The sequence below is a fragment of the Platichthys flesus genome, chromosome 23 (genome assembly GCF_949316205.1).
Source record: "Platichthys flesus chromosome 23, fPlaFle2.1, whole genome shotgun sequence".
Classification (NCBI taxonomy): Eukaryota; Metazoa; Chordata; class Actinopteri; order Pleuronectiformes; family Pleuronectidae; genus Platichthys; species Platichthys flesus.
The window spans coordinates 6,952,142-7,096,320 of NC_084967.1; the positions used below are offsets into that span (position 1 = coordinate 6,952,142).

General features: G+C 41.5%; 1 protein-coding gene across 2 annotated transcripts; it reads left to right on the plus strand.

Moving 5' to 3' along the window:
- Window positions 1-250: 250 nt before the first annotated feature.
- Window positions 251-115,397, plus strand: tbc1d22a (TBC1 domain family, member 22a). Of its 2 annotated transcripts, none has more exons than XM_062382755.1 (14): window positions 251-443; window positions 893-949; window positions 2,564-2,747; window positions 3,341-3,602; window positions 7,000-7,182; window positions 23,154-23,224; window positions 31,724-31,852; window positions 33,808-33,870; window positions 39,518-39,632; window positions 58,518-58,624; window positions 70,728-70,803; window positions 80,075-80,202; window positions 91,923-92,018; window positions 111,316-115,397. In XM_062382755.1, the coding sequence occupies exons 1-14, from the start codon at window positions 382-384 to the stop codon at window positions 111,442-111,444; spliced, it is 1,662 nt and encodes a 553-aa protein (XP_062238739.1). In that variant the 5' UTR covers window positions 251-381; the 3' UTR covers window positions 111,445-115,397. The 2 variants fall into 2 exon arrangements, with proteins under 2 accessions (XP_062238739.1, XP_062238738.1); XM_062382754.1 differs by lacking the exon at window positions 33,808-33,870 and adding an exon at window positions 34,351-34,416.
- Window positions 115,398-144,179: the final 28,782 nt, after the last annotated feature.

Here is a 144,179-nt window from a genome sequence, read left to right on the forward strand (position 1 = left end):
TCTCTCTCTCTCTCTCTCTCTCTCTCTCTCTCTCTCTCTCTCTCTCTCTCTCTCTCTCTCTCTCTCTCTCCATCCCTGTCTCTCCCTCTCTCTGTTTTGATTGACCATTTCAGTTTCTCTGTCAACAAACGCACAGACGGCGGGTTGTGACGTAAGCTGCTGCCCGAGCCACCTCACCACGGAACTCACTTGTGATTGGCCCACGCTGAGCAAGCCCCGCTTCGTCCAATCACAGCCGCGCTTGCTCGCCCATCAGGCAGTGGCAACATGGCAGCTCTCTGAGTTTTGGTGAGCTGTAAATAAACACATTTTCCACGTCTCGCGGACCACGACAGCGCCCGGGTGTTTGCGTCGAGGACCGGCAGGAGCCGCGGAGGGAAGATGTCGACTGACGGGACCAGGAAACAGTTCTGGAAGAGAAACGCAGCCAAGGTTCCTGGCAGGTAAGTGACGTGTTCCCTGCTGGCGGCTAGCTTAGCAGCAACTAGCCTAGCTCATCTGATGCGGCACCGTTCAGCCTCAAACGCAACTTTAACTTTCGCGGACTGTCCTGCTGTCTCCCGGCGATGTTCGCACGTCCATCGCCTCATAATATATTGAAGTCTGTGCTGAAAGAGTCTCAAGACACTTCACACCGAGCTGCTGCTAGCCTGCTAGGTTGCTAACAGCGGCTAACATTTAAGTCATTTCCCTACAGTCAATCCACAGAGTTGTAAATAACTCTACAATTACATGTAGAATCTAAATGTAACTATGGGTTTCAATGTCCGTCACTGTTATGTGCACTGCTACAGCTTTAATGGGTAATCGTTTGGGGCAACTCAGAGCTAGCATTGCTAACTTGACAGCTACGAGCTCATTCATTGACATTCCCTCTTCCTCACTTCCTCAGCATTCAACATGTATACGGAGCCCAGCATCCCCCCTTTGACCCGCTCCTCCATGCGAAGTAAGTCCAATGCACCTCTTTGTATATGTCAAGCGTCCTGTGATTTTCGTGTGAACTTTTGATTCCCTTAGTTTCTGTGTCTGAACAGTGAGTCTCAGTTTGGAAAACTATATCTGAAAACCTAAATATAGCTCTCATCCTTTAAATAAAGCTTTGTCTAGATACACAGGAGGATGAGCATATCTTTCCTCCTCATGGATAATCCCATCCTGTGCTTTTTCTTTTGATAATCAAACAGGTTATACCAGTGTCTATTAATTAAAAGTGTTATCTTCTTTACATGAGACCTTGATCGATCTGGTTCTATTTACGTTACTTTTTCTATGATAGCCCATAGTGAGATAATGGTATCGTTTTATACTTTTAGCCACACACCAATCAGGACTGTAAATCCAATATTTTGCTATTGGACAGCTGACAATGACATGGGCTGTGATTTCATAGGTGTGACCATAACTGCACTGTGCTTGAATGTATGAAAATATAAATAGTTGGTAATTCTGGAAACCTTTTGTTTGAATGGAGTTGTTTTAGAGGAAGTGAACCTACCAGTAAATCTAGTTGGGGGACAGGCTGACTGCTGAATAGCCTCAAGTGACTCTATCATACTTTCACTTTCATGTTAACTTATTTAAAAGGCTTTCAACCCTGCCCTGTGTAAACAGATTAGGTTACATGGAGTGAGGATTTAAGAGGTATATGTGATTTGTAAAGCATGTTAATGAGTGTGATAAGGAAAATACTGGACTTCACAGTGGGTATTACATATTAAGAACACAGAAAACTTTAGAATCTTGAAGTGGAAGGTGTGTGGAAGGCATTAATTGTTAAAGCTTCCTCATCGTTCACTTCTGCTTTGGAAATACTTGTGCTATTTTGGACTAATTTTATTTTGTTGACTGTACCTATCTTGTTCCAGTCCCCCCACGCACTCACAGATAGAAAAAGCAGCCTGTTACTCATTAAAAATCCTTTTCTTGCTTCTTTCTGATGTTTAATCATGTAGATTTCCATAGAGGGTTGAATTTAATTTGCTTGTTTTTTTGTCAGGATGAAAGTTCAAGCTTTCTCTTTTCTTCCAAGTTATGATGGAAGTTACCTAATATGGAAAAGTCTCTTTATCATGGCAATCTTTATCTTTGTAAGAAATTAGAGCACCTTCGCAGTACGAAGAAAGCCACGGAGTGAAACTCTTTCTTTTAAACATGACTAGATACCATCCTGTTAGATGTTTGAGGCCTGCTTTTGATTCAAGTGTTTAAGATTAAGAGACTCACGTACCTGAGTATTTCATTTTGTGTGTTGTGAATTACTGGCAGATATCATTATTTTTAAGTGCAAATATTTTACATTTCTTCATGAGTTGAAACGGTAGTTATATAAGCTCTTCTTTTTTCCAAAGTGCTGGTATTTCTTTCTGCATCTGTCAATTCCACAATGATTAACTGTTCATCCCTACCCATTTTGTACCTTATCCTACTCACTGTGTCTATTTACTTTATCTCTCTCTTCCCTTTCCACCCTTTCCTGCCCACACCTTCCCCTTTTTTCTCAATTCTTTTAATCACATTCTCGTCTCTTTCTTCATGGCCCTCTCTCTCTCTTTTTCTCCAGTCTAATTAAAGCAGCCAACAAACATCCTCCGGCCACACCAGGCAAGCCTAAGAAGGCGACCACCTTCCAGGAGTTTGAGAGCATCACAAGTGATGCTTGGGACGTTGGGGATGATGACGATGAGCTGCTGGCCATGGCTGCACAGAACCTTAACATCGAGGTGGTCATGGAGACGGCCAATAAGGTAAACAAACTCATGCAGAGGCTAGTGGATGGATACTTTTCTGTTATAAGGGTTTGGTCAAAGGACAGTCGCCATATTCACTGTGCCACCCTATTTCCCCTTTCTTCTTTTCCTTTCTTTCAAACTTATTTTCTAGACAATTTAATAACATTTTATCACACACTGGCAACAGTATACATCACAGATATGGAGTTGTTGTTATTATAACTTCAGTCTGCTTGGACTCTGCTTTGACGCATAATTGGTTTTATTGTGATGTAAAGGCCACACCGACCATGTTCTTAACAAAACGGAATGTACTCTGGCGTCAACATAGAGCCTTGCTTACATGCTGATGAAAAAATTGACATCATTTGCTCCTTCGCTTATTTGCAGTTGTGAAGTATAATACGAATGTTAGTGTAATTTTTATTTATTTGTCAGTTCATTTTAGTGGGATGCATGCTAATGCATTATTATTCATGTAGAACTTGGATCTTTCATAGATTTATACAATTTTGCAGTGTGTCTCTTTACACTGGACATTTTTAATACTGTATATACTGAAGATTTCAATGGCTTGAGTTCATCAGGGTTTTCTCTGAACTCTACAGGTGATTGAGAATCACAGCAAGCAACAGGAACAACAGCGGCTGGATGACTCCACAGACCTGGAACAGAGAGACGAGGACACACAGGAGGAGACGGTGGAGGACGAAGAGGAGGACGAGGAGAATGAGGAGGAGGAGGTGGAGGAGAGAGTGCAGGAAGGCGACGTGACCAGCCCAGAGGTGTCGTTTGCCTCCCAAAGCAGCCCTTATACTGATGGTCGCCTGGTTAAATCCCACAGCGAAGCTCCAATTGGGTCACCCAAAGGTGAGTCAACACCATTGCTCAGTGTCCAAAGTTTTCTGGCGTACCTGCATACTAAAAGCCAGGCTGTATTTATCTCTAGTGCAACAGTGACATGTTTTGAAAAAACACCCTGAAACCTCTGTGTTGCTGCCTATAATTTTTTTCTGAGCCTCAATTTAAAAGTTTAAAACACCACATTGACATTTAATAATCCACAATGAATAGAATACTTGAGGATATACTTTTGTAGGTGTTTTTATATGGCTGTATTTGATAGTGGCAGTGACAGGTTTACAGGAAATGAGGGAGAGAGACTAGAAGAATTGCACACCTTAAACCGTCCAGCTGGTCGGGATTTGAACTGGGGACAAAAGTCCTGCACCCATATTTGCATACCCACCCTCATCCGCAAAGCTGCATACCAGACCAGTTTCCCGCTATTATCTCTAATTCAAACCCGGACCAGTGTTTACCTGTTATCGTATGACCAACAATCTGCTCTGTCACCCGTGATTAATCACGGGTGCTACATAGACAGTACCTCCCACCAACACGGTTATTGGCTCCTTCTCATTCTGTTTTTGTGGTTGGTTATCTTCGAAAAGTTTCTGTCAATTATCTCAGCATTTGTGCTCCTGCAGCTGTCAATGTGTTTCCATAGCAACGACGTGCCTAGCTTGCAGCTATCAAAAGCTCATACGTTCTGGCACTACAAGTAGAGATCGCATTCACCTCTCTGTTTATGTGATCTTTACCGGGAACCCATTGCCCAAGGCGCATGTGCCTATTTGCTTTGCACAATAACCATTGGGTCATCAGGAGGTCCCTAGATGAGAATCTGAGCTTTGTTGTCCTTTAGTGTCACCACATTCAACTGATATCCTGATTCAACAGAATCATCCATCATCCAAACAGCAGAGAAATGAGCCATGGGTATTTGACTGATGTTATCACTGTGTAGAGCTGTGTTACTGATAGACTGCCAATGTTGTGCTTTGGCTGAACTTGCTTGTGGATTTGACAGTGTACAGTTAGAAAACATAAAAATGAATGAGAAATCATTTAAATAAAAAAATAGACGCATGTATTTAAATGTAAACTCGGGTACGACAGAACCATGTTCCTTCTAAACATAGACTGTTTTGCAGTTGCTCTGCTCATAGACTGTAACATCAGCGAGTGCAGCAGACGTCAACCGTCTGCGTGACTGTTGTCCTGTCTGGCAGGTCATCTGCTCGTCTGGCTGGGTGTCTGCTGTTTTGCCTGTTGCTGTGTGTAGATACAGATGACATAACCAGTCTGTTGCCTTCAGGCGCTTCCTCTTATCTCCTCAGATGAGACGCAGCCCAGGCTTGCATGCTCTGTCACAACACGAGCATGTCCCAAAAACACTGACGCTTATATGCAAACCTGAATACTTTCCAGTCTCTTTTTTTCTCTTCTCTTCTTCGTCTCCTTCTTTCCTCAGAATCGTGTGAACACACTTGGCCCGGTCTAATAGGATAATGGCCCTGAGCATGGCTTTTGTTAGTGAGGCTCCATCTACCTACCTAGATACTCGTCATAATACTCACATGTCCTTCCAACTTGTAACAGTTGATGCAGTGTATTGTGAGAGACGAGTGGACACAACTAACTTCCTCTGACTTTTTCTTTTGTGAATTGTGAATGTGCTGTAAAAGGGGGTAGCATGTTACAGCGATACAAAATATTCCACTACAAAGACACTGCTGCCACCTCTAATAATCCTTTTTAATTATTCAAAGTGCAAATAAAGTTGGTAACAGATTTGTAGCCTTTCATTTGGTCTTGTAAACATTTAAAGGGGTTATTCATATAGGCAACCTTCCAGTTTTATTAATTGCTATGGAGTTGATGGGACTGTATCCACACAGTATAAATGTTGTGGTTGTATGAAAAATGTTGGCAAGGTTAGCAACCCTAACCCTTTTATGGACACACAAGGTTCTTTATGAACTGTTTGTTTAGAGCTCATGTCACAAGGAACGTCCCTCTGCACACTATCTTGACTGTTTTACTTGTGTGTCACTTTTCGTCTCATTCCGCACATCTGGGAGAACATGTGGCCCTCAGCAGACTGAATTAATGTGCATCACACAAAATGTGCAACTGCTGCCACCCTGGAGGCTTTTCACTAAACAAACCATTAACAGTAACTACATTCATTCCCACTTGGCTGGAGCCATACAGTAATGTTAAAGGGCCATTGGATTCCAAGTGTAAGTGTCTGTGGTGTTATGTAGACCATGTGTTGGCCTGATTCCTACTTTTACTTTTTAGTAATACAGATTAGACTTGTAGTGAAAAGCTAGGGTTGGTATGGTTGTAAAAGCTAGCAAGAGCAGGTTACACTTAGAAAATATGCAATCTATACATCCCAATGTCCTCAAATCAGCACTTTCATGAAATCTAAAACCCCAAAACACATGAATGCGCATTGCCTGAAAACTGCCAGAAGCCGACCTTTCTGTGACTCGCCCACCAACCTAGTCTCGGCTTTGGTGGCGTATGTCTCTCCTGCATGGGAGGCAGACGGGGACACCAGCCAATCATATCATTCGGTCCATGGTTATTTTAGTCCTTTATTGATGGCATGATGGCTTTTGGGATGTGAAAAGGATGTTCAACAAATTAGATAAAAAGTCTTTCAGGAACAAATTAAGACCTGAATAAGCAGATCTTCAGTTTGATTTTGATAAAAGTCTAACTATCAAGTGAGATGCTGTGCACAGCAGTTACTGATTAACTGATCAGTGCCAGGCATGTCCTGTCACCTCAATTCTGCTGTGATTCAATTCGGAGGAATATTTCTTCTATCTCTTGAAAAAGGGCACATTTGAAAGTGTAATAGAACAAGACGAAACACGTCCTCTAAACAGAATTAATGGATTTTTCTGTATAGAAGAAACTGGGCTCACTGATGTTCCAGTGAAATAAAAGTGAGAGCATCTATATTCTCAGCAGTGTGAAGTGAAATGAATATGTGGGCTGGGATGTGTTCCAGAAGAGATTTAAATCAAATCCTTGGGATTTGATTGGATCACTCAAAGGTCACCATGGTTTAGTGAGTACAGAGCAATACGGAGCCGTTGAATACTTTTATCTGCCGCCCAGACCTCCCCTCGCCCATGTTGTCAAATCAGGAGGATGAGATTCATAAATAACAACGTTTGTGCAGACTGAGAACCAACCCAGACGTCTCAGCATATTCTATAGATCATTTCTGTGACTAAACACAAAATGTCATGCATGTGCTGAAATACGTTGCCTTCAATATGACAATGGACCTTTATCGTGTCCACAAGATCCTGTGCTGCATCATATAAAATCCCTGTACATGTTGTGTTTGTAGTGAAGTAACCCATCTTCCCCGCTCATGTCATTGTCTGCCCAACAGATGCTGCAGGTGAATATGCAGGCCTCCAAAGACAGCGGTCTCTGCCTCACCGGCCACCCCTCATCCCTTTAGTGGCTCGCATGGCCGACCAGAACACGTCTGGCACCCCAGCCATGACAGAGAGGGAAGCGTCCCGTCTGGACAAGTTCAAACAGTTGCTGGCCGGCCCCAACACAGATCTAGGTAAGATACACTCTTCCTACAAGTACTCCATGTTCTCCACTGTCATCTTCTTTCATTTCCTTGCGCTCCTTCGCTTCTCACTCATAGTTTGCTCGGTCGGGCGGCCAGCTGTGCTGAGCTTGTAACGACGCTGCAAGGGAGAAAGTCATCCCGCCATCTGGACATGCAGATTACCAACAACAAAAGCAAATGACAGGCCTTTGTTCTAACCAAACGACAGGCCTTTATTGTTTCTCCAACCCCAGAGAGTGTTTGCTAACCCATGCTATCCCCCTGGCCATGATATCCTCGGAGACATCCCTCTTTACAGCTGACCTTTTGTCCTCTGAAACTTAACTTGTCTGCTCTGCGCTAACTTGTTGCAGCGTCTTTTTTCAAGTTGGTAAAACTTCTTTAAAGAGACGTTTTTGAACCGAGCCACTCTGGGTGTAGAGTTTAAATGTCAATGATGTGGCCAGTGTGTAACTGACTGGCATAAAGTTATGGTAATGAAGTACTGAAATACTACATATGTATCTTGAACGTGTAGTTTATCAGAAACAACTGCAGTTATATGCAGCAGTGTTGGGCACCAGAAAAAAAACTATAGACTTGGACTCGCTGAAGTGTATATATATTAAAACATTCTATTTACTTGTACACCGGTTTTCTGCATGAAAGAACATATAAAGTGGTTTTATCCAAAAACCTGCGATGTTATCTTAATATAATGTGTTATCCTAATTTATAACAAAATTGTTGACTTAATCTCATTGTTTTTAATCACACCATTCCACATCTTTGTCAGTGCTCCCGGTGTACTGTTGTCAGTGATATTTTATTCTTATTTGTATTATTGTAATAGAGCAAATATAATTTAGCATCAATATATTTGTAAACATTTTTGAATGAAATTCATAGGCAGCATTTTGAAATCTGTATTATTATAGTGAGTGTGTCTCTTTAACAAATAATCCGACAGAGGATGAGTGCATGTGGTGAGATCGATAGAAGTTGCTTAGATTTGTGTGTGTGACCTCAGAGCCTGTTTCATGAAAAATATGAAAGTGGATGAATGGAGGAGGAGGAACTGTCAAACTACGTTAAAAGTCCCTTTGGGTTCAGATCTCGTCTATTTCAAGAGAAAGACTATCGTCCGATGCCCTTGGGTTCTTTTTAATGCCTTCATTGTGTGTGTGTGTGTCGGTTGAGTGTGTGTGTGTGTGTTGAGTCTGCCTGATAGAACGGGAGCCTGAAGTGTGACCAGTAGAGAGAATTATGAAAGTGCTGTAGTTAGCAAGAGCATGGGTTATGTGCCTGTCTAAATACCATAAATATACTAAATGGAAAAAGACTGTGTCAGAGATATTTCACTGCAGAAATGACACAGCCTAAACACCGCAGCCGCCGTCCTCAAGTGGTAGCTGTGGGCCAAATTACCACATCTTAATAGGCTAGCAGGCATTTATTTCAGACAGGCTAGTATTAGAGGCGAGTTTTCATCTCTTTTGATTTCTGCAGTGAAGGAATTTGGTGTCACTGCTGCTGCCAATGCAAAGTAACTCATTGGCATCCTCTTTCACAATAAGTGGTCTTCAGAGATCTGAATATCTGCACGGGAAGGCCTTCATTGTTAAATAGTCAAGCTGATTGTGGATTTATTGTTATTATGAAATATTAGCAGAACCACACACACACTTCTCTCCTGTGAAAACCTGGCGCCTACATGACCTGCATAGCAGCTCGACTGCCGACAGTCTGCTCTCAGATTCGAAGGCGGTTATGTCAGTCGTGGTTAATGTGAAGCAGAGATGAGGAGCACGTCATTGACGTCCACTCTTTCTAACCTCACACGTTTAATTTTCAAACTTGTCCCCAAACGTGCTCATGCAAGTGACATCACTTGATGCAATTCCTCAAACTTTCCAAAAAAAATGTACACATAGTTATAGTGATACTCGGCGACACCTGTACACGGACATTAGTGTGTAAAATCAGGGGGTTTCTACTTTTAATTATAGGTGATCATATAATCATTGCCTCCACTAGAACATCTTGGTGATGGCAACCTACAGACACAAATCCTGTGCCGTCAACATGGGTGGCTGATTGCTTTGCTGTTTGAATAAATGTGCAGGTTTGCATCAGTCGGAGCACTTTGCCACTGCCTTACTCGCCTCATGTAGATTACTCTTAGCATTGGCCAAGATCCTAAAATGTAAATGCAGGATTTCATTAAGTTTGAATGGCCTTAGTCAGCACAGTAATTCACCTCTGTGTTCGCGATCCCCTTGAAAACTTTTTGAGCGAAACAAACTGGTTCACAAGTCATCAGCATTAGTCAACTTTGGTTGCAGCCGCCTGAGCCAGAGTGTATCCTGTACATCAGCAGATTGTCTTGAGACGTCGGCCGCCATTAGGGCCCGCCAGGCATCACACGCCGGCTGTCTAAATTTAGTTTGGTCTATGCGCCATGATTGGATAGCCCAGAACGGGTGAGCCATGCTGCCGGCTGCTGGCAGCATGAAAGATGAACTTCATTCATGGGACATAATTAAGTGAAGGACTGTTGGAGGAGGGGGCGCAAGGGGGCGATGAGAGGGTGATAATGGAGGGGAGAGGGATAGGGGCAGATAAGATAAGATAAGATGAAACTTTAATGATCCCCATGGGGAAATTGGGTCATTGCAGCAGTAAATAATGGGATATAGATGAGACTCCAAAAGGAAAAATAATGAAATATTCACCATGCGGAAGAATTCAAACCTCAGCCATATTCAGACAAAAATGTATGGACATTCGGGTCTGGAGTTTCTGCGGAGTTTGCCTTTGACATATTAACAACGCAGCTGTCGGACGTGCTCACAAAGAGACATAAATTGAAGCGTTAATGTTAGAGGTGTCGCAGCAGGCAGAGGACGTAACTTCTTAGTTTCGCTGCAGAGATCACCAGCGTCAGCTCTTAACACCAGAGGTGTACTTTACATATTTCTTCAGTGTATTCTTTATGTGTGGCCCAGTTTTTTTTAAATGCTGAGATGTTTGTACTTGGAATTTTTGTGTTTGTTGCGTGTTAGAAACATCATCAACACACCCACTTGCTCGTGGTTAATCCTGCAGAGTTCCATGCATTTCTGAAAGTAGCTCTAGTGTATATATTTCTGGCACAAAACTGAACCATATAAATATATTCTTGTGATAATGAGTCATTTTTGAGAGTTTTTCTCGGTTGGTTTAAAATACTGAGTTCATATTTCAACATCTACACATGAGCAGATTGTTGCAGTGTCCAGTTAAGAGGGCGCCGACAAGATGGATTAAACTCCCTGCTAAAGCGTAGGTCACTTTCCCCCGCATGCTGCCTTTGACATATTCACACTCATACAAATTCCCCACACAGATCGGTACCCTGTCAGCGGGGATGACGCCCCCTTGTGTAAAGGAGAAACTCGACCGACTGTCCTTGAGCTCAAAGGAAATGGGGGGGAAGCGGCGCTGGGATGATACATTGGCCGGTCCCTCTGTTGAATGGTGTCATTAATTGCAGCAGCAGCCATGTTTTTCTCGGGACAAACCGTGGCGACATGTCAGGGCTGGAGGTCTCTTGGGTTTCCACTCAGTCCATTTTTGATTGTGTGTGCCGGGCATTGTGTGATGGTTTGAACTGGATGAACTTAGCATTATAGCTGCCTCGACTCTGTGCTGCAGCCGAGTTAGTCTTGTCACGGGTGCTGGCAGCTTCGAGTTGCACTTCTCGCTTCTGAAGTGATTTTGAAACTTTGCCTGTACAACAGATGAAACCTGTGTCGAATTGAAGGGGAAATAAGACAAGAGTATGAACCTTCACTCACCTGCTCCCAACTCCACCTCCTCACTTGTCAGTGTCATCTCCTCAGTCTTTTTGATCAGAATACCTGTCCAACTTGCCTCCACGATCCCCTTTGCATTCAGATCTTTAACATCCCTGTCAGTTTCTCTCTGTCTCTTTAACTCCCTCCCTCTCTCTCCCCCCCCCCCTCTCTCTGTCGAGCCTTGTGACAAGTTGTGACAGTGGTCTGTTTAGCATGTAAGGTCGCGTAGAGGTTGATGACCCTGTGCGTGTGCGAGAGGAGGGTGATTGATGTGGGGTTGATCTCACCTAATTATTGCTGATGTCCCGAGGCGAGCCTGTCTTTCGCATGAACCTGAACACAGCAACCATCTAACGCTCGGTGAGGAGGAGGAGGGAGACATATCAGTGTGGAATTTTTTTTACATTACATTAGTTGTCAGATGGAAAGTTTGTACTTGAATGTTTAGTCAATCATTAGATTTTCCTGTGGAGCCCAGCACAATCCATAAGCACTGTTCATATCTACAAAATATATACTTGTATTGCTAAGTCAGTAAAACAACATCAGTTCTTCTAATTTATTGTTGGTTGAATTAATATGGACCATTTTCTTGTACTTTTTTTTTTGCACCTATCTGATCTTATCATTCTGTGAGCATACACCAGGCCGCCAGCCCTGTCTCCGTGCGGAGAAATTAATCCGTTGAACAGTCGCACGTGCAGCCCGCTGCAGAGAGCAAATATGCCATCCTTCCCATTCGGTCCCTTCCACTTTATAAATAAACAACACTGAATAGTTTATAGCTTGCAGTTAAAAGTACTGTCTGTTTCATTTGGGTGGGAACAGCCCTACTGGCCCCCGGGGCCCGCCTATAATGACGTGTCTGACAAGATAGTGTGTCATATTTTCTGTAGCTTGTTATAGATTCAATTTGTCTTCAGTTGCTTTTGAAAAAATAAATTAAAAAAACTTATTTTTTGCCAGCTCTGATCAAAATTCAGGAATAAGCAGTGTTAGGGTTCACTTTTGTAAAGGTTCTGTGATAAGTTATAATCCACGATGCCAGGTTTAACAGACTTTCTGCATATCTTTTTCTTATTTAATAGATTTTAAGACCAAGAGCTAGCTGGCATCTGACATCAAGCAGTTATTGCTGGATCACAGAAATACTGCTGTTGCTATGGCAATGGTCCGTCCTTCTCTTTCCCTTTCTTGGCAATTTATTCCCACCGTCTTTTACTGCCTCTTTTCATCAGTACCTTTCCTTGTTTGTCTCCTCTTCTTCTTTTCTATTATCTGTTTGCTTTTCTATTCGTCATATCAGACGCCACCTCACACTTAAACTCCCACATGCATTTACAAACAACTATTGGCCATGAACACTAAATAACACATAGCAAACATAAAGAAGCTGCCAACCACTAATAAGAACATAGAAAATACATTAAATAACTGCCCACGAGAACATGCAGACACACTTTCATAGCTGCTTCCAATGCCTCAGTGCCTGTCGGTGTGTCTCCTCTCTGTTGGGGGTGCTGCAGCTCTTTGTTACACATCCACCGCCACAGCGCTGCTTCACCCTCACTGCAGCAACTGTTAGCAGGCCTGCTACTCTCCTGCCACGGGTTGCCTATAGTGCTACAATCTGCAATCCTGTTACACAGCAGCCACCATATGATAGGCTTACCATCAGCGCTGTTTGCCAAGTTAATAGCCGCCATCAAAGTGGGAAGTGGCGATGTAATTCAATTTAACTCAGTCCTAATGCCTCTGTGCATGTGTGTGTGACAACTTCGGGAGTGTGTGTGTGTCAGTAGCTGGGAAAGTGTAAAAGAACAGATGATGCAGCATTAGATTGGCCAGGTAGTTAAATCTCGGTGGAAGGTTTCTTTTTATTTGAGACTTCAATCATAAGCTTTTGATGAGGAAAGCGAGAAAATGCAGTGTACGTTGTTTTCTGTATAATATGCCACCCGTTCTTAGAAGGTAGATACAGGGAGAAACTCAAAATCTCAGCATTTTACACTCTCTTCTCTTCAATTTCTCTGCTTTCATGAAGAGTTCTCCACGGTGTGTTTCTTGCACAATCACCATGCTTACAGTCAGGGATGTATGTATATTATATATGCACATGAATGTCAGTGCATGTCCTGCCTCCTAGCATGTCCCCAGGCAAAACACCTGACTTAATAAGGTTGGTGAAACCAGAAGCTGTCCCCTGTGTCAGGAGCCTCCCTGTTGCATGGCTTAGTTTATTCATATGTTACAGCGGGTCGTGCTTCCATGTGAATCTTTTCTTTTCAACGAGCAGCTTCAATAGCCATACTTCAGCCTCTACAGTTCACATCTACTCTCTGCCAGCAAATAGCAACTGCAGATTTATGCTTCCCCCATTTTTTGTTTAAATCCACAGTTATGTACATTTACTGATTTACCAACTTAACATAGCCAGAGGTTTTTCATCAATTATATAAAGTCTGTTTAAATCGTAGATTTATAAATGATTCACAATACTGTCCTATGTTAGTTTTTTCTTTTCTTACCCTGCCTCTCCCTCAAACCATCAACCTACCTAATGTTAAAGTCATGCAAACAAATATATCTCAAATGAAAGTCCAGATTTGATTTCATGGCCGACCACACCAAAAGGACTCAAAAGTAATATGTTTCAAGGCTTCAAGATATATTTTTGAAGATGAAAAAAGGCCAATGCTCTATTGTAGAGGCCCAACCAGTTATTCATTTTTGTATGTAATTTTTAACTCAAGACACAAGCCTCAGTTCATGATTATAATCAGGAATCATCAATTAATAAATGATTATGTTGATATTCAAGAAACAAATAGAATAAAAGGTTATATCTTCAACATTTTGTTTTGTTTGACTGATGGTCCAAAACAATTAAAACTTTTAAATGCTGGAATCAGAGCTTAAAATATTTCTAAAATGGTTAATGTAATTTTTCCACACCTACCAGTTGAACCTTTTCATCTACACTGGGTTAAGCACATTAATGATGTTCATAATAATAATAATGATAATGTCATAATGTGTAGAAAACTGCAAAAAGAATCACTTCAAACTAAAATCTTAATACAATAAAATTCTAAATTTCTGCATATTCCCACATATAATGTCTCAATGTTAAAAAAAAGAGTCACTAGGTCAGATATTTGAGAGCTTGTTGATCTAAATCAGTTAAAGGCAAAGCAAGCTCCAGAGAATTCTGTATACAAGTCCTTGTTATAGTGCGCACACACAAACCCATCCTCACACCTGTTCACTCATCTATGCTCGGTGTCCTCTCCCAGCCATCTGGGCCATCCATCAGGCCTCCTGAGCAGGTATAATCCAGGGGGGAGTATCTTTTTACAAGAGTCCCATTAGTTTATGAGCCGTCTGCTCCCTGGCGCCATCACTTTGTCCTCTAGATGAGTAAGACTGTTCAGGACTCTCACAGTATTCAAGGTTTATAGGAGGGGAGCTTAACTTTTTAATACACTGCATGATAAAGGTGTCCGTCCTGACTGTATTGTTTTTCTGACCTCACTGGCGAAATGGTTTCAGTTGACACCGATTGTCCCAGTGCGAGAAGGGATGGCATTCATCCACTTTTTTCACCGTTGCAATATTATACAGGACAGGTGTTTATCAGGACATACCACTGTGTTTACAGTGATAGACACAACCACTGACTGTTGTGTTTGTTATGGTTTAGACCCGTAGGCTCCAAAAATCTGAGCCCAAGTTCCCATTGAGACTTTTGGACCCTTATGGATGTAAAAAACACACCATTGACCCCTGATTTGCCAAATCAACCCCCCCCCCCCCCCTTGCAGAATCTGAACACCAGTTTTGTCAGGTGTGCGTGCTGCCGTGAACCTTGTGGTGTTTTGCCCCAGTGGTCGCGCTCCATCTGAATGCTGCCTGAATAGTGCATGGCTCCGGCCCGCCAACCGTCTTCCCTCCTGCTCCCATCAGTTCCTTGTTCAGCCAGCACTGACTGACAGCACTTCTTCCCTCCTCGCCGTCCTCTGGTCTTCTTCCTGGCCTTCATACAGAAGCATGCACACAGGTAGGCAGACTGAGTGACAGGCAGGGAGACAGGCAGACATGGAAGGTGTGTGCAGGCTCAGTTTTTACACTTACAATGACACACACACACACACACACACACACACACACACACACACACACTCTTTATTGATTTTCTTTCCATGTTGCATGGTTGTTCATTGTAAGTGCCCTCACTCGGCCAGAGAAGCTCCTCAAGCTCCATTGTTCCTGTCCACTCAGGAGGCAAACAGTCAATTATCATTGCATGCATGATTCTAATGCTTGCACTTGAATTCATTCTTGGCCTTTGTGTGTCATGCACATTATAATCTTAATTGAATTGTTTAAGGATCCTTAACCCCACTCCCCATCTCCTTTATCGTTGTTTCTGAAAACACAATGAAATCCTGAGTTTACTGTTCAAATTTTCAGTCAAACTGGCATCCAACAATGAATACGGTCATCGAACAACTATAGTTCCATGAACATTTGCCAGCACAGCATGCAAGGGCACTAACAACGTTGCCAACGCATTAAGAACTTGGTGGAAGGATGGGCCAAGGGAATGGATCCATAGGGGTAGATCCCAAAAAAATTGTTTTCACTTTCTTGAACATTTCTACCAATGTCCCAGGGAATACTTCATAGATATAAACCAATTGGATAAATGCGTGTTATTTGTTAGGAGTGATCCAGATTCAAATAAATATCTGCGTCTAGTGGATTTAATTGCGGTTTTATAAGTCGGCTGTTGGGCCTTGGCGGAGGTATTTTTAAAAGCGGAGCCAAGTCCCTTCATTCTAGTTTCACTCTCTTTAGGCCCTTGCCATTGAAAATGTGTTCTGTAGCCAAATGTTAAAGAACCGGTCCTGTGACCCACATGTGAGTGTTTCAAATCCCCAAGCAGACTGAGAGAATCTGGGCCAGAAAGGTGAATAAGACACATCCTTTCCTCCCCCAGCAAGTACACTTGAGGTGGCCTTTATCAAGACATCCATCCCCCATCTGCTTCAGTGGACCTGCTGTAGGCTAAAGTACTTCAGTGCCTGCAACGGTCAACTCCATGTTTTGTTCCTTTTAAACTACGCTTCTCAGGCTGCCGTTGTATAATCCTTCTGGTTATCTAGGCTGGATTAAATACATTTTAATGGAATGAAAAACATGATATTTTTGTTATATTTTGCCCTCTGAATGTTTCAAAAGTCATTGAGCATTCATTACCTCCGAGGGTCCCACATCAGAGCAGCTGTTGTGGGTGTTCAACAGAAGGTACATGGTGTCCTAATCACCCCCTGTGGTCCCCAGCTTTACTCCAGCCAAGACAAAGTGCACCCCTGTAAGTTCATGCATAATGGAATACAGTAGACATGCAGACGAAAGACTAGCGGCCGCTGTCCTTGAGTTGCACATTGCTAATGTTACAGGTGTTTTTGCTTCTCCCCGACCAATCCCCTGAGGCGTGTGCCACCAGCATATTAAACATCCGTGAATCTGATCACACTAATTTCCAATGCACATGTATAATAATGTGATATTTTATTGGTGCCATTAGGGAAGGTGTTCCAGCTCTTGTACCAGCTTGCATTTCTATATGTATATACTTTTAAAGGATTGCCCGTGGGGTGAATTAAGTGTATGGATCGTTTTTGCTTTAATGAGTTACATCTGCATTGTTCGTTTGCAGAGTTTGTTCCAGCACATACGACTATATGTAACGGTGGGGTGACAAATTTGTCAGCCAAAATTTGGCTGGTTGCACCGTTAACTTTGCCAGCAGCACGTCGCTTCCAGGACAGTTGCTGAAACTTTTTCTAACCCACATTGTGACAAGTGCCCGCTGAGCAAAAACAACAGATTCATTTTCAAAATGTCACAGAATGTCTTTAATTTATTCCAGAGGAGCGAGGGCTTGACTGTCTCATTCATAATGCACAAGAGATGCCCCGGAGAGTCAGATATGTTTTCTGAGAGATGAGCTAGCTGCACACTAATGAAACGACATCTGCAATTTAGCCTGCACGTCAACTGTGCTCTAATCGCCCCCTTTGTGGGAAATGGAGATTTCTTCTTCAGAAATTATTTCTCAGGAATTAGAGCTCACATGAGTGTGGCTACTACATAGCGTAGTGGGTATTTAGGAAATGGGGGGTTTACACATTTCCTATGAGGGGCTATTTGCATTAGAATAAAGCATCACCACAGAATCTATTTCACAGATGGATTAGGGATTATGTGTTTCCATTTGTAGATCTCTTCTCAAAGCAGCCTTTTAGCCCAGGACTAATTAAAATGTGTGAAACTGGAAGGATATGATGAAACATTTATCCTCGTAGAGTTAACCATTGTTCTTTCATGTTCTGACCGGTGCAGAGCATCAATACTTGGACAGTCAACTGTGGGTCTATAAGTCACCCAGGTTCACGTTGTGGTCACTGTGATTTGGATTCTGTGACGGTCTGGCTTGCAGCAAGAGAGACTTAGGAATACAGCAAAGAAGCAAAAGCTGTCCATGGTTTGCTGTGTATGATGTATGGGTGTAACAGGCACTACTACTTCTGCCGGCCACATTGCCAAGAACATATTTGCTCCCTGATCTTTCCACACATCGGTACCTGCCCACACAGTGGTGCTACAATGGACCTCATGCAAGATACATTCATACAAATTGATTTGTACTTTTTTGACCAATTCAGGAGAACTTGTGACGAGATGATGATTTCATATTTCATATTTTAACATGTATAGTAATGAAATGGATGTAGGATGTGCAATGTCTGTTCCAGCATTTAGAGAAAATAGCTGGAATCACATTAACAGCACTGCTTTAGTCCGTTTCTTATTCCATTTCTGAAGCTGCTAAAAAGTCCAGTTCCCTCTACATCGCTAACATCTTGACCTTAAACTCTGATCTTTTTAATTTCTTCATTTTACTCATTGATGTCTTTTCATATTTCTGACATTGGGCAGGAGGCACAGCCATATACGACATTATTGGGGTGTTAACATGATAATTTGTTAACCTTGTGCACGTCTACTCAGGTACACACAGAGGGAGTTCATCATGTTACTTGTTCTTGCATGAGACCCAATGTTTATTTCCCCCAAAACATTCCCTTTAAAATCTTTGATCAGAGAGGATGGGGCTTTCTACAGATCACTGCAGCATCAGGATGGGAACATTAACCAAGTGGTGCCCCTAACTCCCCCTCTCCAAACCCCCAACGGTGAGATTAATGCCAGGTGGGGGAAATATAACATAGTTTAATTAAGCCCGAGTCCACAAGATTCATGGAGTAATTTCTTTGTCTGACAGTGCAAATGAAGGTTCAAAGGGTGCAAGGCAAGAGGAGAGACACCCATGACTAGCTGTTCAGAGTGTAATGAATGTAGAGGTGCATGTTGGGTAACGATTTCACCCCTAAAGACTTAAATGAATTCTGTGTAACAGCTGCAGCGGCACCACTCTACGTGTAAAAGGAAGATGTCACTGCGAGTGGCCTACTGGTTCATTCATGTAAAAATCCATCCAGCAGTCACTAATGGGAAGCTGTGAAAGTTGGAAAAAAAAAGAATACTCAAGTCCTTTGGCGTGCACTTGTGGCAATCAATAGTCACACCTCATGAATCAGTCTTTTCTGAGCCTGCCAAACAGGATGTGGCCCAACGAACCACGCTGGGACCGGCAGCGATGTCAACGCAGAGACAGAATCACGATATTTTGTCCTCTGTGGTATCAGTGTTGTTTTATATCTCATCAGTCACCTGATGTGTTGCATGATAAAAAGTTTCTGTGATAAAACGGACAAGTCAAATTCTTAAAGAGCTCTCTCCAAAGCGTAGATGTCATAACATTGTCAGACTCAGTATGTTAAGATTAAGAAAGGATCAAAGTAGATGCAACAGAACCTGGGATATTTTCCTCCTTTATTCCATATTGTAGCAGGTTTGTGTTGGGTAGATCACTCAACACAAACCACAGACGAACAAAGAGCTTCTGTGGCGCATAGGGTCAGTCTCTTTAATCATATATCGTACGACATTGGTGTGACCTTCGACGTCCGTGGCGTCTCCCTCCAGGTCCATTACACTGCTGCGTTTGAGAGAGGGAGTGATTAGATTGGTGAACTAGTGACCGCTGTGCTAATCAACTGGCCTATAGCACTGGTCTCCTGAGTCGCCTGCACACCTCTCACCTTCAGAATCAGAATCAGCAATACCTTATTGATCCAAGGGGGAAATTGTGTTCGTTTCAATAGCTCCATGCAAGATTAGAAATATAAGCTTATAAGATTTACAAGATATATCGAATAAAATATGAAATGTCTTATAAGATTTACAAGATATATCAAATAAAATATGAAATATGTACAATGCAGTATTCATATTTACGTGTTCATGGATAAATGGTGGGTCACACTCTAGCGTGTGTGTCCTCGTTCCTGTCTCGCTTAAAGGTTCAGTGTGTCGAACTTAGTGACATCTAGTGGTAAAGTTGCATGTTGCAGCTGAATACCCCTCACCTCACACTCTCTTCCTAACATGAAAGATAACCTGTGGTAGCCTTCAGTTGTCATAAAATCTGAAAAGGTGTTTAGTTTGTCCAGTCTGGGCTACTGTAAAAAACAGAGAGGACCGTCTCCCATTGTTAATATAAAGTATATATATGTAAAGGGCCCGTTTTAGGTTAAAGAAAACCACAATTCTTACAACTTAGGTGAAACACTGGTGAAAATGTAACCTGTATTATGTTATATTGAATTTCTGCCAATACATCCTTTAAACCTAAATCCTCCGATCGCAAACTTTATCGCCAACTGGTGATCACATGTATTTAGTTACTTATCGATGATGTCCTATCATTCCCGTCCCTTTAATCCTGATGTACTTGCTATGCATGTAATATTAAGAATTTGTGTTGTGTGTGAGCTGCATGCGCGCAAAATGTTTGACTTTTTGTCAATGTGTTTAAACACATTAGTTAATCAAACATACACAAAGTCCTTCAAGTCCTGTAGCCTATGTGTCCTAATAACTTCTGATTCGTGTTGGTATTAATTGTTAACGTGTAATGTGAGAGCAGTTCAGAGGGACAGTGAGAAGGAAGGACATGCAGCAGGGTGATGCATTGAATGTAGAGGGTACCCGACAACGACAGGTCTCAATTACTCACTTTTTTCATATTGAAACCATCGATTAGTGTAGAAAGATGGACGACCCACTTCACCCATGGAATACAAACGTTGCTATCTTGTGTAGCAGTCTGTGCTGTAGCGATCAATGGCTTGAGCACTGATATTGAGGTCTTGCCAATACACACATTTGACCAATTGCAATTGTTGTCAATTGCTTTGTTTCCCACTTGCCATATGTCAAGGTGGTAAGAATTGTCTAAAATGACAGAAACAATGTTTGAGAAATGTGTACCATTTCCCATCAGCTACCATGAAGGAGGCAGGGTTTATGACCTATACTGCAGCCAGCCACCAGGTGGCGATCAAGATGGTTTGGCTCCACTTCATGTTGTTCTTCCTTATAGACATTGTACGGTTAGAACATATGCACAGATTTTCATACACTGCCCTCCACTTGTTAGATGAAGAGACTATCCATCGAGAACCTGCAGCGCTTTCGCTATACAACTTGTATGCTGTGTCATGTCTGAGAGAGTTTTTTTAAATCTTTGTTTTAAATGCATCTTACTCCTGCACACTATGCCTTGGGGTAATCTAAACCTTCCTATACACTGGGGCTCTGTCAGCCTCCAAACCAACAGAGCCATACTGTGCACTAGATCACTGTATTGAATTTCTATATAATTAAAGTCACTGGGGGACAAGGTAAGAGAGAACTTTTAAGTTGAAGATGCACAGGAACTATAGGGAATAAATAGCTACTCCCATCAGTTGAACAAGCTCTAATGCGTTTCACTCAATTTAGCCAATGGACTTAGCCCATTGCTGTTTAGGAGATTGCTATTTCCTATTCTGCTATCTGTCACTGACTCTCCATTGCATTTGCCTTGAAGAACAGGCACGGCAGAGTAATTTGGCAGCACTAATCAATACTATTCACTCTGTGCGAAGGGCTTATCAATTTCCAGCCAGTGGTTTGAATAAGAGTCGAGGAATTTGGCTTATCCATTAGGTATATTTGCTTCTTTTGCCCCTTTCTATTCTACGTCTGAAAAGTATTTTCATTCGCACAGAAATCAATTTACGCTTCTCCTCTTCACTCTTGAAATGCAGGTAAAAACAGTGGCAGCGCAATTACAAGTGAAAATCACTGTGTTTTTATGTTTGTCTCGGTTCGGCAGTGACAACTCGTCTTATTGAATGCTAATATGGGGTTTGTGGACTTGCAGGGCACGGAAAGAGGGAGACCTATCTGTGAATAATGGATGAGTTAATGCCATCCAGAAACCCCTTTCTCCTGAAAAACACACAGTTATCTTTAATATCCTAGCCTCCTTTGTAAACTTGAGCCCATTTGCCACTGGTCAAAAAAAACAACACAATATCATTGGGCTTTTGTCTGCAATGGGAATGGATCTAATCGGCATTCACTCCAGGGTCATAGGATTTTGCAGTCGAGACAGGATTTGTCTCAACTCAGGCTCAGATCGGCAGTGGAGTCAATTGCCTTTTTTTCAGTTTTTTCCCACATTTTGGTATTGGTAACTTACCTATTAAATCATACTCCAAAAGAAGGCACTGATACAAACAATAGCTTAAGTTATATTTAGGAACATGATCTCTTTCCAGTGCAGGTAAATTATCCTACACTTCTATAGTAGTCCGATTTTTACTTTCGATTAACTGAAAATAGCTTTAAACAAAAGACACAGGTTGCTAAGTACCTCAGGACAAAGCACTATCCCATGTCACTGTTAATCCTTACACCCACCGTCTTTGTGAGTGTTAGTGAGAGAGATGGGTATGGTTTGGATAGCATCTAGGCATTAAGCCATATTTTCTGGATCTTCATAGACCCAAAGGGAACAACTCGCTGCCAATTTAAAACTCCAATTTGCACCTCTCCTCTCCGTCAGATTTATTTTACATTACAACCCATCGGCTCCCACCCCCCACCCAGCTCGAGGAGTCCCAGTCAATAATCCACTCCTATCCCATCAAATAATTCAGTCGAGGGAAACACACAGACAGGGAGGAAAGTTTAGATAGTGAGGTTATGGAGAGACGGCTGGTTGTATAACTTGATTGATTTAGCTGCTCACTTATCCAATAATGGGTTCGAAATTGTATTTATTGGTATTTTTTTGTGTCATGTAAACAGAATTATTTTATCGCAGCAATTATATGTTATAAAGACATCCAAATTTAGTTTAGCATGGGTGACTGTTGTGAAAGTGTGTATATCTTGATACAAACTTAAAATTGTTTCTCTCCTGCACAACATTCTGGAATAACTCCATCGTAGTGAATACAAACAGCAAATGATGAACGAACACAGAAAGCTGATGAACATGTTTTTTACTTTAAACATCTTTTTTTTATTCTATTCTCACTTTCCTTTTAATGTTATCATTTCTTAATTTCCTAAGTAATTAGAGCGATCTCTCAAAACTATTTTACCCTGCTTATTATAATCACATTGCATAAACTTTTAAAGACGCTCAAATTGTTATGATGAATTTTAAATATATAATTCAATATACAAAATATGTTCTAGGTCTCAAACTAATGATTGTTTTCATAATAATTTACAAAAAACAGCAAATCATCACATCCAGTAAATGTTTTGAGTTTTTACTTGAACATTATGATAAATAAAAAAATTCAGTTTGACTGATCATTTAATTGAGTGATCATTACAGCTTTAATATGTACTAAGTAAAACATTTCGCTGATGCTCTGTGGTTGATCAAATATTTATAGACATTTTTTCAAAATGACCTCAGACATGTTTTAAGCCTTTTATACTGAAATATGTTTTTCCTTAGTGGCCAACAGTGTAGATGTTGATCTGGGTAGATCTGTCAGAAACTCATATTGGCTTATACTATGGAGGATGTTCTAGATGGAATCCGTGTCTTTGTTGAATCTTAAAATGAACTCTCTGGTATTTTGGTTATGCTTACAGACGAGCTACGGAAACTCAGCTGGTCTGGAATCCCAAGACAGGTCCGACCAATTACGTGGAAGCTCCTCTCGGTAAGTTTGACGCGCTCACATGCAAATACAGTTAATATACAGTGTGCATTCAAGCTCCAACACAGTGAGACATCACTAATCTGTGTAAGATGTAGACACACTTGGATACAAAAGCACTCAGAGACAAAAACGGGTTCCACCTCATACCGCAGCGGATGACACAGAGTAATCAAGTCCACACACTTGCACACACAGATAAAATCACACAAATAATTAACACACTACAGCAGATCTTAGTCACACGCACACACACACACACACACACACACACACACACAGAAACACACGCAAAGTTGCTGTCATGTTGTATTGGCGTACCCCCTCCCTTTTATGATTTATGGAGACTGGTTATAGTCCTGCTTTTTTTGCAAACTTCAATAGGGAAAATTAATTACGAGGCACAAATAATTTATTCATGAGAGGCGCTGTGTGTTTACTCATTAAGCTATTGTTGTGGTATACAGCTCCTAGTCTGCAGAGAGAAGACTGGCTTTTTGAGCACCATGACTCTTCTATTAATTACCGCACAATAGCTAATGTGCCACAGAAAAATTGTCATTAAAGGTGTGTGTGCGTGTTTGTGTTTTTTTCCTTCTTGTGGTGGGAGGGTTACCTACTGGATGCTTTAACCATAAACGGCTGCTTTGTTTATTGCTCGACTGAAGCGAAGGCTCATAGGGCTGTATGAAGCACTGGCAGTAGTGTGGGCAGCCGGGTTCAAGGGAGGGTAGGGGCACCTTGGTAATTTAACTGTTTGTGTGTATTTGTATATGCGTGACTGGGTGTTTCATTCTTCTATAAATCCTCTATAGAGTGTGTTGCATATATGTGTGGGCGTGTATACGTCTTCATTGACATATGTTTATTTGTGTTGTTTACGTATGTAAAGAAAACGCTGCAGTGAACCTTGGGGTTCCTTGGGGTTCCCTTAGGAGAAATTAAACCGGAGGCTGGGGAGGAAGGGATTGTGTGGAGGGCAAAGAAGCAAACAAAACCACAAAATATCTTGAAAGTATTAAGGAACAAAACCACAGTCGGTTGTGTAAAGAAAAATAAAGTAAAAAAAAAATGATGACAAGAGAGAAATATCTTCCAGAAGTTCTTCCTCCAATGTTAATCAAATCTTAGCCTCAAGGGAAAAGTTTGACATTTTGGGAAAGCCGACTCGACAATTAGACCTTCAGTGGTGCTGATGGTCAGGTTTGTGGAACTTTGGAGAGTTCCAGACTAACTGTCTCCTCTTGATTCCCATCTTTATGCTAAACTAAGCCAATTGCCCCTTGGCTCTGCCTTGAAGACGCAAGTCTGGGCTCATTCTTCTCATCGAACTCTTACAAAGAAAGTTCATTTGCCAAAATGTTTCTTCAAAGTTATAATTCACCCGAAGTCTTAACGTGTAAAATATTCACCCTGTGTAACATTGGAAGCTTGGCGTAGTTGTCGAAGTATGGCACTTGCCACTACACGCACAGTTGTACCTGAAACTATGAGGTCTGACTGTCTGCATTTACAGTAACAACTTCTTGCCCTGAGTCTGCATGTGGCAAATAGTGCTCTACACAGCTATACAATGCAGCAACAGTGAAAATTGACAAATTAGAGATGTCTTATGTTATTATAAGTAGTGTACACATTTATTTTGTTTAATTATGAAACAAACGAGAATATGGTCAGCCGCCACATTCAGGATAATTAATAGAACACACTACTGGTCTATTGAAACCCTTAGGAGTGGTTCACTGAAGCCTCATTCACTGTTTTATCACAGTAAATGCAGTGCTTACATTTTTTCATTCACCCTTGTCAAAAAATCCCTTTAGTTGAAATAGAAATAGTTGAATTGGTCAGCTCAGCTTCGGTAGCGTGGGCACTCATTGTCATACAAAAGGCAAGTGTAAATTTAAAAAAAAAAAAAAAGTTCATCACAGTAAGTAATTAATCCTTTTTAATTAGTTATTCCATCTGTCAATTCTGTGGCAATTATGCAGATTCAGTTCATCATTATTTAATTTTGTCATGATAAATCATTGTTACATGTCTGAGGAAAAAAAAAAATGACATGTTATGTAATCCTGAAATAATTGGGACATTATCCATCCGACTTTTATACTAATGTATAATTGTGAAACAGGTATTAAATGGCATTATGTCGAAACTTTCAATGCAATATAGCAGACTGTAACTCCTCTTCATGAGTTATTTTGACACTGCAAACCTCCATAGACCCACAGATAAAGTAATCTTCACACCTCATGAGTATTTCAATTGCTTTCTAGATCTCGTGTCTCGTGCAGTCTGAATTATCTCAGGGTTAAATCCAAGGTTCAGATTAAAGTGAAAAGTGGGCAGGGTGTCAGAAGCTATCATATCTTGAGAAGTTTCATAACACTTGACTGCCTTTTCTGTCCTGTGTGGGGTATGACCCAGTGGAGAAATAGATAGGAGGGGATCAGGCTCAAAAAATCTATTCTCCCTCTTGTGTACACGTACACACACATTGAGACTCACAGCCCATGCTGTATTCCATAACCTTGTCCGAGGCACCTAATAAAACTTCACTCCAGTGGCGTCTCTTGTGCCCTTCTCCTGGTCACCAGTGTGCATCAACTTATTTGATTTTTTTCCCAGCAGGCACGCTTGAGCCCCACTCCTTTCCTTTACCTGACAAAGACAAGATCAAGATTTCCCACTGTGGTCAGCACTCGGCAGCGCTCTCCCAAGGGCCTTCATTTACCACCACATCACAGAAAGTATCCAATCTCATTAGGCAGAGTGAAAATTAAATAGCAGGCAACTTTTAGCCTGACTTTAATGCTCCCTCTACCTCGGTCCATGTTTCCGAGCAGCAGCCTCCACATGTCGCCCCCAGCCCCAGAAACACATCCGGTTAAACCACACGTTATTTCAGAAATAATACCTTTTTATTTAATTTGTTTAAAGAGCACTTGGTGTCCGAGCCTTGAGCAGTAAAGGAGGAAATTAAATGGATTTTCTGCTTTGTGAAAGAATGTCAGCCTTTGGCAATATGTACATTTGCTAATGGAGTGTGGCTATTAAATGTGAAGTAGTGGGAGAGGAGAAAACTAACTGGCTGTGGAAATATTGATAAGGCTAAAGGGTTAGATGAGATGCATCAAGAAGCAGCAGCAGCAGGGACAGATTTAGCGATTATTATGTTAAACTCTTACCTTACAACAGCACGCATAATTATATCGCCTGAGAGAATAGATCAATGAGATTTTATTCATTTGAGGCAAAATTGTACTGAACTGCCACACTGTTAGAGGCATCTCACAACTCGCTGGAACATTTAGTTCCATTTCAGTTTGTACACTAATACCAGAGCTCATGAGACGTGCAACTTCACTGTCACCTCAAAGATAAACAACTTAAAATCTTTAGTCAAATAGCTTTTCTGTTGACAAACACAGGTCCAGAAATTGAAAGATGTTGCCTATGTGTGTATATATTCACTCATTTATATTTGAACTATCAATCATATTCTATTGTGAATGGTAACAAACCTGTGATAACACCAGTGTTACCGATTATACTGGACAATTAGCAAGAAAAGCATGTGTTGGCTTTGATCTGTAGAGCACTAAATATGATCTTTAACATTTAATTTCACAGTGTTTCTGATTAATTACCAAAAGAGTTGCGGGACCTTAAAAACATCCGTAAAATTTGACCATCCTTTAAAAACCAATGCTCATTATCCTTATTGTGTGGATGTGGATTCGGGAACCTTTTTATTGTCTCAGTATTGTTGGGCCTTGGTGGAGGTCTGTGCTCTACTTAATGCCATTCTTGTTTCAAACGTGTCATTGTTATCATATGAAATTGATTCTCAATGCATGTTTCCAAATATACAAAACTAAGCCTGCCTGATTTCTATATAAATGGTTCATGTATAGATTCAGAGACACATTTAAAAGTAAGTTTAATTTAGTTTCTACAACTTTCGCTGAGCCTTCAGCAGGACAGTTTGTTTTTATTCGGCCCGCCAGGCTGATGTGCTCCTGCTAAGCAGAAGTCAATTAAGACTGTACAGGCAGAAAAACACTGTTTCATTTAAATTCCCCTAATGGATTCCCTGAGCATATTTCACCTGTTTTTCACAGAAAGTTTACTGGTGTGGAGGATTGAGCAGTAGAATGTTGTGAGGGAGAATGAGGAGATGAACTTTCAGGAGGCTGACAAACTCAAAGCTTTTAGCCTTCCATTATGTATTTTCTTCTAATCTCCACTCACCCTTTTTAACCAGTCGACCGCAGAGTTGATAAAAATGAGTCACTCAGATTTCAGGATGAATTCACTTGGACCTTGGTTATTTTTAATGCTGTCCTTTTTAAAGATAGGCAAGCTGCTTGTGCTTTTTGCATGCTTTTATTTCTACCCAGTTATTCTCGAAACTTAAAAAACTGTAAAAAATATATGTATAAGAATTTAAATAATTTATAAGCCTTTATGGGTGAGAAACCAGCGAAAATTACAGGTAACATGTATTAAAGAAATCGAACATCTCTCAAAGTAAAATGATTAGTAGTTAAATATATTATTTCGGCCAATTCTTCATTACAATGTCTTAAAACAGCAAGACCTATATAATATGTTTTGTTGAATTGTGTTCTTGCACTATGCAACCATGTTCAAACTCTGAGAAATCCATAACATTAGTTAAGGTAACAGGATAAATAATTTAAGTCTGCTTATTTGCATCTTATCTGTTTCACCCCTGACTTTGCCCGCCCCTTCGCTCGACGTTTGATATCGTAAAAACACACGGCAAGCCAGTTGGCCAGTCAGGTTTTTTCCTTCCACCGTTCACATTAGTTACTAAATGTGAATAAAACTTAACTACATTACCTAATCCGTGAACTGGATTTGCACCTTAGGCGTGGGATTTTATTCAGCAAACTATGTCTTTTGTAATTTTTGAACGAGATACCTCTAGTGACTGAAGTTACATATTGTATATTTAATAGTAATGATAAAGACAGGGAAGTGTGTGATACCCTTTACATTCGGTTTGTAGTTTGTTGCATGCGTGCGAGCACTAATGCAGCTGCAACATGACTGACCTCCACTAAGCTGTCTATTAACCTTCCAGACACACGCACACACTATTTGGCAGTGTGTACCCCACCGGTGCCCACTGCTCTGTAGCTGACCCTGCTGTGTTTGTGTTTGTGTTCATGTGTCATGTGTGTTTGCACATGGAACAGTTCCATCATGTGATGATGTGGGGACTTTTTGGCAGAGAGGCAGCGAGATTATGGAAATCGTCCCAGTTGGTGCATCATCCTGATTCCTGCCGGCACAAATGTGAACATTTTGGCGGACTGGCAGAAGTCCGAGAGATGGGGGCAGGAAGTATAGATGAGTGAGGACTCTGCCTCCTTCGGAGAGCTGTGGTCGGGCATAGAATTCACATATTGCTCTCAGGGTTAGTGAGAGAAACCAGCAGATCAGGAGAATGAGAAATAATTTGTATGATCCTTACAGAGAACGATAAAATTGCTAGGGTTTGTACTGAACTGCAGCCAAATGGGCTGTCAGAAGAACACATGCTCAGTTTAAATTGTAAGTGATGTCAAACAAAAGAAAGAGACACAGACTGTTGAACAGAGCCTTTTCTACTGTGTCTTCAAAACTATGTGCAGCCTGGAGTAATGGAATTCTGAAGGGAGAAATATACTTAACACTGCTCATCGGATGGTCCATTAGCTTCTGAAACCCCCCCACGCACATCTTCCCGACAACCGATTTGTGGGGGATTGTTTCGACTCGATCTGTTATTTTTCTCCGACCAGCAATCTGACGTAGAGGGTCTTCCAGATTGTCTGGAAACGTACAATGTTTTCCCCATTTATGCATTAGGTCTCCCTCTTTTCTATCATGGCTGATCTTGACTGTGTCTGGACCAGGTATAAACATTAGCACGGTCAGACAAGCCGTCAAATGAACCCCTTATAACCTGACCCCTATGTTGACCTATATGTAACAGAATTAGCTCCAAGATCCTTTACTCTTGAGCTTTAAGGAGGTCGCAGCTGCATCTATTGATCTTTAACGGATGGCGTTGGCTCAGGTTGCATCTCGTGACCCAAGTGTGTCACTTTATTTACATCCTATTGGACGTTATTCAAAACAAATTGGAAACGTTTGACAAAAATATTAACAAAATAAAATCTCAAATCAAAGGCCACTTACTATTTTTTTGCAAAGCTTTTAACAAAAGATTGACAAAAAATAGGAAGAAATCCTGGTTGTCATTGCTAAGTATTGATTCTCTCGGCTCTTATCTCCAAAATAATGATGCAGGAGAAAAATAAAAGTCTAAAATTGGGGACTCATTCTAATTTATACTGCATTTATTTCAAGTAGACATTATGTTAATTCAACCGACTAACTGTGGGCCATATTTTTTATACATTTACTAAATAAATTGTAATTTGATTTATACAAATTGGCTAAAATTACCAAAAAATGTTGAGGAACGATTTATGCATGAACTCTGTGAATTTCTCCAGCAACAAAACCCAGACTTGTGCGCACAAGGCATTGTAAAACATGTCACAGCTACATGAAGGACACTTTTCTGGGAAGAGCTTGACAATCCAGCTTTTTATCACGGGGACAAGTTTCCAGGGCCAGCAGTCAGGTTTGAGTCGTGTTTTTGAAGATTTTAACTTTGTGAATATTTCAGAGGCCCTGGTCCCAGCTCGCGCTTTTAATAGACCTTAGATTTGTTGTTCAGTTTGGAGAGGACTTTCTCATCGTTGCATAAGCCTGACTGCACAAGCAGGATACACACTTTCGCAAATGTATACTTGCAAACTGTCTGACAAACACAAATACAGACACACACACAGAAAGGGAACGGTACCTCCCCAAAGAAGCAGAAAGCATTTTGGTAAGCAGCCGCAGAAAGTTTTCTTTGCAAAGTGAGGTGTGTCATTGATAGACTTTGTAATCCCCGATGGTGGCGTTTGGTTTCTGATTGGCTAAAAGACTCTGAACAAGATGAGGGTTTAGAACAAGAGTTTTGAAATAAAGGCTCATTAAATCTTATATACTGACAGATAAATAAGCTTGAGACATGAAACACTGTGCGGTCTCTGGGAAGATGGTCTGACTGAGTATTTATGGATCTCAATTAACGAGTCCCATGTGGAACCCACTCGAATATCAGTGTTGTTTAAAACAGACAGGTTTATTAGTTTGGAGACTATACCAGTGACTTTGTTGTGCTTTTGTTTCAACCTATACTGCTTCCTATACAATGCCACAAGCCATAACAAAAGTTTACAAAAATGTACATTTAGTTGTAATTAAGATTCCAGGAAAATGATAACAAATAGCTTGCCGCAATTTATGCAAGATTAACTCCAGCCTTGCCAGCAGTCATTTAGATTTGTGTAGACTTGAAACAGCAGAAAAAAGCTTGAATCGCTCTGTCCAAAGCTTACACTCTTACAAATGCCTGTTAACATCTTTAAATTTCACACATTACCGGTTCTCATAAATTGATCTGTAGAATAACTGTGCATAGAAACAGCTAGTTGCACTGTTCTCCCCATAAAACCAGCTTTTGTTGTTTTTACGCCTCAGTGTTTCTACAGATAAAAAAAAAAGTTCAGTGTGTTAAATTCATCTGTTCACACATGGCAATGAACTGCTTCTTTAAGTGTCTCCTATATTTACAACACGTGTGCGTTATTTCTGTTACTGAAGACCAAATTACGTTGTATTTACCCAGTTTTAAAGGTCTCTACAGGTGTGTCCACCGATATGTTACTGTGCCTGTGTGTCGTTTGCAAGCAAGAGATGTAAAGAGAGAGAACGTGTGAAGTCAGGAGGGACTGAGTGAATCAATGCCCGGCGCTGCTCTGCTATTGAATAAGATTTAACCTATTCCAAAAAAAATGAAATGATTATGTGGCCACAAACTAATAAGTGTGTGGGAGTGTAGAAATGAATTTGATTCTTTATGAAACTCAAGCAGGTCCGAGGATGTCAACAGAGTAGGTGCTCCTTCATATGGTGCCCAGGAGGCACTTGCATTCACACTGCCAAAATAATTTGGCCAGGACACATTTGGGTGAGTTCAGACCTGCACTTAGTACTGAGCCCCTGTTATCTGATCAGTCAGGAGAGATGTTAATACCAGGTCTGAACAGGGTCAGCAGATCTCTAACTTGCAGACAGAGCACGGCGTTTCGTTTGCGCAGAGATCGTCAGAGTAGTATCAGTCCTCTCATTCATCTCTCAGCAAATATGCAAATATTATCAAAGCTTTAATTTCCATTTTTACTTTCAGAATGAGCTCTTACTGCTCAAATATTTCCCATTCCTCGTAGGTTCCAGAAGTCAGAAATCTGTTGAATAAAAAAAAATCCCTTCATATACTTTTTCTGTCTTCTCTTTTACTTTCTTTGTCTTCTTCTCCTTGAAATCGTTCCCTTCATCCGTATATCTCCATCTTTTCCACAGGGTTACCTGCCTGCCAACGCAGAGAGGAGAGAGAGCGTCCTACAGAGGAAGAGACAAGAATACTTTGGCTTCATCCAGCAATACTATGACTCCCGCAACGACGAGCCCCATCAAGACACATACAGACAGGTACGTACGCATACAAGCACACACACAAACACATTCCCAGAACAGTTCACATGTGTGTTTTATAATGTCTTCAACATGTGACTTCTCTTTTTAATAAACACCTCTGAATCCAAGAGCATGAAGGACAGAATGATCGACGGAAGCAAAGGATTACATTTCCATTAAAAAATCTTGCCCTATTGTGTTTCCTCACCGCCGACCTAGGACACAAAGCTTTGTATGTGTGTTTGTCTGGGTTGTGACAGGATTGGACCCTGCAGAAAGGATTACGAGAACTAGAACAATAAATGATGTGCTTTTTTTTCATGTCCTTTTCTTCCTCTCCCTCATGTACTCATTGGACTTTTGTCTGTCTGTGTGTCTGTCTGTGTGTCTCTCATCGATGAAGTGAGTTCACAGTCTTTTCACAGAGTCAACGCAATCCGCCCCGAGCTTCAGAGAGCTGCTTAAATGAGCACTTATATTTGGCTTTGAAAACAGTATCTGCGTTTACTCTCTCTCCCCCTCTCTCTCCCTCTCTGTTTATCTCTCTCTCCCACTCCCCCACATACTCTTTCTCTTTTTTAACACTTGACAACTTCCTATTCATTTCAGGCAGATAAGAAACATCAAAGTGAGCTGTCGATAGCAAAAACACACATTCCTCACACTCTGTCCAATTTCCCATTGATCTCCTCTACACTGTGGCAGAAAGCTGGCACACTTTGTTTTGAAGATTACTTGGATCACGTCTGGATAATTTTTATTTTTTGGGGTAAATTCTGCACATCCATCACTTTTTGTGTTGACAGGGATTTGTAGAGAATTTTTTATTTATTTGTTTGTGTGATTATGTTTGTTTGTTCATATGTTTCTCTGGCGCTCAAATCCCACATGGCGGCGGATTTGTATGTACTCTGTCTATACGTTTAAGTGGCTGTATATGCATTTGCATACACATGTGTGTCTGATTCTCAGTCTTGTAAACGTCTGTGTCAATATTGGTCCATCATCCACCCTGAGTCTCTATCTGTATCCACAATCGATTTATTTTCTCTTTTCTGTCCATCTGTCTCTTTCATATATGTATGTTGTTGGTGATTTGCCAAACAGCTTGTATGTATGGGTGTGCACGGATTAATGTAGATAACTCCATGGTGGAAGTCCCAGCTTGCACTGTAGTCCCTTTTGAAGTACTGCTGAAGTTTCATTGTATCCCAAGAGAAAGCGCTTTAAAAAATCTATTTTTGCTCTTCATTGATCCATCAGAAGAAAAAGATTGGTCTGGTGCTGTGTGTTTTAAATTACAAATTTATCTCCATTAAACAATGCATTTGACCATCACTGTAGAAAAAGACTAAATTTCCCTTGAAGAGTAAATATGCTCCTTTCGTTCTTTAAAACACCGAAGGGAGCTGATCATTGGCCAAAACTGGTTTGCATGCAGATTAGCATGGGGAGGAGAACCAAGGCCCTTTACTGTTTACTCTCGTTTATGGTGAATCATACATACACCCATAATTAACATAATACACACGCACACAGAGGAGAGTATGTATAGAAGCAGATGTCTGTATAGCCTCCCACTATCAATTAATTGCTATATATCCCGGACAGGGATATGGCGATCGACGGTTAGAGTTGTGGTATTGATTAGTATCAACCAATCACAAATCAGTCTTACCTGTCAATAATGACATTCACTCTGTTTGTATACCATCAAATGACTAATAAAACGAAACAAACCAAAAATGAATTGTGTTGGCCATCTACTAACATAGAGGGGGTGGGGCCTATTATATATACTCTAGCCAGCAACCAGATGATCGAGGCACTTCAGCTTTACTTTTGGGGAGACATCATGTTGCCCATCTTTATATGCAGTTTGTGCTTGAAGGGACTTCTACACTTGTGTGAGTCTGTATGTGTTTGAAAGTCCGTGCGAGTGTGTGTCTAACATTTCTCTCCCATGTTAGATCCAGATAGACATTCCTAGGATGAGTCCTGATTCTTTGGTGCTGCAGCCAAAGGTGACAGAGGTAAGGTGGACAGTACAGGTTCTGTGGACACAACTCGACCTACAGTCCTGTCAAGCCCCACACACCCTCACAAACAGTCCAGTCAGGACTGTTTCAGCTGGCTTGGCTCCAGTCGCTGTCCTGCATCCGTCTGGCTCCCTTCTGACGAATCTGTCCTCCTGTTGTCCTGTTCATCCGCAGGGTCGATGCTCTGAAATGGTGCAAACGTGGTCTCTCCCTCACACACAAAACCACACACTCTCAAACACCTTCTATCACAGAGACAGCTTGACATTCATAGACACACATGCACACACAAGAGACCATGGTTGCTATCAATTTCAGATTCACCAAAACCCCCTGTTTGCCTTCAATCAAGGACACCAATCCACTAACTGTTGCTGTCTCTCTGTCTCTGTCACTGCCTGTAACGGCCAGATCTGTGCTAGCCTGCCCGTTGCTTCAGTGTTTGTCTTTTTTTCTCCCTCTTTCTCTTTGCAGATTCACATTGACATACCGAGAACTAATCCTCTTATTCCTCTTTTCCAACAAGCTTCTGTCCAAGAGGTGAGATCACCCCAAATCCCCAAATCCCTCCTCTGCACACACTCCACCTCACCTAGCAGGGCTTTCCCTCTTTTGCTTTCAGGCAGATGTATACTGGCATCAACCAGTGACTTGAATCAAAATTATTGACGACACAAAAAAATCACTCAGACACAGAGAGAGTAAATTACAGTATCCGGTGTTTTAATGGAATCAGTGGCTTGTCGCATTAGCATAATCATACAACTGAAAATTGAAGATGTCCAATTATGTTTTTTTGTAGTTCCCAATCTGCATCTGGAGTTTGAATTGGGAAAACCTTTGCTTCAGTACACTGCATGGTCTGGCCTGCGTCACTTACAAACAGAAAGACAAACTAAGGCTACATCCATTCTACTAAAACAGTGTTTTCAAACTAAAACGATCTCTGCCCATTCAAGTGTTTTGGCTTCATATCAGTTTTAATCTCTGTCATTAATTACACACCTGAAAATGCATATGAAGTGCCCACTCGCATACTCTGGGCATGCACATACATCGGAAGCATTTGTTAGTTGCAGAAAGAGCTAGGCTACAGATGAGATTGTTCGAGCAATGGCAATTGTGTCCTACGCATATAAGCAATTTTGTCATTGTAATATGCAGAATTTAACCCGGTAAGCAACGTTGCATTCTACAGTAGTAGCCAAAGTCTTTCGGAAGTGTGATAGGAGCCCGAAAAATGTTTTTTAAGTTTCCTATGTTTTCAAACTCAAACAGGCTCAGCAGTTTTCAAAGGTCAGTTTTCAGCGGAGTTTGTAGTAGTGTGGATGTAGCTTTAGAACACATACAGAGGAATCCAAGCATACCTGGAGTCTGCACATTATCAGATCCACATAAACTTTCACTCTGCTTAGCACTCTTATCTCTTTGTTCTACTTTGTTTGTTCTACACAACAAAGCATGTCTTTGTACCGTCGGGTGCTATGTTTCGGGGGATATACAAATTAATTATCTGAAAGACCTTTTAAGCATTGTGTTTGATGAAACAGGAACTATCAGTGGTATTTAGGGCACATTAAGAAAATACACAGCAAGGCAGACATTTCTAGAATCTGTTTATATTCACTCAGTTTAAGTTGCTTGGGAGAACAGAGTCGCTAATACCTAAAATGTAAATATGGTGTTTTATGTTCCAGCTGTAATAAGAATACGTTTGTGTAGGAAGTTTGCTCATCAGGCCTGAGGGACTATCAGGGCTCCTCTCCCGACACAGCTTAACAAGGAAATTAACTCGACGCCATTCATATCTATGGGGTTAAGCTGATCTTATTATTGCAGTGCTTCTGGGGAGTCCTGTCATACATAGAACCACTGGCCTGAGAAGCAGAGAACTGAAAACACCGATAGGAAAATCCCATAATGAGGTGCAGGCTAATGAAGTGGCCAGTGCTTTGGACTGCTCTGTGTGCACACCTACACATTGGTGTGCAAGAGAACACACACACACACATACACCGATATACATAGGCATGCATTATACATGGGAAATGAGGAGGCCTGCTATTATCTGTGCACTAAGGCGCACACAAGAACAAGCACATTAATTCATACCCTCAAACACAGTCACACATGGCGCCCCAGGCAACATCAACTTCTATTGCCCCAGTCTCGCACTGGTTGCAACTCAGGGCTGTGACCTGGGAGGTTGGGAGGAGGAAAAAATTATATCAGACAATGATGAGGCCGACTCTTATTTCATGTTCAGTATGTACGACTACACTGTAGGGCACAGTGTTTCGCCTGTCACCTCATTTTCCCCTCTCCAAGAACCAGCATCTCTCTCCCCCCCCTGTCCCCACACATCAGCTCTCCCTCCCTCCTTGTTTTTCGAATTGAAAGCCACCGGTGAGCTTTGAAATATTCAAGCAGCGTGCTCCTCATATATTTTGGTATGCAACAGACTCCAAAGAACCCCTTTTTTTATATGGTTTTGCTGCGGCACCACCTGAAAATCACCTCTGCTTCATTTCATTAACTTGTTTGTCTCCGCCAACCTCCCCTCTCCCTCTGCCCCCTCCCTCCCAAGGGGCTCGCTTAGATTTTGTGGAGATGGAAGGCAACAAAACTACCTGCTCCATTTTCGGGTAGAGAGGGATATTGAAGCAGTTCTGCAATGATTTCCTAAGTGCTATCTAAGTGTTTGAGGTTTTCTTGTTGTGGAGAACAATACAGTCTTGACAGGATATTGATAATCAGCAATTACAATGTTCCCGACGTGGAAAGAAAGCTTACACTTCTGCCTCCGAATCCTGATCATAGGCAGAAGGAAAGGAAGGAAGAAAAACAAATACAATTTTCTTTTTTTCATTTCAATCATTAAAGTGATGCATTTGGAATGACCGTGTGCACCGTAGCAGAAAGAAAGTGTGTAGTGGTTGTGGTTTAATTTGTTGGACATTTAATGATTTGAGAGCGGGCTCAAATTTTTAATCTCTGGCCCTTCATTTTGTCTGAAGACTTTTAGACTTGACACATCTTATCTGTCTACCCCTGAGATTGCCAAGGGATTGGGAAAACAGATTCCTTGTCTAAAAGATTATGAGAAGAATCTGAAATTAAAATCAGGTGAACATAGTTTGCAAGAATCTGTTTTGCTGTCCTTGGAGGACTGATGTCCTGTCCACACATATGTGGATATTAAAAAAAAAACTTGTTAGCATGTGCTCATTTAAAACAGCATTTAGGAAACTGAACCTCACTTCAACTTCGCTCAAGCCCAATGTTGCTTTGTGTACATCATAACAATTGCAGAAAACAACCAGCATTAGCCTTGGCTACCAGTGTAGAAAGCAATATACATCAATTACAAGCATTGCTAACCCTTGTTGTCTTTGCTAGTGGCGACAGTGCAGTGGAATTCTGTATTTTACATTGATACGACTGCTAACATTAGTAGGAGACAAGCTGTTATTGAAGCATGCACATTCCCAGTGTACTTGAGTGTCACTTGATTTGCGCTTTCAGACGTTTTAGTATGGACGAGGCTTAAAACTGACACCCAGTCAAAATGCATGTGTGGTCAGAGATTGTTTAAGTTTGAAATCGTAAAAAAAAAACGTAGTAGTTTGGATGTAGCCTCAGCTCACTGAGCATGCTCACTGTGTTCTCTGATATTCGACGAATTGCTGATGTAGACTTTCACCTGTTTTCATGTTCTTGTCTAGACTGTGCTATTTAGTAAAACAAAGGTTGTTTAATAAACAGAGGTGAAAATAATTCATAAAAAAACATGCTGTAGTGAAGACTAGGCTTGACTGAACTCAGGGTAAACATGAAGACCGTGTTGTTTTGGTTAGAATCTGAAGTTTCCCTCTTCCTTTGTTTTTAGTCTTTCACAGACAAATGTCGCTACGCACAAGAACACTGCAGGGGGCACTTCTTTGCCCATACCACAGTGGATGTGGGCAGCATGTGTACGTGCACAGATTCACTCAAAGTTGTTCTGTGTGTTGGTGCCAAATGTGAAATATGTATGTCAGCGTTTGAGGTTGCATGAAAAGAAAGTCCCATTACTCCCCCCCATGCTAGCACCAGCACCTCTCTTTGTTTGATGGATGGGGCTTTGATAAGGGAGGAGGAGGTGTGGGGTGCGGAGGCAAGTGAAGGTGGTTGGAGGAGAGAGTGCAGTGGGAAGCAAGAGAGAGTTGCATCTTACCAATCAAGCTGTCTTAACAAATAAAAATGAGAGATTTGGCGTGCGGAGCTTCCAAAGAACGGCATTTTTGTGCTTGTGTATAAAACAATGAGCTATGAGGTTATTTGTAAAATGACAGAAACACAAGGTATCCCCAAAAAATAGAGAGCGCTTGATGGGTGTGGCACTATTAGGTGAGAGAGTGTGTATTCTGGGGGAAAGCATATGCACCCGAAAAACAAGGTAAACATCAAGTATCCTTTAATTCACTGGGGCTGACAGCATTAAAGAGCCACCCATAACCAAGATCGAAGTGTTTGCCTTGCAAAAAATATATATATAGAGAGAGAGAGAGAGAGAGAGAGAGCAATAACAAAATCTCCCCTTCTGTTCCCAAGTTATGGTGCAAAATGAACGGCCAGCAGTCTCCATTAGATAAGCCAAGTTCAAAAGTATAAAAACTTGTGTTTAAAATAGATTTTTGCTAAATTAAATATAAATAAATATCTTAGTTTTGTATCTGATGCTTTGTTTGTCATTAAGAAACAGACTTGAAGTGCAGAGTCGTTGTGCCATCAAGCCTTCTTCCAAAGAAGTAAAGGTTATACTTTTATAGAATATACATGTAAGTCCCTGATGGCCGATACAGATGTTGTATGTATTTCCTTCCTCAAAAAACATGAACAAACCTTTTTTTAACGATACATAACATGAAGACAAGTTCCTCTCCTTCTATCTCACTTACTCTTTGTTATCACATTGCTAGGCTTGTTATTATACCATGTTGCAGCCGCCAACAGGTATTCTGTGGACTGTCTCCTCTCCGAACAACTGCTCTATAGCACTCTCAGTCGTCCCTAGACAAAGGAGATGATGATAAATAAAATTCAGTGTCTGAATTTGCATTTAATCCACATGAGATCATAACAAATAATCATCAACTTTAAAATTGATTTCTACATCTTTAGTCGTATAGGCATACTCCCACAGCAAGTAGGGTGCTTCAGTTCAGCTGCTTTCTTCTAAATTAGCATGGCATGCCTCAATTTCTGCTCTCCACACATCTCACACTTTCAGAGAATATACACTCTTGTGATTATAACCTGTAATTCGAATTGCCTAAGTTTGAGCTATAGAGTTATAATTTATTCTCCTTTTTTAGAGAAAGAGTCGAGTGAATGTGAACGTTGTGCTTCATCAACGTTCATTTGTGTGACAAAATTGGCAGGAAGTTATTATGATAAAAAACTTGCCAGATGGTTATTTTTTTTAAATATAATTTTTTCTACTAAATGTTCTCTACTTTATAATCTCTACCAAATTGAGACGTATTGCTCTTCTATTTCATAGCTTTCTAGATTGACTTATTGTCTGTGTAATGTAAATGTATGTTTTTTCATTAACTAACGTTTTGACTCTTTCTCTCTGTGCGTGTTTGTGTGTAAGATTTTCGAGCGGATCCTGTTTATTTGGGCGATCCGGCACCCCGCCAGCGGCTACGTGCAAGGAATCAATGACCTGGTCACGCCGTTCTTCGTGGTCTATGTCTTCGAATACATCGGTGAGTGCCATCTCTCTCTCTCTTTCTCTCTCCCTCTCTCTTTTTTCCATTTTCTCTTTCCTAGTCTTTTTGTGATCTAAAAGTGAGGATCATTTGAGGATCATTTGAGGATCATTTCTTTTGCTTACCCTCATTTGAAAATGCTGCAGTTCTCAGTGCAGGGTGGCACCTTTTATTGCTGGCAATACTGAGGATTTAATCACTGGTTCACCCCTGCAGGTCACAAGGAATCAACCCTCGGACCCTTGGGACAGTTTCTTTATTCACAACCTTTTGGCAAATAAACTCCACCTACAGCTCTGTACCCCCTGGTCCTGTCTTTTCAGTTTTTTAGCTCTATAGACTATTTTCTTCCAGCTACATTTTCTCTTCCTGTTTCCTCTTTTCAAACTTGCTGTTCTATCAATTCTATGAAGATGCCCATCCTGTGGACGGCAGGAGGAAAAGTAACAACAGGTTTAGTACGTAAAACTGATGCTCAGTTACTTTGTGACAAACCTCCAGTCCACCAGGTGGCAGGAATTCACCCCACACTAAATTTGATTCACCAAAGAACGTGATTTGTTAAATTTGACCCTAAAATTCAAAGAACTAATGTTACTGACTCCCGCCTCAGGCTCGACGCTGAATACTTCAAATGCAGAAATCCCTTTTGCTCTACATTTCTATCAGACATTCTGTCTGAAAGGAAGAGCATGCAGCATGATACCACGTTTGTGTCTCGTTCCGTAAGAGTCAAGGGGTTGTAGTTGTTGTCATTTGTTTTGCAAGAAGAATATCCATGAGAATATCCTGCAGATGAGCAACCCTCATTGGATGAGTTGACATACTGATTTGTGGATGTGCAAATCCAAGAATTTGTTACAGGCGTGTGAATGTACTCAAGTCTCCCCCTGCTGTGTGTGTTTAGGATGTGACACATCTATGCAGATAATTGCTTTGTTTTACTTCCACAATTCATGCTTGTGACAGTAGAACCAACATCTGTTAGCAGCTGGAGGAGAAATGAAGACAGTCTGTCTTTCAAGGGTGATTTTAATTGTCAGAACAGACGAGCTGCTCATACATGTCTTCGTTACACCATTATCCATCCAGAAGGTTGGATGAAAAGACAATAGGGACATGCAGTCATGATCTGAGATATGTGTCAGTCATCACAATATACTGTATGGATTATTTGTATCAATTTCTTTGAACCACATTAATAATTATATTCTTGTACACCAGATACACAAAAAAGTCTAGAGCAACACAATAGGCAAATATATTTAATCAAACCTCCATGTTTTTCATAATGTGCATATTTTGTTCCTATTTATTATAACTGCTCAGAGTTTTCGTGAGTTTCTCCGGCACGAAGAAAACGGTTTGTTGTTTTTAATCAGCGTTTTTTGCAGACAGTGCTTTGGAGATGTAAGAAGTCAATGCCTCTGCATGCCTTCTTTGTGTGAAGAGTTTTTCTATACATATTCTCTAGTCATTTAGCCTTTTGTTCGATGCTTTTGTCTATAAAGCTTTACTTAACCACAATGCTCCGAACAGCACCTTATATAATCGGACCGATTGTAGTCGCAGAGACACAATTAGCATCCACATGTTTTAAATGCTGGGGAGCACGTGAGAGGTGTGACTCAGACTCTCCAGTGCTTCTATTTACTGCTGTTTAGCAAACAACACCTGAGTAAAGCTCATAGCAAATGAGGGCCTGTTTTTCAAAGCATTTTTTTCTGCTTCTACTTTGTTTTACTTCACAACAACAACACAGACTAAAGTGCAGCCTCCAAAATTCGATCAACACCTCAACGTAACGGTTTCAAGCAAACCACAACACAAACCACACCCTTCAGAGTTGTGTTTATCTCTGCTGTGTTTCATTAGGCAATATTATATTTAGCCAGGTGTTTCTATTAAACTGGAAAGTTGGTGTGTATTCTAAAGCTATTAAATCTATAATGATCCTAAAAACTTAACTTACAAAACCGTTTAAGATGTCTAAAAAACATTTTCACAGTAAGTTAAAGAAACAGCGTCAAACAAAAATGAGGTTGGACTGATTTAGAATTTAAATGATTAGTTAATGTCATGGTATATTACTTGGGATTATGTGCCACTCTGTATTTTGTAGTATTTCCTTTTTTGGTAACACAAAACCACATCAGAGGAAAGTGTGTTTAGCTCTGGAAAATGATGTGTGACGGTTCTTTTCTTAATCTTTACTCATGACTAATTTGCTAAATTGAAAATACCAGTCCTATGAAGTGTTTTATTAAGATGATAAACCAACAAGAAAGTGTTTACATGTCTCTGAGCCCTTATGACAAGTTTGTGTGATCGACTAATATAAAGCAGTGACTCTTTTTTTCGTTTTACCTCTCTTGTCTTTCACCTTCTCATCGTTACATATCTCCCGTGTCTTGTTTCGTTTGCTATTTCTCTCAACCCTCCCATCTTCCTACTCCTTTCCTTATCCATCCCTACCTCTGTCTGCATTTGTTTCTCCTCTCTCTTTGCCGTTCTCTGTGGGTGAGTCGCGCTTAGTGTCAGATCATCAAAGCATCGCCCCGCACTTTGTTCCCCTGCATGTGCTGATGAGCCTTGAACAACATACACAGCCAACAAACCTTCAAACGTGCCTGGCTGGCGTCTTACATGATGATGTGATGAGCCGCATTGTTGTTGTTGTTGTCTCTTGTTTTCTGGTATGGAGTGAGCTTTGGCTCTTTCATGAGGTGGGCCTAATTCTGCTCCTATTTGGAGGGGCAGAAAGCTTGAGATATACCATCTCATGCTCTACTTCTTGTCTTTTATTTTTGCATTCTGTTTTGCTTTTTTCGTTTACGGTGCATCCCTTCCTCGCCCCTTCCCTCCCTCCTTTGCGAGCTCAGTAGCGGCCCACATCTTGTTCTGCTATCGACAATGTTAAATCTAATTTAAAAACCAACCTTTTTAATCTTGCATGTAATTCAGCCTGATTCTGTCTATGATTCTGCTAATGTCTTATCTCATTGACTTTTATCTTTTAATCCATTTCCAAATTGCTCTGTTTTCTCTTTTTTTCTCTGTACTTTGTTTTGCCATGATTGTCAAACAATTTGTCTCAAGTTCTGTTGTTTTTAATGAGTTATATAAATACAGTAAATATGACTTGACAAGACATGTTGAAAACAGGAAGTTTAATCTCTGAATGACGATGATTGAGATAATAAATTCAGGCCCTAGATACAATTTCAATTTTCAATTCAAACCATTGCCAGAAAATTTGACTTCAATTTTATCAGGTGACATCAATCGGGCAACATCTCACTGTTGTTTCTTTACAGTTACATTTAGAGCTACATAGTTAAGAATGTACATTTTCCAGAAGCGATTTCAACATTCAACATTTTGTCCTTTATTCTAAAAAAGATTAACTACTGCACTTTTGCCATACCTATCGATTGTCAGAAACTCGACTCTGCGCCGCCTGCTAGTGGATGTTTTGCTTAACAGCCATGCCAACCGAAAATAAGCATGGAGGTGTGTAGGCAGCCACAGTTATATAGTTTGGAATCTGTTTACATACAGAATAAATGATCCTAGATGAACACCAGCATGGATCATTAGTTTATGGTGATATTTGTCCACATTTGACTGGTAAAGTCATATTTACATTATAGAAGCACATATTCACCTCGGTATTTATTGCCGCCTACTTTATTTCGAACCAGGCGGCACAGTTCTCTAATGGCATTTGATTCATTCACCGACTCCTCTTTCTGCTCTGCAAGCACATCGTAACTTAGTTTTCTGTTTCACTCACACTAATGCAGGTGTTCAAATTTGATTGTCTAACCCTTGACCCAAATTCCTGCTTGTTAAGACAAAGTGGTTTAAAGTCCTGAGCGACTTTGAGTGACAGCCGGTATCTAAGGATGTCAGTCGGGAATCAGATTAAGACTTTGACCTGTTTTGCAGCTGTTTACTTCTCCTAAACAAGTCTTTTCAGTCACTTTACTCTCTCGCTCCGATTTTCTTTCTTTTTCTTTTTCATATAACCTCCTTGGCTTGGCACTGCGCTGCTTGTTCATCTTGCATACTCTCTACACTTTACCATTCGATCATGCAATGTGGAATGACGGCTCGACCTCTTAAGCACTCCATCTTCACAGACGCCAGATTCCATTAATACCTGCCTGTTAATCCAAATTGAAAAACTCCAATTGGTGGATTATTGATAAACTCGTCTGGGGCCTTGGAGGGAGAAATACCTCTAAAGTTGTTGTGTATCCACTTGGACTGTTAAGCAATCTAGCAGGCCCCCCGCTTGTCAAAGAGAAATTGATTCAGAGAGTAAAACGTTTTTTTTTTTTTTGTTCTTCAACTGTGGGGCATGGCTCCGCTTCTGCCTTCTTCCTATCTTCCATAGCAGAGAGCCTCTCCCAGTAGCCGACTATAAAAGTAATCTAATTAAGGCCGTGACGGGCCGGACAGTGGGCCGGTCCTCCTTTTATGTTGGTTACGGACTTTGATTAGCGAGTGGATCCATAATGTAATCTGCATGCCAATGTCTGAGTATGGATCCACTCTGGGAAAAAAAAGATGATGACAAGCAGGCAAGTAAGAGAAGGAGAGCAGGCAGTGAATCTGAAAATCCGAAGAGGTAAGGGTTTGACAACCGTGAATGAAAACCAGCATGGAGACCAAGTAGTAGAAAATAACTGCAGCCAGAGGATCTGTTGGCAGGCTTAACAGTAAAAAAGAGTGAGGGCATGGCGAATGACAAAGAAGTGACAAACAACAGAGCAAACAAACCAGATTTTTTTTTTTAAAAAGGGGGAAATGGCCGACTTAGAAAGTGCCCCGATGCTTTCAGGAAGCAGCAGAGCAAGGCAGCTCCCTCTCCCATCAACTAGGAAAGAATGGCCTACTCCTCCCTTTCACCATCCTCCAGTTTGAAGCTGAAATTGTCGCAGCAGTCAGAAAGTGGCGAGCAACAGCTTCTCTGTTGCTAGGATTTCACCAGGAATTCAGCAGTTAGATCTGTACTGAGATGACTGTGACCATGTGTGAACCCCGTGATTCTAAAGTATAGAAATGATTAGTCTAATTCAAAACCCAACAAATATTTTCCTATGAAAGTTAAAGCAAACACTTATTTATGGTACTAATGTAATCTTTATAGTCAGAACATGACACATATTAGAACATTTGAAATATCATAACATAAAACGCTCTGATAAAACCTTTGTGTAATTAATCTATAACCTTACTTTTCCTTGGGATTGGCTTGTGATTATTTTCTCTGCACTCTATCTAATGAAAATGAATCATATCAAACATTTATTAATCATTAGTGATATGTCTGTGGTGGAAAAATCATACTGCAGTAATTTCTGTTATTCTCTTGTTGCTCAGCCTTTTTTCTAAATGTAAATTAAAGAGAAGCTACTTTAAAGTAAGAGCCTTGATGCTGCTATAATATATATTTATATTATAATAATGGAGTAAATTACTGTGTGTAATGTGAAAGATGTCACATTTATGACCCAACATAGAACTATCACCATTTATGCAGTTTGCCTCAGCAATTTAGAGCTTTTAGCATCTTTCAGGTTATTAGATGGTTTTTGGGGACTCAATTTCTGCAACATCACTGCTCTTAAGCCATGTTTCCAACTGCAGGAGACAGGAAGCTCTTTTCATTAAAAAACACTTCAATTACCCACAGTACCAGCCCTGCACCAAATGGTAGATGGACAAAAGTTTTCAACGACCGGGTGAATATTGCTGAGCATTCGGCCGTTAAGGAACCAGATCTATTTCCAGTGAGTTAATGGAGAATAAAGCCAGACAAATGCATTGTGAACATTAGTCCTCAATGAAAGGCCATGAATATGACTAAAAAGACGTAAACCTGCTCTGTTTGTTCCACGTATGTAAATCAGCAGGCTCACAGGTAAACAGTGTCGGTTCCTATTTGACATTGTGTTGAAAACATTTCTAACATAAGGTTTACCGATGATTTACAGCCTATAAAGGTCACAGTTAATTAATTGAGCAGTTTAGCAGTTTTCATTTCACTAACAAAGTATGAGGCTTCACATTTATGGCTGCTGACATACTGCAGCAGTTTGGATGAGCTGTCTATACTTGCTAGTCAGACTCTGTCTGTATTTTTTTATATTTCTATATATTTACATATTTATTCCCCGAGAGAAAATTGATCCTTGTTCTTAAAAGTCCTGGTGCACTTTCTACCATTTCGCAGACATGTGTTGTCATGCTTGTAGAAATGGGATAATGTGTTTGGTGAGCGGGGGGCCCTTGAGGAAGCAAGGATGGGGACAGATCTGAAATGTTCTAGGTTAAGTATGTTTTTAAAATTTAAAGTCCTTTCATTGCAACAGAAGTGGAAGATCATCTTCAAACTGCAATGCGATTTTGCAGAGAAAGGGGTTTTAAGAAGGAGAAGCCTCAGCCAGTTACACAACTCCACTTACACCACTTAGTGAGGGGCAAGCAGAGGTAAAGGGGTAAATGAGGTGTCCAGGCCACCAGAGTCATCAGTGAAATCAGGAAGTTTGTGGTGATGTGTGGTTGTTCATGTTAGGAGAGACGGAAAGCGAACAAGGAGCAAGAGGAGCACTATGACTGTGCGTTCAAGGTCCTGTTACCACTGTGGACAATGTCTCTGTGTGTGTGTGTGTTGTCACCGACTCGCAGGCCTTTTTAAAACACGAAGACATCTCAGATCCCTAGACACACTCTTTTTTTCTCAGAAAGCTACTTTCAGCTTTCGCAAATGCAGTAAATGTGTACTTCCTCTCGCAACATGCTCTCTATCACTTATGCAGAGCAACTGGTTTCTGCTGAGGGCCTATTTGTAAATTATACACACAACTTTTTTCTCGGCTTCAGTAAGATCAGCTTGTTTCTTGTTGTTTTTTTTTCCATTGAAATTTTCCATAGTTTAAAAGAAATATCACATTTGCTGCACAGCAACAAAAAAATGGTACCATATTGGTACCAATTGGAGAAAATAGGAAAAGGGAGAGATTAACTCACCACATGTTGTATTTAACAGCTAACTGCAGCCACACAAAGGTTATTGACACTGTTGACGTTGTGTGTAGATCTATCTTCAGTTTTCCTTCACCGGTGTAATTACTAAATAAAAAGAGATGCCTCACTTTGCCAACATTTCTTCCTTTAGTCGCTGCAGTTGTTTAACTTTAATCGACTGTGATTCTTTCAGAACACGCAGATGCTGGATATCGTTTTGTTCCGCTGCTTTTTTAACCACACACCAGGGACTGTTTTACAACATTAGGGCTACTGATTGAAGATTGTGCAGTAACAAATTGTTGTCTGTCTCTCAGTGACTTCATTGCTTTTTAATACACGTTTATTTGGTTATTCGTGCATGGATAAAAGGAAACAAGTCTTGGAAGAGGAGGGGTTGTATCTTTTTGTGTTCCCCATTTTTATACAATCCATTAAACGTGCAGACACTCTGCTTACATGCATACTCTCACTGTGTGATCCATTCTACACAGTTCTAGTGCCGAGTTTCTCCCCACCTGCAAAGGAAGCCAGCTTTCTCTTATACTAGAACAGGGACTGTGATGGACAACCTCAATGCTGGTAATGTACCACAAGCGGGCAATTGAAGAACCTAAATAACTATATAGTGTACAACCGTTTAGTACATAGCCTTAGAAGAGAGAGAGACAACTGCTGACTGTCTTTGAAAAGGCCAGTGTGGAGAAAGGGCCACTTTAACATGTATGGAGACACACAGCCTCTGCATTGTCATTGTTTGTGTGTGTGTGTGTTTGTGGAGGGAGGGGGGGGGGGGCACAGCATTGCAGATGGCTGGCGGAAGGTGAGGCTGGCGGAAGGTGAGGCACCCAGAGACCGAGCAGGGAAGATGGAAGTAGACTGTCAGTCAGCTGTGATGAAATGCCTGCAGCAGAGTAACACTACACAACTCATACACACACACACACACACACACACACACACACACACACACACACACACACACACACACACACACACACACAGGGCCAAGACTGGTGAGGCGAGCTGCCCCAAACACACTAACACTCATACACAGAACATGTACGGAAGCTGATATCTCGTGTGTAACAAGAAGAGTCTGAACTGACTTGATGAAAACAGAAGCTTACATCTAACTGACACTAGAAACTGTGTATATTCTCTTCTGAGACTTAAACTGGAGCGTCATCAGCTGTTAAATCAATAATCTTCCTGAATCCATCAGTTCAGTTTATGTTCTTTAATAGGCTGCAGTTTGGTTTTATGTTCGGTACGTCTGCATCACTCTGAGCAGTTTTGGCCCTTTCAGCGTGATACTGTGTTTTATCCTGACTTTTCCTTTTGTCTCCTCCACATTCTCCATCATATCTCTCTGCTCTGTTGTTTGTCCACTGGCACAGAGCTTAAGTCGGAGCCCAGCGTGCTCTTCCACGCTGTGCTCGTTTGTATTTCATTTGCACTCTCACTTCGGGGGGATTAAAGTGTCTCTGCCTTTTCTTTTTTTGTATTATCTTTTTTTTGTCCTCTACTCGCTTCTCCTCTCCTCCTCTAGTCTCCTCTTCCGTATCCTTTTCCCTCAGCTCGTTTGTCCGTCTATAGATTGAGAAGTCCGTGGAGTGGATCTTGGCCAGTAGGCGGTTAACTAATATCGGCGTCTTTCTCCCCATGGTCTGGCCACTGTTGGTTGAGCCTTCTATTCTGAGTCTCCCTCTGATTAACGGCTGTTATTAGCTCTAATGAGCTGCTTAGTGGTTGCCTGAGCACAGCTGCTGACATCCAGCAGGAACACTGTCCTTTCTACTTTGTTCTTTATCTACTTTTGCTTTCTCTAATTTCTCCTGCTTTAATCATTGGGCGAGTGTATTGACTCGATGTAGGCATCATTTAGGCTGACAGTTGGAGAATCATTCTTCTATCTTCTTTGGCGTTCCCTCTTTGTCTCAGTCTCCACTCCTCTATTTGGTGTAGAACCAAATCACCATGTTTCTGGGCTTAAGTAATAGTAATTATTTTAAAAGATATTGTATTAACCAGCTTTTCAAGTATTTCATTTTTCTGTCTTTGTTAGAAAGAGTTAGTTCAAAACTTCTCGAGCTGTCCTGAACACCAGGTTTGGGGCTTTAAATCAGCAGAATGAATTACAACTGATAATTCTACTTCTTCAGTTGGTGGCTTGGAGAATTTGCCAGTTCCCTTTGACATATCTGACACTCGACTTCTTGGGTTTATGAGTTATTCCCTTTGTCAACATCTTGCTAGCGAAGTTGTAAAATGTGAAACTGTCATGAGCTCTCACATGTCAGTGCTCCAGTGTCAGTGCTGCACTGCACTGCACTGCCCAAGACCGTCCTTAAGATTTGAAAAGTCCTTGCTTTGAAATTAAACGTTTTATATTGATGCATAGTTCTATAAAAAAGAGTTAGTATTTCTTATTTCATGGATGAATGTTCTCAATTGAAGTTACAATTCATTAAAAATAAACTACAGTTGTATAGCAATAACAATATTGTAGATTCTGCACATCAACGCTGTCACATAAGTCTGTAATGATGCAAAGGCACGTTTTTTTTAATTTATATTGAAGCCTTTTTCCTCCTTTCCCTTTATCTCTCTTTTTTTTGCAATTGTCTGATGAATATTTGAACAAGTGTGAAGGTTGTTTATGACCAAACCCAGAGATGAGGTTACGTGAAAATGTATTTATCAGCCTGTTTAAAAGTGATTCCACAAAATCTAAATACGTGACAGAGAGCCGGATAAAAGTCTGTTAATTGCTTTCACTCACACAGGAAGTGTTGAGCGAGTAGAGACAGAAATGTTATTATAAAAATGGAAATTCTCCTGACTAGCCCCTCGCAATGCACTTCATTAGTTGTTGTTGTTCTGTAAGTTCTGTTGAGAGGGTCTCATGTTTTGGCTCATTGTGTAGGAATGACCAGTAAAATCACACATACCGTTGTCAGTGCTTGACAATAGGGTATAAAGCCAAAAATCTATCGTTGTGCTTTCATCTGCATCTGACCTGATCTTATTTCCTCGTATTACCAGACAATCTCTCACGGCTCCTGATAAAAAGCAATAGAGCCCTGAAATGATCCAGAGAAATAGTTCTGTCAAAAAGTGATTTATCTTCTGTGAATAATCGCTGGGGTTATTGAATATTTTTAGATTAAGTTAATTACTTGACTATAAAAAGCCATAAATTGAAACTCTCCTCGGCGAGAAGCCTCAGATCTCTCCAAATCTCTATTTCTCCTTCTCTCTGTCAGCCGTGTGATTGGAAAAAAGAAAATCTGTTTTATCATTCTGTCACCAGCGAGACGCGTTCCGCTTGACCTGATGCAATTGGAGGCAATTGAAACAGTCATCATACCGTGCTGCCGCGCTGGTGGCGTGTGGTGTTTGGGGTTGCATCATGATCATGCGCACACATGCATGCATGTAGACACACACACACACACAAGCAGACACAAACCCATCTCAGATTTGTTGGCATATTTGAAACAATATCACTCATGCCAAAAGACACATGAAGTCTTGTACGTGCGAACACCCTCACGCTCAGACACTTAGTGTTGGACGCAGCAGGTGCCTATCTCACCACTCTGCATGTCGGCTGTCTGTTTGTTTTTAAATGTGTCTGCTGCCATTCATAAAGTCTGCTTTTTTACTGTTCCCCTAATGTTTTTTTTCCCTAAGCCTTTGGATTCCACAGGCTAATGACTTAATGGACTGATCCTTCACTTACCATCTGTAAACATTCCCCCAGCGCCTAAAAGCCCTAGATTATGCAGGCAGAGAGTCTATATAAAGTGCAAGTGATTTGACTTTACATGTGGATTAATAACCTGCTTAATGCTTAACCTCTACTGGTTAGATGGGTAGAAAGACACTGTAGCTGCTCTCAGACGTGCACTGAAGTCCGGATAGTTTACTGAAATTTCTTGGAAGGGCTGTCAACCCCTTTATAACATGTTAGTCTGTCTGAGACACTTAGACACATTCTTTAGAAGCCAAGGATCCAATCAGGAACCTTCTGATCACAAGGCTGCCGCTCCATCTCCTGAGCCATGTCCCCCCCACAGCAGGAACTCCTTCTTAAGGGGAAGGGGAATGGTTTGAACTTTTGAAGAGCTCACAATGACGCGTTTGTCTTATTTGGAATAATTTAGAGAAGACAGCATTATTGAAACGAAATATGAGGGCATGATGCTTGCAACAATATCTCTGACTTGCCATGTCTGAATATGTGGCATTAAAATCCACTTCGAGCCATGAATGGTCAGATGTGCAGAGTTGAAAAAGGAACAATTTCCATTTGAGACATCAGATGACCCACTTGCTTTCTGAGATAATTTGGCCCTTCGGCTTTGACCATTCTCATACACATAGAATGCCGATACAATGCAAGTACAGAGGGCAAGGCGAGGTCATGTTAAAAACAAGGCAACACAAAAAGCTTTATATAAGACATAAAAGGAAATTGAGGAGCAGAAAAACTTGTCTGATACAAGCAGTCTTCAAGGAAAGTCTCCATCTCAGATTAATGTGAAATACTCAAAGAGGTGAGCTTCAAGCCACATGCAAAGTCACATGCATTCAACCTCATGTGTCACAATAACTGTCATTTTCCGTCTTGTTGTCATAACGAACTAGGGCTTCATGTGCCCTTGTTTTTGCACCACACTTTACAGTTATTTTGCTGAGTAACTCTTATCTTTTTCTGTCGTTAGTTCCCACAGCCAGAGAGATATCTTCAAATTGTATTCCAACACCAAGTTATTTACATGATGTAATGAACATAGACACAAGAAACCCTAAAGCTTTGTGGTGTAGTTGGTTAACTACTTTTTCGGGTCTGGATTTCTTGGTTTCATTAAAGTTGGATTAAAATTCATCCGATGCTGTGATCCAGCCGACAACCTGCAATGGGTCAGGATCATTGTGTTTTCACTCTCAGATGCTAATGGTTTTCATTCTTATAGATACATTGGTGGGATGTAGATTAAATGATAAAAGACAAAATAGTTTTGACCATTTCCTCTAAAACTGAGCACAAGGATCTAAATTAGCTTGGTGAGAATTAACAGGATTAGCCTGATAACAGCACTTTGGCTTAAATTTGTTAAAGCACATTCTAAGAACTGGCCCTTGGAAATTGTGTCCCAAAATTGATACTTAGGCAAAATAAAAAGCAAATAAGAAAAACAAACTGGCTGGTTAAAGAATATAAACTTGACTAAAATGCTGCATCATGTTTTGAAGCTCTGCTCCATGCCATTTGACTTGCCATTTGGGATCCTGTCAAATCCACCGTCTGCCGTTTCAGATTGCCCCCCCCCCCCTGCAGTGGCTATGAGTGATAAGCTCTACCAGGAACCATCCTGTTGCTCCCGCTATGATTTGTGCTATTGATCACCAATGCCCTCTCCTCCTCCTGCATGTTGTCGCTGTGAAATTAGAAAGCTGGAGAGCGAAACACAAACAGGCTATCCCTCTGGCATTGCCATGGTTACACGATGGCGGAGTATGTCGCCAGCTGCACACATGTTGAGTCGCCTTTCCACACACACACGCGTGTTGAACAACTGTGCCACAGGCCAGTACGAGGTGGGGTGATTGGGAGGTTTTGTACTGCCAATACAGTTATGGAAAGTGGCAGCAACTATTAATGCGACGCGCTGGCCTTACTCAACACTAAACACTTAAAGCTCCTTTATACACGACATTCTTTACCTTGGGGCAAGTGGATCATTATGTTTTGCACATAGCCAGATATGGTATTAATAGCTGTATTCTATTTGATGTCAAGGTCTTACATTATCTTGCCAACAGCTGCTGCGGGGGCCTGCTGTTTGATGTATGGACATACGGCACGAAGTGAAGATAGTGGGAGATGAGAACATTGTGTAGATTTTAGGGCCTAAAGCGTTCCTTATCGCTGGTGAGGCTGAAGCTCAACGCTTTCAATGAGTAGGCTTAGCAATAAACTTTGAAGAGACATCCCTTGTTACTTTTAAGAAAATTAATACATAGGATGACTTGCCTTTCTTCAAAACTAGAAAGCAGAATTAAGATAAGTCTCAAACATTTTTTTCACGATTAAATGAGAGAATTTTTTTTTTAATTCGCTTTGATTAAAATTGTATATATCCTATTATTGGACTGTCATTTTTTATTCGAAATTCAAACATTCATTTGAACGTGTGTGTGGGGGTGGGGTCATATTTGAAGTTTAGTGACCTATTTGGATTTGAAATATTCAATCGAGGAGTGCATCAGACCGTCTGAATAAGTCTGCCTCATGAACCAGTAGAGGGCGCTCACTATCAGCTGGACTTCTAATGTGCCCTCTTGACCTGTCAGTCTAGTAAGCCTATAAATGTTATAATTCTTTTTTACATAAATGGAGGACGCAAGCAAGCCAAGCCGCCTCACTCCAACCTTACCCTTACTTTAACCTAATATTACCCCAACTTAATGAACGTCTTTGAATATCTCCATAGTTTGACCGTGTGAACAGATTAAGATCACATGAGTCATACCTAGACCACACACACTCACTTACTCCTACCTCTCGTCACCTCTAGCTGTCTATTTCCATATCTTCACATCCTGTTTCGCACACTTCTTAATTCTTCTCCCTGGTCTCAGCGCGCCTACGATTCTGCACAGTTGTGTGTGTGTGTGTGTGTGTGTGTATGTGTGTGCACGGTTGTATGTGTGTGGGGGGGCTCTCGACGTGTAGGTGACACCATGTATGCCAGGTTGACTCTCTTCTTAATTATCCAACAGTATGAATGCCACATCTCTGGAAAATGTTCAGCTCTCATTAGCATCACACTAATTGTGCCACAGAGGGGGAAATCTTGCTGCAGCCTGAGTGAGAGGTGGAGTGTGTGTGTGTGTGTGTGAGGGGTTAGAAGTGTTGCAGGGTAGGTGGAAGTATGACTGTACGTGTTTCACTCACAGCCGACGCTGTGGTGTCATTCTAAAGGTGGAAAGAGGATTGTGAAATGTCTGGATTCACCACACAAATTGTAAGTCATTATGTCCATTAGATTTTACCGTCACTGCTGCTGTAAATGATAAGTAATGACTGCACCACTTCATGTGATCTTATAAACTTTTGATGGTGGAATCTTGTTAAAGCGATTCGCGTGTCTGTGGCAGTCGGCAACTCAGGATTGCTTGTGATTAATCTGAACCAACAGAAGGTTGTCAAATGGGACTGTTTTTTATTGCCAATTGCTGTCTGCAAAGACACACACTCACTTTAGCACTCAGCGCACACACACACACTTTATGATTACATCAGGCCGGACCAGCTCGTTTATCATCTTACATCACATTACCTTGTGGCCCATAGTTGTAAAGAGCAGATGGCAGCACTGGCGAGAGTGTGTGTGTGTGTGTCTGCGTGCACGTGTCTGTGTGTGAATGTGCCCGCGCTGGGTCTCAGGAGGTGTAACCTGGCTCCACATGCCAAGCTGTGCCAAGTGCTCACAGCTGGCAGCGACCAAGCAGTTGGTCTCTCTGGACAAGCTGCCCCCTGCGCCAGGACAAACAGGAAATAAACCCTGGGGCCTGGCAGAAAGCTGGCTCCGTGGCCAATAGGACGAAAGGTGAAGAAGAGTGGTGCGGGTGTGGGGGGGTTGGATGGCTAAGGTGGGGATGGTTGGAGAGGCAGGGTAGGAATAGCAACAGCGGAGATGTCAAATGGCTGTGTAGAAGTGGAGGGAACAAGGGAGGAGGGAGAATCGAGGAGGGAAGCACTGATGTAGCAATGGAGAGATCAAGAGACGTTCAGAGGAAAGTCGAGGTGTAAAAAGCAAAGGAGACTTTTATTGATGTGCGAGAGGAGACCTGAGAGGAGACAACAAGTTGCAGAGCTGAAACTGTGTCAAATAATGAGAGTTGGCTCCAAACTTAGGTTGTTTGAAAAAGTTTAGATTCATAAATTAAAAATGTTCCTCTGGATTTGTTAATGATGGGCCCATCCGATATTGATAACAGATGTTGGTCCAACACTGACTGCATTGGATATTGGCGACAGTTGGGCAGATCTATTCAGTTCAATTCTGTTTCTCTATGTTCTCTAAGTATACTTACTGCATCAAGCTGGTAGAGACCCTAATATTGAGATTTTGCCACGATATGCTATCATGTTTTATGGCTACATACAGTATGTGTTTTTATCAGTTGTGCAGTAACACTGCAGATTATAAAACAACTAACTTAATCAACCACCTCCAGGAAAATATCAGTTCCATAAATGTATAAACCTTTGTTTGGTCCATTCGTCAAGGAGGTTATGTTTTCACCCCTTGGCCGTTTGTTTGATGGTTTGTTTGCAGGAAAAGAAACCTTGGCGCAGAATCTGGCAGATTAAGGGGACAGATATGTATCTATTTGAAATGTCCAATTATTTTCTGTAGGTATGGACCAATGCTTATAACCCAGGTATAGGTATCGGTTGTCTATTCGGTATAAATGACTTCCATTATTATTATTGTGTGTGTGTGTGTGTGTGTGTGTGTGTGTGTGTGTGTGTGTGTGTGTGTGTGTGTGTGTGTGTGTGTGTGTGTGTGTGTGTGTGTGTGTGTGTGTGTGTGTGTGTGTGTGTGTGTGTGTGTGTGTGTGTGTGTGTGTGTGTGTGTGTGTGTGTGTGTGTGTGTCTTATGACAGCTGGCCATAATATAAGACAAGGTCTTCTACCACAATTACTTTTTCTGTCTGACCCGCTGCCTCTACAGCCCTAGAATATTATTTGGCAAAAGATTATTTTGGAGGAACATCTCACACCGTGCCAAAGCCACCGAGACTCCAGATCTCTGATGCGAAGGCTCACTGAAGCCTGAACTTCCTGAAATTCCCCAGCTTCTTATTTGTGAGGGATTTCTGCACGGATCATGTCCCAGACACGTATTGTCAGCTGGTCCTTAGAGCGGAGGCAGAGCTCCAGAAGTAATTACCAAGAGAATTATTGTGAAGGAATTGCTACTGAGGCATTGATCCTATGAAAGTAATTAGCAATTTCTTCTTCTGAAGGCAGGTCAACTGAGACGCAAAGCGTGGTGAATTTTAAAGGCGGTCGACCTCATGCTGCTTGTTCTATCGTTTTCATGTTGGATAGTTGAGTCATTTTGCTAAATCATCAAACAATCAGCACACTGCTTTTGACCCTTTCATTCTCGGAATTGTGAACAGCGAGCGGACTACCTGACCATGAAAATGACTAATAACCTGAGCATTCATCCGTGTATGGCTGGTCATCGGTGTTTGCGTCAGGGCCACAGGCGATCACAGGGTGCACCGTTGCCTTGTGATCTAGTCACTCCCGCTATGGCCTCTCCACCTTACACCCCCTTTCTCCCTCCCTCCTCTCTCGTGTGTCCTTGTTATTGTGATGAGCTATGCCCAATTCCAGCACAACCACTGGACTCCAGGAAAGCAGCTGTCCCTTCAAATCTGTTCCCGAGTCAAGGTCTAGGTTTGGCACCATGCCAGACAGCGAGGCTTTGGCCGTGACAAAGACTGATTTGAGACTTTGGGATCCTCTGGGTCTCCCAGAACGGCGGTGCGATGGCACACTCACCACCTTGTTAATCAGCGGCGACACCACACGAATTGTCAGTCTGTTGACAATTAATCTTTTCAACTTCAAATTTAATGCCCAGAGCCACTGTTTCCCACAGAGAGCCTGCATTCACGTACCATCATTGTCTTCTTCAACACTATAGGGAAGCTATCAAATTAAATACTGGCTTCAAATTGGTCAGGCGCCTTTTGTTCCTGCACTGTTATAACAGCTGCTCCAACACTACAATTAGTCCAGACAGTTGTAGTTGAGTTCAGGAGGAGAAATACTGTGAGTTTTCATCCGATCAGCTGTCCCTCTCTTAGATTTTTGGTGGCTGACCTCTGCCTCCGCTTCCTCCCAGAATATGTTGTCACTTCTTTTGGCAGACTGGATCTCATTCGAGGAATTGGATTTCATCAGATTATATCGCTGTACATTTGCACTAGTAATGGCTGATATGTGTAGGCTGCGGCTTTATTACATTTTTATTTTCCGCACTGCCATACTGACGTATAATAACAATGCAGCCCCTGACCACTTCCATATCTGGTATTAAACATCTGGTGGCATCGTGAACAAAATTAGATTTTTGGGCTTCTGGACACCTTGATCAGTTGCGGGTGCGATAATGTGGAAGGTGTCACAGAAATTATGGAACTATAGCCTCTGTGTTGCTGCCCACTCTTACCTGACCTCAAGCTAGATAAGACAACAATGATGGCGCACATACACACTCACTCACGCACACAAGCAAGCAGATAGCCTAGTTGTTAGTCGCTTTGTTTCTAGTCCAGTGCCGTCTGTCTGTCTGTCAGGCTGTCAGACTGAGCAATGCTCATTACAACCTGGACAACGTTCTGCTGGGGTTGTCATGGATACCGAGCACCGCCGGCAGGTCCCAATTGTGTGCATGTGAACGTGTATTAAAATTGCACAAACTCACACAAATGCATAAATACAACACAACACGGAATGTTTGCTTATGAGGCCACACACACAATACACGCTCCATTCTGGAGCTGCATTTAAGGTTTCATGCCCGATAATACCGGCAGAAACAATGGAAGATTTAGAAGAACGAACATGGACCAAATAGAAGAGCGTTTGGCAGAAGAGATCCGAAAATATGTCCACTTGTATCACCCGTCACTGACTGGCATTTTTGTCCGCCAGAAAAAGGCTACGAGGAGCCGCAGTGGCTATGTAAATAAACAATCGACGAAGAAGAAAGAAGGTTCTATAAGGTCGTCTTCGACAAAAAACATTACTCTGCCTAGTGTTCTGGCGGGGGAATTGCTTTGTAAGACGCTCAACGGTTGGGGAAGCATGAATGACAAAGCTTCCTGCTCCACTGCGTGAAAAGCCGCAGTTGCAGAAGTATGCGCCGGGCTTTAGCGCAGCTATCCTTATACAGACTTCAGTTCATTGTGGAAGCACTTTCTTTTCCTCTCTCTCTATCTTGCTCCTTTTTCTCTCTTCCTCGCCATCTCTCTTTTCTCTGTCTGTTTCCTTTTTTTTTTTTTCCTTTCTCTCTCTAGATCATTGTTCATCAGTCTCGTCCCATCTCCTCTCCACTGGCTGTCATTGGCTTGTCAGAAGCCCGTCAAAACCCCTGCAGTCAGTCACACACTGCTGCCATTAATGACATGTGATGACACCCTGCCGCTGAAGTCGCCCGCTGGAGATGACTGGGGACTCAATGCGCTCATTGAGATTATTTCCTCTGTGCAGTCTGCAGTGTGTTTTTAGGAAACGTCTGATACGTCTTAAGCATATCACCAACAAACTGGCCGGTCGACTGGGAGAATGTAGCCCTGGCTGAGACCTTGTAGCGTTTTTTTCGATGTTTGAAGCTGCCATGAAAGAAAACACTGTAAAAGAGGATAATAATTTGCCTGACCTATTAGACAGCCATTTATTTTCTCCCCACATGCCGCCACACTCCTTCCAGTACTTAATCTCTATGTTTACTGTGCTCCAACCTTTCAGTGGTTTCATTACTTTCTATGCATCTCTTTCATAATCCTCCCCCTTACCTCTTTCGAATAGCTTCCACACCCTAATTTGTCCTCCCCTAAACACTACTGACTTCCTTTCACCTGTCTGAATAGTGGGCTTGTGATGAAGCCCCTGCTGTGCCAGTATGGCATAAAGTGTTCTCTCTCTCTCTCTCCTTTTTACACCTGTCTTGAGGTTTCTTTCAGTATGTCTCCTGCGCTTCTCATTTCTCACCAGCTCTGTTCTCCTCTCTCTTCTCCTAGAGGAGGAAGTGGAAAACTTTGACGTGTCCAGTCTCCAGGAAGAGGCTCTGAGGAACATTGAGGCTGACAGCTTCTGGTGCATGAGCAAACTGCTGGACGGCATCCAGGTAAGCATGTGTCTGTGTGAACATGAGAAAAATGGCTGTCTGCAAATAAACTTTGATGAAGATGCGCACATACAGTTTTATACTTAAAACATGCAGGAGATGCTCAGTCTCCTGCTGACTCCGTGCTTTGTGTAGTCTGTCCACCCACTGTTTTTCCTATGCATTTCTTTTACTCACTTTTTCACTTGACTTCCTGCACGAATGAAGGTTTTTCAAATCCAGACTAAACAGACATAAATGTTCCTTTTTGAAGGTGCTTTCACAGAAATGAAGCAGACACAAAGAACTTCTGTGTTAAAAAATGTCCTCATGGGGAAATAGTAACAACTCATAGTAACAAACATCTCTGCAGTATGAGCATGTTGCGGTTATGGAAGGCTAGAGCTGCAGCCATTAATTAGTTAAGCGAAAGACATAAAAAAAAAATAACTTAGTACATTTTCTTGACTCATGTACTGCTTTTACACCAAAGTAAGTAAACATTTTTCTGTGCAGGTTCACCATCCTAAATAAAGAACTCCCTTCCCATTGCCAATAGAGGAGTTTTCCTTGATGCGCTTGTTTCCCTAAGAGACATGTTCAACATCCCAAAGCTGCCGGAGAGCAGAAGCTTTTAAAAGCTACACTCTGGGGTGTTAATTCTCAATGGTATCAGCAGCACTATACAGAAACTTCACTATTTGGCCTATCATACTCATTCTTTCTTAAATTAATGATCAATTAAATTAACCGTTACTTCATCAATCTAAGCATTAGCTATTATATGTACAAGGACCTGTCATACCAGTGTCTGGTGGCCAACACATTTTTTCTATTTCACATTATTTTCCCTCGCTTGGTTTCCACTAGAGGAACCAACGTCTGAATCAAGTTCTGGGTCGATCGCTGGGGAAATTACCTCAGAAAAAGCGTCCATGCTCAGGAGTAGTACTTTCTGAATGTTCGGAAACTGGTTGAGTCGGGCTTGGATCAGCGGCAATTGGTCAAGTTTGCAAGTATTTTATGCAGGATTGTCAGAGCACTGCAACTAATGGCTCTGGATCAGGAGAAAAGATCCCGAAGGTCAGATGAACCTGTGTTGGGCCCACCTTAGAAGAGGATGTCTTGCGGTTAAGTATGTCCTTAACGCCTGCTTCTGGTCGCTAACATCTGCTAACATCACCTGGTGGTTGGCCTGTTAATAAGTGTCAACAGTGAACATGGTTTGGATAGACATTCACTGTAACGGCAACATTCATGAACTATAATAGCTATGCCAAGTTATCCCTTGGAGTGAATCTGTGCCAGCAACACTAATAATGGTTCAGAATGGCCAAAACATTTTCTTGCCAACATTAGATATCAAACAAAAGACAGAGACTAAATGGTATTAAGTCAGACTCTGCGTGGGAGCGGATCTGCAGCTGCCTGTAAATGTCATACACATCTTCACCAAGCTGACAGGAGGACTTGATGTAGTGGAATGATGATACTCCAGAAAGCAGCGTGAAAGAGAGTAGTGCTCACACTGCAGCTACTTAAGCGGACTGAAATATCGAGGTGTTGTGTTGAGTTCTGAAACGCCAGGCTCTACCTGTCTGCTGAGAAAGGGTATTTGATTATTTTCTTTTGTGTGGTCCCCCGGGCGAAAGATGCAGCTGGAATTCTCCCGATGCTCCTGATCATCAAACCTGGGTCAGACAGGTCCATTGTCAAGTGTTTTAGACAGAGTGTGAACGTAGGGGCAAGAAGGGGTTGTTGAATTCAATGTGCTGCTTTAAACACTACATCAGATATCCTTAATGTTATCAGTTACCAGATGTTCTTAATCAAGAGCCATGCATTGGGATTTTGGCTTAAATTGTATATTCATAGAAGCTTAGTTCCACTGTCTGTTGTAGGTGAAGATGTCAATTGATTAAGTTGAAGATAAAAGTCTTAATGCGAAATTTCTTAAATAATTATTTGGACGAAACATCCGTGCTTTGCCACTGATCAGTTTTTAATGCACAGGTATGATCAAGGTTGTGTTGTTGCTTGCTGTATTGCGTGTCATTATGAACTACAAATACAGATTATTAATAGTATTCACAGGGTTGAATGCTACAGTGTTTAGGTGGTCGGACATTCTCGCAAGAGCTTTCTGAGGCTGTAAGCATTATGTATGAAAGAGCTTTTCTTTGTGGGTTTAAGAAATATGATTGTCTTGCATATTCTAAAGCAAGACAGGGTGTCTGGAGAGCAGATAATTGAACGCAGACGCAGCACCAAACTTCATTTGGTTTCATCATTTCTTCCCAAACCCTTTTTCATAAACGACCTCACTCTCAGCGGTCATGGTTGAGCCATCTGTCAATTTTAAACGTCTCTGCCTGGACTGGCAGTGGATTTGCCCTGACCACTATCACGGCTGCATTACATCCTCAATTTTACCTTTATTATAAAAAAATGTATTAATATAACTGAACACTGGATTAAAGCAGAAAACCCAAGCAACAGAAGAAACTTGCTCATGCCCTTTATTTTTCATCATAAGACATCAACATTTTTGACTCACTCATATTATTATGTATGAGTTATGGACTCGGACCATGTTTTAATACAGCTATACTCTAATAATTTTCTGGCACAGTTTAAAAGCATGTGCCAGGTCTTTGCAGTCAGGTCAATGACCCTAATCTAAAATAACACTTAGGAGATTGGCCACAGCAGTTAGTCTTTAAATGTATTGATTGGGCAATATGTTTATTGTTGTATGGAAATTAGGGGTAACAGAAACATCCTCAATCTCTGTGGTGAAGTGAAGTTTAGGTGAGAAAAAATGTAATTAGTTAAATCATCATCTGTGCACATCAGCGTATTAAAATATACTTAGGATCACCTCGCCCTACACCGAAGGTAATTAATTATATGTGGCATGTGTTGTGCATTAAAATATGAGCATCAATAAATAACTAACAATTGGTTGGCCATTCATTTAAGAAATTAATAGATGCTCTGCCTTGTTGCCCCTCAGAGAGCAAGACAGGAAGACAGCCGAGCTCGAGAGAAGAATAGTGTGTCTTTGTGTGTGATTTTGTTTGTGTACGTATGTTTATTCCCATGCTTGTTTGTTTGTGACCTTGGCCTCAAACTAATTATGTGCAATGCACCAGGGATGCACATGTTTCCCCTCCGTAATGCTTTATAAACAATCTGACAGAGGCTGAGTGACTCAGCGCCGTAATTTGCTGGTGATCTTTGCTCTGCTAGCGTCTCAAACCCTCTTATATAAACTACACACGGTTGAACTTAACCAAGGGCCTGAAGATGAGGGTCCGGGAGGGTATAGAGAGAGGAAGATTCTCACCGTGCAGTTTAATTTGTTCACTGGCTTTTTTAAGCACCTTATTTATCCAGCATTCCCTCTGGTAATGGTGCCACACTGGTTACCACTTGTCTCGGACAAGTGGATGTAAAATATTTAATTGCATCACAGTGCAGAAACCAAAATAAGAGGTTTGAAAACCATTCCATGGTTGGTCAAATTTGTGAAGACAAATTAACTTCCTGTCATCCGTGCATGAACCACAAATACTGTGCTATTCTCGCAATTTTAAACAATTACCTGGTGTAGAGTGGGAATTCTTTTGGAAAGTTTTTTGTCTTTGAATTTTTTTTAATACAGTAAATTGGTCATTAGCTCCATCTCAGTATTTCACCACCATGCCTTTCTCCCACCTGAAACGGAACAGGCTATTTTGGCTGTCAATTCATCCTCTAATGAGCAGCTGCTTAAATCGGCAACACTGCGGCCCCCGTCTCCATAGTAGCAGGCGGGGTTGAAGGGTGCATTAGAGAGAGCCAGGCAATGCTAATGTCTATGTTTACAAAATCAGGATGACTTATCAGAATGAACTTTTTTGTTTCAGACAACTTGTCTTGTTCGTCAACATATTTAAAAAGCTCTAAAATGAGGGGAATAGTGCTTGGATGCCCTCTTTAATGTCAGAGGACTGTTAGTGCAACATCTTTTGAGTATTTATTATTCATGGGAAGTAAAGCTGCAGCTTAGACCGACACTGGGTGACAGTTTCAGGAGTAAATGAACAACCCTTAAGGCAGTAGTAAATGTATGATGGCTGATCTGTGCATGCAGTATATGTTTATTTACGCCACGCCTGTGACAGCCAGTGGCTAGAGACACGAAATTACAAAAACACTTAGAGGTAATTACTGCAAATTTTATACAAACATCAACTTTAACTCACGAATGAACTGATGAGATTTGGTGTTAAAAGGACAAGGTCCCAGTGACCTTGACCTCTTGAACATGGTATCTCAATTTGACCTTAAGATAATCTCTTAAAATGTTGACCAGTTGTCTATTGGAATCCAAGCTTAATGGATTCAATTTATCTGGTCAAAGGTCAAAGATCAGTGACCTCGTATAAGAATGGCAAGAAAATGTATGTAGACTGAAACTGCACTGCTTGGTGAAGGCATACAAGTATAGGTTGGTAATTCCAGTTTACAGCAGCATCAACAACGTAACAGCACACAGCTCTCCACTGCCATTAACACATCAAACAAGCTGGCCCCAGTTGCCACATCTGGTCCAGACACGATAAAAAAACAAAAAAAACATGGATGAACTACCTGAACCACTAAACAAGGAGGGGGTAATGTTACTCATGTTCAAATAGGCTAGTGTTTATTATTGTCCATGATAAGCCACTCATGCGACACATCCAAATGCTTTTAAGCAGGACCCCGCCCTACCCCAACTAAGGGATTTGAATTGGAATGACAGTTAAACATAAACGGGCAAACGGAGCTTCCACAAATTGGTGCATTTACCAGTTTAAGGCACAGCTCTGTAAAGTTGACACCAGTGTTACCTCAGTTCCTCCAGCAGCCAATTAGTCTAGTACCGTGCTAAATTTGACAGCGCCTGTGGCTAACGTGACTTATGTAACTTGGTCAAATGGGTCCATATCTGCTGTTTCAATGATTTTAAGTGGATTTGTCATCTCTGCCAAATATTATCTTGTTGATTTAAGCATGTCCTGTTTCTCCCAAACCATAATATATTATTAACATCTCCAGTTGAAGCCTTAATAATTAAAGCTCGGGCATTTCTTTTTTTTTTTTTTTTACAGTGGAGGTCACAGCAGTCAGGAAAGGCTCAGGTGTTTCTGATAGCAATCTAAAGGTCTAAAGTGTTCACAACAGGTTCACTCGCTATGTAGCTGCTATGTGCTTTCCACGGACAGCCAGCTGGGCATGTGTCTCACCGGCCTCCAGTGCCATGTATGGGAAATTAAGTCAGAAAGTTAAAAAGTCCATTATTCTTCCAGCGCACCCCAAGGGCTCTACAGTTTTAACGCCAGAAGATGAAAACCTTTAATGCTAATTCTGCAGATATGCCTTATGCAGAAGGGACTCTTAAATGTATTTTTCCAGTGCCAGGACCTTACTTTGTGGAATTTAATTTCGCCAAAGGATCTGAACTTAGCATATTTCGATGGTCGTTTTGATAAATGTGGGGTCCAACCTGAAACTCTGTCATACTGTATGTCATGTTTAATGGTTTTAAAGACTGTAGCATGATAGTTGCAAGGAAATGTTGATTCTTATCCAGCAGCTTTTTCTTTAACTTCAGAGTGACTCTTGGTTATAACCCACAAGTGGTGAATTTGAAAGATACTTCTATTTATTCAGTTTACGACAACATTTTGGCTGGAAAGCTTTTAACAGATGAGCTGCCAAGAATATTATTTGGCAGGTTTTCAGTACTTTTTTTATGTATTGAATGAGTTTCTAAATGTGAAGCATCTTCCACGCTGGACAAAAAAAACACTAACATCTGACAATATCTTCAGTGTGAAAGGGTACAGTCTCTACCAAGGGTATCCTCGGTCAAATGGCTCAGCAGTAGTCACAGTAGTTTAACAGCCTCTGCTCTGAGCAGCTGTAGAATTGCTGCTTAGGCCACAATTCTCTATCCAAACAAGACAACCTGAGCCTGATGTTTTCCAAAATCTGAACCCAAGTGTGGATGTGTCCCTAAAGGCTTGTTGAAAAAAATGACTACTGCTACAGGTAGGAGCCCCATCATTAGCCACAGCTATCATGGAGGCAATGTAAGCTTGTTGCCTCCATCGATTACTCATCTGACTCGTTAAAAAATGTTTCTCTAGTGCTCTAATATATTTTAGTTGGCTTTGAGTTTGAACAGATTGAAGTAAAAGACACAAAAAAGCGACTTCTCCATGCTTTCAATGGCCTTTTTATTGGATAAACCCACATTTAAAAACCCAAATCCTTGTTACTTCTGTTGTGAAAAGTTGCTTGTTGCTTGAGCTGTGTTGCTTGGGCCCAAATCAACTTAATCAGTGAATATCATGACATTAACCTCTCTGTAGTTCAGTCATCAAGAACACAAATAGACATGGTTTAAGTAATGGAAATCACAAATTTCTTGCTACTCAACGTCTGAGCTGCTTCCGGCCCCTCCCTTGGAGCATAAGCCAATTGGAGTGTGTCTGCTCACTGTCAAGGAAGCCATCTGTTTCCACTGTGCCAGCAAGAGATGGGGTCTCCCTTGAGTGGGAACAGGGGTCCGACGACCGACGTCTAGCAGACGGTAGCCAGACCAAACCAGACGCTACGTCCTGTGCTGGGTTCCCCAAGGGTTCCCTACCGTCACCTTGGGCTGTCACTCAATCCACCACCTACACACAAGCAAACACACACATAATCATCACACTTACAGAGGAGGAATGATCTGCCAGCTGGTGTGTCTGCAGAAGTGTGATGCTTGACAGCATGTTTGTATGTGTGTTTGTATTGTCTGTCTTCCAAGACTCATTAGTGTGCCACTAAATGTATCCGCTTTTCGACAACAACTTAGACTGGAACACACCTTCCTTCCTCTATGTCAGACCACCATAGTTCTTCCTCTTCTCATTTCTCTTTCTTTTACAGAGTAAGTGGCATCGTGTCAGCTAAGGTAACTTGCGTGCAGGTCAGTGGAGATTGAAGCGGCAAAAGCTGCTGTGGATAAAAGCTAAGGCCCCAGAAAAAAAAAATCAGGCGCAGAAATGATGGAGAGATAAATAATGTGTATTTAACATTATCTGCTGCAGGAGTGCGTGCTGCCCTGGAGACATCTATGTAATAAGTTACGCTGGATGAAAACCTTGTTAGCACAGAGACAAACAGTGTTGATCATGCTAGGGATCATCTGAGTCCAAGCAGGTTCCTTCATATAGCACAAATCACAGACTGAGGCATTGTCAGTGTATTTATAGTGCAGGCTTTTCCTTGTGATATAATGAAAATGCTCATAATAATAATCAGGATTGCGGTTAGATGGGTTAATATACAGTTTCACAAGGAGAAAACTATAAGTCAATTAGAAGGTGTGAAATATATGTAAGAGACATTTCTCTACTGTGTTAATTGTTCACAAGGTATGGAGTGAAGTTAACAGCAGACAGATAACACTCCGCTTCAAGCAGTGACCTGATTTCTTAAATGTCACATTTATGAGAAACATAGTTCCTGTAATTGGGTAGGAATTACAGAAACTTGATTTCTGCAGCCCAGGAAAGCTGATATTTTTTTTCAGCAGATATAGTTTTGGCCCAGTGTGTCTACCGCCTCAGAATGAGGGTTTTTAGCTCCTTCAGTTTGTCTGCCAGATGTAGGAATAACATTCATTAAGAGTATATTCACAAAGAGGGACAGAAAGGAACCAGGTTTGATCCATCAACAACTATCAGCACCGTGGGTGAACGATTTATTTGGCCTGGTGGTGGCTGGAACAATTCTGTGATGAACTGAATACTTCACATATGTTTAAAAGGTGTGTTTGGTGAGATGACGTTTGTGATGTAAGAAGCTTTTTAAATGTAATTTCACAAAAGTGCCAACATTTCCTAAAATTATGACATATCAAAAAGCCTCACCATGCTTTGCAAAAAGACGGAGCTAATATATAGGGGCGGCCATCTTGGCTCCCAGCCACCAGGGGTGATCCAGATGATTTGGCCTCATTTTTGGGGAGCTGTCACGTCATCTCTCTTGATATACAGTCAAATGTAAACTTGTAAATGTTAACATGCTAGCTTGCTCACATAAGGTGCCCAAAATACTGCAGTTATAGCGCCATATGGCTTTTAGCACCACTAGAGACACATAATCATGTTGTCTCGGGCGCTACCTATAGACCTTTACCGTCAGTTAGACAAAGCATGATGTTGTATCTTGAACTTCCTCCCCTTTCCTGCTGCCTGTGTATATTAAAGTTTATTGCCCTCAAGCTTCAGGCCAGAGATGATGATCCCTCTAACTCGGAGCAACAGAAAGAAATCGGGCCAATCTTCCTGTACATGTAATTTTCCACACCTTTGTCTACACCTTATCACAACCTGTCATCTCGCTCAAATAATCACTTTCTGCTTTCTCTGTTTCTCCCTCTGACACTCACACACATGCCCGAGACTGACAGATCATTGCCCCGTACTTCAGTCTTCTCTACAGCACTCTGTCCATTATTGTCTACCTTTATCTTGGCCTGTCATCTCCCTCTCTTTCTCTACCTCTCTCTGCTCTGTCCTTACGTCTCTCAGTCTCTCTAGCTTTCACATGTGCACATAACCTTGCAGCGTTATTCTGTTGCTTCTGTTCAACTCACTGATAGACATCCAGTGCCTCAATAGGAGGCAATCTTAGTGCAGCATGGAGCCTTTGTTGTCTCTAATAGAACGGAGTGAGAGGTGAAGAGGAGCTATTGATTCAGTTGACTGAGAGAGAAGAGGGAAGAGGGGTGGAGAACAAAGAAGGAGAGAACGAGAGGCTCTTGACACCTGGCTGAGAAAAAGAAACGCAAACTTCGTATTTGTGCTTTGTGTGGTCGTTTCGTTCATATGGGTGATGCTGGGGCAGTTCCACTTAGTTGCTGGGTCAGATGCGGTGGATGGACAGATGGTGGGAGAAGAGGGGGAATGTATGAATAATGGAGTGAGAGTTGATTTCCTCCTGTTGCCTCAGCTGATCAAAGATCCGAAATGTTGGATTTGACAAAGCGAGGAAGTGAGTGGAAGAGGATTGGTCATAAAAAGGCAGAAAATAGAAAATGGGACAAAAAATAATGAATAAAGGAGGTGAGAGGGCAAAGAAGAGAAAGGGAGAGGGATTGGGGAGAAGACGAGCAGAGAGGATGAGGAAATAGGAGGAGAGGCAACTGAGAAAATGGTAAAAGGAAAAAATATTGAGTAGTGGGATGAATGTGAATGCAGACCAAGAACATAAAGCAACAACATTTGCTGTTGTGCCTTATACCTCACAACGAACAGATCTAACAATTCAAACTTCAGTCACAAAATAAAATGCAGTACAGTACGCAACACAATGAAACACCAGGGAGACAACAAAGCACAGGAGGCATTATAGCACGTTCAAAACACTTTGTCGAGTCTAGCCTCATTAGCGCCGACAGACTGATGAAAATAGACGATGAGATGGAGTACAGAAGGTTGAGAGGGGAAGAGGTAGGATTTGATAACAGGAGAAGCTATAGACATTTGTAAGGAAGGGGGATGAAGAAGAAGCTGAGCCAGGTTTAAAGGGGAGAAAAAAAGGAGTTGGGAAAATATGAGGAATGCAGCAAAAATAGAGAGGAAAAGGAAGGAAACGTGCAAAAACTAAATTAAGCTCCTGAAAGTACAGAAACACAGGAGGTTTGAAAACCTCTTGACCCTTAAACTCATCTCTGTCTTAAAAGCAGAACATTGCTCAGTTGCTTATGGTCACATAGAGGTTGAAATATGAGTGACTGTGATAATGACTTGTCTCATTGCAGATTTTGATCACTAGTAATGTAGAGCAATGTAATTACAGGTAGAATAAATAAATTATAGGAACCAGAGGAACCTGATACTAACATTTTTCCTGATTGTTATCGGAAGTGGTGAATGCTAAATTCAGGGCTGAGCACATCCAAATGTGTCCTGATAGTTAACAAAATTTGGTAAAATCTGTCTTCATAGTTGATCTGCACATGGCTCCATTTATTTCCCGCCGTTCCAGCTCTACCTTTAACACAACCATCGATCTGGCTCTGTGACGACCTCCTGTGTCGGCTGGAAGGCAGCAGAGGTATTCAGACCCTCAAGAATCTGTGTGTGTGCCTTTTGTGCAGAAGTTTGTGGTGGAATAAAGGCACAAACATTCCTGCCTTTAACAATCTGCCTGACATGGGTTAGACAGAGAGAAGGAAGAGCAGTTGATTAAAGCCAGCAGCTTCAATAATGCAAATGTAATTACTTGTACTGGTCCTCACACTCACTAATTACAAAACCACATTAACACTGGGCTGGTAGAAAGAGAGAGAGAGAGAGAGAAACCAGAGAGGCAAAGAATCTATGGACGGAACTCAACAATATACAAATGTAAAATAAGCAAAACTATTAAGCAAAGTTCAAGTAACACGGGTAATGAAAACACAGGGAGGGAAATTGAAGAAGTGTAAAGACAATGGTGACCAAGGGACAGACTTGGGTGAATGAGAGGAAATGGGAAGAAGAGGTTAAGTTGCATTTTGGGACGATGGAGGGATGGAAAGATGCTCTGCTCGAAGGAAATGAAAAAGGCTGGTGAGAATGCAGTTTCTTCGCTTATGGACTCAGGAGGACACACGTACCTTGGTTCTGCTGAGCCTGAAGGACAACTGTAGCTGTTTATTGCTAAACGACTCTCTCTAGCTCCCTCTCTCTCTCTCATCTCTCTCTATCTTCTCATTTTCTCTCCCTCCCTCTCCCCGTCTGTTGGTTAGTTTGCCACATCAGCTGTTCTCCAGCCACTATGAAATGACCCCTCAAGGAAACTCAATCCTTGTTGTGTGGGTGGGTTGTGTGTGTGTGGGTGTGTTTAGCTATACACACACAAAATGCTTATGTATAGTCTCACATATATCAAATTCTGCAAGTTCAACTGACCAACACTGTCCACGCTGTTCATTATCCTCAAAAAGGTCACAATTGATTTGTAAATCATCTTAAAGTACAGTATCATATCATACATCTAAATTGAATATGTTTGATTTTGTAATAACCCATATTATATTTTATCATTTTAATATTTCCCCAGTGAAGCTCTCATTTGTCTCAGAAGCTTTTAGAAGAGTTGTTTTGTTTTTTGTTTTCACATATAAACGCATTGCATATTTTCTCTCTCGGGATAACCGAATCAGAGAATGTTAGAAATGAGAGCTCCTATTAGGAAGGTGACACATCTTATCAGTGTGAGCGACTAACTCAAGGCAATCTGCTCAAGGCCTATTGTCCATCTCCCTGCATTCAGCTTTACATGGAACTTTACAAGCATCTCTCCACTCACCTCAGTCTCACTGTTTGCTATCCTGCTGGCATCATCCAGACTCGATGAGGTAAAGAGGCTGTTTGAAAGGGGCAATGGAAAATTGCTTTTTTTTTTCTAAAGATGAAGCCAGGATTTATTCAGAGCTCACCTGCTATGTTTTTAGCGGCACATTCACAGGCTGCCGACTTTGTCTCAAAGGCCACACGTACTGTCAAGCCAGAGCTGGTGAGATGGACTCTATTCTCTGTTTGCTTTTTAAGATGGCTCAGGCTTTTTGTGTGAGTCCTGGTAAACACTTCAAGTTTGCAATCGCTATTGCACTTCTTTCTGACGATGAATCCTCCGAGAGAAACTGTGAAATGTATAACCCTTTCAAGTGTGTGCTTTGATGAGGTGACTCCTGGGCCAAATGTCTGCAAAATGTCAAGGTTAAATAAAACGTGTTCGGTTTATTTAACCAACAAATATAACTAATTATAATTTCATAAAATTTAAATTAAATTAAAATTAAAATAAGATTCATCTCCTTTGTTTGTAGTGTAGTTCTTCCAGGTTCAAAGGGATATTAAACCTTTTCTTCTCCCACCTATGGTTCTTTACTCTTCCTCCTAATTATACCAACATCTTGTTTGAAGCCTATTTCAAACATTAATTCATTAATTCACTGTGGTAGTCAGCATACACTCTGTAATACAGACTAGAGATTTAGATGGAGGCTCGGTCCGCATTGACTCCTTTTGGTTTTTCTCCTCCTCAGGACAACTACACATTTGCCCAACCAGGCATCCAGAGGAAAGTCAAGGCCCTGGAGGAGCTGGTCAGCAGGATCGATGGTGAGTCATCCTCCTTCCCTCCATCCATCCACAAAATACTCACATCTCCGCCACTTTAGCTTGATGTCCTTTTTCCCTCTTATCTGTCACAACTCTGCAGTTTTGTGTTGTGCAATGTGCAATCGACATGATGGCGGTTAACCTGATTAAACAAATGCTTTTTCTTAAACGGGAAGAAAATTGTTGCTGTTTGAATAGCATTTTCTCAATGTCACTTTCTGTGTAGGGTCTTGTGTATATTATGGCGGCTTTTGCTTTATTAAAGAACGTGGTCCTGTTCAGATTTGTAATGCTTTCACTCGAAACGCTATGCTGGCACTCAAACCAGATATTTTGTCCCTTTGATGAATTTCATGCACCCCAGCTTCCGCTCTTTTTCAAGCTCACGTTGCTTATGTGATGCATGGAACATTCTTTCGGCAAGAAGCTAGAATTCCTATAGAATGCCATGTGTCATGTTATTAAGTGAAATATATACAATTGTAGTAGTTGAGTGCGAGTGGAGGGTTTTAAAAACATTTTGTTCTTATATGAGCATAATGGAGCCAGACGTGGTGAATGTCAACTTCTGCATTACTGTGTATACCACCATTTTAAATATGAGGCCCAATGTGATCTCTGTAGCTCTTCTCTTTCCTGAAGTGCCTGAGCACAACAGTGTTCCGCTCCTAATTAACAGCATGTCACAGGATGGAGAACGGTTGCTTTAATTGTCTCGCATATATGTCTTGAAGTTCGCTGTGATGTATTTTTTTCTTCCCGGCAACAGGAATAAAAGGTACCTTAATAAAAAAAAAAGTCACTTCAAAAATTAATGAGGATTTCTTTCCTCACTTTGTAGTTACAGTTTGTTTAACACTTTCTCTGTGACACACACTGGGAAGAAACATTTCACGCCTTGATTCTTTCCGAGGTTTTTGTCGGCTTGCAATGACTTGACACCATGATCGTGTCTTGCTAATTTAGATTCCACACGGCTGTCAAGGTATTGTGTATGTGCCGGTGATTATTAGTGCAAATCAATGACCCGCTGTTCCCTGGAAGTTAATGTATGCGCACAGAGTGAACTTGCACGCTCGCACCTGGTGACATTTCACATTCACTCGTAGCTGGGGTGTTAATAAGCGACACTGATTTTCTCAGTCTATTTCCTATTTAGTCACAATTGCGTCTGTAAATACTACCTGGTTTGCTTTTAGCGATCCAAGCTGTAACTCTGTAAAGGCCTGTGGACCATGATGCTTTGTGCAAGTTTTTATCACAGCACGCCCCTGTGCAGTGGTCATGTTCTGGACTAACCTTGGTGCTGTTCGACGATCCTGTCAGCTGCTCTGTCAGCCAGAGGCAGGGGAGGATGCACTCGCTGCATTCAAATGAATAGCGAGAGTGTGTGTACGTGTGTGAGGGAGAATATCAAGGGAAAGATAGGTTGGGTATGTATGCAGGCCTGTCTGGTCGCATTTGTGATTGTCAGCAGATACATGCCTATGGAAAGAGCCTGTGTGTATGAGTGTAACTGTAATATTGTGTTTCGTTTTCCCTTTAGTGAGAAGATTGTGTGCATTGAAGTGCAAGTGTGGGTCGAATTAAGTCTGCATGAATCTTCTCTGTGTTATAGATAGGAAAGACATTATCAAAGAAAAGAAGGGCATAAAGGGGAAAGTAAAAACCTTCCACCATCTGAGCCTCGGCACGCCCCAGCAAAGCCATAACAAATGACTCAGCATTCTTACTATATCTTACTCCAAAAGCGCCCTGTCATCACAGTTGGGGCAGAGCCATTTTCTACCTCGGTAGCTTGACATTACCACCTCTAATGAGATCACAGATAGCTTTTATCTCATGTTGCAGGATTGTTTTTCGCCCAGCTGTCGACATAGCATCTGTTTTGGGGAACAGTGGCCTGTCATCTTTTTTTAAAATGACCCATCAGCGCTTATCAGATGGCGGCTATTATGACAAAGGGTCAGGTCCAGGTCTTTGCCCAACAGGGAGATGTTTGCACTCTGGATTTACAAATAGGCCTTTCCTAACATCACAAGTTTTATAATCAGTTTTTTAATGAAATCAATCTCTTAGCTTTTCTCTTTGTTTGTTAAATATGTCTGTATGTTTCCTTTGAGTTTACCGATCTATTACATTGCCTGGATTTATAGTACTGAAATCCTTCAGCTCATTATTTTCAATATTTTAGACAAAACTATTTGTGAAATGAGCAGATCTATTATTCTCTATTAGAGAGAGCTGGCAACCTTCCATAAAAGGCACAAGAAAATTGATTAGCTCCTGCTATGAGACTTTGATATTCATTTTCAGCCCTTAAGCTGGTCGGGTAAGCGATATGGGAACATTAGTAGTAGATGAGATATGTGTTAAGACAGTGGGTGGATATAAGAGGGTGGTGGGAAAGAGGCAGTCTGATGTTTTTGACCTCAGCTCAGTGTTTCATTGCATTAGTGTTTGCAGCACAGGGTCAGCAGGGACAGGACATTGCTGATGTGTCTGTCTCACACCACTTTCTCTGTCACCTTCACACAGTGTCTTTAAAATGACTGCATGTCTCTCCTTCTATGTGCCTGTCGGATGTAGAGGAACACATACAGCACATAAAGTGTACAATCATAGAGAGGGATGGTGAGGAAACTTCAGTGAGGGCTCCTTATTCTCACACTCAAGAGGTTGAATTACAGGCTATACTTCTGTCTCTGAATTCACATTTTAGACTGCACTTATGGAAGGAGTGGGTTGCATTCATGTCACCCAGACTTTCAAAAAGACCTTCTTTTGTCCAACAATATAAGAGCCAGGATGTAATATAGGTCAGGGGAGGAACTACCATAATCCAAACTGGAGAGGCTCATAGTATTATCTGACAATTTTTACGAGACAGACAAGAACAAAATAAAATGCTCATCGATCCGAACAAAAGATTAAATGAAACAAACAAAGATAATAGTAATAAGTAATTTTCTTTTTCCCCCTCTCACAACCCCAACTTTTTCTTTTTGTAACTTAGGGAATATGCAACTCTATATATTCTTGCTGTAAGTGGCATAAACATTGCAGAGTGATATCCTACTGATCTTCCTCTTGTTTGCTAATTGGATGGTTTTTACTTTGAAATGTCTTTGTTTCTCCCTCTGCTCGCCCCTCCCACAGACCCCCAACTCTCCTCTGTAATTAATCCTACTGGTAATAAGTGACGCTAACTCCCATTAGCTGTGTTTGACGCTAGCACATGTACCTCCTCAAAAGACAAGCCACTTTGTCGGCATGCGTTTAATGTTTCTCTGATCTCTTTATCCCTCCCTTATCTCTTTCTGTGTATTTGTCGCAGGCAAGTGCATTAGTACAAGTTCATCAACATGCAAATCGCCCAAAGGTGAATTTATTTATGCAAATTAGATGACGTCGCACTGGCAGAGTGTTCTCTGCATCCTGACTTGTATTACAAAACTGGTTGCTGGATTCTGAGACTGTGTTGCATAATGAAAGGCTGCAATTTGTTTTCGGGGGTGAATAGTTATTATAATTTGTGTTCTATCAGTTTTTTAAGTGACCACAGCATTTGGTTGTGTATGGTGTTTTAGCCTTATTATTTTATAATTTTGTTTTAGCAGGATTTGTAAAAACACACTTTAAAACATTTCACAAAACTGAAGCTTTATGAGTGAAGTGTCTTGAAACGTGGCTGGCTGCAATATAGGTCATAAACTCTGCCTCCTCCATGTAAGTGGTTGGGACAGGTGCCAAACGAAAAAGTCTAAACATGCAAAAAATATATATGTCATTTTAGGTTGTTCTTGTCGCACTAACCCTAACCCTTCATTTTTCTTTCAAGTTTGGTTTTAATAACTACTTGATTCTTTAGAAATTAAGTGAAACATAATGATTTACAGCTGAGACTGACTCGAGATGGATTGAGAACATATATCAGCAGGACCTTGTTGATGCAACTCCACATCACAATCCCTATTGCACGATGGCAGCACCGGTATCAGTGATATTTAGACTTCATTTTTGTACAACAGGAGGAAGAGGAGACGCTTATTCCATCTGTAAATACTATGATAGAGAGTCTCGCAATTAATTATAAACTCTCCCACAATTGCTGCAGCCGCCCTCAGGCTAATCAGTAACGATTGTGATGTGACCTTGAAGAATAATCACTCTGACAGATAAACAGAGAGACGGAGATAGAGATACACCACTGGTGGGTTGGCAGGCCGGCTGAGAATTTGGCTTTTTCAAAATGATTCGGGATCATTCGCATGAATAGAGTTATGTTGGCTGAGAGTTCGACTTGTTTCTCTGGGTCCGTACGATACTCTCACCTCAGCAGAACCCTGATAATTTCCTCCTTAGCTTCACACTTTCCTAGGCCAGGTATGCAGATCTGTCCAGACACTTGACACCAGAACATTTGATTATGCTGTCAGCAGGACAGACTCACTGCAGTGCAGAGGGATTTCAGGATCTTTGACCAGGACACAAGTTTGATGCCGATATTAGTAAAAAGGAACCAATCTTCAATTTGGCTCGGACCACACAGTTTCAAGCCAGACACCAAGAGAAGGACAAGCTCTGCAGGAATTCTAACAAATACTTTAAACAAGTCATATTAAGTTTAATAATGTGTCTTGTGTATTTTTTCCTTCCCTGAAAAGTGTCATACACAAACACAATTGAAACCCTCCCATTTAAAAAGACAGTGAGAGAAAAATTGAAAGCCAGAGCAGAGGGAGAGGTGTCTCTGTAATTACATTTTAGACCAAGGAGGACAGGAAGTCAGGCAGAATTGGCCTCATCAGCAGAATCCTGGGAAGTGCTCACTAGTCACTGTACGACCTCTGACCTCCCGCTGTCCACCTGCACTTCACCAGCCACAGGGTTCAGGCCGCTGCAGAGAGCGTGCCGTGGCCTCCATCCTAAACTTCAACCAGCAGTAGGGAGGAAGACAAGACTCATCGGTCAATCAGGGTTTATTAGAGCTGTCATCCTCAACCCCCCCTCAGCCTGGATAACTACACTACCCAGCATGCCGAGCACTCTGCCAGCTGGACTGCAGCCCCACCAGTGCAGTTCGTTGTTTTAGTTTCTGTAATTTCTTGATTTTGCTTTAAAAAGAAATCTCATCTCCTCTCCCGCTCATCTGTTCATATTTCTTTCCTATTTGCTCCATATCCTCTCCATCTCCTGCTATTTCCCTTTCCTCTCCTCTACTCTCCCATCATGCAACACTCCCACTCTATATTAGGTGAAGTCTCTAATGTGTCATTTAACATTATCTAAAGTTGCTCCGCTCTCTGTTTGGTGGTTAGCTAAGATCTCTCACCATGCTTCATATGCTGTTAATGAGCTCGTATTGTTTATGATTTTTCAGCAGAATGTGATAATTACACTGCCGATAGGAGTGTGAAATAAGGGCTTTGTGTTTACTTCGCACCCCGCTGATATGCTGTAGCGACTAACATGGTTGCTTGTTTAAGACAGGTGTCATTCAAGTGTTTGAAGTGTGTGTTGGAAAGTAATGATGTGTGTGTTCTTGGCTAGAAATACCTTGCAAAGTGTTTCACAGATTAAAGCTTTATTAAAACTGTATGCTGATGTGTGTGCTTGTCAGAGAACAGAGTGGGAGAGAAGAGGATACTATAGTTTCTCCCTAACTGGCTTTCTCATACATTTTCTGACAGCTCTATAATTAAAGCTCTATTATGATTTGTGTGTGTGTGTGTGTGTGTGTGTGTGTGTGTGTGTGTGTGTGTGTGTGTGTGTGTGTGTGTGTGTGTGTGTGTGTGTGTGTGTGTGTGTGTGTGTGTGTGTGTGTGTGTGTGTGTGTGTGTGTGTGTGTGTGTGTGTGTGTGTGTGTGTGTGTGTGTGTGTGTGTGTGTGTGTGTGTGTGTGTGTGTGAGTGTGTGTGAGTGGATGAATGCCATGGGTTTTGATGACTGTGAACTCTGGAGTCGCTGAATACTGAGTGGTATTTTTAATCTTTTGTCATGTAAAGAAGCATAAAATAAACATTTATCAAGAGCAGGGAAACGAACAAAGGCAGCCGTTCTCAGTGTCAGATCCCCGTCTGCAAGTTTTCAGTCAACATTTCTTCTGCCTCGCAATTCTTCACACCAACCTGCCACGCCATGACACTGACATCAACGCTGCTCTTTGACTCTTGAGCTTAATTAAAGCGACACAAAGCTAAATTTGCTTTTGGGTAGATTCGGGCTCCCCTTACAGGCATGGTGCATAATTCACTGTAGTTAATAAGAGTATGAGGCAGAGTTGTTGTAGCAATTATAATTTGATGTCTTAAAAACATGAACTAAATTAAGTTACACATTCATTCTCTTCTAGTTTTTGGTGTCTGGCACTAAATAGTAGCACATAAGCTCACATGCTAACAGAGCAAGAAAGTAGCCAACACAGTTATCGATGTCCGAGGATGATGTCCTCAGGTTTACCTAGCTTCTGATGATAAACCATCAAGTCTACAACTTTACTTAAGCAGCCCATTGTCAAGCAAGCAGAACAGCACAAGATCAAAACAAGCAAAACTAAGGACTTACTCGTCAAATAGCAACAACACCAGTTTGGCATCTTTTCTGCTTCTTTTGACCCCTTAAGCTGTCGCCAGCAAGTGAAATACGCTCCGAGGTTAACCCTTGTCCAGTTTCTTATTCTGTCACTGTCTCCTCTCCTTTGTTTATTCTGATAATTTCGTCTTTGGTTTCTTCCTTGGCCCTGCCATGATGAACGTATGCTATAAAGCGGTTGTTATTCCAGCACAGTTCACTAGAGTTACTTAGTGCAGTAATTACTCCCTCTTATAAGTTTTTGCACCATCAAAATGAAGCTGTTATTTTTAGGTATGAAACCTACCTAGTGTTGGTTTAAGAACAACTTATGCAGAGTATGGTCAAAACAGATTATGAAAAAGAGAACATCTTTCATGATTATGTGGAGACACAAGTGGAAATCTCATCACATGCTGATGTTTATCCTTTGAATTTGATTGATGGTTCTATTCAGCTGTTTCTTTATGTGTATCCCTAGCTCATGTTGACCACAGAAGATGAATCACAGTAATGTGCACAGAAAATCCATCACACCTACTTTGAATATTGGGGCTGTTTATGCTCTGTACTTTTGCCACAACAAGACGGAAACCAGCTTTTAATTGATTCGGATGTGTTGTCTGTGAAGCCAAAGCCTAACCATGGTATATTCTCCTGTGTCACAGACCTCCATGAGGTGCATTCAAATCAGACATTTTCCCTTCTTGAGGAACTCAGCACCTCTACCTGCTTTTCCTCTGGGACCAGGGTCTATAATAAATTCCAGGAAGTTCTATCCCTCAAAAAGTCCCTACTCACGGGCACAAAGCTGGGGGACTTTTGGTGATGGTCTAGCAACACTGACTGTAGCTGGTTCCTCATAAATGGTAGAATTCTCCTCAGCACTGTAAAAACATCCAGCCTCAATAATCCCAATGCAAAACACAGGAGTTTTTAAAAATTATAACCAGATTGTCAGTTGTGGAATACTCTATAATGTGCGTGTGAGCCAAAGGTAATTACATTTCTTACATCCTGAAGAAAATTAAATTGATATTTCCCTGATCATCTTCTTCTAGTCCCCGGCTAACTAATGTTTGAAGCAAATGCAGGAGTGGGTGGCTGGTAAAGGAGAGTTTTTTCTCTATTCATTTTTGGACCCAAATATACACTGAAGAAATTACAAACTCTGCTTTTATTGAACTTTATCTTTGCAAGTGCAAATCTAGCAATTTGGAAAAGTAGGAAAAACACTGAGTTTTTTTTTAAGACTGACTGATAATATTACTGGTTTCAGGGCTGTGTGGGGTGTTGGACAGGTCCTGTGCTCTCTTGGTGATGTCCACTCTCTTCTTTATGCTTTTAGCAGAAAATTGTATTTCTACTGTTTGTGTACTGTATATATGCAAATAGTTACCTTTAATTAATTCACAATGATTTTAATATTTTTAAAAAAAAAAAGTTATTTAAAAGTATGCTAGAAGTTTTACCCTTGTAAAAGAGCCTGGACATGGTCTTGGATAATTAAAGTTCCTGTGGCTTTAAGTGCAACCATTCCAAATCTGTAACTGAAATAAAAAAAATCAATGATCCAGTCATCACAATTCATTTACTTTGAGTTGACAGGACACAGTCGCAGTCCTATTGCCGGAATAACCTGCTATTGTACCAAATGTGTCTCGTTGTGGATAAGGATAAGGATATCCAGTTGCTAACCTTTAAAAATCATAATATAGTAGAACAATATTTTTATAAGCTGTCCTCTACTTGATAATGATTACATGATAAACAAAAAAAAAAACCCGGTGCACTGGGTCATAATTATAATATTCCAGATGATTAATTTATTGTTTTGTCATCTCTGTGGTAGAATCATGCATTTTAGTTACTGACAAATAAGATCTTTTTCCCGATGCTGGAAAAATAATGTTGCCATTGTTTGACAGCTCAAACTGCAAACAGAACAAATGAGGCTTAGCAGGAAATGTAGCATGACTCATAATAAAACGCTGAAGAAGTTTATTTTAAAATACAAAGTGTGTGTTTGACATGGAGGACCAATGAATGTGCAAAAATCACAGGAGGTTTGTGCGACTTACTAAAATGAAAAATCCCACATATAAATTGAATTTGTATTGGCTTCCACTCTGGCCACTTTCCCCTCACAATGAAAGATAAAGACATCATTTTGCTAAAAGCAACAGGGGTTTTGTACTAACTGACCTTTTATGACAGGTCAGAAATTAAAACCGTTTTCATCAGCACTGAATGGAAGCAGCGAAATAATAAAAACCCACACAATACATCACCTATACAAACTGTGCCTTCTGTCATCAACACTGGTTGCCAGTGACCTACTCGCCATCCCTCAGTGGGCTCACACGCAATTGCTTTCAAGCTTTATCCAACAGTGAATGCACTGTCTGTTCACTTCCTAAATTGGTGTGTAGCTTTTCACGGACAATTTTGATTGCTCTGTAATTACATCTCTATTATGTGTGTGTATGCACGACTACAGCGATTGCTAACAGAGACGAGCCCTCTAATGAAATTGTCCCTTGACACACTTCTTACTGTCACTGTTATTATAGCAAGAGCTTAACAGATATTTGCTTGCCTTGCAGACATTCTCAAATCCACTATTTCCTTTAAAAACATGTGCAACATGGACATCTAAATACACAGGTGTAACGGTTGTATTTTTTATTTGTTTGCAGACTCTGTGCACCGCCACATGCAGCAGTATGAGGTAGAGTACCTGCAGTTTGCCTTCCGCTGGATGAACAACCTCCTGATGAGGGAGCTGCCACTGCGCTGCACCATCAGACTGTGGGACACCTACCAGGTACACACACGCAGCAAAGCCACAGTTATTTTGCTGTTTGTCATTTGTGAATATGTGTTTGGCTCTGCGTGAGGCCTGCTCAACTCAAACACACAGATCACACAGTTGCTACTTGATTTGTTCGGTGCTATCCCATATGGAGTCAAGTACTGCTCTGTTAATATCTTATAGAAGTAAGAGTTTTATAAATATGAATGAAAGATTTCTGGAGATTAACGGTTGAGGGATTGCGGAGGATTAGTTAATTCTGAAATTAAACAAAGATGTCAGTATCTTAGTTCATGCATGGAATAAAGGTTTGAGCTGTTGTAGCATTTTTGTGTGTGTGATTGTGTGTTTGTGTATGTGAGTGTGAGAGATGGATAAAGTGTCAAATTAAAGCCTATTACTGTGTTGACCTAGATGTGTAAATTAGCAGGATCTTAATCCCATTCAAACACATCTGGACCTGTTCATTCCCCTGCCCTTTCACATTCACACAAAGCCTAATAGGCGACATCTACGGTTATGCCAGATAGTTGACCTTGGCGTTGTCAATAACAACTAATGTCTGCTATTGATTCAACGGGGTGTGTTTATATGCCGGGACAAGTGTGGGTAGTCCAGGCCATGAGCTGAGTACATATAATGGATTTTCCAGTTGACACTGAGGTTGAGAGTGAAAGACATGTGATCAGGTCAAAGCGTGTGATTCGATGAGGAGAGCGGCGAGAGGAAGAACAGAGAGGCTCCAGGTAGGGCTTAAAATACACTTCTCCATTGGTGGCACACTGTGCCAGGTGGTTGCACAAACATATGTAGAATGTTTCTCTCCTGCTGTCATCTCGACAACAGTGTCTGCAGCTGTTCTCACATCACCAGGTGGGTTTTAAAGCTTTTGACGAAACTTTGAATCTTTCGAATCACTTGCTGAAGTCAAACCAGGCCAACGATTATATGCACCCAAAAAGAAAACTGTTAATATGTATAATGGAGCCTGATCAACTCCGATTGGCCTTTACATACAGTATATTCAATATTGCAACGATTCCAAAGATGGCGTTATCAAACCCTTTCGACTGAGGCTTGATATTTTGATATTTTGGAAAAAATAATAACAATAATTTATCGGTGCATATCGGCAAACATAAATTCTTTGGCTGATATGCATATTGGCTGATTTAACCCATACATTGGTCTGGGTATAATTTTTTAACAGTCTGTGCTTCCAAAAGATCTGTTATATTTTTGATCTCACTAATCTGACTTGTCCCAGCCTCTAAAAACTCTCTTCTTCTCAGTGACGTCAAACTGCTGGGTCAGCCACAGAGCCATGCTCATGAACCTGGAAAACTAGCCCTCTGTCTTCCAGTCTAAGTGTCTTACCACTCACATGACGTATGTGGGCATCAGTGTATGGGAAGCCAGGGGAAGCTGTTTCTCTCTTTATTGACCCAACAGCAGCAGTATGTTTCCATAAACCAACCTCCTGGTCGGTTATCCATTACAAACAAGGATAGCCGTTGCACTTCAGTCGATTACAGGACTGATGCTAAATCATTACTAGAAACTCTTGGGCTCTCTATTCTGGGAAAGTCTTTCCTGTGTAGTTGTGACTGAATCCCAGGCTGCTGGCAGCAGAGAGGAAAATATCTAGAGTGGCAGAGAGCTTGATAAGGACGTTGTGCAGGTGTTTTATGTTTCAGATAGTGCAGTGCAGTACAAGTTTGTCCTGCTAACACGCTGGCAGGTTGTCTGACACATTTCCTCTGAGAGGTTCCTTGATATTGAGGTTATTCTCGATGAATGGATTGGGAAAATGGTTCGTCTCTGGATTTGAGTCATGCACAAAGAGTGGAAAACCTTCATTTGATATACTGGATTATCCGACTAAAAAAAAAAATTCTTCATAATGGATCCAATTTTGAACACATAACTGCTTATTAGAATATAGTCTAGTTGACCCAGTAATGCTTTGTACCTGACCCAGCTCTACAGTATAATGTTCTCTATTATACATGCTGTCTGCATGGTGTCCATAGTAACAAGCAGTTATTTTCGACCATGCATCATCAGTCAGGAGCTTAGCGACCAATCTCATCATCGTCCTACTGATGGAAGGACATAAGTGAAGCAGAAAGAAGGAGGGAAAGCAAAGCATTCAAGTCCAATGAACAAATAACTGTGAAACCCACCAAGAAATACATGAAGAAAGTCCTGCCTTTTAAAGTGGATTCACAGCATCAAAAGCTGCTTGTGTCCTAAAGAGAAAAAAATGCATGCTTGTACGGACATTTAATCACAGTTCACGTCTCATTTTCAGAAGATACTTTATACCTTGATGTCAGAACAGTGGGTATGTTGATGCATGAGTCTACACCACAGGGCAGCCTCAGTTTACAGAGCACATGTGTGTTTAAACAGGCCTCTTGTCAAGACATTATAGTAATCTTCTGACTCCAAACTGAAAATTGTTGAAAAATAAGTGCGCTCCCTAATTACATTCAGTGATGTCATTGTGACATCGTTTCATCATCAAAATACCATGTAGAAACTCCATAATGGCGTGCATTGCGTCCTTACAAGCTTTGTGAAGTTTGCATATTCCAGTGAGGCAAAACACATGGTTTAGGATGTGTGGTTGGAGCATATTAACATGACTGTAACCATGAAATACAGAGTGAAAGGATAACATCGCAAACTACACGCAATTGCACTCAGTCCACCTCAAGTCAAAAAGAAAAAAAACATAGCAATGAATGAATGATTAAACGTTGTTTCTTTGTCGTGACTTGACAGAAACCCAGCTACACATTGTTCTTGTAATCCATCCTCTAAATATTTGATGCTTTACAATGTCGTTTGGATCGCAGCCTCGACACACATGCATGCACACCCTCCCAGACAACACACACACACACACGTACACCTTTTTGGGCAGGCTCTGTCGCAGTCCCTCACCTCCAGTCGTACCCCTGGTAGGGGAATTAGGCCGTTTCCACTCATGAAACTTTCAGTTGCGCTGACGGCAAGGAGCTGTTCTCTTCTGCTCTACTCAGCTCCCTTTTATTTTTTCCATTTTAAAACTTTGTCTCTTTTCATCTCATCGGCAATTCTTCCACTGTCCTCCCACCTCTTCTCCTCGTAATTTTCTTCTCCACTTACCCTTCTAGTTTTCTATCCTTCCGTTAAGCCTTGCTGTCCTAATGTCCAACTCTTGACCTCACTCTTCACCAGACAGCTAGATTTGTTAGGTTAGGGTTTTCTGCACAAAAGGGCCCACAGCATGTAATGTCTACCACACAGCCTCCTTGTGAATGCATGAGTGCTTTTCTAATCTTCAGTTTAAGAGACAGTGCACTTAAATTATGACAGCTTGCTCTCCGCTCAAGGATTCCTAGATTATCCTCAGTAAGTTTCTGTAAGCGCGTGTTCCTTTGCTTGTCAGCGTGTATTCCTGTGTTTGTTCGAGTCCTCAACATGCCGACCTTCCCTCTGAGTCGAACATGTTCCTTTCTCTCTGTTGTTGCACAGGCGGCTTTTCAACACGACTCAAAAATGCATTATTTGTTCACTTCCAAACAACCTTACTCTCCCCCTCCTGCAGATTAATTTGCCTGTTTTGACAAATGTCCTCAACGCACAGTGAGTGTTTGGTCTCTCACAAATGTAGATAATGAACAGAAAGACCTTACCCTCTGTGATTGAGTCTGTGTGCGTGTGCGTTTCAAGGGAGATTTTAACCTGAGTGTTGTAATGTCTCCGTTGTGGTCCTCTCTCTGCGGCGTGGCCATCTGCTCAGTAGCCTGATCCAGCATAAGGCTGCTTTTGGTCTTTCTCTAGATCTCTGTCATCCTCTCTTGCTGTTCTGCCTACCCTCTTCTTCCTCTTTGTCTTGTGCTTTTTTGCCTTTAGTGTCGTTTTTTTCCCCTTTTTTTATTTAATCACTATCTTAAGAAAAGGAAGCGACAGAAGGGAGGAATGATTCACATCAAAACACACAGATCCACACCTCTCTTCCCCCGTACACAGACAGACGGGCCGACAGACAGGGACCAAATTATCTCTGTTGCATGGAGCATGAAATTAGCAAGTAGCTCAGTGTGGCAGCATTAGCATGACTGTTAAAGGGATACTGTGACATTTTCAGCTTCTTCAACATGGTTCTTTTTCTATATGGATGGTCAAATTTCCCGGAGCAGGGAGCTGTCAAGTTGTGTTAATGTACTTTGTAAGATGTGATCTTATGTGTGCATTCCAGACAGGGGAGTTTGAATATACTGCAACATTGAGGAAACTTTTACACTATGAAGAATTCTAAATCTAGTGTGATGTGTTAGTTACAGCAGCGGATCTGCTGGTTCAGGAAGCTGGGGATCATGGGTAATATCCACTGTTCATCTCCGTTTCATTTCAGTGAGTGGGACTGCGCTGTCAGAGCTCCCGCTTTGTTTTGTCTCTACATGAAAACAACTTAATCACTCAGACACGGAGCCCGGCAGAATTAATCACTGCATGTGGCTGCAGAGGACGCTGTTGCTCAGTCAAAGTGACTTAGTGTTGCTTTAATCAGCGGTGACAAGTAACTAAGTACATATATTCAAGGTGAAGTCACCTTTCCGAAATGCATTGCGTCATTTAGACCTTCCTATCCTTTAGCTCACTCACAAAGTTGTGCTAAAGTCAATCATCAGACTACTCAAGGGCTACATGTATTCTGGCGTGAATATCAATATAAAGTACTTACGTGCCACCTGAATAAAAGAGAGACTGCGACCATTCCAGAGGGAAGTGGCCCTCCTCACTTTTTCTGCCACCCTGTCTTCCATCTACTGTAGTGGTTGTCCCTGTAGTCACTCGGAACAATAAGACAGGCCTCAGTAGTCAGGACCCCGGCCGTACACGTACAAGCACACGCACACGCACATACACACACACATACACACACACACAGCCACACACGCACACACAATCTTACCATCTTCCAGAAACGCCCTCATATCTCTGACCCTCTGTCACACTCCCACTGGCATGAGCGTCAGCATTTCTCTACTTCTTTTCTTTTTCTTTTATTGTCTCAGTCTGACACTGTCGCCCTATGGCATGAGCACAGATAGCCCCAATTGCACAGTTAATGTAATGTCCATGCATTAATGTAATGGCTTGCATTATAGTGTTTGTAATTTCCTCGTCACTGTATGTTTTCACTCTAACGTGCTGTATGGGTGCGCTCATCCGTATGTTTTAGACACCAGTGACTTTATTTCAGGGCTTTTCTTTAGATTCAGGCTCTGGACGCGTGAATGTAACTTGTATGTACTGTACATACACCGCACATTCATCCACTGTACATGCATTCACTCTGCTGCGTTTTGAAACATCCTCATTCATAGTGTTTTCTGGAATTGAGCAGCGAAGTGCAAATAAGACAATCTGCTTCCTGTATACACCATGCATGCACAGTGCTGGTGTGGTAATAGGGACAGGGAGGATTACTCATACAGAAATAAAACAGTATGGATGTAGCCACAGAGAAACTAAATGTGTTTTTTCATCCATGGAGGGAACATAGGTGCTAAAGTGTAGATCTAAGCTATACCAGATAACAATTTAAAACTGTAAACAACAATAACATATGAAAAAGACACATCGTTGAGGATCAGGAGCACTTTTACATTAGCAGCAACAACTTGAATATAGTGAAGGTGCATTTCAATATGTTTTCTCCTCTTGTATTAATCTTTGCTGGTGCTGAGGGAATTTTGGCAAAGCAAGTCTTAAAATATGCACGATTTAAGTTGCGCTGCTTCCTGATCACTGATGCTGCTGCTGTTGAACGCTTGCAGGTACAGTAACAAAAGCAGCCATCTCCCCTGGCTGCTGGCATGACCAGCACTTCACAATCGTAAACTCCACCGGTGGAAAACAGTGTTTGGAAGCAGCTTTTGTGCACCATTCCTTGTTGATATATAAACACACAGTCCACCGCCATGAGTCTTTCTGACGGCGATGATCCCCTGTTGGCTCAGTAATAAGTTACCCTGCCCAGCAGTTCTTTATTTGAAGCTGTGTAGTTCATCGCCATCACTCTGCCAATCTCAAGAACCTCCTGGTGACTGGGGCTGCAAGAATTTATATTTTCTTACAGTTGAATGCACGTGAGATGTACAAACACAAAAAAGTCTTTGGTCTGTGAGAGGCCGCTGCGTCGGCACGTGCCACCAGACTCCTCACTCATCATACACATAAACACTGAGTGAGGTGGAACAGAAACAGGAGGCAGCCCAAATCCACTCAAGCCCTGGCAAGGTGGGATTTCAGATTTGTATTACTTTGGCTGTTGTTTCCCTTGTGATTAACCTTAGTGCTTGTTAATTTTAAACATAGCCTAAAGCGAGGTACCACATCGGAGGAGCACACACCAACAAAAACTCTGCTGAAGTTGATTTTGAATGTATTTAGAGCCATTCCTCTAAAACACTTCACCCTCTACAAGCCTCCTGCTTTCAGGTTTAAATGGACGGCATCATGACTTGCTACTAGTCATCAGTCTCTTCTTCTTAAATAATTTACAAGTCAAACTGGCTGGTCCTTGCCATGTATTTAGATTCATCCTGCAGTCACACGCCTGAACCATCGCACCCTTTGCAGCACTAAGGGACGGTTTGTATGGAAGAATACTGGTACGACTTGTAGCAGTTCTCGCCAATCACTCCGACAGTCATGTTCATATACATATAAAATGAAAAGAGCTGTAAAACTGCCACTCCAGTGCCAGCGTGTCATCATATTCTATCTGTGTAATCCTTGCATCAGTTTAAACCTGCTCGTTTATCATCTTACGTCACCCTGCTGCACCATCACCTTGTCATCTCGTCTGGGGTCGGTTAGTCCCACATCAGGCCGGCTTGCTTTGGAGGGACTAGACTCATCAGACAGCAGATGCAGCAGTTTTATCATGCAGTGACATTGCTCTTTTCCTTCTCACTCTGCATTCCACATTCCCTTTCCCTCGTTTCTTCACCTTTAGCCTCGCATCCTGTCTGCACTCCCCCTAACTTCTTGCTCCTCTCCCTATCGACTCCTCTCCCTTTACCCCGTCACCCGTTTTCCCCCAGTGTCCGTCCCAATTTCTCCATACTTGATCAGCAGCGGTTGTCAGTCACAGTCCCACTGTCTGGGCCAATATGGCTGCCCTGACACAAGGGGGGAGGGTAAGGAGGACATAGAATAACAATGGAGGAGAAGAGGAGGTAAAGACAAGTTTGACAGAGTCACCTTGGCTACCTTGACAAACTTTATTTTTTAAATCATAACGATGAGAATGTCCGAAGCAGCGTAGTGGATGAATAGGCCAGAAGTGAGGGATAGATTGTGGACTCTGAGAAAAATGGAAAAAGAGAGTGATAGGTGCGATGGGAGAGACGTTTATTCATTTTTGTTTGCTAATTCTGTACAATACAGATTTTTTAAGTTTTTAATAAATTGGACTATCTATATTTCATGTACATTAACTGAAGTTTGGGGTGAGAATAATTTAGCTTTGCTTATATAAGCTCAGCTTAGAAAGCATGGAGTTACAGCCTGCTTAGCTTACTGTCAAGTTCCAAAAATGCAACTACCAACCTAAAGCTACATCATAGTAGGTTGGTTTGTTTTTTTTCCTCAGATTTAAAAACTAATTAAGTTATCTCAGGTCCTAGCTCTTTATCAGGGAGACATTCCTGTGTTATCAACCTTCTAAGCTCAATTTCAACAGAAACTAACAAGTACATTTCTTAATTTGCTGAACTACACCTTGTAATATTTAAAATCCAATAGCATTGTTTCTAATTTGCAGCTCAAACGTGAGCCTTGGAGCACTATTTATGGTGATTTGAATTAGTCTTAATATGACTGTGATGAAATGCATGATTAGTAGTCGGCAACCGATGGGTGTCTTTGTCATTAATGAATCTGTCTAGAAACCTTTTTAGATTAACCTCCTTCTTCAGTTCTCTATGGCCTGTGGGCACCGGCATCTACAATTTGTTTAAATGTATTAATGCATAGGATACTAATGTGTGAAATTGCTCCTTTGGTAGCATATACAAACCTGTGTTTTATTTCCATTACAGCAGAGTGAGCCATGTTCATATCAGAGCCTGCTTGAATGTATTTAAAAAGCTCTTTGAACTTTTCACAGACATACAAATCAATTGCTATCAGAGCAACAAAAAATAAAAGAACATATGCCAATTCAATGTTTATTATTATTCATTAATATGAAAAGTTTGTGACACAAGAAACATTTTCTTGTGTCAAATGCTTGAAACTGACCAAAACCCTTTTGAAAAATAGATTGTGCAGTCCTACCCAGGAATACATTTTTAAGCAAAGACTTTACAGCATGTATTAAACAACGACCAAAGAAGCTATTCATAATGCACGCAAATAACTTTCCACAACTTAATGTGACTGTCAAGTTGGACATAAAATATAAATGCATGTAATGTATTAATAAACATTAAATCAGGGTTGAGCAATCAATTCTATCAAATTTATTTAATCAAATTAAGTGTTTCAAATTCTCACATATTAGCTGGAACTGTTTTGCTTTATAATTGATGTGAAGCATAAAATGATTACCAAAGTGGGAGATTTATTTTTTGTTAGTGAGCTAATCGGCTAATCTTTTGAGCACTAATGAGCTTCAAACACTTATCTCTTAGTAGTGCCTGTCAGTCAAGCCCAGAGTGAATTAATACAGATACTCTGCTTTTAAGTGTATTCATTCTAGATCATTAATAAGTACAGACATTTTTAATGTCCATAAAAATCGAATGGACATTTTTTTTAGATATCCCTGACATTCCGAAAAGAGAAGCATTACTATGAAGATGTGACCACTGATGCTGTGGTGCCTCAGCTACTTTCTCATAAAGTGATAAAGTTGTAGTTTTGTGTCTTTTTTTGATTTTATTTTTCCTGCCATTTTCCAGCGGCCAGCAGCAGAGTGGGTCACATGGTGTAAACAGAAACCATTCCTGCTGTAACCAGGGCAGTGGATAGATTTCAAGTTAACGGTGGATCGCCATGGAAATGATAGGTGGCAAATCAAAATTTCAAGAGCACTTGTTAATGCAAGTTTTTGTTAATATAAGATAAATCCCTTTGTACTTTGTGAAGTGTCCTCTCACAGTCATATTAATGAGAAAGTTGGAGAAGAGGGTGTCAATGAGATGAAGGAGGTAACAGTATGTGAGATGGAGGGGTGATCGAGAAAGAGGTAGGGAGGTGGAAAGAGAAATAGTTTCACACGGGTTCACCGGTGCCTTCACCAAAACACACACACACACACACACACACACACACACACACACACACACACACACACACACACACACACACACACACACACACACACAGGAGAAAGGAAATTAATACTGTGCAAATCTTCGGGGACTGATAAACATTGTGCTCCCATGTGCCGCTCGTGTCACACTTATCTGTGTGTGTGTATGTGCTTGCTTAAGTTGTTTAGATTGAAGCTGCAAGGTTAGACCAACAAGCTATTCACTTGCCAGTTTACAACTCGCATCACGCTACGTCTCGCTGTTCACAAACAACCCTACTTTTCCACCATTCCCTCAATACACTCTCTCTCATTTTTCTTTTTCCCTGTTTCCCTCTCTCACTCTCACACATGCACATAAAAACACTCTCAATTGGGAGATTCTGTATTGTGTTAACTAAGTAGGAGGCAAAGTAGGAGGAAACCCGAACAAAAGGAAACTTAGACAGAGGCGTAGAGAGGAGGAATCTGTCTTAAAAGCCCAAACACAAGAGAAACAACATTGTTTTTAAAAGAAATTAGTTTTTAATGAAAAGTATTCGGAGAAGCAAAAAAAGGAGAAAAATCCACAGGAACTTGGTGACATAAGCTGATCTTTGAAGGAAGATACAATATATTCTTCCAGTGCTGGGCCTTTCATTTCCAATTCCAAAAGCACACTTACAAAACAGTGCCACTTTTTGCAGATTTTTTGGAAAATGACTTTGTCAAGGCGTTTCATCGTTTTTGGGGTGATCTCAAAATCTTCATCCTCGATTTCCACCCATATGTTTTCATCAGTTGTCGATGATTGCGTTTGGTGATCTGAGATAGTCCAACACCTTTGCTTTATCAAAGATCCTATGAACCAGCTTCATAACAATTATCCTGATGAGTAATTTCCTTCCGTCCTCTGCTGGCTCTTGCTCTTCGCTGTATTCTTCCATGAATTCAGAAGTGGTCACCTCGCTTTCTGAGCCAGACCCTTGACTATCTGCCCAGCGTAGACTGGCCCCACCGATCGAGCCCTCTGACACAGCTTTTTCCAAAGTATGTGTTATCACCCTTGAAGTGAGAGTTTCTGCCTGTGTGTGAAGCCAACACCTCATTACTCCAAGGAAACACCACAACATGGCAAGGATGTCAGCTGATAGGATAGCACGTGGTGGTAAAACCATTAAGCTTATGCGCTTTGGTCCTGAGGTGATCTTGGGTCTCATCCTATCAATGTGATTGTTGAGGATATTTTCCCTCTCTTTAACTGTAATCATGTAAATTAGCAAAAGATTTGCCAAACATGGCTGCCTTACAGACCTTGTGCGTAGCCTCTGGCTCTTCACCTGTGCCAGAGACACCACAACAATGAAAAAACATTTCTGTGTCAGGCTAAATAATACCTTGCTTATTAAATTTTAATGCAGCATACTATCAAGGTAGACACATCAGAGTGAAGAGCCTGAGTATATTTGTGTGTGAGTTGTATCCCCTTATGTACGTTTGGGGACCGCACACACAGACACATCCAGTGATTCCATGAATTTGAAGCTGTAGTAACATCTGGGGGAGCGTAACCCCTGGACGAGCATGCCAGAGTGCATTCAGGAAATGTCACGCTTTAAGATGCAATTGGGATTTTGTGTCCCACCTTTATGGGACATTTTCTTCTAATTCACTTCCATTCGAATGCCCTGGTAATTATCTGGTCTGGGATATGGCTCATGAGAGAGAGAGGAAAAAAGGAACATCTCATCTTTTGTCTTTCCCTCTCTGTAATCCCCTCATTCATTGCTGAGCCATAAAAATAGAGAGCCAAACAGGGTGTTTAAAGAAAAACAGCAGTGCATAGATGAGGGGATTTGTCTATATTTTTTGTCTATATTGCTTTCCTAATGTCTTGATTTTGACAGAAACCTTTGTAAATGTATTTTTCTGCCATAAACACACACGTGTGTATATGTCAGTGTATATTTCTTGAAATTAAAAGCGATGAAAACACTGACTTAAGATATTCTGAACAGCATTTCCCACAGATGTTATTCAATACAGAAAATGTGCACAAACTCATCTCATGCTGTTTCCGAGTGATAAGGATAAAGGGAAATGCATTTTATGCCTCATGCGGACAGTAACAACTTCATGGACGACAGCGTGAGCAAGCTGCAAATAGCGCTGCACACATAAACAATGCAGTAACGGAGCAAAACACCAAGTTGGAGAGCACACTTTCAGAGAAGTGTAAAAATAATGTTTTGGGTTGTTGTGAAACGGAAAAATTCAGAATATAGCAGGTGCCACAGTCTAGATAATAAATGAGATACACTGCTGAATAGACTGAGAATCCGTCTTTATGTCTAGCTGAGATGAAGGTTGTTTTATGACTGTGTATTGTTAAGCCCTGTTGTCAACGTCTTCATCTTTCTCTCACCAGGCCGAACCAGAGGGCTTCTCCCATTTCCACCTCTACGTGTGTGCAGCCTTCCTGGTGAGGTGGAGGAAAGAGATTCTAGACGAGAGGGATTTTCAGGTAATTCGCACACAAGACACAGGGGGCGCCATTAAACCTTTCTCTTTCCAGTTGGCAGTGAGACACAGATTGGCATTCACACAGAGTAAAGACACGCACACTGCATACTTTCATACTGATGGTGATATACTTTACATACTGCAGCTTCATATGTGTGTAAATTAATTTCAGTTGCTCCGGCCGTGTAGAGGAAAGCCACTTTAACAGAGTCCACCAGGCTGTTCATGGCCTACATCGCTCTCCATTACCGCCCTGGTCATTAACTGTGGGGTTCAAAAGTCGTTGTGAGTGCATTAGTAGATGGCAGTAGACAGCTGCCAGAAGGTGACTTTGGTTGCCAGCTCACTTGGGGGATCTGGCTTCTTAACAGTAGCAACACAGCTGAATATCATCACATACAAACATGATTGCTGCTCTTTGGCTGCTTTCTCCTCCTCCCTTTTTTTTTTTACTTCTGTGAGCGCTGTCATATTGAGTCTTTTTTTCATTTTCGAGGTTTTTTGGGGTTCTTTTTTAACATATTTTCACTTTATTCTTCATTGCTCAACCATGCAACTCATTTCTTAGTTTTTTTGCATTCTGGTGGTCAAACATTTGTTAGTTTTTTGGTTATTGTTATTTAGTTTCCCCTCTTATTTTATTCTGGATTATCCTAATAACCTAACAAGCCCAAACATTTACCCCAAAACACAAACTTTAGAGCGTTTCCCTCTGTACAATCCTCTGTTTTACCTTCTGGCTGTGTTGCTATACAGACTACCAAGTGTTTTGCCATGGGCAAAGTATCCACCCCAGTGAAGATGAGAGAAAAAGAGGAGGTGTAAGGGAAGACGATCAGGGTGGTAATGAGAGGGTAGCAAGAGAGGTAGGATTAAGAACAGATTATACTTGAGAGCAAAGAGAGGGAAGACATTCTTTTTTTACATGAAGAGCAAATTTATGGTGTGGCAGACTTTTTTGTAATTTTATTTTCATGAATGCTCACGATGATTAGGTTAATCTGCCTGTGCACTGGGCTGCAGTTTTATTTAAGTAGAAAATTAAAAATTATATTTAGGTTCAGTAACATACATCTTAAAGCATGTTATAACTATACTCAAAATAGTTTTCCAAAGTCTAAGCAATGAGGGTCAGTGACACCTTGGATCATAGATCCTGTGATCTTTGCCATTGTTCAGAATGTTATTTATCTTTGTAGTTGTATTATTGTTCTTAATTTTATTCATGCACATCCGACTTTGCTGTCACTTTCCTGAGGTGGTTGTATCAAAGAAAATAAGCATAAAAAAATTACAGCTAATGCAAAGGTTGATAAAATTGCATAATGTGAGTCGCTGATATTGACATTCAAGCCATTTTTTTCTTTTTGGCTCCTACCGCGTAACAAATCAGACATCATCTTCAAAAGCAACACTAGTCAGAGGGTTAGGGCTCTGAAGAAGCTGTGTTTTAGAAGGAGGCGAGCTGATTAGAAAGCATTCACCTGCTGAGTGAGACACTGGAGGCTGTCAGAGTTTGAAGATTAGACATCAACTGACTAATCTGTTCTTACTTTCATACTCTTCTCAGCCTCTCCCGGCATTTCCACCTCGTTGAAGATCAAATACGATTATTTTTTTCGATGACTTCCATTTCAGATTAAACTCAAGGATTGCTTTTCTTTTTAATGGATTCCTGCAGCGTTTTGAACTATGCACACAGAAAATCTCTGCAAACCTTTGTGCATTAACGTGAGAGTCAACTCTCATGTTGGAATGGTCTTAATAGAAGATCTGCGCATTAATGGAAATTTTTCCTCATTTGAACAAGACCCGACAGGCTAGCTGAGAGAGGATAAAACTTGTGGGGAGGTCAACAGCGGCAGACCGTGAACTCATAATGAATTCAGGAAGCTTCTAAACACCATCAACTTTTAGACAGCGAAGGCCAGTTTTATTTTTTGCATGATCAGAATGTGTGAACCCATGATTATCAGAGAGGCCTCAGACTATACATAATATTGTTGCGGGGGTGAAAAACTCTTTAATCTATGCATTTCTAAATTCCTCAACGGCCTGGCTGTAGAGTCTGTAATGTTGTTCAATTGGTTAGTCGATCACGTTGGTCTAAATACAACACCTTCTAGAGGATATTTGTACATTCATTATAATTATAATTCCCAGATGATAAACCCTCCAATATTTACATCATCATTATGTTGACATTATTGCCTCTGGCTCCATTTGCACAAAATAGCGGCATTCGGATATTTTAGCTCTATTTCAGGATAGTGGGAGGAATTGGAGATCCGTTCTCCATCTGTATATACAGTCTGTGGGGCAGACTTTGACTGTGCCCCCAATGATGACTTACTGTGGTGATAACATGACTTTTCATATACCACCACCATGAGGTCAACATTGCCCCTTTTTCAGAAAACATCTCTCCAAGATTTCTTACAAACATTTATTGTTCCCAGATGATGACAATAGTTGACTTTGATGGTCTTTTATTCCTGTAGCCACCATGAGCCGCACATTTCTAATAACAATGAAATGTCTCAACTGTTGATCGGTAATGAAATTTGCCACACACAATTTTGCCCTCGGGATGAACTGTCTTTGTGATCTCCTGACATGAGCGTGTTAGCATTTTGACATTAGCAGTTAGCTCAAAGCACCACAGCGAGTACAGAGCTGTCAGCAAATGTTTGGAGTTTTAGTCTTTTTCTGCTGTTTGACAAATAATTTAAATCCAAGTCCACAGTGGATATCTTCAACATGCTCTCAGGCACACACCCCACAATCTATGCAAACTTTTGGCAGAAGCAGCTCTGGATCCAAACTCAAAAATCAGTGAGTGCATACTCCTCATGGATACTGCATGGAAACTTTAGGAAATTCTCCCTGCTCTAGAACTATGGTTAAAAGTCTTTTATAGATGTCATGAATTACTGAATAGTGGCCTCGACAGCAGGGAGAACAAGGCCTTCACTCAACAGGCTTTAATTTCAAAATATCCCATTTTTAATATTTTGTCTAATTTTAGTAAAATTTGCCCTGTTTTCTTCCCAGCTCCTGTTTTAGATTTGTGTTGAAGCTGTATGCTGCTAATGCAATCTCAGTGCCGTATCAAGATTTACCCGTTGTCTTCATTAACAAATGAGAATTTGCATTTTGATTTTGCACAAATACCATCAATACCGCAACAATCAGGGACATACTTTAATTCTTTTGTCACTTTCAGGAGTCTGGTTTTATTTTTGTTCCCCACAAGAGAAAACAGTTTCACAGAGACACACACTCACAAGCATTCACTCTAAAAACAGACATTCGTGAACCAACACAGCCAAATGTCATCCTGGCATTTTACCCCTGACCAGGAAACAGCAAATTAGCTCTCATCTGCTTTTTGTTTATGTTTTCCAGTCTGCTGTCTGTATGTAATGTAACACAGACATTCTCTATCTCTATCTGTGTGTGTGTGTGTGCGTGCGTGCGTGCGTGCGCGCATTAGAGTGTGGCTAACTGAGCATCCCGACGGGCCAGGCAACATTTTGGGTTGAGTTGTGCTGATTTGTTTTTACACTTCACATGTCTGTAAATGGGGAAAACAAGCAATCACCGTGTGTATCAGGGACAAAGTAAAACAAACTGAGCACAGCTATATTAACTGCATCGGGTTTGGTCTGAATTAGTTTTCACTCGCATGTGTGTATTGCTTGACTCGGTCTGTTTACATGTCTCTGTGTGTATGTGTGTTTCAAAAATAAAGTGCACCTACATTTGCACAGTTGCTGTTGTTACAGATAAACTGTGTCTTTCAGAACGTACTGTTCATGTTGTCAAATTGATCAGCCAAATATCATACAATTTACTAAGTGTTTTGCTGACAGAGATAATTGTCAACTGGGGGAGGGGGGGAGTCAAGATTTCTTCTGCTCTCAGCTTTAGTGGTTTAATTCCAAGAGATTTCCGCCTGTGATCCACTGAGCCTCAGAGTTCAATCGTGGGCCTGCCAGGTTCTTAAGGGCCTGTTGAACAGCTCCCTTCTCCACATGCTTTACCCAGCAACCCTGATGGCATCCTCTCCTCCGATATCTGCCTTTCTTTCTCTTTCTGTCTTTCTCTGCGACTCTGTCGCTTCGTTTCATGTTGCTAATTCCCAGTCGCTTTGTTTTGCCACTTTTGATTTCTCTACTTGTTCCATTGTTTTCTTCTGTCTGTTTCCTTCTTTGTTTTCCCTCTGGATCTCTGTTTATCCATCTCTTTCTTTTTTTCTCCTCTTTTATCCCCCACACATCACTTCACCCATATCAATGGCATTGTGTGTCAGTTAGTTGGTTCACCGTTTTTATCCATACTGGAGACTTAAATATCTCATCAGCTATTTCATGCATTGCCATGGATTTTTCTACAGGCATTAACGTTTCTCATGAGGATGTGACCTCCTAGTTTTCTCTGAGCTTTCCTCTCTAGCTCTACCAGCAGGTCAGATTTTTCACTTATCCAGTGAAATATTCTAATATCTGCTAAATGGCTTGCCACGATATTTAGCTGAGATACAGTACATGGTCCACAGAAGATTAATTACATTCACTAGTTCTCTTGCAGCAGCATTTAGTTTATATTTCCACAGCTGTTTGTTAGAAATATTCATGATCCCCAGAGGATGGGGTCGACTGAGTTTTCTTGTTGCTAGCAACATTTGAGGTTTCTATTTAAATTTGTTGATTTTGGTATGTGGTCTATCCTAATAAACTTAATTAAATAAACTGTTTAAGGTCCAAACATGTATGGAAGGACCAAAGATGCACTCTTGTAACTTTCACTTGCAAAAAAATATGCGGTGATAACGATAGTTAGCTCAATCCCAGCAATACAATAAAGGTTTCCAACTTATTCCCATCAATCAACTCATTACACAGAATTGCTTCTCTAATTTATCCAGGCCTGGAGGCTATCTAGACCTGTAACAGCTAGATAGCCCATTACAACAGCTTGTTTCATATTATTGCTGTGGTTGATTTTTCCTTTCCTTTGAGTTTGAAACTGGTTTACTCCTGTAATTACTTTACAATTTAAATATTAACTTACATTTTGTTTTGAAATCATAATATTTTGTAATACAATATATTTGATCGCCTTTCAAAGAAACAGAGACATTGAACAAAAAAGTTTGAGGTTCAAGAGTCAAAATAAGTTTATTGTCTCCCCATTTCAAATGTAGAATGCGGCGAGCAGTGGTGTGTGAAAAACTGCTGGCGAGCTACATGCTTGGGGTCTTGGGAGGGGAACACAAATGATTGTTTCCTTTTAATAGTTAATTAAAACATGCATGCAGAAAGTCATTTAAAAAGGATAATTCATGCATTGTTATCAAACATAGTTAGCCGAGTAACCGCAAATCTCCTCCCCTGGTTGTGGGATTGGATTGGTTAAGCCGCTAAATGAAAAGCAGGAGTAGTGTGGCACTCCCTAAGCAATCTGCCATTCACCGTTCCACTTCAGCTCGCACACCACTGCTAACTGCAAGCCTGGACTGCATGGATAAGTAAGCGCGTGCCCAAACACACAACACACACAGCACACACACGTACACACAGTTTTTTTAACACTTTCTGTCGCTCAAAACCTAGCACGACAGCATAAACATGCACATAAACTATTCTTTCTCCATTTTATTCACACATTCATCCAACACCAGGCACACAGACACACAGACACACACACACACACACACACACACACACACACACACACACACACACACACACGCACACACACGCACACACACGCACACACACACACACTGTAATAGTCAAGCCGGTATAATGCAGGTATGTGTTTGCACTGCTGTTTTAAGGAAATGTCAGAACAGACAGGGCCATTTCCATTCAGTCATTACTACCTGGGACCCCAAGTGTGCTACCGCAGAACAGACCTCACAAATGTCTGTGAAAAAAGTTTGCACTCTGGGTTTTCAGCCCACATATATGTGCAGCTGCTTGATTGTGGCTCTTCCCTGCACCCTGGAAATTCCACCAGTCTGAACAACCTGTCGCATTTCACGTGTGGCAAATTAGTATTTTTTTTCATTGTTATTCGGAAACCAAGCAATAACTACGGCCCCGGAAGGCAGACATTCAAGGAGACAAGGGCTGTTGGCAGGTGTTGGCACAAATGTCAACTTGTAAAGGATGCCATAAAGACATGAGGCAGTGTTGCTTTTTTAATTTAGCCATTTAGCCATTTGTTTTTAAAGATTACAACCTCATAAAGGAGTAATTAACTTTATTTCAGGTGGTGAACAGGCTCTAAAAGACACAATTGCCTAGTATGGATCTAGTTTTTCTAGTTAACAGCATACTGAAAATGCTTCGTAGGCATTGTGATTGCAGGAGAAACACTTTGTTATCAATAGGTACATATACTGTACATACTCTGTAGGGACACTTACATCTGTGTGTCTGAATCAGTCCAACCACATCTTGGGTTGATATTGTTGTGCCCTCATTTAGTTGCAACAGAACATACAATGTATGTGAAGTCGTCTACACTTGGTAAGGTGAATAAAAGGGTCTGTTTTCCCACAGCATTTGCATGTTTGACAGCTCATGCTTGCTGTATTATTAAAGGGGATTAAAGAAACAGTTGGATGCTCAGTTACGTGTGAGACCCCCTCTATTAATGTCTTTATCTGTATGATTTCCTTAATGCGCCTTTATACATTCTACCTACTCGGTTTACTAATTAAGATGATTAAGATTAAGATGCATTTATTAGTCCCAAACACATGCACAGACATGCAAAGGCACACTCATGCAGGTAGGGAAATTTAATCTCTGCTTTTGACCCATCTGGTGCAGGACACACAGAGCAGTGAGCGACCATGTACGGCGCTCGGGGAGCAGGTGTTGGGGGAGTAAGGTGCCTTGCTCAGGGGCAGTAGACAGTAGACTCTTGGATTTTTGGACAGATTAATCCAGGTTCGTCTTTTTGTTGTCTCTCCGTGGAGTCGAACCAGAGACCTTCTCTTCCCATAGTCCAAGTTTCTGCCACTAGACCACCGCCTCTCCACTTCTCTATTAATAACAGAGAAATGTCAGAAGGATTAAGAAACTTTTGTCGGACACGTAACAATTCTTTTGATCAAGCATGTTCAGCGACTATTTTAGAGACTGTTCATTACTTTGAAGCCGGTTTATTGTCTGTTATTAAATGTTTTGTGTCGAAGATGAGGCAACAAATAATGAATCTACCGTCTCCCATTTGTGTCCATCCACAACAAATCCGAGAGTATTATTTGTCTGCATGGATTACACGGTTGTCAGTGGAACCTCCTGATTGTGACCATTTAATACTGTTTGCTTGAGATTTCATTATTAAGCGTTGCTGAATAGACTCCACTTTGAGGATCCCCATTGTGATCATTAATGTGAGACCGAGTGTTTGTGTCATTGCAAAGCTATTAGTTCTGTGTAAATGGAATATCACTGTCACTACAGTTTTTTTTCCTTTTCCAATGATATGCAGAAGAAGCATGACAGAGGTGGATGAGTGAAAGAGGGAGACTAAGATTGGTTTTCACCTTAATTAATGGTGTGTGAAAAACTGTGGACCTTTGCAAATGTCAGAATTGGTCCTCAGATCACCTAGGTGAGGAAAGCGCTTTGGGTTCAGCAGCCTTGGCAATGAAAGGAAAGGAGGGCACTGCAGAGGAACCAAAATCATCTGGAAATGTCAGCACTATTTCAATCCCCATGACTAAGAATAGAGCTCGGTTAAGGATTCATATCATGGAGAAGATAAAACTTCCACTCTAGATAGAAAAGCTCATTGGCAAATTTAATTTTACCAACTACCCTGCATTCATACATACACAAAATGTGGGCATTCTCCTGGGGGTGTGAGAACATTTGAGTCAGTTTCCTGCCAGCCCATACAATGTCTGAGCTAGCTCATGTGAGAATTAAGCAGGAAAGTGAATTCATGAGGAGGCGTGTTGACGATATACTAGAGCTTCTTGGTCATAAGGGCCAACACCAGTGTCGATGTGCTGAGAATGTCCTGATCCAATTGCAGTTGAATGAGTTAATAACTGCAGCATCTGCACAGTTAACATTTACTCCCCACATAACAATGTGTTTGTAAAGCTGATTGCACTACATGGGAATAAAACACGAATGAATTACCATATAGAGATACAACTGAGGAAGTGATGGATGAATATAAAGGGAAAAATCAGGTCTGTGGCAAACTCATTTTGAGCATGATGTCAAAAGGAAAATATATTCATGTTATGCAGACAGAATAAAAGTCCTTTCAATTGTATGCCAGCGTCTGAACTCCAGTCTGCCTATAGATAGATCGGCTTCTGTTGTTTGACTCTTCTTTGTTCCTCCTCTCCACTGCTCCCTTGAAGCATTGTTTTTTAATTGTATTTATAACATTGATCATCAGTTTGTGTCGTTGACACATCCTGATAATTGTGCCATTTTTCTTTACACGTACAATAGAGCCCACCCCTCAGCCTTTTTAGAGGGTTGATTTACCCCATTTAACTCAATGACACATTTCACAAAGATCTCTTTTGGAAAGTTTATTCTTGGAAAAACAGAACTCAGATCTTTTCCGTCTAATTATCAGAACAAAGTGTGCTCCTGTCAGGACGCCAGGACAAATTGGAACTCTTTGTTTAATCGGGACATCTGGTCACTCTCAATGTTTTAGCTTGCCAACACAAATGCTGCAGAGCATTGTGAACAATACAGTCCACAAGGCCCTCTACTGGAATAAAGCACTTTTTCTGTATTTAGTGCCGAATGAAATATTTATTTATTTGATCTAGAATTAAGTCCCCAAAGCTGCCATGAACAAAAACATATTTGGCAACACAAAGTTGCACAGCAGCTGTTAACTTTTTACAGTTAAATATTCCTTTGTTAAATTTTAGCTATTTTGTGTTATAGATCATAGAATATATGAAGATAGATGGCATGACAGCACTCCAAAACAGAAGCCTATTCATCTGGAGTGCCACCTGGTGGCTGTTAATTATAGGTCAGAAACCCTGCCTACTCCATGTAAGCGGATTGGACAAGGACCTTATTAGCTTGTCAAATTGAATTTCCCATAAATGGTTTCTAATATTTTAAGTAGTTCTTATAACACTGATTTATGTTTAAGTGTAATTGGTTCCAGTATGTTTGGTCTCAATTAGTTAACTGGATGAAAAATCATGATTGACGTCTGAGATTGACTGCCAGTGATTGATCGAGCAGATTTGTTGGTGGGATCTCTATAACTCACATCTGCACTTTGACCACTACTGCTCTGTCTCCAAGAGACAGCATATTTATAAAATGCCCCCCCCCCCCCCCCCCCCCCCCTCATCCGGGATATTTTGGCTTCATTTTTCTACAACAGAAAAGTTGATACGCATCGTCCATCTTCATATAGTTTTGGCAACCTCATGTTTGGTTTTTCGTTTTCCAGCATACAGTATGTATGTGCATGAGCATTAAGACCACCACCACTGCAACAATTTCCAGTAAAGAGCCGGGCTCGTCCTCCACACTTTTCACCCATTTATCATGAAAAAATCTCTCCAACTTCTCCTCATAACTTTGTTCCCGAACTCAGCTTGTATCGAGCAGCCCCTCTTAGCGGTTTGCAGCTTCTCTGATGGATGGCACTGGAATCATTAGGGCTTAAAGTGAGACAAGGCCACCCCCAGTAAACAGCTTTTAACGATCACCCCGTTGATTGAGTGCTGCCTCCGACGTGGTTTATGAATCTAATTGTGAGAATATATGAAGAAAACAGAGGACTGGTGGAAGTCATTATGTTGGCCTCCACCCATCTTGTCTTTCATTCTGTGACATCCTTCTTTCATTGCCTCCTACATGCTCTCCATCACTGACATGTGAAGTTGGCTGTGAGGCAAAGTTGCGTGGGTTTGAGAGCTGAATTATTGCACTGTACGGTTTTGATGACCAAAGCTGCTTGGAAAGCTGGTAGTGATCAGTCATGGTGTGGCATTGACAGCAAGTTAGTGTGTGTATGCACTTATATATTGGCTGCACAACTGAGTGGTGATGCAGCATTGTTGATCAATGCATGCCAGCCAAGGTTTGCATCACCAGGAGTCTCCACAAAGCATTTATCAGCTCAAAAAAATCACGTGTGAGGTGATTAGCTTGCATTCTGAGTGTCATTACTGGTATTCTCGCTGGCTAGGTTTTATCCACAAGAGAGAGGGAAGTAGAGATAGGAAGAGTCAGAGTTTTATGGCTTTTTCGCCCTAAGATAATAGAATAACAGGAGTTGCTCTGTCAGCCCCTAAGCCAACTGCATGCCCCCCAGCTCCACTCCTCTAAGATAAACAGCAATATCAACCCACTCGCACAGAATAAACAGACTGCAGCAGCCGCAGCAGCAGAAGGGGACAAATAGTTTTTAAAAGAAAAATGGCAGAAAAGAGATTTGAGCTATGGGTTGGGTCATGAACTGAGACATAAATATTGAATTTTGAATTGAACTTCTCATGTATGGAGAGTCAAAACCAGAACTGAGGCGCTTCCCCGGGGAAGGTGTTTTCAGGGATCGTGACCTCTTGATTATTTAGGCTTTAACCTTTCAGAACCTGGCCATGGGTGAGGACTGGTGTTAGAGTATCAAATAGGCTAGTGTGGCAACATGGATACTCTACAAGCATCTAATCATTAATTTCACAAATGTCAGTTTGTATGTGGAACGAATATCTCGTGAACCATTAATCTTATCGACTTCATACTTGGCATGTGTGTTGTTAAGGTTCCGTGGAAGTGCAGTGTCAATTTTGGTGCAATTTGGACACATGATACATTCAATATAAATAAAATGTGAATAAAGAGGTAGAGAATGCCTTCCAGTTATATTTAGATTATTTTCATCAGGCTCACAGAGACATTCGCTTGTGTCCTGGGTGCTAATCGCTGTCATGACAACAACATGCATGTAATTACTTCCTCTAAAAATAACCATATAACACAATGTCAAGTAAATCTTTCCAACTTATATATAAACCCCACATGTGAACAGTAGTAAAGCAAATTCAGTTCCATTATATAAAACACATTTCTGTAAAATTGGTACAACATATCTTTATGTCAATGATCAACAATCAGTTTGACCACAGATAAGACAAAGAGTTTTTTCTTGTTTAGAATAGACACGGCACTAGTAGATATACAACAGAAATGCACATCAGTGGATTGGATCATATTCTTCTGCAGTGGGTTGGTCACACTTTGGGGTGTAATGGTTGATGCATAGGGTCAAACAGTGAAACTAGTCAAGCAGAGTGAAATATCACCCTAAATGCTCCAATATACAGAAGAAGCAGGGACAACTGTTTTAGCACTTTTATTGCTTCTGGACGAATTTTTCCAAAGGTTATGAACTTGTCATTGGGCTGGCATTGACTGGTACAGAGTGGGTGCAGCGCTATGGCCTGGTGACAGCGAGAGCAAAGAGATCCAAGTCGCTTTTTACCCCTAACATCCATTTACCCTTTCATGTTTTAGTTCCATAAAAACCATTAACACAAATCTTTCTGTGAGGTATCAGCAGAGGTTGCAGTATCCAAATGATAACCTCAGCACCAACGCCCACGCTTGTGGTTTGGAAAGCTTTCAGGCAATCTATCGTGCCTTCTCCCAATGCTTTAATCTTATTCACACTCCCACAGTATTTAAATGACCAAAGGTTCAACCCACATCCCACATGTTGCCTCTGTAAAGAACATAGCAGGACTTTATGAATTAGGTTACCCTCTGCAACCATGGGCGGATATTGACCTATTGAACAATAACCATATGTGAAGTACATGAATGACAAATTAAACAATTGTCCAGATTTATTCAAAGATATATCTTTCATTCTCTAGTTTTTCCTGGGTTAATGCCCCCCAAACAGCAGAAGTATAGAATTGGGACAAACCTTTCCATCCACCTAACCATCCACTCACCCACCAAGCCATCCATCCATCCATCAATCCTTCCATCCATCGATCCATCCATCATTTATATGGCTCATGCTATCGCTGAGGGTCTGGAGCTAATCCCATTAGGGCAAAATGTGGGGTACACCTAGGACAACTCATTAAGAAAGCATTCTCACTGTTTTTTTCCAAAACTGCCCGTAAACCAATTACACCAACTCATCAGTATTTGGATTATTTGTTGTGAAAGAATCTATTAAAAAAAAAAATACGACGCTAAACTTGTTTGAGACCAGAAATCTCACATTATCCAGCATCTGAACCAGTATTAATCTGCTTGGCTTTTTTACCAGGCCGTCTTTTAACAACACAACTGGGCTGTGCCATCCTATGTCAGCTCTTACCTCCACATGCTACAGTGCCCCACTCCTACATTAGCACCCACTGTTTGCCAGAGTGCCCATTTTGTGTAATTATACGAACTACAGCAAGCTAATGGCCCCGACAGAGCAGTGCCTAGACCCATTAAACCTCATGGTGCTGCAAAACACCATTAACACCACCAGCAACCTGGAGTGCTTGTGCTCGTAGGTGACATGCGTGTGCGTCTGTGTGTGCGTGCTTGCATGTGTGTGCTGCATCTTCTTGCAAATGTGTGTTCATTGAGATGTGTTGTTTGAAAGAGATCGGAGGTGTAATGATACATGTCAAAGAAACACAACAGCTACTACAGACAGTCGCCATTTTTAGCTGTAAGTGTGTCTGTCGGTGTGTCTGTGTACTGCACACCTGTCATCTCTCCCCCATTAATTTCTCCAGGGCTTTAGCTGCTCACTGCTTGGGGATGTTGTTGACACTGTAGGAAAGACAGCGAGGCACCCGGTGCGACTCTGGGCACTCGATGTACTCACCTCACTTTGCACCATCTCATTCTGCCAGCAAATGGACTGTTTAGTTCTCATGCTGAGTGGGTTTTAATTGTGTGTTTTATCTCTGTCCATATGTGTCTGTGTGTGTTCGCACTTCTCGCAGCATAGGACTTCACCATTACTGCTGATCGCTGCAGTCAGTGTCTTAATGGTATTTGAAGGAATACATCTCTCAATTTGAGGTTTCAGTCTTCTATAATTAGTCGCTATCTACAACAAGCACACACATGCATTTCATTCAACTCAGTACACACATATGAATCATATTTTTAATGTTGTGTTATCATAAGAGCCTGTCGGATTTTTGGGGGTCGTTTCTGATGTTAGGGAGTACAAGATGTAACCTTTGAATTAAGAAAATAAGCTAAATTGTGATGTCAAATATAAACATAAATGCACATTTTTTTCTTTATTTGGTAAAATTTAGTTTTTAATATCAGCAAGCCACGGATACGGCGATGAAAGGCTTATATTGGCTGATTATATTGGCTAACAAATGCACGGCTCACACTCTAGTCTTCATGTCAATCATTCCTGTATAGGATCAGCTTATTGTGTGGCTCAGTATCCACTTCAGGTTTTTGATTACACACTTAGCATGCAAACGAGTGACCAAGTGAAGGTGAATGTTTGTAGAAACGGGATGATAAAGCCCCAATCTATACTGCACAAGGGGTCAGTGAACACTGTGATGTGATTGAAATTGATGTGAATCATATGCCGTGGCCTAGACAATTACCAAATCTCATCCCAGTTGAACACTTATGGGAGATCTTGGATCACCATGTTACAGAGCTCTCTCCACTGCCATGACCACAATGAGGGAATATTATCCTTTGAAGAACTTATAAGGGTTTTCATTCCTCTACTAGAAACCTAGTCAGATGACAATATGCATTGAAAATGTGCTGGTGGCTCATGATGATCAAACGCATTAAGCCACTCACTGCTTTGTACGTGACTATAAATGTGAAGTGCAGATGAGGAGTGACTGTGTTAAATCAGCTCAGCCTGGTCAGATCTAGGTTAAAACAATAACTACAGCCACAGTGAATACATTTCCCTTGGCAGTGACCTCGGCTCGCTCTCTGTTTCCAATACATGACTCCATTCTCTTTTTGAACAAAGAGCCTCAGCACTGACTCTATTGACAATCTGCTCTCCCCTCAGTATCAATACCCATTAACCACTTTAAGCCTTGCCAAGCATAGGAGATGGGGAGCTAATTGTTTTTTTTTCTGTCTTTGAAGAGTACAGTAATGGTGGATCAATGTGTTTGTTAGTATTGTGGGATAAATGGATATTCATGCCTCAATAACCACTAGCACCCACACACACACAACATGGTTAGCTAAACACACACACACACACACACACACACACACACACACACACACACACACACACACACACAGATATCTGTTTTCTGTCTCTTTTACTGATTCCCTCCTACAACACATGCACAGATCTCCCCACACTCTCTCTTGATTCTAATTACATACATAGGCTACACAACACCCCCCAAAACATAAATTGAATTTCATGGACTGTACTTGTCCCCCCCCCCTCCCTTTTTCCTCTCGTGCAGTCGTACACACTCACTCACACAAACACTGGTGGCCACTCAGCGTGGAGTGTTGCCACCTGTGCGGAGTAGAGTGGGTGCAGTGTTTCCCCCCCGACAGTGAGATGTATGCAATTAAACCGTATTAAAGTCATTAGCCCAGCAGAAGTGATAGCCAGCAGATGGTTACCAAGCAGAAATATGCTCTTAATGAAGCTCCTCAGTCACTGTGCGTGCGTACTTGTGCGGCGGATCATGCCCAAGTGCACTCGTGTGATGTGTGTGTGTCGAGTGTGTGTACGTTTGTTTGGGTGTGTTGCTCTACCTCTGTGACACTCGAAGCGGCGCATGATGAGACAGTGGTTGGTCCCTCTCTGGCATGAAGCACAGCAATCAGTGCCTATAGTTGATTTATAAAGATGTGTCACGTGGGAAGTCTCTCCTACCCTTCTATCAGTCTTTCCATTTCTCACTTCCACTCAGTTTCACAGTTTTCAAAAGTTTAAATGCTAAATGCAACCTGTGTCCTCCTTCACAATGAAGTCTACTTTACAGTGATTGGGCACTGGGGATTTAAAATGTCCACACTACCCCACATCGCTTCTGTTAGTTAGCTGCTGTTGGGTAGGGATTACTCTTCCAAACTAGTATATTTTGTTCAGCTTTAATGTCGGGTACCTTTTTGTCTCAACATTTGTCCATTAATGGTTCCACGGTGTGAAGGTCAAACATACCTGTGAAGTGAACTAAGCATAATACAAATGTTTGATTGCTGGAGGAAAGCAGCGTTTTGGATCTATTGCATTCCAGTCAAAGTCAATATTATGAGGCAACTGTTTCCATCCTATTTAAAGCAACATCAGCAGCAGCACAATTATCTGGTTCAGTTATTGATTCGCCACACTGTTGGATATTCAGAATTCATTTAACAACATTCTTCAAGCATAATGAAGCTCCTGCGATCAGCCATTTAAATTTGAGTTTTAAAAGTGTCAGCCAATATTGGCCTTTCGCAGATATATGGGTATGAATATGACTTTCCAATATGCATTATGTATGCATATTGGAAAGACAGATGCTTATATATAGGGAAAGTGAGCTGCTTTATTGATGCACTGAGCAGTGGACATTTTCCCACCAGCCAGAAAATGTCGTGAGAAAGTCCAAGTCAGCCCATGTGAGAATACAGCAGGACAGTGCCTGGAAATACACAGCGAGCTAGTGATTGAGTAGATGATGTTCAAACAAAGGATGGATATAAAACTGAACAAAAAAGGGACTTACATGATTAAAGCTTTTTCAATAAGGGTCTATGCCGTAACAAACATGTGCTTTCTGCAGCAGTATGAAAACATCAGGTCCTGCCGCATTCTTTATGATTCGTTCAGAAAACCTATGGACATTCATGTCTGCTCGAGTCTGAAAATTGCTTTGGTAAAATAAATCTGCATCACCACAAAAAACATACTTTCAGTTGGGCTGTAATTTCTACTGTTAACTGGTTTAAGTGATTTTGCTGATTTTACTCCACATCATGTGTAGCTTGGCTACAAAGGACAGCTTCCCTCGGGCCTGAAGAGCCTGGGGCAGTAGACTTCCTTAGTGGAGGTACATGGTGTCTCCCCCCAGGCATCTACGACCACTGATGCACAGAACACTTATAGTCTATACACTTTCACATAAATACATGCATACACACGAGCTGCGCTCTTTAAGGCTGACAGACGCTGCATCAACATTTCTGTGATGGCTGTTTTCTTCTTTTTCATCCAATGTAAAGGAACTGGCAGTTATTGGTGTTTTGTATCCAGCCCATCTGTTGTAAATGGACTACTTGCTATCTGATTGTCTTAAAGTCAGCAGACATAAGCATTAACATGGAGACACCACGCAATCACCCACCCTGAAGTGTGTTATCTGTGAGCAAAAATGGGGTGGAATTCAAAAGTGCCCGTGTGAATGTGAGAGAAGGATGAGTGATGAAAGGAGAGCTGATAGTTAAGCTCTGGTGAATACAGATGAGAGGAAGGCAAGCGGAATTCTGATCAGGCTGCCTTCCTGTCTGTCTTCCGCTCTTTCTCTCCCTCCATCCCTCCATCCCTCAGAGTGGACATACATACAAGTGCATATGTTTGAACCAAGAGGAAAGTCATTGTGTAAAGTCAAGGTCCAGGTTATTTTTTTCTAATGTAGAAGTACCAAGTGCCTGGGTTTTGATTATAATCATATGAAGCAGTATTTTAAAATCATCTGCTCTGGAACTAAGAGTTGTTTTTATAGTCTGTCGACACTGGAGGTCTTTTGATTAGCATTTTTAGCAGCACTATCACAGTTTGTACATTTTTTAAATACTGAACATAGAGGCTTTACACAATTTTCGAGAGTCTACATTTTATGAAAGTCAGTCACCGTGGAAATCACCAGCTGCTCTTTTCGTTAAGCTGTAATTCTTTTAATAAATTTACTGAATGTCAAAAGTGATATTCAGCTGGGTTTACCTCTGAGTTATTCGGGAAACAGAGGTGAAACACCCACAGTCTTAATCTGTATAATCTGGTCAGGGGAGCAGCTTTTAGCTTCATTAGTTGAAGATATCTTGCATTTTCCCCACCCCCACTATGAATAAGAACGCTTTTATTTTTTTGTTGAAAAGTCATCAGGGTCATCTCACTAGCTCATTAAAACCAAGCCAGTATGGAAAAAAATATTGGAGCCTAACACCTTTGATTTCATTTGTAGGAGGGTAAAATAATACAAAGTGCATCGCTGCAGTAGATATTTCCACTTAAAGTTTTGTGAAGTTTGACTTTACAGCAGTAATAGAAGAATGTTAATCAAATGTTTCATGCTTTGAAACCAGTTCTAATGGCGGGCAGTCACTGTTACACTTAATGTGCGTACAAATATTAAAACACAATTCAAATTCATCAGTTATATTCACATACTTGAGCCGGTGATACAGTACTTCTAGTACCAGGGGTCACATCCTGTCAGATGCTGGCAAATTGCTCTGGAGTGTCGTCGCCAGAGGAGCCGACGTGATTTGTCCTTCGATGTGATTATCAACATCATGATTGGTCGTAAACCCTGTTGTCAGCCTTGATGATGAAAACTCCAGAGACACCGAACCATCACGCACACACGCGCACAGACGGGGGTTCAATCTTGCCAACTAATGTCTCCCTCTCAAAGGGGGAATGAGACTGGTTAGCAGTGAGACAAACTGATTTTGTGTGTGTGTGTGAATGTGCGTGTTCGTTTCCCTCTTGTCGGTCTTCGTACTTGCAGTAATGTACAGAACAGAAATTCGGGGAAGGGATTGAACCTCACCGAATTGTACCCGACACTTAATCCCTTCTTTCTCCCCCCCCCCCCATAACCCCCTCACCCACCGCTTGTCTCTCTCTTTCTGTCTCCCAGCTGTTATTAAACCACTTTGACTGAGTTAATAACATCTCTGTCACACTGAAACACACGCGCAGACACAAAAGAAGTGAGTGTAGCCGTGCCTGTCTGCTACACTAACATTACACTTGTTCATACTAGACAAACCCCTAAGGCTATACTTTGTTAGATCACGAATGCAGCTTCTGCCTGTGATAATATTTTGTGTTGTCGTTGCATTTAGGTACTTGTACACAGTTTTTTTCGAATAGCAGATTTCCTTGCATTTTTGTTTATTTAGATAAGATAAGAAGTCAGAGATTTCTTTCTTTCTTTCTAGATGTATTTGGATTTTTTGCCTTTATTTGATCGTTGGGGAAAGTAAATACAGGAACCCTAGCGATACAGTCTCCAGGGCGCCTTCACATTGCATTATAGTTAGCAGGTGTATCTCAGAAAAATTGAATTTCATGAACAGGTTCAATATTTCCCATCAGTTATAAAAAAGGGAGGTTTTCAAGTTTCAGTAAATAACTTACCATACAGTATAAATACTTTATATCTCATCGGACTAGTTCAGTACATGCAATCACGATCATGGGGAAGACTGCTGACTGGACACGCTCCACAAGGAAGCTCCGCTATAGAAGGTCATCGCTGAAAGTACATGTTGTAGCGCGCTGAAGAATATTCATGGGAAGTTGAAGCGAAGGGAAATGGTGGTAGGGTAAGGTGCACAAGCAACTGGAATTACTGCAGCTGTGTAGTTTATTAAGTGCATAAATTAATATACTTTTCAGAAGTTGGACACAAAGAAATATTCAAATATTTTGAGAAAGTCGTAATCATCATATTATTCAAATCAAAGTTATTATGCAACTCGCATATTCTTGCATATCCGTTGCACCTCATTCAATTTATCTTAAACAATTTGTATATTTACTTGATGAAACCTGCAGAAATCAAAGACATTGGTTACCTGTGCAGCAGGAGCACTTGCTTTGTGTTATATCAGATCGATTCCACTCTTGCGTCTTATGGCCTCTTTCTTCCTTTTTGTTAATTTGAGAAAGCCTAAATTTGTTCTTGTCAAATCGGAATTACAATACCAGTGGAAGAGCCTGAACTAAACCTAGTTGGAAAATCAGCTGTGTTCTGCACAGATATAATGTTTTATAGGGCAATAAAATACATAAGCTACTGCCTATATAGTCTATATAGTGTTAGTCCCTCTTTCTTTCCCTATCACCTTCTCAACCCTCTTCCGTGTTGAACAGCTGCTGATTTATCTTTGCTTTTATTGTTTTCTTGCATCAATGAGTTTCTCTTTTATTTAATATTTTCAGTTCTTTCCTTCTCTGGAACTGTTATAGTCTTTTCTAATTTCCTCTGTGTCTTTCACAAATTATATCTCTCAGTTTCTCTTCTAAATGTCTTCTTTGTTTTTTTTCAACAGGGGCTAATGATTCTCCTGCAAAACCTTCCCACGATGCACTGGGGCAACGAGGAAGTGAGTGTGCTGCTGGCCGAAGCCTACCGGTTGAAGTTCGCCTTCGCCGACGCGCCCAACCACTACAAGAGATGATAAGCGTGGCTCTCCGCAGCAGCTCCCCCTCTTCGTCCTCATCTATCCATCCCTGCTGTCATCAACTGAACTCAAAGGCCTCTATTCCTTCATGGAAGGACCTCCCCCCATTTGTCTTAACCTCCCCTTTTCCCAAATCGCCCGAATGGGCCTTTCAGCAACTAAGAGATTTAAATCAACCAATGAATGGGAGGACTAGAGGTGTAACATTCTAACATGACGATGTGGAGCCTTGTTTTTTATTGTTATTTTTCTCTGATCAGCTCTGAAATGTGCACTCCTGCAGAGCCCTCCTCCTCCTCATCACCGACGACCGCACCTTGTTTTTGGTTGGCATCCGATCCGCTCAAGCTGACGCCTCAGATTACGACCTCAGGCCAGCTGCAGGACCGCAAGCTGCCGCTCAGCACCGCCCAGGGTCTCGTCTGGCTCAGAACAATGTCCCTCTCCGCTTACCGTTGTTTCCAGTACCACGGCAATACATTGTTCTTGGTTCCCTGAGGCAAAAATGTGACCTTTTTTTTTTTTAAGCCTGCAAAGGCGAAGAAAGAAGGCAAAAGGGCACTGGGTGAGGTGGTTTACATATTTAAGCCCCTGTCTTGGTCACAACAGCACCTGAAGAAACAGGACCTCTCCGGGGTTTTCTTTTTTCTCTTTCCACCAGGGACACGGGTGGTTTTCCTTCATGAACACACCAGGGTTTTACACAGAGAGTGAGAGAGAGAGAGAAAGAGTGAGAGAAAGAGAGATTGTAAGTGGAGGAAAAGCATAATTTCTCCCCCCTTCCACAAACCAGGCACACCAGCTCACCTGCTTCACCCTGTCCTCCCACAGGGAAAGATAGTAAAAGAGTTTCTGACAAATAGTAACAGCCTGCAGATCACAAGAGTCACACACACACTCGTTATCTAAGAAGGTAATAAGCCATCAGGAGGAAAAAAGCTACTCATTCCTACTCATTTGTTTCCCTCGGACCTGCCAGTATACGAAGGCTCATGTGTATAACTCCACCTCTCTGAACCTAAGGCTACCTCAGAACACACATTAAAAACCATTGCGGCATATATTCTGACAGAAAAACTCACTCAGTCATGCACCAATAAGGTCTCTTACAAAATAAAGTATTTGCATTTCATTTCAGAAACGGATTTGGGGCTTAAATAAGGAACATGGTTTCTTTCTTTTTCCTCCCATCTGTCTTCTCCTGTCTAATGGGCACAATGTCCATGCATTTAAAAAGAGCCAAATGCAAATGTTAACAAACTGATAAATTATCCTGGATCTGCACCAAACTTTAAAGTGTTCTTCCTTTGGTCATTCCCCAACCTTCCACAGAATTCAATGGAAATCGGTCCTGTAGTTTTAACGTAATCCTGCTGAGTAAAGGATAATAATTATGTAAAGCTTCCTGATTAAAATCCTCAGAGATATTGAAGGATCAATGTGTCGTGGACACACTAACAAAACCGAGTTTCCTGTTACTCGGCTTCAGGATGGTTCAGCTCGTAGATTCTCTTTCCATGGTTTTATATATCATAAAAAAAAAGAGCTGCATTAGAATCATAGCTTTATTTGTTCTGGTTGGATTTTGGTATTTTCCTAGAGTTGGAACAGACCTTACAGATAAAGAGTATTCAACATAACCATTCATTTGAGATAGTTTTTCATATAAATGAACAAGAAACAGCAGATGCCTTTACAGCAGCCTTATGAATCTCGTGCGTTTCAGTATATCCTCGTTTTTGTTGCGTATATCTTACAGCTCATGTGATGTCTCACCCAAAGTCAGTAGCACCATATTGGTGTAATGTTGGGAGGAGGTGGTGGATGTAATCAGACATTCATGACGTGAAACAAAGCTGTAAACGTTTGGAGCCTCCTGTCGCGAATGCGCCAGGATCCATTACTGTCACCACAAAGTCGGTGTGCCCAGGTGTGTGTGTGTGTGTGTGTGAAGGGGAGACGGGAGGAGAGAGGGAGCAAGTGAGTCGTGTTTCTCTGGAGGTTTCAGCGCTTTTTTCCTGTGAGAGCTGTCAGTCTCTGATCGCACGTAGGTTTTTTTCTTTTTAACACACTCTGCACCGGTTTCACAAGCCCCTCATCTCCCATGCTCTCTGACAAAGAAAAACTGCACTAAATTCGAAAGTCTACAGCCCTTTGTTCCTCCCCTCTCCCGCTCTCTCTGTCTCTCTCTCTCTATCTCTCGTTTGTAGGATATATATTGTTTCAATCAGCATTTTAAGATTCGCCTTGTTTTGGTTTTAATTTGTTTTAATGCTGTTTACATGACAAGCCTGTTAAGTTGTGCCTGACACTAAAGACACGAGACAACATCCTAGATATGTTATTGACCATGAATCAACTCGGAAACCTGGTTTTAGATTTCTGCAAGCAATAGTATGACATTTTTGGATTTGCTGTGATAAGACAGAAAGTGTATTTTTTTTGTGCACATGTAGTTTTGGGGGATGTGACAGTTGCCAATATGAACAGTTTAGTTACTCTGGGCATTTACTCCATATTAATAATGCAAAAACCTTACAACTGACTTTTTGCGTAACTGCTCCTGTGGACAGTAATTGTCAATTTATTACTTAGCAAAGATGAACTAGATATAAAGGACCTGTCAAGCTTTAGATTTCTGCACATGCTGAAATGGTACATTAACATTTAGCATTCAGTTGGCGTCTGTGATGTATTTTTAATGCTAATTCTACTTCCAAGGCCAAGAAGCATATCCTAGGCGAGCTATGTTTTCTAACATTTGCAGCAACATCAAACTCCATTTCACTATGTTTGTGGCAAATTAACTTTCTCCTGTAATATAACACGCAGTTTAAAAAGCAGCATCTTTATTTTGGAAGTTCAAGTTTGGTTTGAATTACTTTTTCGACACTGTGGAACCCAGTGAAACATCATGATTGACAGCTAAGAGTGTTATGCAAGTGTTGGGGTAACTTCTTTAGTGGGATCTCTGAACCATGCCTCCAGTCCACGATCCCTATCCGCACAGGCCGTTGCTCCAAATGACATCACCAGTGCAAGATGGCGGCACCCATACCATGGATATTTTGACTTTATTTTTTTACAACAGGAAGAGGGAGAGACATGTCGTCCACCTTTATCTACAGTCAACTGAGCATGTGTAGAGAATAGAAGGCTTGACAGGCAAAGCAAGAGTAACCAAGGGACAATTGGATTTCCCGTATCGTTTATGATCCAAAGTTTCTACTTTTATGTTGCCTTATTGCACACAACAATACTGAACACTGTGGGGGGGAGTGATGCCAGTAGTGTGCAGGGACACCCAAACAGTTACTGTGTGTATATGTGCGTGTGTATGTGTGAGTCATAGGCAAACACTCCAAGCCCATCAGTTTTCATCGTTTGAATAATTTCTCTGTTCTGCTGTGATTTCATAGGCAGTGATTCCTCTTAATTAGCTGCAAATCAGATTTCAGTTTGATGAACAATCACATTACACATTCAGCTGCTACCAGTGTCAAATGAATGAATGAATCTCTGTTGTGATGAAGGCCCATGTTCAGTCAGGCCGGAGCCCTTATTCTATTTGTGAACACACGCACACGCGCACGCGCACACACACACACACACACACACACACACACACACAGACAGAGGCAAACTTCAAACATTCTTGGGAGCATCAACATTTGCGGCTGCTTTCAGTTCTTTTAGGGTATTTTTTTTCCCTCACGCTACTTCTCCAGAAGCACAGATATGTTTATGAAAACCAAACTGAGAGAGAGGAAGAATCCTCCCCTGTGTGTTTTTGCCTCTTGAATACTCGAATAATAAAAATCGAATAATACTAGAGCGTCGTGGGTGACAGGAGTAGTGGTTCTTGAATTTAAAAATGTGTACAGAGAAGATTTTGAAACGAAAAATCTGTAAATAGAAAGTGTAAATAAATCCTATATATGACAAAAATGTCTTTGCGTATTGCGTCATGTTGTGTATTTGTGTCTCGAGCACTGTTGTGTGTGGTTGTGCGTTTGCTGAAAGAAAATTCCCTGCATCTCTAATTATTCCATATCCAATTGCTTTCAATGAAACTCAAGGTAAGATACTTCTCACAGCATCATGTCTCCTATGCCTCTGCAGCCAGACAGCCTTGGAACTAGGTGTGTGCACACATGCGCTACCCGGCAAGGCGAGTGGGCCCCAGCTAACAGCCGCGCTAACGTGCACGGTGTAGCTAATTGTATCGGCTCTATTCGTACACCATTCCCAAACACACAGAGCAGCAGGTAAACACTTTTTGTCCGAGCCCTCTGGAAGCAATGGCAGCATTAGCTAGATTAATGAGACCTTCTTCCTCTGGGTGTGTATGTGTGTATGTGTTTCAGATGACAGGAAGTATTGGATAAGACTGAGAAGACACAAAAACTAGAGCCAGCTGCATTTACTTGCAGATGTGATTGCATGTGTGTGTGTGTGCACCTAGAGCAGTAGTAGCTCCCTCACTCTCGTTAAGCTGACTGATGTTCACACAGGCAGCCAATTATGGAGTGCTGGTCACCGAGGACTCCAGTCACTTCATGGGAAATTAAAAATACATTAAAACCAACAATGGGCGCAGTTAGGTGCCTGCTTGTGCACAAGCACCCACAGACACACACAGTTGAGTTGAAGGAGAATGGAATATGGTAGAAGTGCCAACAAAGGGCCGGCTGCAACTCACTGTGAAGCTGAAGAAATAGGGCATAAATATGAGCACAGTCAACTGTTCTTTTGTAGCCTTGTCCGCAAGGCCATTGTCCACTCACATGCTGGAGCTGTTCACAAAGTATTTGCTCAGATTGTCACATTGTTATGGTTCAATCCTCCTGCTGGTTGTTCGCTGGACCTGAGAACACACGCAGTCGCAAAATGCTTGCAACACATCGAAATAGACAGAAGTACATCAAATACTCAACCTAACCAGGAATATGCTGTACCTCAAATAAAGGTTCATTTATGCTCGGAAACTGATTGGATGGATGTAACAGAGCAGTGCCACTGGATATCGTGGGGGAGCAACTGTTCCCCCACGATAGTTGGTAACGCTGCAACTTGGCCTCTTTCTTAAAGGTACAACCTCCTCCACCTTGAGTTAATGTTAGAAACTCTCGACTCTTCACTGCCCTCTAGTGAATGTATTGCTTAACCATGCCAACGTAAGGGACACGTGGAAGTCCTGTTGACAGTGATGGTTAATCACTAGAAATTGAAAAGTGTCTTTAAATGAAGCGAAAATTAGTGTTTACAGGGGACAACATTTTTTGTTTTGCCTTAAAACATTTGTGGTTATCGGTATTTTCATTATGTTTATTTGGTTGTGTTGTGTACGTTCGCATTACGTGAATGGATTTGATTTTGCTTTGTCAAAAATGATGCTGATAATTTCTTCATTTGTTTGTGTTTTGTTTAGCTGCAAGTGTTTTCAGAAGTTCTATCATTTTGATTCTCACCGAAGTGTGAGTCTTTGACACAGGGTTGACACAGGGCCAATGTGGCAGCAGTCCGGGATCACTAAGGCAGACATGTCGAGAGCAGCTTTCTATGGAATTTTAAGCTTGTGTCTGAAATCAATTTCCTGATGCGTGTTTTTTTTTAACAAGAGAGGAGCTGCACAGCGGTAGTGTTATTGTCTCAATGAAGGATAACACTTACACTGAGGATGTCCCTGGAGAGGATTTGAGATGCACTGTGGAGGCTCCGGCAACTGTGATGTAAATCAGTTTCAATTTAAAGTTTCTGCAGAGGCAACAGAGGGAAGCAAATATGGTGGGCGGTGAACGGAAAACTATTTATGGCTTCTCAAGAGTGTCAAATTCTGATACGTCGGGACATTTCTAGGCATTTTTGCTATAATGTTAGGTGTCTAGAAGTGTCCGGCTCATTCTGATTGATCGGGACATTTCTAGGCATTTTTGCTATAATGTTAGGTGTCTAGAAGTGTCCGGCTCATTCTGATTGGTCGGGACATTTCTAGGCATTTTGCTATAATGTTAAGTGCCTACAAGTTTCCGGCTCATTCTGATTGGTTGGGACATTTCTAGGCATTTTTGCTATAATGTTAGGTGCCTGGAAGTGTCCGGCTCATTCTGATTGGTCGGGACATTTCTAGGCATTTTGCTATAATGTTAAGCGCCTACAAGTGTCCGGCTCATTCTGATTGGTTGGGACATTTCTAGGCATTTTTGCTATAATGTTAGGTGCCTAGAAGTGTCCGGCTCATTCTGATTGGTCGGGACATTTCTAGGCATTTTGCTATAATGTTAAGTGCCTACAAGTGTCCGGCTCAATTCTGATTGGTCGGGACATTTCTAGGCATTTTTGCTATAATTATAAGCGCCTACAAGTGTCCTGCTCATTCTGATTGGTCGGGACATTTCTAGGCATTTTTGCTACAATGATAAGTGCCTAGAAGTATCCGGCTCATTCTGATTGGTCGGGACATTTCCAGGCATTTTGCCTCAATGATAAGTGCCTAGAAGTGTTCGGCTCATTCTGATTGGTCGGGGCATTTCTAGACATTTTTTCTATAATGTTAAGTGCCTAGAAGTGTCCGGCTCATTCTGATTGGTCCGGACATTTCTGGGCATTTTGCCTCAATGATAAGTGCCTTCAAGTGTTCGGCTCATTCTGATTGGTCGGACATTTCCAGGCATTTTGCCTCAGTGATAAGTGCCTACAAGTGTTCGGCTCATTCTGATTTGTCGGGACATTTCTAGGCATTTTGCTAACAAGATATGAAGTGTCTAGAAGTGTCCCACATATATCACATCCCTGACCACCTTCACTTTGCAATTTTCTATGTCCATTTTTATATATTTTTAAATGGTCCAAACAATTCCCACAGTTTAGCAGCAACTGTGCTTTTATAATCTTTTGATTTCTCTTCCAGCTGGGAAGTTAAACCAAACACCTGCACAGTGACCATGATCATCTCTGTGACGAGACCCGCAGCAGGCAGCTCCTTTGAGTTCGGAGATTATCACAGCCACCGTGCACGTGTGTGCTGGTTTGTTAAACATGCCCGTAAACTTTGGTGAAGGCTGGTGAGTTAAGAAACTGGGAGGTTAAGTCATTCAGGGACATTTTCAAAATAAAACCATTCAGAACAAAGAAGGAAACATGAGAGCAGCTGATGAATTGAGCTGCTACTCTGCCACAACTGGGAAATAAGACCTTTAACAACTTCTTGCGCGACATATTTAAAACTTTAAGAGATGTTTTATTTTCCTTTGCTGGTAAAATAGTAAAATTAGCTTAGTAACTGTGGGATTTATCACTGACACCTAGCAGCTGAAAAAAAGTTCTCTCTCCTGCTCCTAAGATGTGGGGCAGAGCGTTCCTCAGAGATTAAATTCTAAGGCTATTTAAAAAACGCCCTTCATTTCAACTCTGCTAACAAAGAACTAATGTGTCCTTTAACTTCTTAAGTCACATTTTTTTTAAATCTCACTGTCTGAGACTGAAATCCAGAAGTTTTCTCATATAATTTCGCAGCGAAACTTTCTGGAAAAACCTAATAAATGTTTATTCCCAACTGCACACAAGTCGAGCGTGACTTGAAAACTTTTAATTTTGCTTGATAAGGAAACACAACTTCCCACATTAACAGTCACTGCTTACTCAGGCCTGGGCCCCCATCAGATCTACTGTACGTCTCCTCACCGCCGCTGACACCATCGTGGTGTCATGACGTTTACGTGTCACTGTAAATCCATCTCCGGTGGACTGGTGATAAAACACAGCATGGAGGTTCACCTCAATCGGACAACTGCACTGGTTTGAACTGTTTTTTTGCTGGCATTGATAACCACTGGTTTTTCTGACCCATAACATATATCTCCAACCAATACTTTGACATTAAAAAAATTAATCTAACATTAGGGTAAAATGAGGCAAAAATTGAGCTACGAACCTTCTTTGTGTTGTCAGAACATGCTAGCACATTGAGGCTTATGGTTAGAGTGTGTGTGTCCAAGCAACTTCGACGAAGAATGAAATAATTTTATAATAAGTTTTCGTGTGTGGGGGGGGTTGGGGGGGGGGGGCGCCAGGAGTGAAGCTTGCCTAGAGCGCCAAATGTGCTAGGGCCGGCCCTGCATGGGGCGCACTAAGTTCTGTTGTCATCACCTACATGGGCTGTTTTAATTGGTTGTTAACTTCCTGCTATGGTCTGAAGTCTGAACTGTTCAAACAAGGTGTGAAAGGTGAGTGTGATCCGCTGCCATGTGATTTGATCGGCCTTATTTGCTTGTGCTGGCTCCTGTGAGTCGTCTGTTTGACACATACACAGAATACTTTCATCCTATGAAGTCGATGATTCAAGTACTCTCAAAGATATCGTATATTCCACATCACCTTTCTTTCTGTCACAGCTTTGCTTCGCCACTTGACGTGGGATGCTCTATCTCTACATTTCCAGTGTCCCCGGTTGAGTCCAATGCACTGAGAGAACCACCGCTGTCTTAAATTACCGTTGCCTACAGAGAGATGACTCAGTCTAATGCCGCTGCCCTTCTCACGGCGATTCAGATGTTCGCCCTCAGTCCTGACAAATAATTTCATCTTCTCCAATAACCGTGGGAAGCAGCATCTTGGATTATTTGTCAGCCGCGCAGATAGAGCCGGAGCCGCGTCCTTAACCGCTGCATGTCTATGATGCATGTGGTTAAGGAGTAGCCCCCCCACAGTAAATTCAGTGAGCGGTGTGCTGACTGGTGATGAGTCACGCCTTGACATCGCAGGAAGCTGCTGAGAAAAGGCTCTAACGCATTCAGCAACAGGCTGAACTGTGCCACATCGTGCCTCTCAATCTGAACCCATCAAATGTGCCTTTTACAGGCGGCAAATGTTATTTCACAGAGCCGACTGACAGCCGGGGAGACTGAGAGGATCTGAACGCAAGCTGTTACCAAACTGAATATCATTCGTTGAATACTGATATCAGCAGCGCTGCCTTCCAAAACTACAAATCTGTGTTTGGGAGCAGCGATCTCCAACCGGGGGGGTTTGTACCCGAGGTGCGAGAGCAAAGATGGTGGAACAAATCAGAAGTATGATGCAGCCCAAATAAATAAAATGCATTGTCTTGCCCCCGGTCAGGAAATGCTAAATTTATAACATTTTGACATTCCTAATGACATTATCAAGATGTAATTTTGCAACATATGAGTATGATTGATCTGTTAATTTTTGTAATTAGACAGAACACATGTTTGCAATCTTCCCGGTACAGCTGAAACTTTTCCTGATCCCCTCGGTGCTGCCATGGCAGTTTTCCGAGATGACTGGGTAAGAGAAACGCTGCATTTCAGGTCCACATCAATTTAAAAACTGTAACACGAATGTGCGTTGTGCATATGTGTGTGTGTCTGTTTGGACCTGTGCGTCCTCCATTGCGGTTGGGCAAACAAGCTGCTGTGTTAGCTGAAATAGCAGTCGACCCCGCTGGCCTAAGCCTAAGTGACTCTGTAGCGATAAAGACAGAATGGTTAGCAATGACACACAGGATATGTAATTAACTGCTGTTTGTGTCCGTGTGTGTGTGTGTGTGTGTGTATGTGTATGTGTGTTAGTACGCCACTGTTACTCCTGCTTTTCATTTTGCAGCTTAACCCATTTAATCCTGTCAGCCGGACAGTAGATTCACTCACACACACACATGGGAAATACACTTATTGGCTTTTTCCAGATTAGTTTGAGGCTAAACTGATAAATGACTATTCCTTCTTTAACCTCTTCAGCATCGTGCTGCACTAAGGACCAAACTGATGCATGTGTTTTGTATATATATAATGTTTATATGTATATATATATATATATAAACATTATATATATACAAAACACATGCATCAGTTTGGTCCTTAGTGTGTATATAGACCTTACTGGTCTTCAGGGTTAAGACTTGGTTTTAGGGTTGGAATAAGATTTAGGTGGCGTTGGGGTTCCGTCTTTATTTCTGAATCTCCACTGCCAGATGTCAGGTTCCACGGTGCCCTGTACATTTCCTTTAGCACCCCGATGGGGGTTCAGAGGGCCCCCCCACTGACCGGCCCCTGTGAACCAGGATTGTTCACAGAGACAAACATTGAGAGCAGGAATCAAACAAGGTCTGTTTGACTGTGTGTCAGTTGCCAGTTGACTTTTCTGTGGGACTAGCGGAGCCATCAGAGGGCAATGAGACACGTTGTGGTTATCGAGTTAACCCCGACTCACCTTTTCCTCTCCCACCAGCGCTCTTTAAAGAAAAGAGGGGCTGCAGGTCCACAGCAGCCTCTGTGAGTCTCAGCTACTTTGTTGGTTTTCTCCTGGACGACTGGTTATTGAGTTTACCTCGGCTGGATCCCACTGACTCCAGTAACACACGTCACTACAGGCAGTCTGTGGCTGCACCTGTTCAACTCCTTTCTTTAGCAAAAACGTGGGAGGAGGAAAACAGCGAGCGAGCGTGTGGACAAACACAGATGGTGTCAAAAAGAGTAGCTTGATGTTCCGTTAACAACAGAGGATAATTAATTCAATAATAAAGGTTTATTTTTCATGTATGCTGGGTCAAATTCTTAATAATCAAACTTCTCTAAAACAGCAAATATATCTTCATCTCATTATATTAATACAAAGTCTCTTCTGTTGGTATTTTTCATTTATTAAAAAAAAAAAAAACTCTCAGTTTCTCCTAAAATACAAATAAAAAACCTGTGAATCATTTTCAGACTCAACTCGAAATAAGAAATAATAAAGAAATGATTTTTAAAAATGTTACAAACTGGAACGGTACTCCGTAGAGCACACGATTCCATCAAGGGCCCAAAAGAAAGAGATATCAAGTTCATAGATCTGCCCCTTTAACCACATCTACACCCAACTTAGTTACTACACGGCAGGTGAGAAGGGCCTATCTCCTATGAAACCACATAAAAATATATAATCTACAACAATTCTATATTATGCATGCTGAAATATTATTTATTTAAACTAATTCATTATTATTTAATTCTTTCTCGGCCTATGTCCAACCGTTCTTAAAACCTTTGTGAATCGAACAAACACATGGACCGGGGTGAAAACATGACCTCTGTGGCGTTGGTAATGAATAAATGCGGTGATGTGTGTTTGAGCCATTTCTAGTGCTGGAATCTTTTCAGGAAATGCAAATAAAAAAATGTTTTCCTCATCTGTGTGGCTGTTTTAGATGTTTCACACATATTATGTAAATTACTTTTTTACATTTTCACACACAATGCCCCTCATTTTATTCACACATTCGCTGAAATGTCCTCCTCCACTTATCCAGCCTTGGCCTATTAGACCAACAATGACTTTCCTGTATCACAATTACTCTCGGCCATTGTCCCATTGTTCCGGTGACACCGCGCTGCCTGCAAAAGACTCCTCTGATCACAGCTCTTGCGTCCTTCCCTCCGCTCTTTTTCCTCTGCTTTTGGCGGATTGTTGAATCTCACAACCTTCCGAGGGCGGTTTAGATTAGCTGCCTTCTTCGCACGTCTGATTAATCTTCATTTGAATTTCAGACGAGGGATAAGGTCTGTGTTTCGTGGAGCTGGTGCTTTTGGGGGATCGGCGAGGATTTGGAAGATAGTTCAACCTGATGTGACGGAACGCGAGCAGCACCCCGCAGAGATGATCTGAACACTTTGATAAAGAGTCAAACTTTCCTGGGAAATATGGTTTGGATTATGCTAATTGTTTATAGGTTCAAAGTCAAGAAAAGTATATTAAGAATATTAAGAGACACGTGATTTTCAGTTTTTCTTTGCCTTTGTCTGCTAAGCAGGTTTTTTGTAAACGTTTGCAAAAGTTGTGTAAAGTTAAAAAGACCAAAGTCGACATTAAAGGGAGCTCCTCTCCTGCTCCTGAAGCCCCTTGTCAGTCCTGCTGATAGATCCGGGGTGTTGTGATGTCATGTGACATTAACCTTATGCTCTGAAAGCGGTTGACCAATCATAACAGAGTGGTCCAGCTAGCCAATCAGAGCAGACTGGGCTTTAGCGGGAAGGGCTTATAAAGACACAGGACCTAAAACCAAGATTTTCAGACAGAGGCTGAAAAGAGGAGCTGCAGCAGTGGACACTGAGGAAAGTGATGTGTTTTCTGAACGTTAGAGCACTTTATCCTGTTCAAGTAACCACCCAAGTTATAATGATGAACCTGAATATGAGCATAAGATGTCTCCTTTGAAGCTCATCTAAATGATGTCTATAAAACTATTATTATGAAAAATGTTGAATTAATTTGCAAGATGTGGCCAGGAAAGAATTAGAGAAGAAATACAACTTCCAGCCAAATGATCATTGTGGCCTGTTGCCATATTAGCCTGTTGGCCCAGGTTCATGAAGTGTTTGTCCTTAAGCAGGAGTCGGCTATTTAAAGTTGAAGCTGCCGCCACCTCCTCTGTCCAGTAGACAATACACTCAACTCTGCTTAGAGCTCAAGGTCACTGACCACTTTCTTTCAGTCAGTTCTTTCAAAGAACTGAAATCAAATAAAATGAATAAGTAACAAAAGGTTCACCTTGAGATGCTTCTACAGAGAGATGGACAACAAAGAGGTTCATTTGCTTGCAAAGGACAATTCTTTTACATTTCTCATTTTTCAGAGAAAGTCTACTTGGTGGTGTTGCCAAAGCAGAGCAGACAGTGTCGACTTGTAAACTGCAGACTCATAAAATGTCACATTCAGCTCTTTATTGAAAGACTTTGCTTCTTTGGTCGAATATTGTTTTGATCGTCTCCTGGTGGAATGAAATGTTGTCTTTGAAAGTTTTCCACCCAGTGAGTGATAATGTGTGAAAACGCATTGGAAAATAATAATAATAATAATATCAATATTTTCCTGCAGAATTTATGCTCTTAAGCTCGATTTTCAAGTCTTCTTCAATACAGATTTATGTACATTTTCTTAATGATGGTCCCATTTAGAATAAAATAAGCGGTAAAGCATCACATGCATCGGAAGTGGACTGCCACCTGGAGGCTCAATATGGCACAAACGTCCTGGTATGAATATGAAGAAAAGTGGGTTATTTGAGATTTCTCCTCTTCTTCCCACTTTGCCGACTTTGTGGAAAATGCAAAACAGCTCAGACAAAATCTTAAACAATTCATGGGCCAGGAAGCAGCTGAGTCACTTCGGCCGATCTGTAATTGCCTTCAGCACACTTACCACTCGAGTACTATTTTCTATTGCCTGAGCTTGGTTTGATTTGTTAAATCTGTTCCACTTCAGTTATTTCTTTAGTTTGGGAATGCTTAAGAGCACCAGCTCACTCGAATTGAAACAGACAAAATTGTATTTCTCATTTCAGAAACGAATATAACTGAATAGTTGTGAAGATACACGTTAATATATATAGATATAAATATATATATATATTTATATCTATATATATTTTAAATCTCTCACTAGTCAATTTTGTATTAAACCCGGAGGCAAAAGTAAATCTGTTCTCCAATATGTTGAAATATAAAACAGACTTCATTTCAAAATACGGGCAAAGTAATTTGGATTTTGAGAAGGAGGCTGCGGTGTCAGAATAAATCCTCAGTGATACCTTGTTGGTACAGTACGTCTCTCCCACTTTATTACAATGGAAGCAGCTTCACTGGGGAACCGCAGTGAGTGCGAGGCAGCTACTTGACCGTCGACAGTAGTGCAATCACTCTGAGACTGTTGAGCTAAGTGATGCATCTAGTACCTTGACACTTGATTTCTCAGCAGCCTGCTTTTCCAATGCTAATCTCTTGATCTGACAGCTGTGGAGCAGGAGCCAGGAATCTGTTTTATTTTCAAAGTATTATTGTGAGTCTGTTTAAATCCTTTCTTGTCTTTGTGATCTCAGTTTTCTCTTTCATAGTTTATGTTCTGGGTTTCACGATTGCTCACTTCTAGAGTTAGTCCAGACTGAAATACCCCATCAACTAATGGCAGCACCCGGGAGGTTTCAGCTTAATTTTTTTACAACAGGAGGAAGTTGTGACACATCATCCATCTTCAGATACAATCTGTGGTACAGCCTAACAGCTTCTGGCACGGCCACTGTCCTGTTCTTTATTGATACTCTGACACTTTGCATCAGCCACTTTTTGCCCTTCACAGTCGGTCTCCTTCTCTTTACCTGAACACACATCAGATATCCGTCAGTAGTCGGCAGAGTCACACATTCATTCTGTGTTATATCCGAGGTACAGCGTCCACCAATCAACAAGCAGCTGCTGAAGTCAGCGGCCGAATGTGCACGTGTTGTTTTCAAGTCGAGCTTAATTAGCTGTGACAAAGGAGCACTTATTCCAACGTGTACTTTAATGTTTCAATAATGATGTATGCCGTTTGGTGAATGGAAAGGCATGAGAGCTTTATAGAGTGAATTGATTGGTTTCTGAGGCGTAAAAAGCCTTGTGCTTGAATAATGTCATGGTTGGCTAATTGCAGAGGACTAATGTGTTTTTGTTTATCCTTCCTCCTGAAGCTTTTTCCTGCATCCAGCACGACTCTGAAAGTGAAACCCAACTGGAGTTTGTGAGGTGGCGTCTCGCTCCCGCTCGGCTGCCGGTGGAGATCAGTGGGCGGCAGCTGGTAAAGTTCCCTAAGATCAACCGGTAGGAAGGAAATTCGATAATAGAGACGGAAGAAATCAAGGCCCTGCCTGTCCATTGGCACGTGCAGAAACACATGATCGCTGCACAGGCACTGATGTGTCCGCATCCAAACGCACAAATCATATAACCCAACAAACACCTCTATATCTGTCCATCTATAAGCACTATAAGTGTTATATACTTATTCACCTGTTGCCATGGAGCACCACTGATATCTCAACACTCTTATAGCGCTTGGGATGCAATATAAATCGGCCGTGCTCTTTTCACAGCTGCTGTTGTTTAAACCATATTATCACATCCACTCTAACTGGGTTTTCTTCTTTCTTTAGAGAGACTTAGTGTGACGGCGAGTCAAGACAAATAACACCACTGTCATGAAGCTTTTTTTTTACCATCGACTGTATATGAAGATGGACGACATGACAGCTCCCCAAAAGTGAAGCCAGAGCGTCTCAATCACCCCCTGGTGGCTGGATGCAGTATACGTCATAAACCCCACCACCTTCATGTTTGTGGATGTGACATGAACCAAACTAAAACACACAGAGATACAGTACAAATCCATAAATGTGCATGTAAACTACAATACACAAAATGAATGGGAATTAATTACTTTTTAGTTCGTTCCATCCATAAACATGGAGGAGGCGGGTTTCATGACCTGTACTCCAGCCTGCGACCAGGCGGCGATCAAAACGCTTTGGTTTCACTTTAGGGGAAGTTCTCGTGTCATCCATCTTTATATACAGATCCTGAGCATAAGAATATTTAACATGATACAAAAAATAACACACTTACATTCTTCAAACAGTGAAAGATATAAGTTTATTCATAACAAAAATTCATCCTAAACCTTTCTTCTGTATTAACCTATTTCATCCTCTTTAATCCTTACTTTATTAGCAAATGTATAGTGCGCTAATGAGATCCTTTCCTTTTCTCCTGTGTGTGTCAGGGGACGTCTGACTGTGGAGGTCTGGCTCTGATGAGACCTGCTAGTCAATCCACAGTTTCCCTCCACGTCAGGCTGCAGCAGGAGGGAGAGGGTAAGCACAGGGTCGGGATGGACAAATGCAAAACAGGAAGAAGCACACCTCCTCCACGCTTGAAAAGAAAAGACGGACACGGCGTGAGACCGGACTTTAGATTTGACCAATTGAGGAATTCATCTCACGGGCCACATCAGTGTCAGAGTATCGGGCAGGAGAGGTCCGCTCGCAGGTCTTTGGCCGGCCTGTGAAATACAATTTTGCACGTCGACTAAAATAAAAAGTGAAAGATGTTCATTGATTTATGTGGGAGGATGGATTCAGGTTCTGGCTCCGAACACAGAGAGAGAGAGACGGGGGCAGTTATAAAAAGTCTGCTGGGTCATTCCTGGTCAGCACCTTCTCTCTGGTGAAGTGGGGGAAGTGGGTGCCGCGGCTTGTTGGACGAGGCGCTGCTCTTTGACTTCATGGTAGCTCTTTGATAAGTTTATATGGAGTAAAGTCACACATTCCAATTTCCTTGTGCTTTTACTCTGTCATCAGCAGGTAAGGAGGTACTTTAAGGTACTTTAAGATTCTTTCAGACAGCGAGGTGCTCCCCACTCCCACCATTAAGGAACAGATATTGCTCTGTGTGTCCATGGCAACCACAACGCAAGGGTAAAGATGTTGGAGCTGATTCGACATGAATGAGTTCCACCAATCATATGAAGAGAAACACCTGTAAGCAATAACAATGTAATAATTACAGCTTGGTAATAGCAATTCATATTAAAATGTTTCCTCTACTTGAAGCTGCAACCTATTTCATTTGATATATACACTGTCAAATAAAATTAAAATAAGGATACACATGATAATAATAATACTAATAATATTAAGATTCACAAGGCCACTATACAGAGCCAGGGATAAACAGGGATAATAAATGGTCTCTATTAATTTAGAGCTTTTCTAATCCTGATGACCACATAGAGTGCATCTATGTGCAGCACTTTCTCTATGGGGCTCAGTATCTTGCCCAAGGACACTTCGGTATGTGGACTAGGGAAAAACTGAGATCAAACCGCCAACCTTCTGGTTAGAGGACGACCACTAACCCCTGATCAGCAGACGTCCCACATTGGTGGTGGTGGTGAAAAGCATTTGTGAAGTTTTCTTGCTTTCTTTTCTTTCTTTTTTAACGAATCACTGGTCGAGATTCAACAATAAATGCTGATTCTGTTATTTTCAAGGCCAAATAACATCAGCTTTTACAGTGCAGGATTGAACTTGGCAGAGAGGAAAACCCTGCGGCATATGGCCCATGATCGCAGCTGGTAGCCGAGGTGGGGGTGAGGGGGGGGGGACATGATTGGCTCACCATCAACGGACAGCTCATAGAGATAAAAAGACATGACATGTCACCGAAGGACAAGATGTAAATTAAATCTATAATGACTGAATTCTACTCGGCTGCATCAGATTCAGGCTCCCGGTATCGTGCAAGACTCCATGTTACACATCATTGCTTCCTATGACACAATAGAACAGACACTTGTGCTTTACTATCACAAGTTAAAATGAGTCTACACCAGAAGCCACAAATTATTGGCCCTGGCCCCCAGAGCCAACGGGATTTAGGATTGAAAACCTGGGCCAGTAACCAATGAAAACGCAAGGTGCTTTAAACAGAATAAATGGTCTTTGTTTCAGCTCTATACTCTGGAGTCCCTCCAAAATAAAGTGTGGCAATCAACACATCTTCATTTTTGATGTTTCCCAGCGTCTTCTCAAAACCTTTTTCTTTGTTATTTCCTCTGATGACGTGACAGGATTCCGTCTCGAGAACTTTACCTGCTGTTTCCAAAGAGCATCTCCACCTCCAGCCCAAATCCTTTTTAGATGTTGGGAAATCTGTCATCCCATCATGTATCCCCAACCGGTTCCATTATTACAAGATAATTAATAATAAATTCCTGGTAAAATACATGTGATGCTGTGAGAAAGAATCCTGAAGTTGGTTTGTGATGTAATGAACAGGGAAACTTTGGTCATCTAAATCAGTTCAAATGTGAACATATGGCTGAACACACAAACACGACTTGTTAGCAGGAGGCTCTGATCTAGAGACAGAACATCCAACTGGAGATACAGTATTTATCGAGTCATGTGCGGGAACGCGATGGCCCCTGTTCTCGGCGGGGGGTCCCATCACTGCTGTCGCTGGATTCGCGTCACGAGTTAACGCTTCAGTGCGCTGGTGTAAATTTAGGATGACGGGAGGGAGAAGAAGTCGGGAGCAGGGAGGAGATAGTGGGAGGAAGCTGGGCAGATTTCAAGCCTCCTGCCGAGACGCTGCCTGTCTGGTTTCAGACTGAGGCGGAGAGGAGAGAGGGAACAGTGAGATGTGGGGAGGTGAGGGGAGGACGGCTCGGTAAGGAAGAGAATGTGAGGACTTACAGAGGAGGAGGTGTTGGAGAGTAAGAGAGCGAAGGATAACAAACCAGATTTCACAGTTTGTTCTCTGGGAACCTGTGACAAGATCACAATGTAAAATGGAACTGATCATTTTCAGAATTAGAAAAAGAGAAGTGCCCTTCACATCCAATCACTTTGCTGACTGGTCCTCAATAGCTGTGTGACACTTAGACTTGTTAGGATAACTTATTTTGGGCACTGCTTACTTAAAGTAACTAACAAAACATTCTGGATTACCTTTACTCACGTTAACTTCCTAAACACTGATCTTTTATGCTTGAGCAACTTCAAATCACTGATATACTCTACTGGGACATTTTGAAGCAAATGATTTCGTGAATGTTTTGTTTTTTTAAATCGACTTATATCTTAATTTATTATTAGAGTTTATTTCCAGACTTCAGAGGCTGGGCTTGCATGGTTTCAGGAGATCTGTTCCCACATATTTATAACCTCAGTTACTCCCTACTCCTTCAGAGGAACTTGATTCCTCAATGAACAGATTATCAAGATCTTGATCCTGTTTTCCTCCTCAACTCGTTCCAGAGGTCAAACTTTGAGTGTTTCTAGGATCTTATATCCTGTGTCGGAGACATGTTGATATGGTGCTCACGCACCGGCACAAAACAACACGAGCTCGGCACGCCTGACTTCACACAGCATAGCAGATAACACGCTGAGCTCGAGCTTTTTTTTTCCTTTTCATGGAATTAAATCAAGCAGATGAAACGGCCAACCGCCTGTCTGACTGATCATGAAAGAATGTTTGCTGATTCAGGCAAGATTTGTATCCGAGGAAAACGTAGTGTACATTTGCTTTCACATGGAGTGAATCCCATTGGAAGAACTCAAAGTTCATATGGATAATTGAGACTAAGATATTTATTTATATGTAATCCGATGGAAATTATCAATTTACACAGATTAATAATTCGTTAATTCCACGGATACATCCTCCTTGTGCAATATATGAGAATCCATATCCAGCCTCCTGTCCAATGTCTGCTGGGCAACTCTGAATAAGGACGAGTGGTATAAGTAGTGAAGGTATGATTTAGAGCGTCAATTACCCTGTGACTCTCTAAATAGAGCTGATATTAGAAAAATAATTAGAAAATACATATATTTTCCATATTTTGGGGAATCTTGCCCACCAGGTTTGACCCATAGGTTAAAGCCAAATATTTGACATTTGTCTGAAATATAGTAAAAATCACCATAGACCAAAAACATATTTATCTCAGGGCACAGTGACCTTTGACCTAAACAATTTCATCAGGTCATCTTTGAGTCCAAAGGAACATGCCACATTGGCTGAAAACCCCACATGGCGCTCCTGAGCCATCGCCCTCAGCACCCAGAGTGGTCAAGGTCACAGTGACCTTTGAATTTTCTTTGACTTCCTGTTAAAGTTTGAAAAATAAATTGAAGATGCTCTGGACAGCTCAGATCCAAGAGGCTAAAATCGTGTTTTTGTGAGGTCAAGGCGAATCTAAGTCGCATACTCTCATAGAAATGAATAACTGTCTCCCTTTGGCCGAAAACTTTTGGTTTATGTCAGAATCCGTTGCTCATAATAAGAAGGTGATTGAGAAAATAAGCTGTTGGGGCATTTAAAGGTAACTGAAGCTGAAACAATCAATTTAAGTATCTACAAGGGTTTTGGTGTTATTGTCCTACGGCAGAATCCGAGGTTAAGAAGTGTGACATTTACTTTAGTTGGAGATATTTCCATCAAAGCATTCCCTCACTCACTTGACCTTTCTCTAGACTCCGGCGCTAATTGTGTGAGTTTCTTCGGCCGAGTTTCAGAGCGGCTGTGCCGCCCCCCCCCCCCCCCCCCTTGAGAAGGGGCTTAGGAGTCGAACATCACTGCAGCTTGACCCGACGCACCGCTCCTGCCTCTCTCGTGGTTTTTCCGGCCCCCCCCGCCGAGTCCCCGTCTCACCTCTGAAATTGAAATTAGGTATTAAACTCTTCACCAGCCTTGAACCCCCTCGCTTTCTAAAATAAACCTTCTCTTCATGCTCCCATTTGCTTTTCTTTCTGTTGCATTTGTGCTGCCGGCCGTCGGGACTCCCGCTGCGCCCATGCCTTTGTGCGTGCGCATGTGTGCGGGCGTGTGCGTGCAGGACACCTGTGGTTTAATGTGGCCATTTGCACATTTTACCTAGTGAGGCAAATTGGCAAAGAAAAAAGAAACATACGGACAAAAAGCACGGGGAGAGAAAAACGACAGAAGTAAAGGCCGCTCAACGATGTAATACCTGTTGCCATGGCAATAGAGTTATGCCACCACCTAATTTTAAGTCCATTATAATAGAGATTGACAGTTATACACTGTTCGACAGGAGTGGAAATGTCAGGATGGAGAAAAAACACGCTGTCATGTACGAGTATTTGCCCGGTGTTTGCTAAAAGTCTGGTTGCTGTCAGAGAGCGGCTCAGGACTAGACACAGGCTCTGACTGAGAACACAGCAGTGCACCTATCGTGTCTTTGTGTCTCTGTGTGTGTGAACTATACATTGCTGACACCCGGGTTTTCGTGCATCGGAATAAAACATTGTAAATTCCTCTGCAGCTCTGAATCAATTTACATTTAAATTATAATAACCAACCAACAAACCCTGCACCGTTGGATTAAACTTAGACTTTTCGTTTAGCCAGTGGGGCTACACTGTCATTTCATTATTCTCACACAGGCGGGAGAATGAAATGTTCCGCCAATTTATTTTAGACATACATTTTTTTAAAACAATAAAAAGCTGCATTCCCCTCTTTTCTCTACTTTGTCTTCCACACAGGGGCAGATCCAGGGGCGGGCCCAGGGGGGCTCCGGCCCCAGCTGACAGCTGTAATTTTTTTTTTTTTTTTTTGTAATTTTTTTGTGACTTACAATTACTTCTAGCAACATCCATATTGTATTTGGAGGCTGACGCATTGTCTTGAAGTCAGCAATAGATGAGGAAGTATTAAAGACTTTGATGTTTGACTTAAAAAAAACATCTACCAAAATTAATAAGTGGCATGAGCTGTGGAGCGAATAGATATGGAGTCTTATATTTAGAAGTGTGTCTTTCAAAAATGAATACACTGTCTTCTATGACATAGGTAGTAAGTAAAGTGCTGGAACACGGAGCAATTTTCAAAATATATTCAATGATGTGTGGCTTTGAATCAAAGCAACAGAGCTCACGGTAAACAATGACGGACTTATGCCACTGATTAAGAAAAACCCTAGAACTGCCCCTGTACTGACCATTATTCGTACGTCCCGATGCTCTTTGTCCCAGTCCCAGTCCTTCACCTTAGCTCCTTCTGTCCATTCTCACCTTCCATATTCCTCTGCTCCTGCTTTCTGCCGTGCATCTGCGCCGAAGCAACTCATCCACGAGGAGGCTGACAAAAGCCATCTTGAGAAAGCTTGGCATGGCCGCCTAGGACGGAAAACAAATTAGGAGTTCACAACTTCAAACGCCGCCTCACCACGGCAACCCCTACTCTACTGCCAAGGGTTCGCCTCGCTCGCTCCGAGACAGTCCGTGAGAGGAGTTTTAATAAGCGCCGGCTCCGTCTGAAGTTGCTTGCTGTAATAAAGAGGGATATTATGGCGACATTTATAATCTCCCTTTCATTTGACTAGGAATTTGTTGCCTTCGCTGACGCCGTGCACTTGGATTCTTTGAAAATACAGTTGATTCTGGGCTAAGTCTGAGATTGTGCCTTTATCACACATTTGTCGAGCAGCAGCACCAGTATTAGGTTCACTGACTGGTCTGCTGTCAGATTTAGGAGGAGATAGAGAAAATAAAGAGATTGGCTCTCCGCTTCATACACAAATCGACGCTGCATCCTCCAGCCGAGAGCTTTGGCCGACTGCCTGAGAAATTTGCCTGAAAAATGTCAGCAATTACTCCTGTCAGCCGTCTCACTATTCCCTTGTTTACCTAGTAGACTTTACCTCGCCATTATTGATCTGCATTGTGTAAAAGGTCACCGGATTGAAGATGATAGCCGCCGCAGTAACCATGGAGACCCCCTCGCTCTGTGTCTCTGTGACCGAGCACAGTATCAGTCAGCTAGCATGGCTCTAAGGCCGCTGCTCAGGTTCCTTCACAGGTGAGCGGGTGCTAAGCTCCTCCCTGTTGCATTTTGCCCAGCCTGCGGTGCAGAGATGTGCATGAAGGGCAAACAACCTTTTTTAACACACATCCCACGAGCATCAGTCCAGGATTGATTTGAGCCTCTAACGTTCAGTGATGTTTGTTCGCTGCTAACAGGGAGATTATTTCACAATCTCTACGGATGTGTGTTGGCTGGGATCAGTCACATAAATCAAATATTTTTCCTGAACGTTTTTACTCAAGGCACTTCCATTAAATGCAAAGTAATGCTGGTGAATGTATGGCACCTGTGACAATTGGCTGAAGTTAGAGGAAGCTGATGCAAGTGTAATATAAAGTTCTGTACTCCCATTGTATAATTCCCCATTTATCTGGCAGGAGAAGACTGGTTTACACTTTCTCACATCAAAAATAAATGCAGTTTGAAATTATTCACACTTAAAACCGTTCTTAAACCAGGTAAGGCTTTCCATTGCATTAATCTTAGCTTAGTGAACTAACCTATCTCTTTGGTTCTGAACCAAACAGGTATTCTGTATTTTGTGTCCTAACGCAACCCAAGCCTGTTGTTTTCCCTTACAGGCCTAGGCAACTTGACCAAACCCAACCCGAACCCCCATGCAATTTCAAATGTTTCTTTTCGGAGCCGGCCCAGCCTGTCGGGTCCTCGTACCCCTTCACTTCCTGCACATCAGACTGACCTACTCCAGTCAACTAGATGCTGGTGCTGGTGCTGGTGGTGAACACTGCGAAAAGAAAAATTATGTGTCCGCTGCATTGAGCGGTTCATTGCTACCTAACAACCTTCCTTAAACTGATGACTCACATGGATGAACCACAAGCAAGACATTCACAGGCTCCACTTCCTCCTCCACGTGGATTATTCTGTGGATGCACCGGATCAGAACAACAGTTCAGCAGCATTCCTTGATCACATGACTTGTAAGAGCTACATACAGAATTCTAATCCTTTTTATTAAATCCCTCAAAGAGACTTTGTTTGTTTGTCTGTCAGCGAGATCACACAAGAACTAGTGGACTTAATTAATTTAAGGCTTCTATTAGGCCTTTCCATTTAGAATTAAAATTGACTCACAATTTTTTTTTTTCTGTGATAGTCCTTTGATCTTCACAGCCCTACGCAAATGCAATAGTCTTTCTGGATATTTATACGGGACAGTGGTGTGTTGACAAAGGTTTTGCTGATGTGTTTTGAGTCAATCTCTGAAGCCTCTTGGTTGCATTTACACTTGAGTATGGTATGAAGGGACTCTCTGTATTAAACATTTGCCGACAATGAATTAGCTAAGTGGAGCTTTTATTTTGTACTTAAACTATCAAGTTCAGTTTTTATTGAGTTACCGCTACATTTAGTTTGAAAGGATTCACGTCAAGCCGTTTCGTTTATTGATTAGCGAGAAACCTCACTTCCACTTGATCTGGAATTCAGATTTCGCATTTGACGACATCAAATTCTTCACTCCGAGTGGGCACTGTCTTCGCCGAGTGAGTAATGTACAGTATGTATCCACAAGCATCCAGCAGGGATGAGTGGCCAAGAAACAGGCCTCTGCACTCAAGCCCACTCAGCATGAGCTCAGCAGCTGGCAGTCACAACACTGGGAGGTTCGGCTCAGTGTGAGGAGGAGAAGAATGTAGCAGGATGGATAAATCCCTACTGAGTGAATAAGAGCGCTGCTGCTAACATGTAGCTGCATGATGCTCCGGGCCCTGATCCCAATTCTCTTGATTCCTGCTGCAGTCCATGAAGGAGTAGGAGTGATTGAAAACCAAATCCAAATCCATGAGGAGCCCTGCCTCGGTGAACACCTAGAACACGAGAGACTTCTCTCTGGTCAAGTTTGGTGTAAGTCCGATATACAGGAGTTTGTACATACTTACAGTGAAACTTTTTTCATCACCGGCAAGAAGATTATGTTTTATTTTTTAGCAGGATTACACAAAAATTTCACAACCAATTTCTGTGAAGTGTCGTGGAGGGGTGGGGCATCATCCATGGATCTGTGGGCGGATCCAGGAACCTTTGTTTACACTTTCTTTAACATAGTGAGATAATGCATTTTTCAATACTTTCTTTGATTCCTAATTCATGGATCTTGATGAAAACAATCAGGCATGTTTATGGGAGTAATATTTACGAAAATCTGGTTTCATTAGCGGACTGTTGCCGGATCCTTATTTAGCTCCTTCAGTCTGTATTTATACTCACGCCCCCTCCAGTTGGAGTCTGTGATCAGGTTGGTCCCTCGGCCCCTGGAAGTAGTCCACGTTGTTTATCAATGTGTCAGTATTTCAGCTGTCCTTTTAGTTTTCATTTGCTGTAATGTTACCTGTTGTTAAATCTGAAGAGGGTGAGGTGCTATGGTTATAAACGTTTCAATCATATTAGATGGGGAATGTACTGAACATGTCCTGTAATAGTTTATGCAAAGCTCCCCAATTTTATCAGGGTACAGCTATTGTGTTTCATTCAGTAAATGGTAATTTGTTTGACCTCACTCACTTGACCTTATTGATTGTTACAACTGAAACAGTTTGACATAAATCGGGTTATTTGCTTTCTTCCTATTAGATAAGAAAACTGTGATCAGCCTGTATAGAACACATAAACCTCAGCCGATTGGGTTATTAGCTTAACTCAGAGACTGTAAATGGAGGTGGCAACTGCCTAACTCCCATCTAAAGCTAATGAAATAGACATTTCCTCACTTTTAAAGCCCACTAATCATGAACATATCACCAAATATATGGTTGTTTTAATACGCTAATGACAAAACTGCAGGACATACTGCATCCAGCTAACAACGATACACCATAACATGAATGTGTAATTGTATAACTTCACACATTTAATTAACTAAAGTTCATTTACGAAGTGCTTGAGTACGAGGAGGGATAAATATATTTACTTTTATTTCATGATGTAATGTATCTAACATACGAGTGAAAAAGGTAAAAAAAAACTTAAACCATATGAGTCATTAATGTTCAAGGCTCTTTCACAGAATGTTAAATCTGTTTTTATTTAAAACATTCATTCAAGTTGTAATCTAATCAAATAGGTGTCAATGTAAAGAACACAGAGTAGCTTTGTATGATTCTATATATTTTTCATTATTCCGACAATTCTATTTTTACATATTACCCTTTCCAGCAGTGGCTGCAGATAGCATGAGGTCTATTAAGTGTCATAAATCCGGCCATTAGTAAAGCAACATGTCTGTTTTTCTCCCTTTTGTAAGCAATTTGCAGCTCATTGCTTCCTTTCATGCATAATGTAATGGTTTCAGTCTGGATGATCAGAACAGAGGAGAAGTGAGATGTCGGGAAAGAGCTCGTTATGCGGTGCGTTGCGGCGGCTCATCAGTGAGCAGCTCGTCAGCCATTAAGTGTTATATCTTATTAAATATTTATTTGGTCCAAGGCCACTGCTGTGCTACATTACATCTACATGTTTGTCATTAGAGGACACCGGCTGCATTATGAATGCAAGATGTGAAGCGCAGAGGGCATGTTGGAGCTATGCTTAGCAAGGGGCGGCTGACACCCAATCACCTGCTGCTTCACGGCCAGTGACGACAGTGGTCCTGGAGAAGAAGACTGGTGTTTCATAAATGACAATTCTTGGGTTCATCGCTGCTGAAATGCCTCAGTCCCAGTTTTCTACCTGAGACCATAACTGCTCTTTTATCTGATTCTGCTCTACTCTCGCTGGCTCTTTTGACCGCTGTGGCTCAGGAGGTAGAGCGGGGCGTCAGCTTACAAGAGGGTCGCTGGTTTGATCCCCAACTCTTTCAGTTCGCAAGCAGTAGTGGCCTCGGGCAATACACTTGACACTTGACACTAAATTCCCCTGATGATACTTTGTGGCATCAGACTATAAATGATGTGTGATCGAAATGTGACACAGTTGATCTCTAAATGCAGCCTTAGAACAATCGAGTCCCTGGAATGGATCACAGATTGAAATTAATGGTTGATGGTCCTCCTGACCCTCTTCTAGCACCACCATGAGGCCAACTATTCTGGTTTAAAGTGTAATGTCTCAATCCGCTATTGAACGAGTCCTTTCTGTGTGGGAGGAGCCTCTGAGTATAGACAGGAAGCCAGCTCACCAGTGGTAAACCCTTCCTGAACTAAGATTAAGAATCATGATTTCTATGGTGTTATGGTCGTGTTAATGAAGTTTCAGTTGAGGTTATTTCCTCACTCAGTCAATATTTGTGTTCACGGTTGAATCTGTCTGTTTGTTGATTTATGAATTTCCTGCACTCGCCCCCAGACAGTCCTAGTTTAAACACTCTATTGTAAAATTGAGGTATAAGAGCTGGATGATAGTCGGAGTGTGTATCTAGGTTTGCTCGCCTTTTGAATTAAGTCCCACATGAACCTGGTCTTATCCTGCTCCAGCTCCTGAGAGAGCTCCTGGGATTCACTGTGAACTTTCCTTTCTTCAAGAATTTTTGCAGGGCCATTATTGCTGCTGTCTTCTTTCAGCCAATACACTGGGCCGCACAGAGAGTGTGTGCTACAGCAGACACATCGTTTCCTGATAAAGGATTAGTGTTACCTGATGAACAACACATTTCTCTACAGGACAATTACCCCCATGGTAGAAGCTGGAAGCTTACTGCTGGTTATTTCAAAGCAATATATTGATCACGTTTGCTGCACTGCACCTAATCTCAGACTTAAACCACTGCAGTGCCACAGTACACAATATAATAGTTCACATGATTAAAGAAATAGACAAAATTTAAATGTTGTGTTACTACCCCTCTTGTTCTTCACCTTTCAGGCTACTTGACGTTGTGCTCTACTTATTATACATTCCTATTAAAAGTGCATTTTTCCATTTATTTTGATTAAAAACTGTTTTTAAATATCAAACTTTGCGTCCTGTAGTGCAGGTTTCAGTTTCAGATCCGTTGAAGGCGACATTTATATTTAGAGACTTAATAAAAAGGAGAAAAAAACATGAACATTAGCGCTATAATGCACAAGCTTGTGTTTTGTAGTGAAATTGCAACTTATTGCAGTAATTATATTTATTTACTGCTACATAACCTCCATTAGTGAAACCAATGTTCTTTCGGCATTATGGGTAACCCAGTGCTACTGAAATAATAAAGGCAGATCATTTCCCGCATTCACTATGATTGTGTGTCCATGTTCCTGTGTTGTGCACAGACATATGTGTGTGTCTGTATATTATTATGGATGCAGGACGAGTGCTAGAAAAAGTGGGGCTCTAACTATACAAACACACACCACAGTGAGGTGCCTCTATGTTGAGCTGTGCTGGGTGACTCGACATGCTTTGCACTAAAGACCTCACTGCAGGAAGCTTTTAGACACACACACACACACACACACACACACACACTCCCACACAGCAGGGTCTAGCCACAGCTCATTACTGCCGGTTGAAATGGAGTGCAGCACACACACTGGGATTAAATGGGTAAATAGCTCAAATAGAACAGTGTGAGGTGGTGTCTGTCATTGTTGTGCGTGCGCCGTGTTTGCAGTGTGTAGATGCGGACAACTTGTGTGTGTGTGTATGTGTGTGTGTGTGTAAGTCTACGCAGGTCAGAGGCGCAGAGGTCAGAGGCAGTGTGAGATCAGTGATTACTGACTGACACACTCGCTCCACTGTTTACTCATAAACCTCAGTCGCCCCGCGTGTGTCGAAGCGGGAGGTTGGATATCTATATCCACCGTGGCACCGAGCATTCCTCACACACCGCTGAGCGATCGCCACATTATACAGAGCAGAAAATCCTGTTCCAGCTTTATCAATATCCGGCCCCGGAGCCCAAAAAGCTCACCACAGCCAACAGAAAAATATGACGGTGGGAGACAGAGAATATTCATCATCGCTGGGGAGGAAAAGGCTGGCTCCGGGGAAGCTACAGGTTGTTTGTTCAAACCAGACAACGTTGTGTTTGTTTATTGTTGAGGTCTCTAGCCAGCTGGCTTTCCCCTTCCATTGCCACAGGACAGGGATAATGGACAGCGCTGCAGTTGAGGGAGAATCAACTCGTTTTCCCTGTGCTTTGTCCTCCCTAATATTAGCTTGTGTGAGCGGGGTTTCCCTTCCCCAGCAGCAGTGTGCAAACCGCTGTTCCACACATGCACAGCTGTGATCTGCCCCCGTGCAGCAGCGGTCCTGCGCTGCTGGCCACGGAGCTGCGGAGGGAGGCCGTTGCCCATTCTCACCTTGATAGAAGCTGCTGAGAGACCGGAGCCAGGATTCATGTCTTTCCCTGTCAGGATTTCACTGCGCTTGAGCTGGTGAGGCCTCCGCTCCCCGGTCGATATCACACCCACAGCATATACCGAAGGGCGTGTTGGGACTTCATACCGGGCTGGTTTACCTCAAGGTCAGAGATCATGCACTGACTGAAGAGTGGAACAGCCCTCACACCTGCGGGCAGCACAGGTAGCGTGCACAGCGTGTTACGGCTGCATTGCTGATCTGCCGCGTCTCGCAGGCGTCTGGTTCTCACACAGGGAGCGTGTCTGCTGCAGGTTTCTGTTTCATGTAATTTCCATGAATAAACGTCGGCCTATGTACTCAACTAAATGCCAGGACTCTACGCTATGAAGCCGTGCATCTTCCTCTCCTGCAATACCAATAAACAACTTGTTTGTGATGTTTGTGACGTATTCAACATTGAAACTGCTGTGAAAGATCGTTTTCATGATCTATTTTGAACCACTTGCAGCACACGGAGAAAAAAGGGTGAATGGTTGTATTCATGTAGAGCTTTTCTGGTCTTGATTAATCAAAGTGCTTTACAGGACAGTTTGCCAGTCACCCATTCACACACACACATTCATTTCTCAGGTACAAAAAGAGAGTTTGAATTCAACACCTTACATCGAGCAGAAAACTCAACTGGATTCTTAGAATGAAAACATAAGACATGTAATGTCTGTGAAGCCTTCAGCCAATCAGAGCCGGGTTGTTACATCACAGGGGCAAATGAGTAAACCCCCACTTCCCAAACATTATTTAAAAAAAGGTATTTACCATAAATTCCAATTTGATCCATTGGTTTATGGATCCATTTCCTCTGCATTTATCATCATTACAAGCCTGACAGTGAATCAATTGGTAGGAGAAGACACAACATGAAGGAGCAGCTGGGGTATTGTGTGAAGTAAACCACACAGAGCGAAAAAATAAGGATGTTGCTGAAAGGCAGATGGAGATCGACTGTTCAACTCGGATCAAATGAGCTGAGCCTCCTCCACCTCGGAGACCCCCCGAGGGAGAAGAGGAGTCCGAGCGGAAATAGGGTTCCTGGGTCGGTACTGCTGGTCTGCGGCCTCTTCATGGCTCCTGTGCTTGGCTGTAGAACTGACAGTGAACTCTCCAATCTGCATCATTTCTCTCTGTAGATGCTCTGACTGTACAGGGACAGCACATGATTCTGCACGCTTGTATCCAGACACTGATGAGGATGAATCTTTCTTCTCCCTGTCTCATCTTCACACTCTCGTTGTCATGCTACGCTCTATTCACTAATCGCACAATGCTTTTTTTCTTTTCGTGTCACCTGATTGCAAACAAACAGCTCTTGTCACTCAAGAATAATAACAATGTCTTTCAACGAGGCGAGTTAACAATCCACATCTATTTCTTGCATCTGGAATATCCTGGCTCCACTTGTGGATGGGAGGAAGTCGAGATGTTTAGTCTATTCCACAAAACATTCACCACCCTCAGCTGTGCCCTCAGCTCAACAGCACAGAACATAACTTTTCAGGTACTACATACTTTACACATCGAATTCAAAATTTTCGTCAGTACAGAAAACTAAAAGAAGCATTTAAATTAAATATTCTATTCCATATTATCTCCAAATTTTACATTGCCCTCTGACCCTTTATGAGATGTTATGAAACCGTGCTGTGATATAGAAGAATGTGTTTAGCTTCCATGTGGTATATCTGGGGCAGATCGTGCTTGCGTGACGCAGCATTGTGCTGGTGCAGTGTGGTGTGCTGGTGCAGTGTGGTGTGCTGGTGCAGTGTGGTGTTCAGGCCCACAGGCTCCTCTCCTCTGCTCCAGCTGGCCAGTAGAGCTCAGCGAGATGAGAGACCCTCCCCACGTATCTCCATGCGGATCCCTGGGATACTCTCATCACTAAAATGTGAGGCAACATTCATCCAAATGTCACATATCATACGTAACACACGTCAATATGATGCAATGCATTGCTGCTGAGTTTGAAGTGGGCGGTTCCCGCATGTTAAATGTCTAATCTGTGTTAAATCCTTTCTCTCTTCTATAACAAACCGTGTAAACACAAACTGCGATTGCTATCGCAAAAATTACCCCGGAATCATACGCCTTTGATTTTGTGCTCAAACCCTCCAACCTCCCAGGGTGTTCTGCATGCTTGACACAGCTCAGCTTATAAAAGATGCATCCAGTGTATGTTCATCCCAAGTGGCTGCTACCACGGCTGAGTGGTGATGGCAGCATGTCTAATGGCTGCTAAACGCTGGATCTGAGAAAACTGCAAAGGAAATTCATACTCCGTTCTTTTCCATTATATACGACGTGAGCCTCTTCATTCTATAACATCTTTTCTAATGCATGTCGTGCTTGTTGGCCCTTTTCACTGCTGCACTGAGGAACTATGTTACTATAATATTGTATTTTGCCACATTCAATGGTCTCTCCCCTTTGCTTATCAACTTTCACCTCACCAGCAGAATCAAACTTGTGTCTGACGTTCCTGACTCAGTGTTAGGACGAATCAATGATGAACCCAGGGAGTTGAGATTCTGAGGTGAAGACTGAGAAGGGAATCGATTCACCTCCTTCCGTAATGTGAATGTTGAAGATGAAGCTGGTGGGAGGAAGCGGGGCTGCATAGTGCAGCCTACAGTCTACGGTTAGATTAGGTAGACAGACTCCAGAGCAGCGGTATACCATTACCATGCAAATAGGTCCAGTTAGAGAAATTGTCCTCAAGCAAAGGTCTGAAACATCGTAATGTTTAACATGCGCTATGATTCAGTGAACTGGTAGTTTTTTAAATGTCTGTATGGAGTCAAACACTGAAAAATAGAAAATTAAATTCAATACTATTGCTTGTTAATGTTTATTAGTAGTTTTCACATTGAACTGGAGGGTACTCAGATATAAAATAATAAAATAAATATCCTTTTCTCGTTTCAAGTAAAAGGAGAGGTTTCCCTTTAAAAAATAAAAACCAATTACCAATTTGTAATTGCACATGAGCTCAGAAAGTCACAGGTTAGGTGACTTGTTTATTAAAGGAGATTACAGTATGCACTACATATTGGTGATGAGTGATATTAACATTTCAGAGAGCGCTACCTGCTCACACACTGATTACCCACATTAACATACACTATGCATCCAAATTCCTTAAGGAAAGACAAAATCCCTCATAGTTTGCTTTCCACTTCCTCCTGAACACACGCACACACACACATATTTTCATACACATACTCCAGAGGGATATTAAACCACAGATTAGAGGAAGCGCGGCCACACACAGGGAGCTGCTTCATTACTGGTGGCATTTAGCAGGAGGACCCCTGCACCTTATCCAAGACAAATGCCATTGTGCTGCACGCGGTCCCACCTATTATATACTGACATCTGTGGAAAGGTTAATACAGTCCTTAAGAGGAGGAGATGCCTGGCTGCTCTGCATTGCTTTTTGTTTTCCTCAACTCTCATTGGTCCGTGTTGGGAGAGGCGGAGAGAAGAGGTCAGCTGTGCTCACTCCTGTTTTTGTTCTGTGTGTTTAAAAGGTTTTTATAAAGTATCTCAAATGTCCTTGTTTTCTTCTTCACAGAGGAGGAAAGAAGCAGCAATACATGACAAGAGCTGCTGCAGCTTAATTGGAGAACAGACTTTGAGGATCGGGAAGCGGGGAGAGTGTTTCAACAGTTCATAAGTGAAGTCAGATTATTTATAGAGCACATATTTTCGTTTTAGATTGGATTTTAAGGCTCTTTTCATTACTTACTACAGGCTCCTAATGGTCTGAGTCCTCAGTAAATCTTCTATCCTCATACAACCTTGCTCGCTCTTACAGATCCCTTGGCAGGAGGCTTTTAACTCTTCCAGATTCTCGGCTAAAGACTAAAGGGGAAGGAGCTTTTCAAATCATAGCTCAGAGGCTCTCGAACACCCTGACAGGAAATATGACAGGCTGAGTCAGTAGCTGCTTATAATATATTATATATAATAAATAATATATTGAAAAAACGTAACTTTATCGTACAGCAATTCCATGATTTTACCTAATCCTGGTTTGCATTTGGCGGTAATTCCTCAATGTTAGCGTTTTCCCTTATGACTATATTCACTTATGACTTGTTTTGATGTTTTTTTGGTTTTTACTCGTTTATCTTTTCTTTGTGAAGCACAGTGTAACTCAGTTTTTCAGAAGTTCGATATAAATAAATAAATAATCGTATTATAATTATGTTGGATCCTTGA

Coding starts and splice junctions, on each gene's coding strand:
- tbc1d22a (XM_062382754.1), top strand. CDS start 382: ATGTCGACTGACGGGACCAGGAAACAGTTCTGGAAGAGAAACGCAGCC. Junction 950..2,563: donor GACCCGCTCCTCCATGCGAA/GTAAGTCCAATG, acceptor CTTTTTCTCCAG/TCTAATTAAAGCAGCCAACA. Junction 80,203..91,922: donor GACTGTGGGACACCTACCAG/GTACACACACGC, acceptor TTCTCTCACCAG/GCCGAACCAGAGGGCTTCTC.